Source organism: Cetorhinus maximus, chromosome 1 (genome assembly GCF_964194155.1).
Source record: "Cetorhinus maximus chromosome 1, sCetMax3.hap1.1, whole genome shotgun sequence".
NCBI lineage: Eukaryota > Metazoa > Chordata > Chondrichthyes > Lamniformes > Cetorhinidae > Cetorhinus > Cetorhinus maximus.
The window spans coordinates 41,055,522-41,199,700 of record NC_135879.1 but is presented as its reverse complement, the minus strand read 5'-3'; the positions used below and the strand labels follow the sequence as shown (position 1 = coordinate 41,199,700).

The 144,179-nt window shown below is 45.7% G+C and overlaps 4 protein-coding genes and 1 non-coding gene across 5 annotated transcripts; 4 read left to right on the top strand and 1 right to left on the bottom strand.

The window, feature by feature from the left end:
• Positions 1–16,737: 16,737 nt before the first annotated feature.
• Positions 16,738–20,602, bottom strand: LOC144682894 (interleukin-8-like). Its single transcript, XM_078545804.1, has 4 exons — positions 20,432–20,602; positions 19,044–19,179; positions 18,830–18,913; positions 16,738–17,465 (listed from the first exon to the last, which is right to left on the bottom strand). Exons 1-4 carry the CDS (start codon positions 20,493–20,495, stop codon positions 17,441–17,443), a joined length of 309 nt encoding a protein of 102 aa, XP_078401930.1. The 5' UTR covers positions 20,496–20,602; the 3' UTR covers positions 16,738–17,440.
• A 32,163-nt stretch (positions 20,603–52,765) lies between these two features.
• Positions 52,766–56,330, top strand: LOC144682840 (interleukin-8-like). Its single transcript, XM_078545668.1, has 4 exons — positions 52,766–52,915; positions 53,627–53,762; positions 53,883–53,952; positions 55,681–56,330. Exons 1-4 carry the CDS (start codon positions 52,852–52,854, stop codon positions 55,696–55,698), a joined length of 288 nt encoding a protein of 95 aa, XP_078401794.1. The 5' UTR covers positions 52,766–52,851; the 3' UTR covers positions 55,699–56,330.
• Positions 56,331–62,259: 5,929 nt separating this feature from the next.
• On the top strand, positions 62,260–65,648 carry LOC144682787 (interleukin-8-like). The gene is made up of 4 exons (XM_078545533.1): positions 62,260–62,367; positions 63,079–63,214; positions 63,335–63,404; positions 65,133–65,648. Exons 1-4 carry the CDS (start codon positions 62,304–62,306, stop codon positions 65,148–65,150), a joined length of 288 nt encoding a protein of 95 aa, XP_078401659.1. The 5' UTR covers positions 62,260–62,303; the 3' UTR covers positions 65,151–65,648.
• Positions 65,649–71,699: 6,051 nt separating this feature from the next.
• Positions 71,700–140,667, top strand: LOC144679649 (interleukin-8-like). The gene is made up of 3 exons (XM_078540251.1): positions 71,700–71,828; positions 138,225–138,360; positions 140,580–140,667. The coding sequence occupies exons 1-3, from the start codon at positions 71,765–71,767 to the stop codon at positions 140,665–140,667; spliced, it is 288 nt and encodes a 95-aa protein (XP_078396377.1). The 5' UTR covers positions 71,700–71,764.
• On the top strand, positions 75,694–75,764 carry trnag-gcc (transfer RNA glycine (anticodon GCC)). Its single transcript has one exon. It is a non-coding gene; the product is annotated as a tRNA-Gly (tRNA).
• Positions 140,668–144,179: the final 3,512 nt, after the last annotated feature.

The window sequence follows — 144,179 nt, the reverse complement described above, 5'->3', positions numbered from 1 at the left end:
TCGGGGCTGGTCAGTGCAGAGGGGCAACGTCGATGGAGTGGGGGGGTTTTAGGTAGTGGGGGGAGTTCAGTAGTGTGGGGTCAGTCAGGAGGGTCAGTTGGGCAGGTCAGTAGAGGGGATGCCAATCAGGAGGGTCATGCGAGTCAGGGAGGTGTTGGGAGGTAGGGGGTTAGTTGGGAAGGGGTGGGGGGCAGTTGGGGGTATCCTATACTGGGTTGGGGTTCCCATGGGGAGATGGGGTGGAGGTGTCTGGACCCCATGGGATGTCGGGTGGGTTCAGGGGTTGTATTCGGGGTATGGGGGTAGCCGGCTGACCCATGCGAGGTTGGGGAAGGTCAGTATAATAGTTACCCAGAATTGGTTTTTATGCTTCTCCTGGGTAACTATTGATGTAACACAATCAGAACCATCTGAAGTTTGCGATTTAAATTACATTATCGGATGGTTCCCATTGCAGGGCAATTGCCCATCAGAAGTTATGAACTTCCCGGGCAATTGCCATGCAATCCCTACCTGGGAAATTTTTGGGGTGGGTGCGGGCGTGAATTCCCCAGCACACCTTTGGAGTACCCCCAGTTACGACCCCCTGGAACTCTGAAGTTACAGGCCATGGTCTACTTCCTTGAAGAGATCAGGAAGAGACAAATGCCAAAGGATGGAGGTGCCTTGGATATCGAGTGTTGACATGTAGGAGCCCCTGAGTGCAGTCAAAAACTATCTGCATATTTGTGAAGTGGAATCCCTTCCTGTTCACATAGATAAGATGGTGCTGTGTCTTGCCTTCAATGTGACTTGTGTGCTATCAATGGTGTCCTAGAGCTTGAGGAAGTGGAAAACCCCATAAAATGCTTCTCTACTGCCTCAGTGTGATGTCAAAGTTAATGAAATGATCTGGTCCATTGTAAAAGGAATCAATGACCTGGCATATGTATGGCATTCCGCAGGGATAGTTCCCTCCGGGACACCCTGGTCCACTCCTCCATCACCCCCTACACCTCAATCCCCTCCCATGGCACCTTCCCATGCAACCGCAGGAGGTGCAACACCTGCCCCTTTACTTCCCCTCTCCTCACCGTCCAAGGGCCCAAACACTCCTTTCAAGTGAAGCAGCAATTCACTTGCACTTCCCTCAATTTAGTCTACTGCATTCGCTGCTCCCAATGCGGTTTCCTCTACATTGGCGAGACCAAACACAGACTGGGTGACCGCTTTGCAGAACACCTTCGGTCTGTCCGCAAGCATTACCCAGACCTCCCTGTCGCTTGCCATTTCAACACTCCACCCTGCTATCATGCCCACATGTCTGTCCTTGGCCTGCTGCATTGCTCCAGTGAAGCTCAACGCAAACTGGAGCAACAGTACCTCATCTTCCGACTAGGCACTTTACAGCCTTCCGGGCTGAATATTGAGTTCAACAACTTTAGATCATGAACTCTCTCCTCCATCCCCACCCCCTTTCCGATCCCCCCCTTTTTTTCCAATAATTTATATAGATTTTTCTTTTCCCACCTATTTCCATTATTTTTAAATGTATTTCCATCCATTGTTTTATCTCTACCTTTTAGCCTATTTCGATTCCTTCACCCCACCCCCACTAGGGCTATCTGTACCTTGCTTGTCCTGCTTTCTACCCTTAATTAGCACATTCCTTAGATAATGTCACCACCTTCAACACCTCTTTGTCCTTGGTCTGTGACATCTTTTGGATATCTCCACCTATCACTGGCCCTCTATCCAGCTCAACTCCCCCCCCACCCTTAAACCAGCTTATATTTCACCTCTCTTCTATTTTTCCTTAGTTCTATTGAAGAGTCATTCGGACTCCAAACTTTAACTGTGTTCCTCTCTGCAGATGCTGCCAGACCTGCTGAGATTTTCCAGGTATTTTTATTTTTCATATGTATGACTGTACTGCTTCCCCTACTTATGCCAGATCCCTTCAGCCTCAACTCCACCTTCCTGTATTATCCTCTTACCCCTTAATCCCCTCAGTGGCCAAAAAATCTGTCAACCTCTTGTCTTGCTCATACTCATATGACAGTCAATGACTGAGCATCTACAGCTTTCTGGGGTAGGAAATTCCAAAAATTCACAATCCTTTGAGTGAAGAAATTTCCTCCTCTCAGTACTAAATGGCTGATCTTGTTCTAGACTCTCCATTATTGATGGCCATAGGTCCTAACCTCTGGAACTGCTTACCTCAACTTCTCCATCTTTCTCTTCTTAAAATGCACCTTTGTGACAATACATTTGGCCATCTCCCTACTATCTCCTTATGTGTCTCTATGTCAACTCTTTGCTGTTGTGAAGTGCGTTGGGACCTTTTACTACATTAAAGGTGTTATATAAATGCAAGTTGTTGTTGCAAAGGCATACAAGTAGCAGGAACAGCTTCCAACCAAATTTCCTTTCTAAACAAAGGTCCTGACCCAGATAGTATTCACGAAAGGTTGAGGAAATTCATCCACTGCATTTTTAAAACCTATACAGAAGTTACAAAGTAGATCAGCTCCTCACATCAATGTTACACCTTTGGGAATGCAAATGAGCATCACAGGAAATTCATGTGCCCTGCCCTCTATGATTCACCAGCGGACTTAACACATTTTTTTAAAGGTGCCACAGATATAAGTAATTTAGAGGAATCTATGCCTGTGGGAAAAATTCCTCCCCCCCGTTACGCTCCCTGTGGGGGCAGAGGGGGATTCCCTAAGACGGGAGTGCGCTCTTTCGCGCATGCGCATGAAAGTGCGCACAGATCTCCCTGAGGCTAAGTGCTGCCTCAGGGAGATCAGCTCAGAATTTAAATTTTTAATAGAAATGATAAACAAATTTCCCTGACATGTCCCCTCATGTAACACTGTCACATGAGTTGGGACATGTCCAAAACTTTTATTGAAAGATTTGATTAAAATTTAAAGACCCTCATGAAACCTCATCCCGCCCATGGATGAGGTTTCATGCTTTTTCAGAAGCCCATCAGAGCTCCCCACCTGGCTGCCAACCTTAAGGTTCGACGGGCAGGTCCATTAAATATTTCAATTACTTTTTCAATGCCCTCAATAGGCCGTTGACAAGTCGGCGGGCATGCAGCTGACTTGGTTATGCCCCCGCTGACCTGAAAATGGAAATTACGCGGGGTGACGTTGGGAGTTCCATCCAATGTCAACCCGCGTCATTTTACGCGTAGTGAGCAGGCCCCACCCCCGCTCGCCAACCGGAAGATCCTGCCCTGTGAATAGATATTTGTTGCAGCTATCTTTTGTTGCTTAATGCATTATTCCCACATTATTTAGTACAGAGAATTCTGGCATCTTGCAAAACAATTTGGAATATATTTTAATATTTATTTTAATATATAAATCAAGTCAATATCAGGCACAAGCTTCCCACTACACAGAATTATAATAATAGTAATAAATTAAGGAAAAACGTTTCAGAACAATTCTTATTCGAGCAACATTTACAGATCAATTGCATATAGACATTTTAATTATTAAAACATAATTCTTGGAACTAATAAATAAAATCAGCTATTTTAAGAGATATCTGGATAATAAAGTGGAAATTGCATTGAATTCAAATAACAAAGACATTATTGACAATTTGTCATACTGAACAATATACCATTGAGTAACTGCATCCTGTAACATTGCTACCTGGCAGCAAATGTTAAGAGTTTGGTTGAATAACAATTAAGAATAATTATCCAAAAGAGCTATGGATCAAGCTATCTGATGTTTCTTACTCATTGTCAGGTTACTTTGGTACCTGGGCTGTAGGCTCATTAAATAAGGAAATGTTCATGTTTCAATGTTGCAGGTGCTAAAATTGTTAAATAAGCAGAAACATTTTCAACAGTTTAACCTCATTCACTGTGATGTCTCGGCACCAAGCAAGGCTGGAGGGTGTTAATTCCCAACTTTTTACTAGCGTTTTTTAATCTCTTGACAACTAGAATTGAGCTTCTCTTTGGTGAGGTCAATTCCTCATCTTGGAACTATGGAAAATGCGAGAATGAGTAAATTAAGTGAATGTTACACCAAACAAGGATATTTATGAAAGACAAAATGCTTTAAAAGTCATTATATCGTGCAGGAAATTGTTTTAGTTGGTTGAACGTATTTACAGTGTTGACTTGAAGCTGAATGAAATATTAAATATTTAATAGATACAGAATATTAAACATTTAGATCAAAGACCACCCTGAAGAGACATGTCTTCTCCCTCTAACGTATTAAACACTGACTGCAGACTCAACTCGGCAGTGCATTTACAATCTTGTTCTGTGGGGGCCAAAGTTACATGTGCTCTGGCATTTCCTTTGAGTGGGCGTTCTTGGAGTGTTTGTGAGCTGTTTGACAATGAGGCTATTATTTCCAAACCTTGACCTGTCTTTACCACATGACAAAATCACCCGAAGTAACAGGGGGTCACTAGATAGTGACGAGGAGCAGGAACCACGCAGATTTCTTTCCTTCACTAGGCTTGGGATATGAAACCAACACTGGGAGCTGCCAGCTCTAGTTATCCAACCCAGAACAAACCAAACATAATCCCTGGAGTTTTCCTGGTCAGTACCAGATCACAAGGTATATAGGTTCACTGAGTCATTGGGGCCTATTCAATTCATCAGTTTGACTCTGAATAACGTTATTAGAAAGTAAGATGAGTATTTTGCTGAAGTTGGGTTAGAGTAAATGTCGAGAAACCCATCAGTATGTCTGTCTTATACCACACCCAACTGGACAGAATTAGATATTGTGATCTGACATAAAGTGGTAAACTAAATAAAAGTAGTGATAGAAGAAACTGTGTCCTTCCCCTTCCCCTCACCCCTACACAGAATGAAACTTACTCTTTCATCATCTTGCCAATGATTTTCTTCACCCAAAAAGCTTCATGCCACAGACACACACGACCCATGTTTTTAAGGGTGGCACTGAAAGAAATGAAGAATGACATTTATTTCAAATCGTTAGCCACCTACCCCCCCGAAAGAGGCTTGAACTCCTACTTGAATCTAGAATAAACACTCTTGTTCTTCAATACAGAAAACTGAAAAGGAACTAAACACTTACATCATTTCTACATTCCCACAGTGAGGACCACTTGGTATAATTTCAAAATTGTCTATGTGCCTAGGATGGATGAATTTTGAAGTTGTTTTGATACATTGACAGCGTAGGTTCATTTCTGTTCCTCCAATCGATGCAGCTGTAAATTAAACAGATTGCAGGCTTTCAGATTTATTTTCAGATTTGCACTCAGTGTCTCTCTTTCTTATGCCCACCTTTTCTACTGCGACTAAACTGCTATCTATCCCCTGTAATCAATTTCCTGAAAGTCACCTCACTGATGCCAAGCAGTCAAGCGGGAATCTCAGCAAACAACATTGCAGATTGCAAGGAGAGCTTGCATTCCTGTTGTAATAATTTGTAACACTCAAATTAATTGAAGAATATAATCAAGTGTTTTGAATTTCCTGATGTCAAAATTATTTTCGTAATTTCCATCAATTTTCAAACTATTTTGACACTCACTCATTAATTCTAATTACATATACTCCCATCTCCTCTGGCTATAGAATGATAACAAATAGTTTTTAATATTGAACAATACTGACAGATTTCGATAAATAGGATTCCTTTCGCTGTTAATTTTCATCTACGATATAGATATATATATATATGTGGCAGGGCCAGTCAGTGATATAAGGACCAAATCTACCCCATATGATTATAGATACTGTATAAACACTGTGAAACTAGATCTTTCTTATCTTGTGTGGATAACACAGACAGTACAATGAGAGTGAGAACAGTAAGAAAAACTTTGCTGTTCATTTTGATTTCCTTATTTGATGATCTTTATCTACTAGCCGTGGTGCTACTGCAGCCGCTCACCTGCTGCATTTATGGCCACAATGCTGTGACTCACTGGGAGGAGTTGGCTCATTTTGGAATTTCTCCGGATGTTTGGGTATATAATAAAGCTAATCATTGATGAAAGAAGGTAAAGTATAATGAAATGGAAGACAGGTTTGTTAATTATGTCAATCAGAATACTTCAAAGAGAATTTTTACTATTGCAGAATCAGTTTCTTTCCCAGGCCCAAGTGGCCAAAATAATCTCTGAATTCCAACAAAAAGTAATGGGAGATTTTCACAGCATCTTGCAATGAAAATATCGCCAGATACAATATAAATGATATTAAAGTCAAAATTAAGTTAGAAATGAGCCCTACATTAATACTTTCTTTTTGCTGAATAATTTAATTTAAAAAAACAGATACAGCTAGTGAAGGTTGAGTTCTTTCCTAGATGTTTGTGTAGTATAAGATGAATTCAGAAGAAACTTCTTCACCCAAAGAGTGGTGAGAATATGGAACTTGCTACAACAGGAAGTTGTTGAAGCAAATAGTATAGATGCATTTAAGGGGAAACTATGAGGCAGAAGAGAAAAGAGAGTTATGATGATAGATTTAGATGTGAAAAGGTGGAGAAGGTATAACTGGAGTGTAAACACTGGCATGGCCTGGTTGGGCTGAATGGCCTGCTTCTGTGTCTTATACCCTGTGTAATCCTTTGTAAGGCAGGCTCAGGGTTGGAATCCCAAGCCCCTGTTTCAGGTGTTTTTAGATGAGGCTCAACCATTCTCAGGCATCAGACAGGAAGACTGATGGTTCCACTCATCTCCTACCCAAAGTCCACTCCAGGAGAAAATTGTACCCGGCGGGATTGAGCGGTGGGGCCAATGCCTTGCAATGCAGACTGTAGGCTGCCATCCTTTTATTTTGAGCACTACTGTTCCCTGCACTGGCACTTTCCGTTATCCAGGGAACACTTTTCTCATTTACACCAGGGGTGAGGAGCCGGCAGCAGGACCCACCTCCTGCAATGTTGACCAACAACAGTGGTTCTCAACCTGAGGTTCACAGACCCTCGAGTGGGGGTGTGGGGTGGTCGCAGAGACATGACAGGGACTCTGCGATATTGGGCCAGTCTTGTGGGTGGGCGACTGACCAGGGCACCATGGTCAAGAGTTTTAAAATGAAGAATAGCTGGAATCTTGCTCTGTTGCCCTGTGCAACAAACCCCTCTGCCCCCCACAGCCCCGCCCTGCCCCTGCTCCACTTTTGCTGCTTCCTCCATCATCATGATCGCCCATACTCCTACCCTCTCCTGCTTCCTGCTCTCTCCTGGTTGGAGCTCTCTCCTGCTTCCTGCTCTCTCCTGCTTTCTGCTCTCTCCTGCTTCCTGCTCTCTCCTGCTTCCTGCTCTCTCCTGTTTCCTGCTCTCTCCTCCTTCCTGCTCTCTCCTGCTTCCTGCTCTATCCTGCTTCCTGCTCTCTTCTAGTTCCTGCTCTCTCCTGCTTCCTGCTCTCTCCTGCTTCCTGCTCTCTCCTGCTTCCTGCTCTATCCTGCTTCCTGCTCTCTTCTAGTTCCTGCTCTCTCCTGCTTCCTGCTCTCTCCTGCTTCCTGCTCTATCCTGCTTCCTGCTCTCTTCTAGTTCCTGCTCTCTCCTGCTTCCTGCTCTCTCCTGCTTCCTGCTCTCTTCTAGTTCCTGCTCTCTCCTGGTTCCTGCTCTATCCTGCTTCCTGCTCTCCATTGGTTCCTGTTCTCTTCTGTTTCTTGCTCTCTGCTGTTTCCTGTTTGCTTCTGCTCTTTGCTTTCTCCTGCTTCCTGTTCTAGATTAACAAACTGCCCCGGAGAAAACTAATAATGTTATTCTTGCTGGATTTGGAAAATGCAAACTGAACACGAATGATTCCTGGATAAATTTGTCAATGAAGGGAGGAGACTGTCAGAAGAAAGGATTGAATGGAATCGAGGAGGGAGGTGGTAACGAGCAGATTGTATCCACTTTGCTGCTGTGTGGATTCTCCCTGCAATGCAAAATACACTCAAATTTAATCAATATTATGGATGTGGCCTGTTCTATCTTCCTGGTAAGGCAATAGACCGGGTTGTGAAATACCCAATAAATGTCTGTGAGTATGCAGACAGGATGGATGATGAAATAATTTATGACATGTCAAGGACGAAGGAAGGAGTTAGAGGTGATAAGGGCCCTAATGATTTTGTGAACTTGACACAATTTGCATTATCTTGGGAATTTACCGAGGCTTTATGCATTTCCTTCTACTGGGAGCTGTCAAACAGTTAACTGAATTGTGGCTCTCCTCACCAGCAAACAAATAATTTTACAATGAGTGTTCCCAAAGTATAGCTGCGCTGGATGAGTGCCTGTATTCCATTAGGCTGCCAAGTTTTCTAGCAAGGTCCCTGAGACATTTAGATGAAAGGAAATCCTGGAAGGCCTCCAAATGGTACATGTGGCTAGTGTTCTGCAGCTTGCTACGTTTAAGCGGGATACTTTCAAGGTATTTATTTATATCGCTGAGCTGTGCTCATGCAGGTCTCTTCCCCCCTGTTACAAAAATCAATTTCTCTCAATGAGGTCAGCAAACGTGATGCATTGATGTATTCATTTGTTGACAGGGTGTTAATTCTGTCCGGTGATGCTGCTGTGACCTTCAATGTGCAGTTGCTGTCACATCTTCCAAAAAGTGTAGAGTCATGTGGCCGGCCCCTTGTGGACTCATTCATGCTTTCCCTTTGAGACATGCACTTACGGGGGGAAGCAACAACTGAAAGCGGAGAGGGGAAGTATCTCCCAAGTGGAGCTTAAGTTTCTCCTTATGCAAAAATCTGCCACTCATGATGGGTGATTTTGCAAGCTCACCATTAATTAGAAGATTCTGTTGTACAATGCTAAGCACAAAGGAGCGAGAGGACAGTGCCCATGAAACCCTCGGAGGCATTGACCTTTTTGGCAAAGGCAATATTCAGGCCTTCAATCTTCAAGAAGTAACAGCTAGAAAGGGCTGTACCATTGCTGGGGATGAAATGCCTCATGGATAGCATCGAATATGCAAGGATGGGGTGTCCTTTTCTATACCGCGGTGTAGAGCTGAAGCTATGCAAAGAAATAGCTTCTTTGTTTTATTTGGCAATCAACAAATTGGAAAGCTACAAATCATCTTGGCATTTTAAGGCCATTGCCTTATGAATATCGAAGGACTATTAATCCAAAACACTGGCCTATTCCAGGACTGGGAAACAGGATGCATTACACACCTGAGGATCTGCACAGTTATTTCTCCTGACATCCAAGCAGTGCCAGCTGAAGTAGCAGTGGCACCTGTGTTAAAATGGAGTTCAGTGATACATGCTATGTTGCATAGTTTCTAAATTACCTGGCTCTGAACTAGACCCCTGCTCATTTGAACACTTTGGAACTGTGACTTAGTTGTTCAGCCATTTTGGGGCCAGCATTTCACATTTATAATAGTGGGGGAGAAATGTGTTAATCGGATGGCCAATTTCTCCAACCCTATATTCGCAAAGTGCCTGGTGGGTGCAAGGGTGAATTCAATCCCAAGAAATAGTAATGGAATAAAAACAAAGTATGTGATTGAAGTCATGAAGTAATCTGTTTACTGTCCGTGTGATGGAATTATGCCATTAAAGTAAGAGTACATCACTTCACATAAATACCGAATCTGCATTTTTATGTACAAAGGTAAATAAGGGGTGAATGTACAAATATATTTTCACACATGAAAATCTCCATTGAAATTGGCACTTTGGTATTTTTTGCAATTTTCCTTCTGCAATGAAAATCTAAAAAAAGGAGTGTCAACACACTCCTTGGGTAGAACTTCATTAAGACAACACATCCAAATACACGAGGCTACATAATGCTTGGGAGGTGCGGGAGTTTGGAGTGTAAAGACTGGGAAGGGGGTGACTGAGGAAGAGACACTTAGCAGGTGGGCAGGTTGCGGAGAGAGAGTTGGAGCTAGGGGACAGAGAGGGAGAAACTGTGCCAGTTTCCACACTGTGGGGGGATGGGGGCGGATGCTGTGGTAGCATCCAGTTTGTACATGGGGGAGTGAGGAAATTGCAGCATCTGGCTGGCAAGGCTGCGTGCAACTTGGGGAAATTCAGCTGGTGGGCGCAAGGGTAAACCCAGAGCTGAAGATTAATGGGTTTAAAATGAATAACAAAGCCATTATTTGAAATCATGACATAATCAGTGAGAGATGAGAGAAAGGCATTCACTGGTGTTTGGTTCAGTAAAATTGACAGCAGGTGCCATATGGTTCCAGCTTCAGTCAACTGAGAAGTTCTGGTGCCTGCTCAGAAACTGGGAGCCCCCACTGGATTTCAGATGAACCCAGTAGATTTGCCAGTTCATCGGTCGCTTCCAGTAAAATCCATGTGTTCCACGCCAGATCGTGTCAGTTCAGGCTCGTTCAGGCTTGAACTGGTCTGAACTGTTTCCCCCTTCTGGGGTCTCCTGCTTCCTGCTGCCTCCGACCTCCCACTCCCTCCATGCTCTTGCTCCTGTTGTGGTTCTGCTCTCTCTGTGCCCTTGCTCTCTCTCCCTCTACTCTTTTTAGATTGCTGTTTTCAAAAGCTGCTGCTCTCTGCATAATCTATTCACCCCGTGTTCCTGTTCTTGTTCTGCTTGACTCCCACATTGGCCTTGCTGCTCCTCTACTCCTCTTGTGCTCTCTCCAGGTTCCTTTTCTCTGCATGTTCCTGTTCTCTCCAGCCTTCCCCTCTCTATCTTTGCTCTGCTCTTTCTGGGCTTCTGCTCTCTCCATGACCGTGCTTTCTCAATATTGCTCTGTCCATGTTCCTAATTTCTCTGTGCTGTGCTTCCCCAGTTCTCCTGATCTTCTTTTGCTCTCCTAGTGCTTCTCGGATCTTGCTCTCTCTCTGTGCTCCTGCTCTCTCTGTGCTCCTGCTCTCTCTCTGTTCCCGCTCTCACTGGGCCCCTGCTCTCTCTCTGGGCTCCTGCTCTCTCTCTCTCTGCAGTTTCTCTCTCTCTCTCCTCCTCCCCAAAATATTGGGGAGTTGAGGGCTATGAGGAGGTGGCATGAAAGGGGAGTTGAGGCCTGGGACAGATCACCATTATCTTATTGAATGCTGGGGGAGGGGAGCAGGCTTGAGGGGCTGAGTGGTTTACTCCTGCTCCTATTTCTTATGTTCTTATGTCTTGCTCTTTCTATCTGTGCTCCTGCCCTCTACCTGCACTTCTGCTGTCCCTCTGCATTCCTGCTCTCTCTCTGTGGACTCCTGCCCTCTCTCTGCACCCCTGCTTTCTCTCTCTGCCCATGATCTCTCTCTCTCTGATCCTGCTCTCTCTCTCTGTGCTCCTGCTCCCTCTCTCTCTGTGGTCCTGCTCTCTCTCTCTGTATTGGTCATAACATACTGCTCTCACTCTATGCTCTTGCTCTCTCTCTCTCCCTCTACTCCAGCTCTGTCTCTGTGATCCTGCTCTCTCTGCTCCTAATTTCTCTCCCTCCTGCCACTCGCTCTGTGCTCCTGCTCTCTATCTCTGCTCCTGCCCTCTCTCTCTCTCTGCCTCTGCTCTCTCTCCCTCTGCTCCTGCTATTTCTCTGATCCTGCTCTCTCTCTCTGCTCCTGCTCTTACTCTGTGCGCTTGCTCCCTCTCTCTCCCTCTGCTTCAGCTCTGTCTCTCTGCTCCTGCTCTCTCCCTTTCTGCTCCTGCTCTCTGTCTGTGTTCCGGCTCTCTCTCTTTGCTCCAGCTCTATCTCGCTCTCATAGACTCATAGACGTTTACAACACAGGAGATGGCCATTCAGCCCATCATGTCCAGGCCGGCCAACATAGACTTGATTACACTAATCCCATTTTCCAGCGCTTGACCCATAATCCTGGAGGCTATGCCTGTGCAAGTGAATATCTAAATGCACTTTAATGTTATGAGAGTTTCTGACTCAACCAACCCTTCAGGCAGTGAGTTCCAGACTCCCACCACCCTCTGGGTGAAAACATTTCTTCTCAACGCCCCTCTTAGCCTTCTACCTCTTGCCTTAAATCTATGCTCCCTAATTATTGACCCCTCTTCTAAGGGAAAAAGTGCCTTCCTATCCACCCTATTTATGCCCCATATAATCTTATACATCTCTATCAGGTCCACTCTCAACCTTCGCTGCTCCAAGGAAATCAATCCAAGCCTATCCAATCTTTCCTCATAGATCAGACCCTCCAGCCCAGACAGCAACCTGGTAAATCTCCTCTGCACCCTCTCCAGTGTAATCACATCCTTTCCATAATGTGGTGACCAGAACTGCACGCAGTACTCCATTTGTGACCTACCCAGCGTTTTATATAGTTCCAGCATAACCTCCCTGCTCTTCTGCTCAATGTCTCCGCTAATAAAGACATTTATACCTTCTTAACTAAGATAGAAGCAAAATATTGCAGATGCTGGAAATCTAGAACAAAATCAAAAATACCTGGAAAAACTCAGTAGGTCTGACAGCATCTGCGGAGAGGGATACAGTTGACGTTTAGAGTCTGTGTGACGCTTCATCAGAACTAAAAAATATAGAAATTTAGTTCTGATGCAGGGTCATATGGACTCAAAACATCAACTGTATCCCTCTCCGCAGATATTGTCAGACTGTTGAGTTTTCCCAGGTATTTTTGATTTTGCCTTCTTAACTACCTTATCTACCTGCCCTGCGACCTTCAGGGATCTGTGGATATGCACACCAAGGTCCCTTTGATCTTCAGTACTTTCCAGGGTCCTACCCTCTCGGCTCCTGCTCTATCTCTCTGTATCCTGCTTCCTCTCTGGGCTCCTTTTCTCTCTCTCTGGATTCCTGCTCTCTCTCTCTCTGCTCCAGCTCTCTCTGCTCCTGCTCTTGCTCTGCGCTCCCACTCTCTCTGGGCTCCTGCTCTCTCCGGGCTCCTGTTCTCTCTCTGAGGTCATGGCCCCTCTCCCTATGCTCCTGCTCTCTCTCTCTCTGCTCGTGCCCTCTCTGTTCTTCCTCTCTCTGCTCCAGCTCTCTCTATCTCTGCTCCTGCCCTCTCTGCTCTTGTTCTTTCTGCTCTAGCTCTCTGCTCCTGCTCTGTCTTTCTTTCTCTCTGCTCCTGCTCAATCTCTCTGCACTCTCTCTCTCTCTGCTCCTGCTATCTCTGATCCTGCTCTCTCTCTGCTCCTGTGTCATGAAGCTATTAATGTATATAATATTTTGGAAAATATTTTTATTTTAAAATAGAGGTTTAGCCTGTGGGTGTGTCTGAATTGGATTAAAGTCAGCAAGTCTGGGTGCTTTGATGTGTACTAGTTTCGATATGTAAGAGAGACAGTGTGTTTTTGAATTTTTTGAATAGAGCATTCAAGAAGCGGGGTGAACACTTGATGCCTATCTAGCAGCTACCAAGCAGTATGTTTATATTACTGATAAAATTGGTACTATGAAAGGGGTTTCTTGTTAAAAGGTGAAGTTCAAAGAGGCTGGTTAGACAATGAGAATTTGAATTCAATCAGTGGTGGTTGGTATAACTTCAGCAGTTTTTGGGTGTGCAGAGCAAAGGAAATGTGAAATCAAAGGGCAGCTATAAGCCTCCAACTGTCTCACCAGCAACCAAAGTGAAAGAGCCACATTTTGAATTTATAAGGTGGAAATGCTTTGCCTGGTGTTTGGTTAAGTCTAAGGGTTGCTGTTGCCTATATGGAGAATAGCTTGGGAATTTGTTAAAAGTTATGATAATAATTTGTAGCCATGTCTTTAACCTTTGTAAATTAATACAAAGTTTCATTTAGTTTAATGTAAAACTTCTGGCCTGATTCCTGAATTTAGATTTGCATCTCAAACATAACACTTAAAATTATAGGTTATGACAGTTGTTTAAAGTTTCCCTCTGGGATTTTTAAATAACTCCTCCTTACCAACTGCTTCAGTCATAACAATTGGGGGCTGTGTCGGGATAAACTATATTTCTAATTCCGCGATTGGTTAGGAATTGGTGAATCGTAAAGCTTACGAGTATGAGAGGCACTTTGAATTCAGGAGTTGGTGAGGTATTTTAGAAGTGGTGAGACTGCAAGCTGGCTTTGGCAATTGCTAAGACTTGTCTGGGAGTAGAAGAGATAACTCTGATTGGGTTGGAGAAAATAACCAAAAGCAAGTTAACAGAGTTGACAGATAAGTTAAAATTGGGGTTACCTGCAGGGGCTAGGAAATCAGATATAGTTAAAAATATAGCACAGCATCTATAGTTGCAAGTGAAACCTGACACTAATGAGTCACAGCTGGAGGTAGTGAGAATTCAGTTACAAATGAAACATCCTTTCCACATCCACCTTCTCAAGACTGTTCAGGACCTTGTTTCCTTCAATCAATGCACCCATCACTCTTCTAAACTCCAGTGGAAACAAGCCCAGCTCATCCAACCTTTCCTCAGAAGACAGCCTGCTCATTCCAGGTATTAATCTAGTGAACCTGCTCTGAACTGCCTCCAACGCATTTACATTCTTCCTCAAATAAGGAGACCAAAAATGCACACGGTATTCAAGGTGCGGGTCTCACCAATGCCCTGTATAACTGAAGCATAACATCATTAGTTTTATGTTGAATTACTTTCATAATAAAGGACAGCGTTGCATTAGCCGTCTTCATTACATGCTATACCTGCATACTAACCTTTTGTGACTCATGCACAAGACCACCTCGATTCCTTTTGCAGCTCTGAATCCTGCTGTTGTTCTCCATTTAAGCAATGTTCTGCTTTTATATTCTTCCTGCCAAAGTGAACAATTTCACATTGTCCCACATTATACTCCATCTGCCATATTTTTGCCGACTCAACTTAACTCCATCTGCAAGCTCCTTATGTGTTCTTCCCAACAAACTTTCCTACATACCCTTGTGTCGTCTGCAAATTTAGCTGCCTTACATTCACTCCCATCATTTAGGCCATTGATGTAAATTGTAAAAAGTTGATGCCCCAGCACAGACCCCTGCGGGATTCCACTTGGCACATTCTGCCAATCAGACAAAGACCCATTTCTGCATACTGTATTCTGCCAGCCAGCCAATCCTCTATCCAGGTTAATATGTTACCCACTACACCATGAAATTTAATTTTCTTCAATAACCTTCGATGTGGCACACTATCTAATGCTTTCTGGAAATCCAAGTACAGTACGTCAACAGGCTCCACCTAATACACTGCACATGTTACTCCTTCAAAGAACTCTAATACATTTGTTAAACATGATTTTCCTTTCACAAAACCATACTGACTCTTCCTGCCTACCTTAAGATTTTTTAAGTGCCCAGCTATAAACTCTTTAATGATCAATCCAACAGCACCCCCACAAAGCATTTTCCCTCCGTCGGGGGTTTGTGCGAGAACGGGCGCAAGCAGGTGGGTTACCGATTGGCACCACTGATCGGTGGAGGGGGGGGCGCCTCCATTTTACGTGGGCTGGCCAATTAGGGACTGCCCAGCGTGACATCCACCCAGAAGCGCTGTGCGCTCCCTCTGCGGGCGGGGGGTGCTCCCTGAGCAGGGAGTGCGCTATTTCGTACATGTGCGTGAAAGAGCTCAGCGATCTCCCTGAGGAAATGTGCTGCCTCGGGGAGATCAGTGTTACTTTTAAAAACCTAATTAAAGAGGGAAAAACATTTAAGGACGTGTCCCCTCATGTGAAGCTGTCACATGAGCTGGGACATGTCCATTACATTTATTAAAAATTGTTTGTGAAATTTTAAATCTTAAATGAAACCTCATCCCGCCCGTGGATAAGGTTTCATGCATTATCCAAAGGCCACCTGGCCTCCTCGCCTGGCCCATTAAATTCAGTAATTAATTTTCTAATGTCCATAATAAGCCGTTGACAGTTCGGCCGGTGTGCAGCTGACTTGGCTGTGCGTCCGACGAACTTAAAATCTAACTGACACGGGGTGACGCCAAGACGCACGCCCCACGTCACCCTGCATCATTTTACTCATCGGCGAGTGGGTCCTGCCCACACTCGCCAATCTGAAAATGCTGCTCCAGACGTCAATTGGCCTATAGTTTCCTGTTCTCTGCCTCCCTCCTTTTTTGAATAGAGGCGTTATATTTGCTACATTCCAGTCTGATGGAGCCTTTCCAGAATCTAGGGATTTAAATTTTACGGATGGGGAATAGTTTGGAAAGAATAATGAAGTTAGAAGGATAATTCATGTGAGTTAGGCTAACAGACTGTGAACTTGCATTTGTGCAGAACTTTTCATTATTACAGAACATCCTAAAACATTTTAGCCAATGAATTACTTTTCAGGTATAGTCTGTGCGGTAATGTCGGGATATGTAGCAGACAAAATGTACCCAGCTTCCCACGAATAGAGATGTGACATATGACCAAACACCTTGGGTGGAATTTTATGGACATGTCGCAGTGGGGAAGGGTGGAACATGCGGCGAGCCATTCAAAACTCCATTGACTTGGGTGGATTGAGAAGATCCTGCTCGCGAGAAGAGCCGTAGAATTCCGACCCTATTTTATATGCTTATTGAGGGATTTATACTGGCCAGGGCACCAGAGAACTCCTCTGATCTCCTTTGATTACTGCCATGTGATTTTGCATGTCCACATGAGAGGGAAGACATGGCCCTGGTTTAACATCTTATCAGAAAGAAGGCACTCCTGTCAGTGCAACACTTCCTCTGTGTTGCACCAAAGTATCAGCCCACAATATGCTCATATTTGTAGGATGGGGTTTGAGCCCATGACTCAGTGCTGGGAGTGCTACCATTGAGCTAAGAATTGCCGACTAACATTCCGTTGTCTACTCATTTCAGATAAGCTCAATGATTTAAACAGAGACCAAAAATTGATATTGTAAAACACATACAGAAAATAATAATTGCTTTATTTAAATAAAAATGCCTTATCAATTTATAATAAATATAAATTACAGATTATTTCCTCATACACACATTTTCGTGTTAAGAAAATTGACAAGTGCTTTCATGGCAAAACATAAATACATAGGGAATTAAACTTTTTTAGGACAGCATAAATATCAATGAGAATAAATAAATTACAACTCAAATAAATTACAATAAAAATCAAAATTACAATACTGACAATATGCCACGTCAAAATTGCGAGCTTCATTTCCAGTGAGTAACTACACTCTGACATGTTAATCTGGTAGCAAGTGTATGGCAATTTGAAAACAGCATCAAAGTTGTACCGTCTAAAACATCCAGTTATTTTACTGCAATGGCAGAATTTTGCCCCTGGTGTGCGGGCTCGGTGGGGGCGGGTGGGGGTGTTTGGGAAGCCGACCCCACCCACGATCAGGCCCAGAAGCCATTTCACGCTGGCCGGTCAATTAAGGTTATAATAAAAATGTAATGGAAAATGTAATGAAACATGTCCCCTCATATGATTGTAAATACATTGCTTTATATCAGTCAGACAGTCCCGCGCTGTTACAAGTTTACGACAGGCTTGAACATGATGGTTAAAGATCTGTAAATGTCGGGGTTAGTGGAGAGTCTCATTGTGGATAGGTGTCACCTTCTCGGCACTCAGCCATTGAGATCCCCTCACTGAGCGTCTTCAGTCTTGGAACTATAAAATATACAGAAACAAATAAAAATTACTCTCAATCTTGCAGGAATATATGATAAAAATATTCAGGAAAGCAATTGATTTCACAAGCTCATGTCTTAAATATTGTTTCATACGCAATTGCTCCAGAATATAAGAATAGTCAGTTCCGCCATTCCACGTGATTGTGACTTATCTGTGTCTTAACTATAACTGCAGGTCCTGACCTCATCTCCTGTTATATTCTTGTCTGGCAGAAAAGATCAATTTCAGATTTAATCATGAATTGAATTAGCGTCTACTGCTTTTTGAGGAGGAGAATAACACCTTCTACGCAACAAAATGTTTCCTAACTTCTCTCTTGGCTCAGCCCTGATTTTAAACCACGTCCCTTGTTGTCGAGTTCCCAATGGAGAAGAAAAGTTTATTTATCTACTCCATCTATTCCTTTCAAATTCCTCAAAATCTTAATCAATTTACCCTTGAACTTCTCTATTTCAGGGAATAAAAGCCCAGTTTCTGTAATCTCTTCTCATAATCAAACCCTTGGAGCTCAGGTGCCAGAGCATAATGAACAAAATGTTCACCAGTTTGTCATTTTTTTGAAAGAATATCACCCTTTCTCCTGTTAAAACCTTTGAGTGAGAGCAGCAAAACACATTTACAACTGGTGATAATTGCAAAGGTTTACTGCTGTTTCAAATCAAACAACGTAAGATGCAATGAAACTCTGTGCTAGCTTTTAACAATAATTGGCATTAAACCAGTTCCCCAGTGTACATAACCTAATAGGACAGGGTGTGTGAGAAATGGATCAGTATTACATTCATACCACAGAAGATATACTACAAAAGTTACAGTATACATTGCCACCTAAGTCTTGCTTTTTGAGGTGTTCATGAAATACTTGAGGAAGGTCTCACTGGGGTTTAAAGTGAAAAGTCCTGTCATCATTGATATTTCTCTCCCTCAACGCCATGCAGAAATAATAGTTTGAACTAAGTTACAGCTTGCCCAATACAATATGGGTAAGCACTGCAATTTGTCCATTTCAGGTTCTCTAGCTCCAAGGTCCTCCCACGGTTAACTACAATTTTATCAATAGCTTGTCAACTCAGTGAGATAGATTTTCATCTTTACCACACGGACTGTACCTGGTGGATTGATCACCAGCTCTTTACGGAATCTGCCTGAATTTTATTCTCCAAAATCAAGTAGGTTCTCTAATAGGCAGTCAATCTGCTCTTCTGGATTACTACCCAGACAGTGAAGATAAACCCCGACCTTACATATTCAGTGACTTTATTCCCATTGCATGCCTTGCTACTTTTTGGAGAGCTAAGATAGATCTATTGGTTTATTGCAAGCTAGCATCTGAAACTTACCGTTTGGTCATCAGGTCAATGATCTTCTTCACCCAAATGGCTTCAGGATTCAGACACACTGGAGAACCATTTTTAAGGATTGCACTGAAAGAAGCGAAATATGACAATTATTTAAAGTTCTGCTATCTACTCTCAATAAAAATATCATTAAAAATTGTGTAAGCATTATTCACGTACACGGTATGTTTTTCCATAATCAGTTATTAAAACTTACATGATTTCAACATTTGAACAGTGTGGGCCACTGGGAATAATTTCAACATTCTCCATGTGTTTTGGATGGATGAATTTGGAAATTGTATTAATGCATTGACAGCGCAAGCTCACTCCTGCGTGTCTGAGAGATGCAGCTATGGAAAGAACAGGTTACAGAAAGTCAGTATTTGTAACTTAAATTGTAAATGTCTTTTTCGTATAGATGTATAGATAGTCTTAGACAAAGCGATAGCTGACTACTGATAGCAGACACCCTAAAAATTTCTCTCTACTGAAACAAGTGTGCCAGCCAAAGATTAGACCTCTCAGGCTATATGTCCTCACTTGGCAAATTTCAGGTCTATATTAGACACTCCTACAGGTTAGCACATTTGACCTCTCCTATAAGCGGACCCTCAAAATGAATTATTAAATTTCACTCTTAATATCTGGATTTCTAATAGCATAATCTGGTGGTGTAGTCTCCCATGTTATATAAATTAGATACCATGACCCTCACATATGTGTTTCTCCAATTGTCCAAAAGCTGGAATGATTAGCAATTGTACTGAGTGAAATCAAGATACAGTTAGTAAACTGCTCTATTTCTAAGTCAGTAAAAATGCAGAGTTACACCTATAGAAAATCTTGTTGACTTCAACTTAACTCCAGCCTGGTAAATAATAAAAATAAAATCCTGCCTAACCACTGGCTAAAATTGAGTTATTTTTCTTGAAACTATTTAAGCCTAAGGCAATATTTCTTCTTAAAGGAACATTGTTTCCTTTTCTGCCTTACTCAACACCCTTTGTTAAAAATGCCCTTCAACATAAGTTTACCTCTGCTTTTGATCTTGGTGCACATTGTAAGTTGGGGTTATTCACTCGCCTATTCCTTGTCCACTGTCCACGTCAGGTGAGCTGCGAACTAAGTTGTCTAAGGCTGCCACATCCTAATGGTTTGAGACTGAACAGCATTGTCTCAACACAATGTATAACAGGTGGTGCTGGCAGGGTAAGATTAATTTGGAATCACCAATTTCCTCAAAAGGTGGTTTTGGGCTAATCTTGAACCACTGCAGCCTTTGTGATGATGGTGTTCCCAAAATGGAGCAATTGTAGCTGAATCACTCAGTAACAATAAAAACTCACAAATCCATCCCTGAACACTTTAGAATACATTTCTGAAGTTACAAATGATAGAACTGATCCCTAAAGTTAGCCTGTGCAGTCTACGTTTAACAACTAATTGTTTCATAATACACACTGACATCTACAATTTCAAATGTTAATCTTAATCAGTATTATTTGCATTTACCTATAACTCTACTAGTCATATAAATGTTTTCAATCAGATTCTAGGTTCTGTATAATTGCTGTGCAACTATGAAGTCAGATTATCTCTTACCTTGGGTGGAAGCCACATAAAGTGCAAAGAGAGTCAAAACGGCGAGAGTAACTTTGCTGTTCATTGTCTTTTGCTTGTGTGATGGTCTTAATGTTCTTCTTGTTGTTGTGCTCTGTGGCTGAAGTTTGTATCTAACTTCTCGTTGTCCTGTTTCTCTATTTATAATCAGAGTACTGTTACTCATGACATGAGATGATGTCAGCAGGAATTTCCCAGGAAGTTGCGAAATACAAACATACCAATATTGAGGATTAAAAAGCTTAAAACGAGCCCATGCATGTAAACTATATCACTTTAAAACTTAAGGAAAAGAGCTTTAAATGGATTCTTTGAAAATTATTCGCAGAAGAAATCTATTTCCTCCAGGATTCTTGCAAAGCTGCTTTCATTTTAATCCATAGTGGCCAAAGTGGCTGTGAATTGTCATAGAAAATCTTTTACAAAGTTTTAGTGAAAGCAATGGCTATATGATATAAACATTAATGTTATATTTGAATGAAGTTATGTTTTCAGCAAATAAATTAATATTAATTGTTATTGAGCTTTTGATATTTGTTTCTGCCAAATTTAGTCATCAGACCCAGTGGAGAGCAAACACTGGCAGCTGGTGGTGGAAAATTACTGAGGTATTTTTGTGAATGAAATCAGCAACACAAGCTGGACACATTCATATGATATTCCTCTTTCCACAAGTTAACATATTTATTTTAATTAGGTTAAAAGCTCCACCAAAAATGTGGGCTCAATGGAAAAAATTTTCCGGGGCCATTGGCGACAGGCTGGGAGGCAGGAAAGAGGGCAAATGGTGCAGAAAGGCTTTGGGAGCAGAGTGCCCGTCACCTTCCTGCTGCCATGCCATTTTGTTGTAGCGGAAATGGTGGCAGACAAGCAACCACCTGGAGGTCAATTAACTTCGGCCTTGTCCAGTGGGACTGTGCCACCTCCACAAATAACAATGTAGCTTGAATGTGTTACGCATTCATGTTGTCTCCTTGAGAGGTGTGTGTGATGCAAGGGACCTTTAGTACAAAGTAGATGTCAGTGTGGTACACGTGAATAATGGTAGTGGATTTTCCATCCATTATTACCACTCCTTTGGATCTCCCTCACAAATTCATATCAGTGAAACAAATTGCTAGTAAGTGTAGGTAAGGAGTTGATAAACCTATCCTGAGAATGCATTGGAAATTGAATGGAAGAATATAAATTAAAAATGAGTTCTGAAGTTATATTCAATGCTTATATGATTTATATGTGAGAGAGGCAAAATTCTGAAGCATCAGTATTGATATTATTTAAGTGTTTAGAAATTATACAAAAATAGTCCTGATCAGTAATGTGACAGATAATTCTAAATATATTTTATAAGCATGTCGTTATATAACCAAAATCATTTAATGGCATTTATTTAATGTAGCTTTTAACACCTAATATATGTCAAAAGTTCAATGATTTTGAAGGAAATGATTCAATTGTGCCAATGTGTCATATTGGATTCAGCAATTTGATGAACAATAGAATCATTGCAATGATTGCAATCAAATTGTTAAACATTTCAATCCCATTATTTGTTACACAAGAGCCTAAAATTTCCCCAGAATGTTCGGTGTAACAATGGGATGAGAGTGCTAGAGTGTCAATTTTTAGTGAGGAACCTGACACTGATTTCTGACAGATGAACGTTAAACTATCGGTATGCACAAGTTTCCTCGATCTTCTGCAGCTCTTTCTTGATATTTCTGCCAAAGGCCTTTCTGCTCATAACTCATGAACAAAACTTTGCTGCTGTGCAAATAAGCAGCTCATTCAGGTTTCCTGTATTTACACCAGTTAAGCACTGGCCTAAATTTTATCTCACATATGTAAGCACTGCATGACCAAAGTCATCTACCATCAGCCTAACTGAGGAGTTTCAGACTCTGAAGAACACCCAGCTTTCTATCACTTTCTGTAGTTTGATAGTGACTTTCCTTGTGATTCTTTTAAAAAATATTCTGACACATTCAGAGGGACAGAGCAGCTGGAATGTCCTTATCGATTGAAAAACTGGGGGAGAGGAGGACCCGGAGACAGACAGTAGCAGCTAAAAGAGCGGGAAAGAGGGGGACCCGGAGCCAGACAGTAGCAGCTAAAAGAGCGGGAAAGAGGAGGACGTGGGCCAGAATTTTATGGAGGTTGAACAGACACGCACCCAATCTGAACGCACATGAAATTGCACGAGATGGCGTTGGGCGAATGTCCCGATATCATGGCGCCCTTACGCGATTTTGTAGTCGGCAGGTGCACGTGGGAGTTGGAAGCTCGTCCGCGGATCTTTAAAAGGGGAATTAAGCCCATTAAATATGTAATTGTCCCGAATTTTACATGGCCCGAGCGCTTTTAAATTTGGCGCACGGGCCAATCACACAGGCGGACTTCACATTTCTTCACCATTCTTGATCCAGGGCAGGATCAAAGGCTCCGATATGTTTGAGGTTTGATGATTCATGAGTATTACTGTCAGTTGTTCCTTGTGTCATTATCGATCGTTTGGGATATTTTTTCTGAGCTGATATCCCTCCAACAATTCTGCAGCTCCCTGAGGCATCTTCACAGCAATTGGCAGCGTTCAGGGAGCTGGTGTGATAGTGCACTCACTCACACACTCACTTGTCTCAGAACCCTCCCTTCCCCCACTATGTCCCACCCATCCGACACTGCATAGTGCGTTTCACACTGGCTGGCAATTAATTGCAGCAAAACCCACATCCTGCGAATGAATAATAAAAACACAGGTTTGAGGTTCTTGCCGCCTGAATGGATGAAAGTGGGGGCTGCAGGGTGGATGAGTGAACTGACCATGGTGCCGTGGTATAGGAAGCCATTCACCTGTGAGGAGTTAATAGGAATGTCGTGTTTGTAAGGGAATGTTTAGTCAGGGGGATAGACACAGTTCTCTGCAGGTGAAAGCATGAGTCCAGACGGCTGTGTTGCCTGCTCAGTGCCAGGGCTTGAGATATTTCCATGGGCTGGGTATGGAGGTGGGGGCAGGATCCAGTTCTTGCGGTCCATGTAGTTACCAGCTAAAACGATGTTTTACCCATTGGCTGCAATGGTTGTTTTTCATGCCGTATCGTCCCAAACCTGCTGCGTTAATTATGCATTTCTGGGAAACAGGCCGTTTCCATGGTGGGTGGACTCTCATTTCCCCGCCACACCATCACCTTGCTGCTTCATCATCACCTCCCCGCTTCATCATCACCTCGCCGCTTCATCATCACCTCCCCGCTTCATCATCACCTCGCCGCTTCATTATCACCTCGCCGCTTCATCATCACCTCCCCGCTGCATCATCACCTCCCCGCTTTATCATCATCTCCCCGCTTCATCATCACCTCCCCGCTTCATCATCATCTCCCCGCTTCATCATCACCTCCCCGCTTCATCATCACCTCGCCGCTTCATCATCACCTCGCCGCTTCATCATCACCTCGCCGCTTCATCATCACCTCCCCGCTTCATCATCACCTCCCCGCTTCATCATCACCTCGCCGCTTCATCATCACCTCCCCGCTTCATCATCACCTTCCCGCTTCATCATCACCTCACCGCTTCATTACACCGGCCACCATATTTAAAGCGCAGCCTTGCCAACACGTCTCAGTGTTTCCAAGTTGCTGCATAGAAGACATGGCCCTGAAGGGCAGGAAGGTTACAGCCCCCCTGTTCAATGACGCCTCCCTCAAGCACCCTTTAGATGCATTGGGGGCTCACTGTAACATTGTCTACCCACGCTCTGGCTGCAGGATGGGCAGTAACATCACCAATCTAGCTTGGGAGGCAGTGGCAGTGGTGGTCAGAGCCAACGCTCTGCAAAAGAGGACAGCCACTCAGTGCTGCAAGGGGATGAATGATCTCCTCTGTTCCCCCAGGTTACGTCATTTTTCTCATGACTCTCAACTCACACACCCACAAACCCATCACTCCTTGCACTCCCTCTCTATTCATGTAGGACAAGCTGGCACACAACAAGAGAGAGAGGCCGCAGACCGGTGGAGGAATGCCTGAAACCAAGGCCCTGATGGACTTTGAAAACAGAGCCGTCCAACTGGCCGGTGAGGATCTGGACCGGTCCTGTGCTGACGGTGAGGTCAGTGGTGATCTACCAAGTGAGGATCCAGCAGTGCAACATCCATCAGACAACCATGCTGTGAGTGATGTGTCCTGTTTCACAGGCCACTGCCATGCACTAATTATCTCCCCTTGCTTTCGCAGGCACATCTGGGAAACAGCCGAGGGAGTCCATGACCCAAGGCCTCAAATCAAGCCCTGAAGAAACCTCTGAAGAGGAATCTGAAGGCACCCTCATTGAAGTCCTGTCACAGCGCTCACCCACATCCTCCACCAGCACAGAGATACACACCTCGGTGAGACCAAGCCTTAGAGTAATCTTGAGATCACAATCTGGTGAGCACATCACACTGTCTGATCCACTGCAGGTGGAGGCAGGGACTTTCCAGGTTACCCACACTGCGAGGACTGCCGGAGGCCAAAACACTGCAGAATCTGAGTCAGATGATCAGCCTCTGGACTTGGTCATGTCACAGCTGCAGGAGCTGCAAAGTCAAGCTCGGGAACATCAGGTAGGGATGTCCGCTGGACTACCGAGATTGCAAGGCACGATGGAGGAGTCCATCCATCTTCAGGCTCAAGTGATAGCACCACCATTCCAATGCACCGAGATCAACACTGGTATCATGGTGGCCGCCATGGAGACCTTGGTACAAGACGTCACTCCTGCGTGGTCTGAACTCCATTGCTGACTCCATAGTTGGCTTCCAACAGTGTGTACACGAGAGGGGTGTGGGGCAGCTCGATCTCACTCCAGCTACCCCTTCTCCTCAAGAAGTCAGCAAGGGGCCCTTGAGCACCCATAGGGAGGAGGATCAGCAGGTGTAATGCCCGGGGCCATCCATCCAGGTGACTCTGGGAGAATCTCTTCTCCCCATGGCTCCAACTCCACAGGCCAATGAGGGTGCTACTGCCACACAGCAGGACCCCGAATGCAGGCCCACCCTGCCTTGCTCCCAGCCTGCCGCTGCACCTGACAGCCCCAGGGTTTGTTTCAGAGTAAGCTGCCCTGATTCCTGTTGTAGCTCGCCACCCCCTGCCCCCCGACCAAAAACCCCACCTGCTGGCGGCCATTAAAGGTCGAGATCGTCAAGTCGGGAAATCGCCCGAACCTGCACAACTGACCTGGGGACGGAAATCTGGGCCTATGTGTCTGTCTTCATAGAGGAATAGACAGAGGAAGAGCCCAGAGATTGTGGAGGAGGACACCAGAGAGAGTGTGGATGAGGAGCCCCCCAGAGAGAGGGGGAGGAGGAGCCCCACATAGAGAGAGGGGGAGGAGGAGCCCAGCGGAGAGAGAGGGGGAGGAGGAGCCCACCGGAGAGGGAGGGAGAGGAAGAGCCCCCCAGAGAGAGTGGGAGGAGGAGCCCCCCATAGAGAGAGGGGGAGGAGGAGCCCACCAGAGAGAGAGGGGGAGGAGGAGACCCCCCAGAGAGAGAGAGGAGGGGAGGAGGAGGAGGCCCCAGAGAGAGAAAGAGAGAGGAGGGGGGGGAGGAGGAGCCCTCCACAGAGAGAGAGAGGGGAGGGAGATGGAGGAGCCGCCCAGACAGAGAGAGTGAGAGTGAGGGAGGAGGAACCCCACAGAGAGACCAGAGCATGGAGGAAACAAATTGAGGAGGAACACAGATTGAGTAGGAACAGAGATGTGGTGGGGCAGAGAGCACGCCCCTAGCCGGTGCTCACCACTTTCTCTTGACCATGGCTCCCTGGGAGGTTACTTACATTGGTTACTCATCAGATGGTTCAGTGCTGCTCAGTCCGTGGTGTCCTTGGACCCCTATGAGGTCTTTACAAATTCAGAAGAGTCAATGTGTGAGTGGTGGAAACAGAACAGTAGAGAAGAGCATTGGGTCACTTACCACCCTATTTATGCGGCTTCACCAGCCTCTGCCATCTTGGGTGGGCATCCTAAGTGACCATTTGACAACTTTTGGGGCTGAGGATCCTGCTACACTTCACTAATGTCCTTTAAGGAAGGAAATATACTGTCCTTGCCTGGTCTGGCCTACATGATTCTCCAGACCCACAGCAATGTGGCCGACCCTTAACTGCCCTCAAAAATGGCCTAACAAGTCACACAGTTCAAGGCCATTTAGAGATTGGCAGCAAATGATGACCCATGAAAGAATATAGAAGAATACCATTTTGAGGTTAATGTGTATCGGCATTGAACAGCCTATCATAAAATAGATTTTTTTATAAGTTTGAATTTTGTGAGAGCAGGAGGAGAAGGAATGTTGTTCCTCAGTCCAGAAAAAGAACTTGGGTTTACTGCCAGTCCGTGCAAGGCCCCACCCAGCATTCCTTCTCCCCCTGACATCCACTTGAAACAAAGAGAAATAAAATGCTTTAACAAAGCTGATCAAATCACTGTCCTGCCTAAAGCTTATAGATTACAACACCAGAGCTTTTCAAGAATCATCACTCCACACTTTGTGACCCTGGTACACGAGGAATATTTCAGACTTCCCCCTTCAAAACACTCACATAAATTTCCAGTAGCCTTGGTAATTGTGGCTGAATTGATCTTAGAATCTATAAAAATCCTGCCTCTGCACAAAACCTGCTCAAGACCTGCATATAGAGCTCTGCTTCACCTGATGACTCAATCCTCTCTGCCACTCCTCCTTGCTAACAAAACAACAAAAGAACATCAGAAATAGGAACAGGAGTAGACCATTCGGCCCCTCGAGCCTGCTCTGCCATTCAATAAGATCATGGCTGATCTTCTTGTGTTTTGATTTCCACATTCCCATCTAACCTCGATAATCTTTGATTCCCTTCCCAAGAATCTATCTACCTTTGCCTTAAACATATTCAGTGACCAGCCTCCACCAGCTTCTGAGGCAGAGAGTTCCAAAGTCACACAACCCTCTGAGAGAAAAAAATTCTCCTCATCTCTGTCCTAAAAGGGCGACCCTAATTTTAAAACAGTGCCCCCTTGTTCTGAACTCACCCACAAGAGGAAACACCCTTTTGACATCCACCTTGTCAAAGCTGTTCAGAATCAGAATGTATACTTCAATCAAATCACCCCTCACTCTTGTAAACTCCAGTGGAAACAAGTGGAAACCTTTCCTCATAAGACAACCCACTCATTCCAGGTATCAGTCTCGTAAACCTCCCCTGAACCACCTCCTGTGCATTTACTACCTTAAATAGGGAGACCAAAACTGCACACAGTATTCGAGGTGTGGTCTCACCAATGCCCTGTATAACTGAAGCATAACATCCTTACTTTTATGTTCAATCTCTCTTGTAATAAAGGATAGAATTCCATTAACCTTTTTAATTGCTTGATGTACCTGCATACCAACCTTTTGTAATTCATGTACTAGAACGCTTAGATCCCTCTGCACCTCAGAATTATGTAACCGTTCTCCAATTAAGTAATGCTCTGCTTTTTTGTTCTTCAGGCCAAACTGAACAACTTCACATTTTCCCACATTAAACTCCATTTGCCAGATCTTTGCCCAGTTAAAATTGTCTGCCAGCTTGCCCCCAGCAAACAGAAGGTAAAATTCACACTATTCTTGACACAACCTACTCCAGTTTTCCTATGATCTGTTTATTGAAGATTGTTTGAATGCTCCAAGTTGTGAAACTTTCCTGAGTTTCCAATATTGAAAAAAAAAGAATAATGACACACTAAATAGTGTAGAAAATTACCATTGTAGCATCTGATGGGGGTTCCAGGTGGTGAACAACCAGCTTACGTTAGTTAGGGAGAAGTTCAAAATACTTTCTCAGCAGGGCAGAACAGGATTGTTGACTGCGTGTGGGGAAATTTGGTTTGTCACAACGGAGAGGTGGAAAATTTGGTGTTGTAGATGGCCCACCCATTACACAGCTGGCTGAATTTTCACTGAGCTGTCGCCAGTTTTATACCTGTTGAAAATTCAAATCAATTGCAGGCAGCTGAGTCTCACACACCCCAAGCATTTGCAATAGGGTGAGTTTGCACCTGGTTTCTCTCAACTGTTTGGCACAAGATTGGCAGAAACCTTGAAGGTACAGATTGTGGATGACACTATGGGAAGGATTCCACACATAAATGGAACATTGGTACTGCCTGACGTTGATAGAGGAGGAAATGATGTCAATTTGCTCCTCTGGAAACAATACATTTGTAAGATGATGAGATAAAGAAAAAAACAAGATAAGACTGACTTAAAAAAATACATATGGAACAAGGTGGAAGCAAAGATTATGATGTAAAATTCTCCAACACGTAGAGGAGACCACATTGTGAGCAGCAAATATTCAATTGAATGACATACAGTTAACTTGCTGTATAACTTAGAAGGAGTTCTTGGTAACCATGAGCTTTTAATTTACAGATCAGACTGCCATCTGGGGCATTGTCAAAACCCTTGCTAAAATCCAAATAGACAAAATCAAACATGCTTCCCTTGCTGATCCTCCTGTTACTTCCTCAAAAAATTCAATCACATTAGTCAGGCCTGACACTCCCTTTACAAATCCTGGATCAATCTGTGCCTTTCTATGGGATTTATACCATCTGTCAGAATTTTTTTCCAATAAGTTGCCCACCACCAAGGTTAAGCTGACTGGCCTATAGTTACTTGGGACTATCCCTTCTTTCTTTTTTAAACAACAGCTCAATGTTAGTCATCCTCCAGTCTTCTGACAACACACCCGTGTCCAAAGAGGATTAGGAAGTAAAGATCAGTCAGTGATCATCATTGTGGTTCTTAGATTTGGTTGACTTTGGTCAGAATTGATAGATAATGCTGAAGACAAGGCTGTTGTTAAACTTTACCTTTTATTGAATATTGTACTATGCACAATACAAGACTTAGCATGAGGCTTCATATAGAACTATCTCTGCTTACATTGTTGTTATGTGATCTTACATCACTGATGATGTGGACTGCCTATTTACATATTTCTTCCTTTGCTTCTCTTGACTGTCTGGGAAACATTTCACCTGGGCCTGGGGATCTTTCCACTTTCAAAGACATTAAACCCCTTAATGTTTCCTCCCTCACAGTGGCTCAGATTTTTGCACCCGGGTCGGGTGCACAGAGACAGGGGAATTCCCGGCTCCGCAAACCCAACCTTTAAAAATGGTGATCCACATGTCGGATTTTCAGTGCATTGGAGAGGGTTAGTGGTGTTAAGGTATATGGAAGGGGGCAGGGGTAGATGGAGTTAATATGAAGATCAGCCATCATCTTATTGAACAGTGAAACAGGCCTGAGTGACTGATTTACCTTCCTGTTCCCATGATCCTCGAGTCAAATGTAACCACTGCTCAGGTTATCAAATAGAGGGCAGGGATAAAGCTGGAACTTTCCAGATGTGTACAACTCAGTATTGCCAATCAATGTCAAGCTTAAAAGAAAGAAGGAGGGCACAATTTCTCTGCCATTGTTTCTGCAATGCAGTGAGAATCTAGCTCTACTAACCTGTCCTCCTGAACCCTTCCGAGCATCCAAAGTCAGGACATTGCCACATAATCCTCATACGTCTATGCCTATATGAGTGAACATTGGGTACTCACTAGACAAGGGTGGTAAAGTGTGATGCTTAAATGGCACATGGAATTTCAGCAAGTGGGGCTGCCTAAAATAATACTGAAAGTAGAAATCAACCCTCTTAATGAGGGTTCCAGTTTGTCCAGGGGCTAAGACATCACTCTATATTTTTTATAAAATATACATATATCATCCTGGCTAATTTATAAAACTATTTCCTTTTAAACTGGAAAAAGGCTCTAAAATTACTGAAACCATGGCTGGCTATGACTCTCACAAAAGGAGCTTCCTGGGATTTGGAACAGCTGCCCCCTCGTTATCTCTAAAGAGGCACTAATTCCCCCCCCCCCCCCCCCCCCTCCCCCTACCCCCCACCTTGTGGCTGCTGAGATTAAATGGAATTGCACAAAGGACGTTTACATTTCTGGGGCCAGGCCCTGGCCAATGGAGATTATCACTTTGTGAGGACAAAGGACCTTTAAGCCTCTTTTAAAATTATAATGCTTAAAACATTACCCATCTCAAGAATCCGGACAAAGTAATATGCGGCCCTTTGGCCAAATCAAAGTGGAGAAGTGGGAGTCATATCACGAGTCCCCCCAGCTTGGAGACCCAGTTATCCTGCCTTGCGGAACTGCAGAGGAAGATTGCCTTCTTCAATCAACCAAGCAGCTGGTAACAGAAGGAAAGGTTCTGTCTGGGCTGGAATACCTGGCTCTCCACTCTACACTGTTTCCACTGGAACTTCTGAACTCCTGTGCCAGTGCCTGCAAGACCAAATCATCTCTATGTGCTTATTCCATTGTGGAAGTCATCTCTACTGGGAAAATGAATTACCCAGCATCCGTCTTCAGTCACTGACTCTGAAAGAATACACCATTGGCCTTTGATTCTGGAACCTGGGCTCCTGTGAAACAATAGCTTTAATTTTGTCTGTAGTCTTTGCCCTATAACCTTTTCTGTTCTCTATCCCACCTTTATTGTTTGAATGAAAAGGAGGCCACTTTGCGACCCTCCTCTTGTGTTCGAGGTAAAAACTCGAGTTAAATTACCCCTTTTAGATCATCCTATCTCGAGTTTGCTATGGGGTTATGAATAGAGAATTGGATCACACCAAAACTGAGGGGTTGGGAAAATATGCCATCACATATAAAGGGGGAAATCAAAAATCAAAAACACCTTGCTGTTTAATGACGGGTAGTGAGAGTAGAAATCAGGGCTGTTTAAATTAAACCACCTCCTGTCTGTAACAAGTTCCATTGACCTGTCGTCAGCTAGGTGTTCCAGGTGTAGACCAAAGCCTGAATACCCCTATGGAGCCCAATTCCAATATCCATTAACCTGGTAGTGTTAGATTACTGACATCCAGATTGCTCTGGACAAAGAGAGCTTGAGCAGACTGAATCCAGTGGGATGTTGTTGTTGTTCCGTCTGCCCTTCCTATTACTGATTACAGCTCGTCAATGGGCAGGTGGAGCCCTGTTAGCCCTGGGCACCACCCTGGGAATTTCCAAAGTGCCATCTTTGGGAATGAGGCATGGTTCATACCACTTTCGCCTGCAACTCCGTCATCATCTGTATTAAAAACAGAGCATGCTGGGAATACTCATCAAATCAGGCAGAATCTGTTAAGAAAAGTAGAGTTGACATTTCAGCCCATCAGAACTAATGTGATGCTGTGATGAAATGTAAACTTACTTTCTCTCTCCACATAGATGTTGAGTAACCTGCTAAGCATTTCCAGCGTTTTTTGTTCTTTTTATCAGATTTCCAGCATCTGTAGTATTTTGTTTCTGCCACCTCCTGGCCATTTTATGCTTAAACTACAATCCAAGCTCCAGCAACATTCAAAATGATTGGAGGAGCTTTAAAACATTACCTTTGGAAATTGATGACCATTTACCCAACTAACATCTAGAAACAAATTTTCATTACCTAGTTACCTCAATTAAGTAATTTTATAAGGGGCTTAAGCATATTGTTACAAACAGGGTGAGAGAACTACTGCAATCCCTGTTCCCTTTCCTATTGTCTGTAATCAGTAAGCCTTTGAGAGGAAGATGCGTGTGTGTGTTTTAAGCCCTCAGCGTGTGGACCATTTGAATAACCAGCAGCAAGCTTTTCATGGCATAAATAAAGACGATTGTTTATTCATGTGCTCACCCCAAAATCTAACACTGTGGTACTCACTCACACAGTCACACACACAAATACACTCAAGGAGAGTACATTTGAAGAAGATAATGCACTTTTACAGGTCATAAGCAAAAGAATAGCTCATAATTCATGTTATTGGCTCCTTAACAGGCCTGATGAAGAAGACGTCTTCACTCCTGAAGTGCAGTTCCAAAAGCCAGACTCACATGCCCAAGTGGTTTTCAGAATTCTCTCAATGGACTTTCTGCATGTCACACAGTTAGTTGTTTGCAGCCTTGCTACCAGGAGATGAGTATTAGTGGGCCCAAAAAGGAACAGGCTTGGAGACCTTATAATGTTACCGTCTCTGATTCTTAAGGCATAGATATCACTGCCCTTTCTGCTGCTGTGTCTTTCTGCAGGCAATACTTAAAAATTAGAAGGGGACAAACATTGATGTCTTACCATGTAACTCCTCACAATTTACTGTTCCTTTTCCAAATATAGTGGTTGTCTTGGGTTGATTAGCAACATGCTAGTTTATTTGTTTCAAGAAATACCCACTCAATTTGGGAATGTCTCTTGGATGGTTTCAGGATGTGGGTAGTTGACACCTCTCAATCTGGAATATATTCTATTCTTTCACCCTTGTGTGACAGGGTGGCAGTTTTGAATTCACAGATCAGGTCAGGTGACGTTCAGCAGCCAACGTTTGTAGCACATTTTATCCATTTTTAAAAGAAAAGTCAGTTCCAAAAGATTCCACACTGAATAAAGTTCATATTTTAAAATTCATGAATATGACATGTCTCACTAGGCCTGACAATATTAAACCCAGGCCCTGCAGCTTACAGTAGGGCAACAACTAATGACTAGGTAGGTTTACAATGAACTCTTGAGGAAAAACATCCTAAAATGAGGTTGGTATATTACTGGCCAGGCTCTGATTGATTGCATAAAATTTAAAACATAAAAAATTACTTCAATTTCTCTTTCTGATTCCTCAGATACCAAGCTCCATTTTTGCTTCCCCACCGCTCCCCTCCCCCCCACCTTATCTCTCCTTGAAACCGTACAAGTAGTAAAAGGTTATTGTCTCAACAGATCTGATGATGCTCTTTTCTAAAGAGTATAATGGCTGAATGGAACAGGCTGATCAAGAACTAGCTGACTTATTTGATTCAAATAATTGAAAAATAACAACACGTCTAAAATGTAGTTCTTTACCTGATTACAGTTATACTAATTAATTTAAACATCGCTCTGCTACTGTTTGCACAGTGGAGCTTGCTGACTTGTTTATTGCTAACCTGCTGCCATATCTCAATCAATTGCAGATGCCACACTCATTTATGTTCAGAGATCCACGATAATGAAATGGGAGTTGCCCTGTGCTTTGTAAATGTTAGGATATAAAACTGGTGAGAACACCCTTTCTCCCCCAAATCCCATTTCTTGACGCCTAGCTGAAACAAGGGGCAGAATTTTCCTAATCATCCTAAATATTACGTGTCTTTTCTGTACACAAACAGCAGTTTCACAGAAACTTTAATCTCTATCTCTCTTTCTCCACTCACTCTGCATTCAGGATGTCTTGGTGATGAGAGAGAAGGTTGAAAGTTTCTTAAAGCTTCACTTTGTGTGTGGAATAAGGAGACAGACTTACTTTGCTTTTCTTGGCTACACGAACCACCGAATGATTCATCCAGGAGTTAGAGAAAAGTTCAAGGTGTACTGAGTGTATAAGTGGATTCGTTGTACACTCAGTTAGCAGAGGTTAACAGGCAGCATGGACCTTCTCGATGCTTTTCCAGTTGTTTCTCCCTATATCGCTTTTACAAATAAGCTGACTTAAATTGAAAAGGTTCATGGAACTATCACGAGGAAAGGAATAAGGGCGCAAATCATGAAGTTTATAATAAATAAACAGTTACAAATTGAAAGGAGTAGGGTCAAAAAATTAAAGAACTAATAGAGACAAAAAGAAGAAAATAAAATGAAGGAATCCCATAAAGGAAACACAAATGATTAATAAAAGAAATAGGGGATAACAAATGAAAACACAAGAAATCCATTGAAAATATTAATGAGATAGAGAAAAGGTAATGTTAATTGAATAGAATAAATTATTTTTAAAAAATTAAATGCTTGAATGGAAACAAAGGCGCAATAAAAAGAAAGTATAATGAGAAAGAAGTGAATAAAAGAATATAAGTGGAAAATGAAAAGCATAGAATAGGAAATAAACAGATTTAAAATGAAATAGCAAGAATGGAAACAGCACCAGAGAGGAGATTTTAATTTGTTTTCCATATATGGGCAACATTGACAAGATTGCAATAATTGTTTGTCCCTTGTTCTCCTGAGAAATTGTTAATGGGCCTTCTTCTTGAATGATTGTAATCCTTGTGATGATGGTGATCTTAGAACATTGTTGGTAAGGAATTCCACAATATTGATCCAACAATAAACCTACCGCAGATGGGCCAGTTGCCATGCAGCATGCATGATAGCTACAACCATGAGGGCAGCTTGTCAACTCCCAGGGGGGTCCCTCGATCAAAGGAACTGTGCAGTGTCTGATCAAGGGACTGGACGGGAAGGGGGGTCCACTGAGAGCTACCCTTGTCCTTGCTTCTAAGCGCCCTCCTTCTCTCCCCCAGCCGCCCCTCACCACCAACCACCCCCCACAACACCACCGCGACCCCCCCCACCCCCCCGATATAACTCTTGCCCATGTCCTGTGTTGCTCCATGATCCTGAGACTTCGAGGGGTGTTCTTCCAGCACCAGCCACAGCCTCCTCTGTTGCGCTGCTGAGCACAAGAGCTGTGATGGCTCTCAGTAAGCGGGACTTCCACACCCGGGATCTTGACTCCAAGGGAAGGCCCGCCACTACCCTCACCACCACCTGATTGGCTTGTGGTTCAGCAGGCTTTCCCGAGAAGCAGTGCGGGTCTCTGGCCGGCTCTCCAGACGGCAGGTGAGACCCCAAATGCCTCAACAAGATTCCGCCCATTGAATCACACAACACAGAAGAAAGCCATTGTGCCAATGCTGAAGGGAAATGGATATTAAATTTAGTGACAAGAAATTCAATCAAAAAAACTGGTCTCCCTGGATGGTATCACATAGCTCTTAAAAAAAATCCCCAAATTTTTCTTTTTAAATTTTATATCCAATTCCCATTTCAGCATTACTCCTGGATCTACTTCAGGATGTGCTTTCCAGATTATAAAAATTCACTGAAGGTTTTCTCCTCATCTCACCACCGGTCCTTTTGCTATGCTTTAAACCTGTGTCATCTGCTTACTGACAACTCTGCCTCTGGAAACAGTTTATTATCATTTACTCCAACAAAACTCGATCAAATCTCCCTTTAACCTCTGTGCTCCAAGAAGAATGTATGAAAATACAAAATAGGAGCAGAAGTAGGCTATTCAGTCCCTCGAACCTGCTCCACCATTCAATAAGATCATGCCTGATCTATTTGTGTTTCAAGTTCTACATTCCCATCTAACCCTGATAAGCTTTGATTCCCTTGCCTAACAAGAATCTATATATCTCTGCCTTAAAAATATTCAGCGACCCCACTTCCACTGACTTCTGAGGCAGAGAGTTCCGAAGCTGCCCAGCTCTCATCTGAGGAGAATTCTTTTTCTCTCACTGTCTTAAAAAGGGCGACCCCTAATTTTAAAACAGTGCCCCCTAGTTCTAGCCGCACCCACAAGAGGAAACATCCTTCCCACATCAACTTTGACAAGACCATTCAGGATTTCATATGCTTCAATCAAGTCACCCCTCACTTTTCTAAACTCCAGCAGGAAGAAGCCCAGCCTGTCTAACCTGCCCTCATAAAACAACCCTGCATAAGGCTAATAGCTGTTTGGCAATAAAGACCGGGACCAAGTCAGACTCCTTGGGCAGAATTTTACATTCTGCGGGCGGGCACCCGAACAGGCATAAGATCGCGCAAGATGACGTCAGGCGAGCGTCCCAACATCATCATGCTCTCACGCGATATTTTGCTCGGTGGGCACGCGCAGCAGTCAGGAGGTTACTGTTAGGGGGCCTGTAGGCCACTCCCACTAGTGACTTTTCTCCCCTACTATTCCTCATCTCCACCCAAACCGATCCTACATCCTGATCTCCTGAGCCAAGGTCATCCCTAACAATTGCATAAATGCCATTCTTGATCAACAGTGCTACCCCTCCACCTTTACCTAGCTTCCTATTCTTCTTGAATGTCATATATCCCTCAGTATTCAGGACTAAATCCTTGTCATCCTGCAGCCATGTCTCCGTAATGGATCATATTTATTCACTTCAATGTGTGTTAACAATTCATTTACTTTGTTATAAATGCATTCAAATACAGAGCCTTTATTCTTGTCTTTTTGTTATCTTTGTGCCATCTAGTCTTGATTCTTGGTGCATTCTTAATCTTTTTCTGTCTGTCCCTTCTTGCCGTTCTCTGGCCCTCATTTCTCATATTACTATTCTCCTCTCTTACCTTGTCTCTACTCTTTGGTATACCACATCTTTCCCCATTTGATCCCTTGCCCCCAGTATTTAGTTTAAAACTCTCTCTAGTTCCCTAGTTATGCAGTTCGCCAGAACACCGGTCCCAGCACAGTTCAGGCGTAGACCGTGCCAACGGTACAGCCCCCATTCCCCCAGTACCGGTGCCAGTGCTCCACAAACCAGAACCCACCTCTCCCACACCAATCTTTGAGCCACGTGTTCATCTGTCTAATTTTATGTACCCTACGCCAATTTGCTGGTGGCTCAGGTAATAGTCTAGAGGTTACAAGCTTTGAGGTTCTGCTGTTCAGCTTATGCCTAGCTTCTCGTTCTCTCTATGCAGAACCTCTTCTTAGTTCTACCTACATCATTGGTACCTACATGGTCAATGACAACTGGATCCTTGCCCTCCCACTGCAAATTCCTCTCCAGATCTGAGCAGATGCCCTGAACACTGGCACTGAGCAGGCAACACAGCCATCTGGACTCTCGCTCTTTGTTACAGAGAAAAATGTCAATCTCCCTCAATATACTGCCCCCTACTACTACTACATTCCTTTATGCTCCCTCCATTTGGGTGGCTTCCTGTACCACGGTGCTATGGTCAGTTTGCTCATCCACCCTGCAGCCTTCATTCCCATCCAAGCAAACTGAAAGAACCTCAAACCTATTGGACAATTGCAGAGACACACACCCCTGCACTCCTGCCTTCTGGGTCCCCTTACCTGCCTCACTCGCAGTCACGCCCTCCTGTCCCTGGCCACTGACCAAATCAGAAGACCCTATCCTAAGGGATGTGACTCCCTCCTGGTACAAAGTATCCAGGTAACTTTCCCCCTCCCTGATGTGTCGCAGTGTCTGCAGCTCAGCCTCCAGCTCAATGACTCTGAGCCAAAGTTCCTCAAGCCGCAAACGCTTACTGCAGACGTGTTTACCCTGGATCACAATGTTATCCAGGAGCTGTCAGTGTGTTTAGTCTCTGTGCATAACTGAAGTCAGGGTATTCTGTGGTGGGAACAGGGTGGGAAAGTATGGGGTTGAGGTTGAAAGTCATCCATGATCTTATTGAATAGCAGAGCAGGTTCAAGGGGCCGTATGGCTTAGCTCTAGCTGTATATTCTTATGTTCTTACTCTGTTATCCAAGTGCAAGTCACCATCCTGACTTGGAAATATATTGCCATTTCTTCACTGTCTCTGGGTCAAAATCCTGGAACTCCCTTCCTAACAGCACTGTGGGTGCACTTACACCACATGGACTGCAGCAGTTCAAGAAGGCAGCTCACCACCACCTTCACCAGGGCAATTAGGGATGGACAAGAAATGCTGGCCCAGCCAGCGACACCCACACCCCATGAATGAATAAAAAAAACTGATATTTGAGGATTGGAGTTGGTGGTCCCCATAATATTGCTGCTCGCTTTTCAATGGTAGAGTTGAAGGGAAGGGTGTGTTGTTGAGGTTTAGTTGGGGAATTGTTGCAGTGCTTCCCATGGATAGTACCTTTTGCAGGCACATTGTGCCGGTGATGAAGGGCAATGAATATTAAGATTAGTGGCAAAAAAGTTGATCAAGCAAGATCAAGATCCCAAGATGATGTTAAGCTCCTTGAGTCTTGCTGGAAGTGTCTCACTGCAGGCAAGTGGTGAGTATTCCATCACACTCTTGACTTGAGTTTTGTAGGTGGTGAAGAGGCTTTGAAAGGTCAACAGGTGCATGTTTCATCACATGGTCTGCTCTGCTCTGTTTTTTGCAACCATAATGTTGATGTGCCTGGTCCGGTTAAGCTTTCGGTGAATTGTGATCCCCAGGATGTTGATGGTGGGGGACTTAGTGATGGTGGTGAGATTAAAGGTCAAGAGATGCTTAGGTTTCCTGTCTTCATGGATGGTCAAATCTAGCGCTTATGTGGCACAAATGCTATTTGCCACTTGTCAATTCATTTCTATATGTTTTCTGCATTATGATGTGTCTATTTATGTTGCTGGGAGTCAGAGCGGAGAGGACCTGTGGGAGACAGTCGGGAGCTGAGCAGCGCACTGTTCCACTGTTTCACTGTTTCAGCTGCTGTGAGGCTGCAGTCCGGGAAAAAAGAGTAAAAAGCAACTGTGACGTCACAGGAAGCTTGTATGTTGATTGGCCGGTAAGTGCTCAGTCTAAGGGACAGTGTGTGAGAAACCAGCTCAGGACAGGCAAGTTCAGGTAGATCTATAAATAAAAAGAACTAAAAATTTACAATAATAATCCAAAATTTGAAAACATTAAAATTAAAATCAAACAATAAAGATAACAAAAATAAAGCAATAAAAATAAAGTAATTTAAACAATCATCTAAAACACATACCTTGCAGTTAAGAAGCATCTAACCTTTAGTTGTCAGTGATACTAGCATTCAATAAACACAGTAAATTGTAACATACATAGGAAGAAAGCAATTAAAGTAAATGAACTAAATAACATAAGTTAGAATGGTGGGACAGGTGTTATGTTGCAGCTGTGGGATGTGGGAGCTTTTGGACACCAAGGTGATCCATGACAAACACGTCTTCAGGAAGTGTAAGCAGCTTGAGGAATTCCAGATCAGGATTAATGATCTGGAAGCTGAAATGCAGACACTGCGCAACATAAGGGAAGGGGAGAAATATTGGGATACTTTGTTCCAGAAGACAGTCACACCTTTTAGAGTAGGGTCATCTGTTTTGATCAGCAGAGAGGGATAGGATGATGTGACTGTCAGTGAGGCAGGTAATGGGACCGAGCAGACAGTCCTGGAGGAGCCTCAGACTTTGCATTTGCCAGACAGGTTTGAGGTGCTCACAACCTGTGTGGATGAAAGTGAGGTCTGCAAGGTGGATGTGCTGACTGGCCATGGCACTGTGGTACAGGAAGCTGCTCAAACTGGGGGAGCAAAAAGGATGTAGTGGTAGTGGGGGATAATATAGTGACAGGGATTGACACTGTTCTCTGCAGCAAAGAGTGAGAGTCCAGATGGCTCTGTTGCCTGCCCAGTGCCAAGGTTCGGGACATCTGCTCAGGGCTGGAGAGGAACTTGCAGTGGGAGTGGGGGGATCCAGTTGTCATGGTCCATGTAGGTACCAATTACATTGGCAGGACTAGGAAAGAGGTTCTGCAAAGCCAGTATGAGCGGCTTGGTACCAAATTAAGAAGCAGAACCTCAAAGGTAATAATATCTGGATTATTACCTGAGCGACATGCAAATTGGCACAGGGCAAATAAGATTAGAGAGACGAATGCGTGGCTCGAAGACTGGTTTGGGATATGTGGGTCCCGGTTTGCAGGGCACTGGCATCTGTACTGGGGAAAGTGGAGACTGTACCATTGAAACGGTTTACACCTGAACCGTGCTGGGACTAGTGTCCTTGCAAATTGCATCACTAGGGAAGTAGAGAGGGCTTTAAACTAATCAAGAGAGGGAAGGGATCAAGCTTTGGTAGAGGTAGCAATTCAAGGAATAGAGTCAGGACAAGAGAGCAAAATAGTAATATGAGAAATGAGGGTCAGAGAATGGCAGGAAGGGACAGAGAGAAAAAACCTAAGAATATATCAACAGTCAAGACTTGGATAACAAAAAGACAAAGCTGAAGGCTCTCCCTCTGAATGCACATAGCATTCATAACAAAGTAAATGAATTGATGGTCCTCATTGAAGTAAATAAATATGATCTGGATAGCAAATACAGAGACGTGGCTGCAGGACAACAAAAATTGGGTCCTTAATATTGAGGGGTACATGACATTCAAGAAGAATAGGAAGATAGGTAAAGGTGGAGGGGTAGCACTGTTAATCAAAGAGGGCATTGGTGCAATAGTTAGAGGTGACCTTGGTTCAGGAGATCAGGATGTAGAATCGGTTTGGGTGGAGATGAGGAATAGTCGGGGGAAAAAGTCAATAGTGGGAGTGGTCTACAGGCTCCCTAACAGTAGCCACAGTGTAGGACAATGTATTCAAGAGAAAATATTGTGTGCTTGTGATAAAGGGATGGCGATAGTCATGGGTGATTTTAATCTACACATAGGGCAGAATTTTCTGGATGCCGGGGGCTGGAGCAGGGGCGGGCGTGCGCGGGCGCCGCCATTTTATGCAGGCGGGCCAATTAAGGCCCGCCCAGCGTGCTTCACAACTCTCGTGCATAGAGGGAGTGGGCAGGCGGCAGTGGGTGTGCTCAGCCCGCCGGGTCCAATGGCAACCCGGCAGCCTGTATAAAGGAAGGCCCAGCAGCCTTGGAGAGACTGATCGCAAAGGTTGGGCGAAGGGCTCTGCAGGGGGGCAATGGAAGTAATTCAAATCCAGAGGGTAGGCCATCAGGGCTGGCCAGGCCAGAGGGTAGGCCATCGGGGCCGACCAGGCCGGAGGGTAAGCCGTCGGGGCCAGCCAGGCCGGAGGGTAGGCCTTCAGGGCAGGCTAGGCCGGAGGGTAGGCCGTCGGGGCCGACCAGGCCGGAGGGTAGGCCGTCGGGACCAGCCAGGCCGGAGGGTAGGCCATTGGGGCAGGCTAGGCCGGAGGGTAGGCCATCGGGGCAGGCCAGGCCGGAGAGTAGGCCGTCGGGGCCAGCCAGGCCGGAGGGTAGGCCGTCGGGGCCAGCCAGGCCGGAGGGTAGGCCGTCGGGGCAGGCTAGGCCGGAGGGTAGGCCATTGGGGCAGGCTAAGCCGGAGGGTAGTGATGAGATGGGTTCTGCGCCCGCAGCATGTGGTACACTGAGACCCACATTACTGTTTTGAGGGCAACCTGGAGGAACTGCACCGAGGTGCAGTGCTGGAGCTCCAGGACATGTCAAAGTCAGGGTGATGAGATGCTGGGAGGGGAGCTTCAAGGTGTCGTGGCACTGAACGATCTGCTTGTGCCTCCTTGCTATGGAAGGATATACCGTGTGGTGCCTAATGTGATGTAGGCAGCATGTGTCCAAGGGAGGGGTGGGGGGCTGGGGAACAGGCCTAGCATCTTTGTGTGAGTGCTCGGCAGTAGCGGGGTGAGGAGGCTCTGGAGCCCTAATATGTCCTGCTCTGGTTGGGGTGGGCCATGCGTGAACAGAGTCCATGTGCAATTTGCACTAATCAATGCTCGTCTCTCATTTTCAGGAGAAGAACCTGTGGCAGAGCGCCCTGGATCTGGAGAGGCGCCATGTACCCAGGTCCACTGGTGTCAGTGAGGCTGGGGTGCCACAGGCAGGTATTTATAGCAAACAGTGAGGTCAGCATTGTCCTCCCAGCAGCCATGACAGTGCTGAATGTTCAGTGATTTAATTTTTGCAACATGGCTTGACCATTGCTTATGGAAGGATGAGCACGTAATGATCCGGGAGACAGGGATACACATTGTCATTGTCTCCACGTTAACTGATCCAATAACCTTGTTCTTCCTTTCAGCATCATCGGAGCAGGGCCGGGAGGAGGAGCAGCAGAGGCCCCTCTCACACCTGAGGGACCTGAAGCCTCACCAGTGTCACACCATCTCTGCCAGGCAGGCACCAGCGCAGATACCAGCACTTCGGTGGGAATTAGAACAATGGCTATTGTCCTGGAGCACAGCGGTGCGGGCACTTCACAGTCGCTGGAGGAGCTGGCAGAGACAGAGAGTGCCCATGGTGCCAGTAGTTGGAGGACTGCTGGGGACCAGGCACATGCTCAGTTGGTGCCTCTGGAGTCGTCCGTGACACAGCAGGTGCAGGAAATGCGGCCGGGTGTGCAGGAGCATTTGGTGGAGATACATGAGACAATTCTTGGCTTGGTGTCCGTGGTGGAGGAGTCTATGCAGACTATCGCTGAAGCAATGAGCTTCATGTCCGAGCGCCATACGTGCTCCATGGAGAGGATAGCGACTCTCGTGGAGAGGATCCTCCAGGAGACCCATCAGGGTTTCCTGGGGATGCGCTCTGACCAGCAAGCCCTCACATCGGCATTGACCTCAGCTGGTCAGTGCCAGTGTGGGAGATAGTCTGGACACCAAGTTTCGCAGCTCGGTGTTCATCCATCCACGGTGAGCAGGGAGGTCTGAAGCGACCTCACATCGGCGCAGCAGCTGCCTGTCGTCTCTGCGGGCTCCTCTCAGGGCGCTCCGGATGAGGGCAGCAGCTCCTCCGCCCCTCTACCAGTGACCATAGTATCCAGTGAGTCTGTGATGACTGGGGAGATGCCAGCTGTGGAACTGGCAGCTCCCTCCCAGGCGGGGCCAGCACAAGCTCCACAGGCCAGAGGATGACCGCTAAGGTCATCAAGGCCAACAGGACAGCAGAGTCAGCACGCTGTCTCAGATGCTACTCCCAGCGATGGGGCAGCACCAAGATGTAGCACCCGTAAATGTAAACATAAGGCACCTTAGACACACCACGGGTTTATCACTAGTGCTTTTGTGTTGGCCCGAGATGAGGTCTTTATAATTTGCTTGGACTTGGAACACCATTGTCATTTTGTTTCATTAAGTTTCTTTGCCTGTGATATTAAGACATGTGATCATGGCTGAGGGTGCCTCTTTCCTTCTGCATGTGTATGGTTGCCAAAAATGTTAGGGGTGCTTTATTAAAAGGTCCTTAGTTATTGTTCCTAACCTGGAAGATTTGGCACTTAGGTATCGAGTATGAAGCCTACAGCCCAGGCTTGTCCTAGAGGTCCATATGTGGTGTGCTAGCTGAAGGCTCCTTGGATTAAAGCCTCCCGGGGGTTCCTGCCTCCCTGCAGTATGCCCGGGTCAGCGTCTACCCCCTCAGCATTTCCCTGTGTGTGCTCATCCTCGGACTCACTGCTGGACTCATCGTGTGGAGCCGCAGCCACTGCATCAACGTCTTCATCGTCCACTGCGTCCCCCTTTCCAGCAGAAGATTGTTGAGAGTGCAGTGTGCAACCACTATCACAGGGACATGATCTGGGGGGTACTGGAGTGCACCTCCCAAGCAGTCCAGGCATCGGAAGCGCATCTTGAGAAGACCGATGGCTCTCTCCACCACAGCCCTTGTGGAGGTGTGGCTCCTATTGTACCACTGCTCAGCTTCTGTTCTTGGATGGTGGAGAGGCGTCATGAGCCACCTTCTGAGGGGATAGCCCTTGTCACCCAGCAGCCATCCATCCAGCCGGGCTGGAGCACTGAAGAGCCTCGGCACCTAGGAGTGTCTGAGGATGTAGGCGTCACGGGAGCTGCCTGGGTACCTTGCACAGACTTGTAGAATCAGCATCCTGTGATCACACACTATCTGCACGTTCATGGATTGGAAGCCCTTCCTGTTGACGAAGGCACCGGGCTCACCTGCTCGCGCCTTGAAGGCCACATGTGTACAGTCTATTGCACCCTGGACGCGGCGGAAGCCAGCAATGGCCGTGAAGCCTCTGGATCACTGTGTCTGGCTTGCCTGGTCCCAATGGTAGTGGATGAAGGTCAATGCACGTCTGAACAGAGCGTCTGTAACCTGCTTGACACAAGTGTGGACAGCTGACTGGGAGACACCGCAAAGATCGCCCACCGAGCCCTGGAAGGAGCCAGAGGCATAGAAGCTGAGGGCAGCTGTGACCTTTAGAGCCACTGACATGGGGTGTCCACCCACACAGTTAGCGGAGATCTCAGGCCCAATCATCTGACAGATATAGTTGACTGTCTCCCTTGAGAGATGGAGCCTCCTTCGGCACTGCACCTCAGACATATTGAGGTAGCTGCTTCACCGCCTGTAAACCCTGGCAGCAGGATAGTGGCATCTTCTGCGGCTCCTTACGCCTTGGACTTCCTGTTGGTCCTGCACCCCTTGTGCCTGCGCCTGACCTCCCAAAGATGGCTCCCCTGGAGGCTGAATGTGCACTCCTGGCCTCCTGTCCCTTCTAGCCCTCCCTTCCTCCACAGAAGCAGTGCCTCCAGTGGAGAGTTCAGCTCCCATTCCCAGGCTAAGGGAAGGCTTCCTGAAACCTGCAGGCCCAGAAAAGATTCCTCATTGCAGAGTGCTGATCTGAAGGTTGTGAGTCCAGACAAAGCAACTGGTATGACTTTTGAAGTTTTGCAGATCACACAGGCAAGTATCAGAAACTTTGAAAAATCAATATTTGACAGAGTACACTCGCGACCCCAGTGAGCCCTCTTATCCCGCCCGTGAATGAGGTTTATACAAATGTGTCCTACCCGCCTGCCCGCTGCGCTCGTGTACTGACCCAGCAATTGCACGGGTGCCGAAAAACTGGCATCGATTGGTGAGTCAAGGGCCTTAAGTGGCACATTAATTAATAGCGGGTGTGCAGCGGATATCATCATGCACCCGCCCAACAAAATATCGCGATGGCGCGTGGTGACGTCGAGACGCTCGCCCAACATCACGCGTCATTTTACACGCGGACGTGCAGGGTCCACCCCGGCATGACAAAGGGAAAATTCTGCCCATAAACTGGAAAAATCAGATTGGCAGTAGGAGCCTGAATGAGGAGTTCTTAGAATGCTTTCGAGATAGTTTCTTAGAGCAGCATGTTCTGGAACCAACCAGAGAGCAAGTTATATTAGACTTGGTATTGTGTAATGCGACAGGATTAATGAATGACCTCAGAGTAAAGGCACCATTAGGTAGCAGCAACCACAATATGATTGAATTTTACATCCAGTTTGAAAGGTTCTAAGACTAGCATCTTAAACTTACATAAGGGCAACTATATGGGGATGAAAGCTGAGCTAGCTGAAGTGAACTGGGAAACTAAGCTAGAGAATAGATCAATAGAGAAGCAGTGACAGACTTTTAAGGGGATATTTCAGAGTATTCAAAGTACGTACATTCCTACTATAAAGAAAAATTCTAAGGGGAGGACCCACCATCCGTGGTTAACTAAAGATGTTAAGGAAAGCATCAAATTTAAGGAAAAAGCATACAACTCTGCAAAAATGAGCGGCAGGACAGGTGATTGGACAGAATATAAAGAACGGCAGAGAATGGCTAAAAGGTTAATCGAGAGAAAGAAATTAGAGTATGAGAGGAAGCTAGCTAGAAATGTGGAAACGGATAGCAAGAGTTTATACAGGTATTTAAAATGGAAAAGAGTAAGTAAAGTGAGTGTTGGTCCTCTAGAGAGTGACAGTGGGGAGTTAATAGATAATAAGGAAATGGTGGAAGAAATGAACAAATATTTTGCTTCTGTGTTCACTATAGAAGAGACAAAAAAACATTCCAGTAATAGCTGCAAATCAGCAGGTGAATGGGAGGAAGGAACTTGGTGAAATTGAAACCACTGGGGAAATGTTACTGAGCAAATTGATGGAACTGCAAGCTGGCAAGTCTCCGGGTCCTGATGGACTTCATCCTGGGGTCTTAAAAGAAGTGGGTAATGAGGCAGTTGATGCGCTGGTGTTAATTTCCCAAATTCACTGTGTCCTGGAAAGGTTCCATCAGATTGGAAAGCAGCAAAAATAACCCCTCTATTCAAGAAGGGAGGGAGGCAAAAACAGGAAACTATAGGCCAGTTAGCTTGACATCTGTCGTGAGTAAGTTATTAGAATCGATCATTAAGAAGGTTATAGCTGGGCACTTAGGAGAGCTCAAGGCGATCGGGAAGAGTCAGCATGGTTTTGTGAAAGGAAAAACATGTTTAACAAATTTATTGGAGTTTTCTGAAGGAGTAACATGCGTAGTGGATAAAGGGGAGCCTGTAGACATACTGTACTTGGATTTCCAGAAGGCATTTCATCAAAGACTATTACGGAAAATAAAAGCTCATGGTGTAGTGGGTAACATTATTAGCATGGATAGAAGATTGGCTGGCAGGCAGAAAGCAGGCAATATGCATAAGTGGGTATTTTTCTGATTGGCAGGATGTGACGAGTGGAGTCCCACAGGGGTCTGTACTGGGTGGTCAATCTTTTACGATTTACGTCAATGACTTAGATGAGGGGAATAAAGACTAAATTTGTAAATGACAGAAAGATAGGTAGGAAAGTATGTTGTGAAGAGGGCATGAGGAGATTCCAGATGGATATAGATAGGTTGAGTGAGTGGGCAAAGGTCTGGCAAATGGAGTTTAATGTGGGAAAATAAGAAGTTGTTCATCTTGGCAGGAAGAACAAAAAAGCAGAGTATTGCTTAAATGGAGAAGGGCTGCATAATTCTGAGGTGCAGAGGGATCGAGGTGTTCTAGTACATGAGTCACCAAAAGCAAGTAATTAAGAAGGCTAATGGAATCCTATCCTTTATTATGAGAGGGGTTGAACAGAAAAGTAAGGATGTTATGCTTCAGTTATATAGGGCATTGGACACCTCGAATACTGTGTGCAGTTTTGGTCTCCTTATTTAAGGAAGGATGTAAATGCATTAGAGACGGTTCAAAGGAGGTTTACTAGATTGACATTGGAATGAGTGGTTTGGCTTATGAGGAAAGGTTGGACAGGCTGGGCTTATTTCCACTGGAGTTTAGAAGAGTGAGGGGTGATTTGATTGAAGTATACAAGATCCTGAACGGCTTTGACAAGGGTGCTTCCTCTTGTGGGTGAGTCCAGAACTAGGGGGCACTGTTTTAAAATTAGGGGTCCTCCTTTTAGGACAGAGATGAGGAGAATTTTTTTCTCTCAGAGGGTTGTGCGACTTTGGAACTCTCTGCCTCAGAAGCTGGTGGAGGCGGGGTCATTGAATATTTTTAAGGCAGAGGTAGATAGATTCTTGTTAGGCAAGGGAATCAAAGGTTATCGGGGTTAGATGGGAATGTGGAAATCGAAACACAAGAAGATCAGCCATGGTCTTATTGAATGGCGGAGCAGGCTTGAGGGGCCGAATGGTCTACTCCGGTTCCTATTTTTTATGTTCTTATGTTCTTATTTCATAATCAGAGGGGTTGTGAATGGACTTGAATTCTGTACTGATGATGAAGGATGACAGCCAAAACTCGGATTTATGCCGTCATGAAACCAGTTTGCCACCGTACACTCCACCCTTCGATGGCAGGCCACAATTCCCACTGCTGCACCTCGGGAACCTAATTTCAATATTTTAGCATCTCATTATAAGCCTTCCTTGCCTGAATCATCCCCCCATGCTGGATCATGCTAACGTGTTTCACAACTGTACGTACGAGACGTGCACCTGGTGAGCTGCACTTTGCTCAGGGTTTGTTTGCCTACCTTGGTTCGGGCAGTACCCACAGTCATCAGCGCCAGGCTTCACAGGCAGCACCACATCAACTTTAGGGAGTTCACGGGCAGGTCTCTACCTACCAGACCAGCCGTAAGGTGGGGGTGGCTTTTCATTGGCTGCAGGGCTAGGGCTTGCTTGAGGAAGGGGCAGAAGTGGCCTCAGGCAAGGAAAGATGCTGCAGGGCAAGGGCTCTACTGGGGAAGTGGGGTATCCAGGGTGTGTGTAGGGGCAGATGTTGATCTGTGCAAGTGGCCTTAAGGTGGTGAGGGCTGTGGAGGCGATCTCCAGAGGAGATGAGGCCAGATGGAGATGTGAGGGTGTGTGTGTGAGAGAGTGAGTAGTGATGTTCCTTGAGCTGGCAGTGAGTGAGATGGTGAATATGTGATGGGCTTGTTAGTGTGTGAGTTGAGATTGATGAGATGATTGAATTATCCTGGCGGCACGGATGAGATCATTCATCCTTTTTCTGCACTGGGTGGTCAGCCTCCTGTGCGCAGTGTTGGCACTGACCACCTCTGCCAGCACCTCCAAGTCTCCCTGACTGATGAGACTGTTGAGCCTCCTGTGGCCAGAGTGGGGGGTAGAGGACATCGTGGTGGGCCTGCACGGAGTCCAAAAGCCATCCCGGGGATGTGTCACTGAATCGGGGGCTGCAGTCTTCCTGGCCTTTGCGGCCATGTCTTCACTGCAGCAGTCCTGGTCTGCAAGCATTGAGAAGTGTGCCCATGGCTGTATTTTAAATATGGCGCCCAGCATGAGGAAGCAGTGAGGTAACAGTGTAGCGGGCAAATCGGAGGTCGCCCACCAGCAAGATGGTGTGTTTCCTGTGGCTGCATAATTAATGAGGTGGGAGAGGGATAATACAATGCGAAAACATACCATTGCGGCCAGTAGGTAAAATGTTTTTTCATACCTGCTACTGTACTTTGTGCAAATCTGGGATGATTCCATTGTCCGAACTGAATATTCACAAAGTTCTTTTGTTTAAATGTAGAATTGCCGGCAAATATAAAAACAGTGGGCAGGATTTTCAGACTCTGTCAGGAGCGGCGCAGAGGCTGATGGGGCTCAAAGATACTGGCGCTGGGCAGAAAGCCAGTTTCCTGACCCCATTCCGGCACCAGCCACTGGGGTCAACAGGGCAACTGGTCAGCGGCTTCCAATTGGCCTCCAGTTTCCCAAACCAACAAGGGGTAGTTAAACTGCTTGAAGGTGAGCAGCCAGCTGCAGGCCAAGGGGCCAGCGTTCCAGGCAGGCGGTCTTGTAGAGGGGGTCCCCACTCCCAATAGTGATGACTAGGCTGCAGGAACCGTTTTTTAATTACATTTTCGAAAAGTTGGTGAGAGGGTGCCTCCATGTTGAAGCGCCCTCTCAGTTGCTTACCATCCACCACAATCTGTTGCTCCTCTCAAACTTGAAAGACTCCGAAAGGTCCTCCAGTTTCGAGAACCTGCCTGACACACTTAATTGGACAGGGAATCTGCCTCCAGACCCATTAAGAGGGTGCCTCTGTGAAAATCCCAAAGAGTGATTGTTTCTTCCCCTCAGGGGAAAAGGCCACCCCCCAGTTGGCTTTGTTTCTTTTAGAAATTGTCTACAAAATATTATTACAGGCTAACTCAAATCAGCAAAAATCTATAATTGATGTGTCAGACTATTTACCAACCAGCCAAAATAGCAACTACAACAATTATATGGAAATACCCCTCTTGTCCACTTGTCCACAATTATGGGTCTAATGCATACTTGATTGTATCAGCATTCTTCAATTACCACAGATGCACTATTATGTAGGCAGTCCAGCAGACATCCTGTAGCTAGGGGCCAGTGAAATTGCAGCTAAATCAGGCATGAGAGGTGGTGGAGAATTATACAGCAGCAACTAAGCAATGGATTACTGTTTACATTGATAGCATAGACTCTTAATAAATTTACACATTGGTAATATATTAAAATTATTGAAATCATTAAAATACTGAAACAATTTTACACCAGAGTCTTTTACATGTTTACCAGGGAAGCACAGTCTTTATTAATAGCAAGAAATAGATAACTTACAGGAGAGTTCTCTGAAACACAGACTATTTAGTATAAATGCAAGTTTATTACATATAAAATAAAGAAAATCTGTATTGAAGATGGAGTAGGGTGTGAATCAGATTGGTGCAAGTATTCTCTCTGATCGTGAGTAATACTTCAAGCATCTAAGTGAGTACTGCAAGAGTAAACATCCATCAAACCCTCTCAAGCTGCCCAGAAGGAAAGGTGGTTTGGCCCAGTACTCTTATTTCCCAGTTTTTACTGTTTTTTCCTTCTGGATGGTAGCACTCCGTTATGCCCAAAGTGCTTTACCATCCAGTGAAATATTTATTGAAACGTGGTCACTGTTATAATGTAGAAAATGTGGCAGCCAATTTATACAGAGCAAAGTCTCATAAACAGCAATGAAAGAAATGACCAGATAATCATGTAGATGTATCTGTTTATACAGGAACCAAGGGCTGAATGGCCTACTCCTGTTCCTAAGTCCTATGCACCATCGCAGGAGGCAAGGTTTGATCATTTAAATGTTATAACAATGCTGACTGCCTCAGACTTCATTCTTATTTTAAATTTCAGCATAGCTGGTCAGCTTTTCCGGGACTCCCCACCATCTCTTACTGACCCCACCGTCCATTCTCCCCATATCCAAAATAAAGATCTCCATTTTCCCCCCACCACTCCTGCCAACATGAGCCTTCCAACTCTTCCCTTTCCAATGCATCTGATATTGGCTCCAACCTTTCCAAATTGCTGTTAAATTTGGCAGGCCTGAGGGCTGACTGCTAAACAAACGGATGACCTGCTACCCCCACCAACACCGCACACCCCAAATCCCCAGCTCCCTCCCTGCCTTATTTAATATTGGGGCATGTGGGTCTGTCATTTAATATTGCTTGGGATCTTCCCTATAGTGTAATGTGTTAACAGAATAGTTATGGTAATAAGTGATGTAAACCATGATGTGACAGTGACATTAACAGTTAGGTGCTAGACACTCTGGAGAGAGGATGGAACAGTCTGTACTCATGAGAGACATACCTACTTTGAAGTAACTTCCAAAGTAAGACTACAGTCTCTCTAGATAAGGCAGGCCATGCAACCAGCAGCCATGTACGCCACCGTTGTATAAAATATTCCCTACGGATGGGATGGATGATCTGCATTTACTGGCATTGGGTACAGATATGGAGCAGCTATTTAACTGAAGTGGCTGTTCCCAGCCCTACCAATTCAGTTTGCCAGCTGGACAGCCTTTTGGAAAGACACGCAAAAGAAATGAACATAAAAACCTGGTTCCCAACTACTCTATGATCAGGGAATTAGGAAGTTACAGAAAGTAACTTAAAGCTTGTTTTTTTTTCCCATAAGAGTGAGTTAGAAATTAGCTGGAGGCTTATTGAACATGAACAAAAAGATCCTGACTACTTAAAACATTGTTGTTGCTTTGGTTAACTTCTATATTCCAATTTTTTTTATCATTCATTCATGAGGTGTGGACTCCGCTGGCTAGGCCAACATTTATTGCCAATCCCTAATTGGCTTGAGAAGGTGGTGGTGAGCTGTCTTCTTGAATTGCTGCAGTCCATTGGTTCTGGTACACCCACAGTGCTCTTAGGAAGGGAGTTACAGGGTTTTGACCCAGCGACAGTGAAGGCACGGCGATATAGTTCCAAGTCAGGGTGGTGAGTGGCTTGGAGGGGTACTTCCAGTTGGTGGTGTTCCCATACATCTGCTGCCATTGTGCTTCTAGGTTGTAGAAGTCACAGGTTTGGAAGGTGCTGTTGAAGGAACCTTAGTGAATTGCTGCAGTGCATCTTATGGATAGTGCACACTTCTGCCACTGTGCATCAATGGCGCGGGGAGTGATTGTTTAAGGTGTTGGATGGGGCACCAATTAAATGGGCTGCTTTGCCCTGGATGGTGCCAAGCTTCTGTTGTTGGAGCTGCACCCATCCAGGCATGTGGAGAGTACTCTATCACACTCCTGACTGGTGCTTTGTAGATGGAAGATAATCTCTTCACAGGCATTCTGACTTGGGGGTGCATGTGCATCAACCTTTAAAGGTGGCAGGATTTATTGAGAGAGATGTCAGCAAAGCATATGGGGTCTAAGGCTTTGTAAATAGAGGAATTGAGTACAAAAGCGGGCAAGTGATGCTGAACCTTTAAAAAGCTCTGGTTAGGCCCCAGCTTGAGTATTGCATTCATTTCTGGCTGCCACGCTTTGGGAAAGATGTGAAATTCCTTGAGGAGGATTCAGAGGAGATTCACCAGAATAGTTCCAGGGATGGGGGTTTTTAGTTACAAGGTCAGATTGGTAACGCTGGGATTGTTATCCTTGGAGCAAAGGAGATTGAGGGGAAATTTAAAAGAGGTGCACAAAGGTTATGACAGGCTTAGATAAGGTAGGCATAGAAAATTCTTCACATTAGCTGATAGTACAAGGACTAGGGGATACAAATTTAAGACTTTGCACAAGAACGGCAGGAGGAATGTGAAGAATAACTTTTTTACACAGCAAATGGTAAGGACCTGGAACTCTCTGCCTATGAAGATGATGGATGCAAAATTGGTCAATAATTTCAAAAGGAAATTCAATAGGCGCGTGATGGAATGTACTTACAAGGGCAACAGGAATCGAATGGGGGACTGAGCCTGACTAGATTGCATCACAGAAGCTGGCATGGGTTCAGTGGGCAGTGACTGAACAGAAATTCACAGCTGCATCTGATAAACAAGGGCTGGAAGGCAAACATGATTTGTGCCAAGAAAAATCCTTGCTGCAATATGGATTGGTGGTCCAAGTGGTTGGTCATTTACAACCATCAGTTTATACAGTCCGTCAGTCATTGGTGTTCATGTAATTGCTAGGAAACTCCAAACAATGTGATCACCCAATGTTGATTCACCCTATTTGCTGCATAAATACAGCAGCTGAGTAGTGGGATCAGAGAGATACGGCAACAGCATAGCAACACAGCAACAAGGAGATAACGAACAACATATAGTGAAGGACAATGGACGGCAAAGTTACTCTCACCATCCTCACTCTCTTTGTGCTTTACATGGCTTCCACACAAGGTAAGAAATGATCAAACTCCATCGTAGATATATGGAATCTAAAGTCATACTCATATGTATACATACTTCACTTGTTGTAAATTGTTTAATTGTTTACTACTAAAAATAGTCAGTATTTACAGTTATTTCATCCAGTTAGCATAAAAATTCATAAAGAATACCAATAGAGAAGAAACTCAATTTCAGTAGGTAAAACATCAGCAATGGGTGATCTGAGTGAGCACACATCAAATACAGAGCTAAGGGCTGTCAGGGATATATTACACAGGTGAATACCTGTGCTCCGGGGCTGGAGATAAGTATGTTTTTTAACCAAAAATATGCATTGTAGATTGAATTGGCCATTGAACAATATAGAGTAATATTAAGAGGTGTACCATGGCAGAGAATATGTCAAATTAAAACGAACTGGAAAATTAGAGTTAAATCCAAGGGAATGCGTTATCCCATGTTTTTACTTCAGTAAACGTGATTCACGTCAACACTAGTTAGTTTTGTTTTCAAACTGTAATATTTCTTTCTGAAACTCTTGTTAACAGACTGACTCTAGGCTGTCTTTCCAAAGAGACAGGGGAGAGAATGTGATTTAAAGTAAAAATTGGTTTGAACTTTGTTCAAATATATATATATAAATATAAATAGCTGTGAAATAAACAATCACTTTTAAAAATCTAGAAGAACTGAAGTTCTGTTATTTAATCTGCTTCATAGCTGCAATTATTGGAAGAACAGGAATGAACTTGCGATGTCAGTGCATCAAAACACACTCAAGGTCCATCCATCCAAAGCACATACAGAAAACTGAAATTATTGCAAGTGGACCCCACTGTGAGAATGTAGAGATCATGTAAGTATTTATAAAGCATGGTCCTTATACACCTTCTGTTTCTTTCAATAATGATTTTAAATTCGTACAATTTGGAGAAGACCATTTGAGCTAATTGCCATTGTTCTTTTGTTTCCTCAGTGTCACTGTCAAACGTGGCCGACTCTGTCTGAATCCGAATGAAACCTGGGTGAAGAGGATCGTTGCCAAGGTAAGTTCTTTGTGTTCTTTAATCTGAACAATGAGAGTATTAGAGAGGGGAATTTGGGCAAGATTTCAATTCACACAAAAAGCCCCGATTTGCATGGAGATAAAATCGGCCCCAGGAAAGGATCCACTTTATGTTTAGTCATCGCAACAGTCACTCAAATTAGCCACGGTGTAGATTTCCTCTGCTTTATCTGACAACACTAGTCCAACCTGAACCACGTTCCTGGTAGGTTTGGCCTGGTGGGGAAGCCAACGCTGCTTTCATGTTCATGCGCCCAATTAAAATCAGGTACCAAAGCCATCTCGCAGCAGCTTGTTGAGGAAGGGTGGGGCTTTCTGCCTGCAGTTTTGAATTGGCAATCAAACCCAAGCGGGAAAGGAGTGAATAAATCATCCACTCCATTTTAGCTGTGCTCTCCCTACCCAAGCCCCAGCCCCCCTGCTTTGTGGCCTCTGCCAGGCATGAGACTTAATATCGGAACCAAAGCTGCTGTGGTATTGAGATGACCTTATATTGTATTGATGTAACATTTCTATTCCTCACTTTTGAGGCTAGTTACAATAGATTCCTGACTTAATATCACCTGGTATTGAAGATAAGGCTACAAAATTCTGTAGTGCTTGCTCCACTGTTGACAGTGTGCTTCCCCACAACTTGGGAATAATTTTGGAATGACGGGATGAGCTTTTGCTCTCTGGGGCAAGCGCAGCTGGGCAGAATCTTCTGATGCCACTCCAATTCTGCCCAAACCGCAGCATGCCCCATTTTCCGAGTTAATTGGGACTCAGGCATACTAAATAAGCTGCATTAGAGCAAAGAGGAGGGCTTACCAGGGCTGCATCCATTTATTAATTTGGGGGCATAATCGGCACTACTTCAGACCCACTGCCACCTTTCATCAGATGGTTAGAGAGAGCAGCAGTAAGGGGGGTGAACAGGAGAAAATTGGGTTGGAAACTGGGGCCTACATCCCATCAGCATTTTCATGTGGTACGATGGGAAAGAACGACCAGGGGTGTTTGTGGCAGATAACAGGATGAGGATGCAGCACCATGCCACCTGATCTGAAACCATTCTATGCTGCTATCCTGTGGGATGGTGCAAGAAAAGTGCTTCATTGCCTCAAGGGCTTGATTGAAATAGGATAAAATCCTATCAGTCAGTTTTAGTTGGAACTATGCTTGTGACTTTTTATTCAATCATGGGGTGTGGGCATCATTGGCTAAGCCAGCATTTACTGGCCATCCCTAATTGCCCTTGTTCAGGGAGCATTTCTTTTTTTGCAGTGGGTCAGGAGTCACATATCACACCAGATTTCCTTCCCTAAAGGGCATAGTCAACCAGATGGGTTTTTATAGCAATCAACAATGGTTATTAAATTCATTTACCATGGTGGGATTCAAATCCAGGTCCACAGAGGATTACCCTGGGTCTCTGAATTACTAGTCCAGCAACAATACCACTGTGCCACCACCTACCCGTTTCTGCTACTCATATGCCTGACAATCAACTAAGTTAAAAACATTCACTCAAATGTTTTGTCTCCTTCTGTGCTGGTTGCTCTGGCCCAATGATTGCATGGAAAAATAATAATATTCTGTCATACTGTGATATCATTTACCCTCTGAGAAAATTTAATGCAGATCTATCAACAGTTTTGTTTATATAAATATCATTAACCGGAGAAATTCGCAGTATAATTTTTATTCATTCTTGAATTCTGTACAGTTCCAAGGAAACAGATGAAGTTCAGTGAAGAAAAGCTCAATGTCTTAAAAACAAGGCCCCAAAGACTATAGGCTCAGGAATTCACTTCCAATTCAGCCTCTTCTACCTTTCAGCAACACAAAACTTATGATTAATTGACATTGTATTGTGAAGTTTAGATCTATTGTATCAGTTCATTTAAAAATATTTTCATGTGAGCATTACATGTACATTCATTTCTTTGCATTTTATCACCTGTATCAAAGGTAACATAACTGGCAGTGGCTGAGAGATAGAATGAAGGCTGGTTCTGATTTCCGGATTGGATAATAGAATCTAAAGTATTGCATTAAGCAATCAGAATACCACATTCAAAGAGTTACTGCCATGGCATGTTGTTATCAGGTTTAGTTTCTCAGTACAAGTCCCTGAAACCTCATGGGATTTTTAACCCGTTTCCTGTAGTAACTTTGATTGGAGTCCATCCTGGTTATATAATATCTTCACTGATCTTGCAGCAGAGAAGGGAGATTATCCCCAGAGTTTCAGGACCTAAATGTGCTAAGTGTGCTGTGTTACAATCCCATTCTATGCCACTGTACATTTTTTATGCTGTTATTTTGTATTTATGTATTTTCTATTACAATAAAATATAATTTTATATTGAATGCACCATACAGTCTGAGTGAAAAATTATTTGTAAAGGTTTTAAGAACTAATTTATTCTGTAGAGCACAATGCTTGATTATTTATATATTTATAAAGAATAATTGAATCTCTCACCAAAAAAGAGGGCATTTAGACCATTTAGATGGTGCCTGTTGCTGACTCTTTGAAAGAGCGATCCAATTATTTCCACTGCCCTGCTCTGCCTACTTATCATAACAAATAATACATCGGTTGTGATTATCTGTTTAAAGTGCTAGTTGTTTTTCAAAAGGACTAGTAAATTGAAGTTTACTAACAATTTGAACATTTGAAAGTTGAATGCATATCAATTCCTTATAATTTGTGTATGAAACTTTTGTCACCATACATTCCTGTTAAGCATTCAACAACCAAGAAATAAATTGGAATGATTCTGCGCCTTAAAGAATCTCAGGACACAGTCACTGAACTATATTGTGCGATATAATTATTGTTGGGATATAGGGAACTTGTGCACCAGCAACATTCCACAAACAGCAATGAGGTACAGTAAGTCCTCATTTTAAGTTGCCCCACTTTAATTTGTTTGGTTTGAAAGTTGTGTCTGTTGTAGGTCCGTTTTCCCCGATATGAGTCGCGATTTCCACTTCAGAGTCTTTTTGTGTCACTGCCTTTCTCGCGTCATCGCTCTCCATTTTCGTTGCATGCAGCTGATCGCACGTCTTTGCCGCCTGTTTTCCTTGCCCGTCCATCTTCATTGAAGTGACCGCCACGTTGTCATTGCACCGCACGCAGCATCGTGTGTTAGCTCCCTTCATGTAACATTGGCTCCTAAGACCCAGTTGGCACCATTGTTAAGGAGGCTGCTGGTGCTGTACTTGAGGCAACATCGAATTTAAAAAAAAACCCAGAGGCACCCAAAGCCAGAGTTGTTTCTTCAAGGAAAAGGTTGGATTTAAATTTGATTTAAAGTTTGAAGTTTCAGGAGCGCCTGCTGTGGCTGTGGTACTTTTAAATTACATTTAAACATGAGTGAGAAACACGCAGTAATTTTGCTGGTAGTGTGTCTGCTGCTGCAAAGAATGCAAGAAAAGCCATCAGCCAAACACTGAACTTGGATGTTTTAAAACAGATTGAGGCTGATGTGTGCTACCTAATTTCAATTTATACAAGATAAATTTTATATTTAGTCATTTATTTTATTTTGTGAGTTATTTCAGACAGGAATGCAGAGCACATTCCTAGCTGAAATAACTCACAAAATAAAATAAATAAAATAAGCGCTCTGCTGTACATGTATGGTACAGTATTTCAACTTGTACAGTGGACGGAATTGCCCCAGGTTTGCACCAATTGCTGTAGCGGGCAGGAAAAATGGCATTTTACCCGCCGTCCGCAATGGCGGCTTTTCATTCCGTATCATCCTAATTCCGCCTCATTAATCGTGCATTCCCGGGAAACAGGCCTTTTGGCTGTTGGGCAACATCCGAATCGCCTACCACACTGTCGCCTCACCGCTTCCTCACGTCAGGTGCCATCTTTAAAGTGCAGCCACGCACACACCTCTCAGTGCTTCCAGCCCAGAACCACTGTACACAAGACATGGCCCCGAAAGGCTAAAAAACTGGAGCCGTCCCCGATTCAGTGACGTGCCCTGGACGCTCATTGGACGCCACGGAGGCCCACAGGGATGATTTCTATCCCCGCTCTGGCGGGTTGTATGGGACTGCTGCTTGCAACACCCTCCACCCCAGGTCCCTGATGGTAAGTGGGAGGACACCCCTGTAGAGGATCCCCCAATGGAGACCTCCGCTGCCAGACGGCAACAAGGCACGCGGGGGCATGTCAGGGCAGCGGGTGAGGGCAAGGAAGTGAAGGGAGTGCAGCAGCAGCCCATACAGGAAACCCCTCCGTACCATGCTAAAGGACACGGAGGGCATTTCCGCGAGGAGACTCAGGTTGTCGGGCACCGGTTCCCGAGGGAGAGTTTGGGGCTTGCGCCCAATGTGGAATTCTGTCCGAATAGGGGTACGCTTGGACAGAAGACCACCGCACGCCTGCACTACCTCGAGGCCCAGGATTATGCGGGGCCGAGCACGACCTTCCTGAGGCCTTCAATGGCATTGGCCACGAGCCAGACGTCCACGGACACGCGATGCGTCAACTCCTGTGGTAGCATCCAGTCCACTCCTCCGCCACCCAGCACCTCCCTGATCCTGGTCACCCCGGCAGCCACAGCCCTCCTCTCCACCAGCCACTGAAAAGGACAGAGAGGCAGATTCCTGAGCAGCGGCTCTCTGATGATAGCCGCTACTCCAGACGGGGAAGAGCTACGTCGCGAGGTGACCATGTTCCAGACTTTGATCAGGCCCTGGTAAAAGGTGGGCAACGCCTGCAAGGAGCCACGAAGGCCCCTCAGGCCTATAAACAGGAGCTGCACAGCATAATTCAGGCCGTTCACCTGGTGGAAGAAATACATCGCAAGGACACACCATATCTGAGGGGGCTCAACGTAAAGGTATCGCTGCAGGGCCTGAAGGCAGAAAGTCACCACCTGGGTGCGTAGGCACACCAGCACCTGACCGCCCTCCCCAAGCGGGAGACTCAGAACCTCAGCAGTGACCCAGTGCAGCCTTTTGTCCCTGAAGATGTCAAAGAGCATTCTCTGGATTTTCATGACAAAGTCCGGGGGAGGGGTCAAAGTGACCGGCCGGTACCACAACATGGCGGCAATCAGCTGGTTTATGACCAGAACTCGACCCCGGTAAGACAGCACTCGGAGTAGTCCTGTCCAGCGCCGCAGGCGAGTGGTGACTTTGGCCTCCAGCTCCTGCCAGTTCACTGGCCAGGATTCCTCAGCAGGGCAGAGATGGACCCCCAGGTAGAGGAGGCTGATCCTGCTCCAGGTGAAAGGTCTGAGCTCCTCGGGTAGGGGAACCATCTGCCACTGACCGACCAGGAGTCCAGAACATTTACCCCAGTTGATCCTGGTAGAGGATGCGGTAGAGTAGACCTCCTGGCACTCACGCATCCTCCGCAGGTCAGCCGGGTCGGTGAACATGAGGAGCACGTCATCAACGTAAGCCGAGAGGACCACCCCAATGCCCGGCCCACGCAGAACCAACCCCGACAACCTCCTCCGCAAGAGGCACAGGAAAGGCTCCACGCAGATAGAATACAACTGGCCAGACAGAGGGCAGCCCTGACGTACCCCTCTCCCAAAGCGAAGGGGCACCGTCAGGGATCCGTTAACCTTCAGTAGACACTCTGCGGCAGCGTACAGTAGTCGGATCCAGGCAACGAAATGTGTCCCGAACTCGAATGCTCGCAGAGTCCCAAGTAAATATTCGTGATCCACCCTGTCGAACGCCTTCTCCTGGTCTAGAGACAGGAAGGTGCTCGACAGACCAGTCCTCTGGGATTAATGAATAATGTCCCGGGCCAGATGGATGTTGTCAAAAATGGTTCGGCCCGGGACGGTTTAGGACTGGTCAGGGTGGATCATGTGGTCCAGCACGGTGCCAAGGCGAGAAGACATGGCCCTGTTAAAATTTTATAATCCGTGCTTAGGAGGGAGACCGGGCGCCAGTTGTTAAGATGGCGGAGAAACCCTTTCTTAGGCAGCAGGGCAATCACGGCCCTGCGCCAGGAAAGGGGCATCTCCCCGGTAGCAATACTCTCCCCCAGGACCCCCTCGAAGTCGCTCCCCAGGATGTCCCAGAATGCCCTGAAGAACTCCACGGTCAGCCCGTCCAGTCCCGGGGATTTGCCCCTGGAGAGACCATCGAGTGCGCCGGTCAGCTCCCCCAGACTTACAGGGGAGTCAAGCTTTCCTGCGCCCTCCGGGCTGACCTGCGGCAGGTCCTCCCACAAAACTCTGCGAGCATCATCGCTGGACGGATCGGGAGAGAACAGGACAGTGTAATAGTCTCGGGCGATGGTCCTGATGCCCTCCGGATCCGAGACAAGGGATCGGTCATTGGCCAGCAGCGTAAGGAGCTGCTGACGGACCCTGTGCTTTTTGACCAGTGAGTAGAAGAAGGGGGAGCCACGGTCCAGGAGGAACCGGATCTGCGATCTCACGAACACGCCCCAGGACCCGATGAGGTGCAGGTCCCGCAGCGCGCCCTTCCTCTCTTCGTACCCTAGCCGCAGGGCCGGGTCCGCGTCGGGCGGACGGAGACCTGCCTCCAGGTCCAGCACCTCCTTCTCCAACTGCTCGAACCTGGATTTCTGTCTCTTTGTCGACCCCCTCGCGTACTCCTGACAGAAAACGCAGACGTGAGTCTTGCCCACGTCCCACCATAGCCTCAAGGAGGGGAAGCCTCCCCACTTCCTTCTCCAGCCAGCCCAGAAACGGCGCAACGAGTCCAGGAACCACTCGTCCTCCAGCAGCAGGTTGTTAAAGTGCCAGTACGCTGACCCCGCCCTAGCGCAGAACGGAGCGAGCTCCGCCCACACCAGACGGTGGTCTGAGCACGGCACCAACCGCACAGAAGCTGATGGAATGCAGGACACGAGCGCCTTGGAAAGGAAAAGGCGGCTGAGTCTGGACGCTCCGACTCCAGGTGATACGAAAGTGAAAATGCTGGAGTCAGGATGGAGATGTCGCCAGACGTCCACCAAGTTGAAGGACCCGACCAGGTCCCTCAAGTTACTCACACCCAGCGAGCGGTGCTGGGCACCGTGATGGTCCCTGGCCTCGAGGGTACATTTGAAATCCTCCCCCCACCCCCGGGACGATGCATTCACCCGCGATGGAGCCGAGTTGAGTGGACACTTCCTCAAAGAAGCTCGCTTGCTGCTGCGCGCCCAGGGGAGCGTACACATTCACACAGTGAAGCGCCACGCCCCCCAGGCGCACAGTAAGGTGCAGCAACCGGCCTGGCACCGGCTCCTTGACCCCCAAGATCTCCAGCTGAAAGTGTGGGACTAACAAGATGGCCACTCCACCAGAATTGGAGGCTAGGTGACTCATGTAGACCCCACCTCGCCACACCAGGAGCCACGTAGCTTTGTCTCCCGGAACGGTCTGGGTTTCCTGCAGGAAACACACCGCATACTTTCCCTCCCTGAGGACCGAGAAGTTCTGGAACCTGCGCTGTGCATCCCTGCTGCCGTGGATGTTGGGGCTGGCTATGGCAGTCTTCATTGCCAGAAGTAAGTGCTACCATCACCTCGTGTCAGTGCAGAAGGAGAGGAAATTTTTTAAACCTTCCTCTCCTTCAGGAGACCAGCGAGAAACGTGTGGACCCTCCGCCGGGCGTTCCGGTCCAGCTCGGCGGCTTTTAGTGCCTCACGGCCGGACCAGAACACCAGCGGATAAGAATGTCACCGGACCAAGGCCAACTGTGCCCTGTCTCAGCGACCGCGATTGCCCACAATAAAGTCCCGGAGCTCCCCAAGGGGATGAGGGGGGAGTCAACAACAGGCACCAAAACCCCCGTCTCCTCACCTGGCTCCAACAACTCAAGGTCATCGGCGGTGTTCGCTATCAACATCCCATCCTCCTCCAGGTCATCGCCTCCAGCTTCCGACCCCTCCCCCGCATTGAGTACGGGGGCTGATTCGGTGCCGCAAGCTGGCTCTATCCCAGCCTCGATCCCACCAACAGCATCACGGCCAGAATTGTCCTTTCTGGTCACCTCCCGGGACTCTGGGTCAGAGGGTGGCAGCAGCTCGGAGACCCAAAAGTTCAAGCTGCTTCTGATAAACAAGGGCTGGAATGGAAACATGATTTGTGCCAACAAAAATCCTTCGTGCAATATGGATTGGTGGTCCAAGTGGTTGGTCATTTACAGCCATCAGTTTATTTAGTCTGTCAGTCATTGGTGTTCGTGCAATTAATAGGAAACTCCAAACAATGTGATCACCCAATGTTGATTCACCCTATTTGCTGCATAAATACAGCAGCTGAGTAGTGGGATCAGAGAGATACGGCAACAGCATAGCAACACAGCAACAAGGAGATAACGAACATCATATAGTGAAGGACAATGGACGGCAAAGTTACTCTCACCATCCTCACTCTCTTTGTGCTTTACATGGCTTCCACGCAAGGTAAGAAATGATCAAACTCCATCGTAGATATATGGAATCTAAAGTCATACTCATATGTATACAAACTTGACTTGTTGTAAATTGTTTAATTGTTTACTACTAAAAATAGTCAGCATTTACAGTTATTTCATCCAGTTAGCATAAAAATTCATAAAGAATACCAATAGAGAAGAAACTCATTTTCAGTAGGAAAAACATCAGCAATGGGTGATCTGAGTGAGCACACATCAAATACAGAGCTAAGGGCTGTCAGGGATATATTACACAGGTGAATACCTGTGCTCCGGGGCTGGAGATAAGTATGTTTTTTAACCAAAAATATGCATTGTAGATTGAATGGGCCATTGAACAATATAGAGTAATATTAAGAGGTTTATCATGGCAGAGAATATGTCAAATTAAAACGAACTGGAAAATTAGAGTTAAATCCAAGGGAATGCGTTATCCCATGTTTTTACTTCAGGAAACGTGATTCACGTCAACACTAGTTAGTTTTGTTTTCATACTGTAATATTCCTTTCTGAAACTCTTGATAACAGACTGACTCTAGGCTGTCTTTCCAAAGAGACAGGGGAGAGAATGTGATTTAAAGTAAAAATTGGTTTGAACTTGGTTCAAATATATATATATAACTATGAATAGATGTGAAATAAACAATCACTTTTAAAAATCTAGAAGAACTGAAGTTCTGTTATTTAATCTGCTTCATAGCTGCAATTATTGGAAGAACAGGAATGAACTTGCGATGTCAGTGCATCAAAACACACTCAAGGTTCATCCATCCAAAGCTCATACAGAAAACTGAAATTATTGCAAGTGGAACCCACTGTGAGAATGTAGAGATCATGTAAGTATTTATAAAGCAAGGTCCTTATACACCTTCTGTTTCTTTCAATAATGATTTTAAATTCGTACAATTTGGAGAAGACCATTTGAGCTAATTGCCATTGTTCTTTTGTTCCCTCAGTGTCACTCTCAAACGTGGCCGACTCTGTCTGAATCCGAATGAAACCTGGGTGAAGAGGATCGTTGCCAAGGTAAGTTCTTTGTGTTCTTTAATCTGAACAATGATAGTATTAGAGAGGGGAATTTGGGCAAGATTTCAATTCACACAAAAAGCCCCGATTTGCATGGAGATAAAATCGGCCCCAGGAAAGGATCCACTTTATGTTTAGTCATCGCATCAGTCACTCAAATTAGCCACGGTGTAGATTTCCTCTGCTTTATCTGACAACACTAGTCCAACCTGAACCACGTTCCTGGTAGGTTTGGCCTGGTGGGGAAGCCAACGCTGCTTTCATGTTCATGCGCCCAATTAAAATCAGGTACCAAAGCCATCTCGCAGCAGCTTGTTGAGGAAGGGTGGGGCTTTCTGCCTGCAGTTTTGAATTGGCAATCAAACCCAAGCGGGAAAGGAGTGAATAAATCATCCACTCCATTTTAGCTGTGCTCTCCCTACCCAAGCCCCTGCCCACCTGCTTTGTGGCCTCTGCCAGGCATGAGACTTAATATCGGAACCAAAGCTGCTGTGGTATTGATATGACCTGTTATTATATTGATGTAACATTTCTATTCCTCACTTTTGAGGCTAGTTACAATAGATTCCTGACTTAATATCACCTGGTATTGAAGATAAGGCTACAAAATTCTGTAGTGCTTGCTCCACTGTTGACAGTGTGCTTCCCCACAACTTGGGAATAATTTTGGAATGACGGGATGAGCTTTTGCTCTCTGGGGCAAGCGCAGCTGGGCAGAATCTTCTGATGCCACTCCAATTCTGCCCAAACCGCAGCATGCCCCATTTTCCGAGTTAATTGGGACTCAGGCATACTAAATAAGCTGCATTAGAGCAAAGAGGAGGGCTTACCAGGGCTGCATCCATTTATTAATTTGGGGGCATAATCGGCACTACTTCAGACCCACTGCCACCTTTCATCAGATGGTTAGAGAGAGCAGCAGTAAGGGGGGTGAACAGGAGAAAATTGGGTTGGAAACTGGGGCCTACATCCCATCAGCATTTTCATGTGGTACGATGGGAAAGAACGACCAGGGGTGTTTGTGGCAGATAACAGGATGAGGATGCAGCACCATGCCACCTGATCTGAAACCATTCTATGCTGCTATCCTGTGGGATGGTGCAAGAAAAGTGCTTCATTGCCTCAAGGGCTTGATTGAAATAGGATAAAATCCTATCAGTCAGTTTTAGTTGGAACTATGCTTGTGACTTTTTATTCAATCATGGGGTGTGGGCATCATTGGCTAAGCCAGCATTTACTGGCCATCCCTAATTGCCCTTGTTCAGGGAGCATTTCTTTTTTTGCAGTGGGTCAGGAGTCACATATCACACCAGATTTCCTTCCCTAAAGGGCATAGGCAACCAGATGGGCTTTTATAGCAATCAACAATGGTTATTAAATTCATTTACCATGGTGGGATTCAAATCCAGGTCCACAGAGAATTACCCTGGGTCTCTGAATTACTAGTCCAGCAACAATACCACTGTGCCACCACCTACCCGTTTCTGCTACTCATATGCCTGACAATCAACTAAGTTAAAAACATTCACACAAATGTTTTGTCTCCTTCTGTGCTGGTTGCTCTGGCCCAATGATTGCACGGAAAAATAATAATATTCTGTCATACTGTGATATCATTTACCCTCTGAGAAAATTTAATGCAGATCTATCAACAGTTTTGTTTATATAAATATCATTAACCGGAGAAATTCGCAGTATAATTTTTATTCATTCTTGAATTCTGTACAGTTCCAAGGAAACAGATGAAGTTCAGTGAAGAAAAGCTCAATGTCTTAAAAACAAGGCCCCAAAGACTATAGGCTCAGGAATTCACTTCCAATTCAGCCTCTTCTACCTTTCAGCAACACAAAACTTATGATTAATTGACATTGTATTGTGAAGTTTAGATCTATTGTATCAGTTCATTTAAAAATATTTTCATGTGAGCATTACATGTACATTCATTTCTTTGCATTTTATCACCTGTATCAAAGGTAACATAATTGGCAGTGGCTGAGAGATAGAATGAAGGCTGGTTCTGATTTCCGGATTGGATAATAGAATCTAAAGTATTGCATTAAGCAATCAGAATACCACATTCAAAGAGTTACTGCCATGGCATGTTGTTATCAGGTTTAGTTTCTCAGTACAAGGCCCTGAAACCTCATGGGATTTTTAACCCGTTTCCTGTAGTAACTTTGATTGGAGTCCATCCTGCTTATATAATATCTTCACTGATCTTGCAGCAGAGAAGGGAGATTATCCCCAGAGTGTCAGGACCTAAATGTGTTAAGTGTGCTGTGTTACAATTCCATTCTATGCCACTGTACATTTTTTATGCTGTTATTTTGTATTTATGTATTTTCTTTTCCAATAAAATATAATTTTATATTGAATGCACCATACAGTCTGAGTGAAAAATTATTTGTAAAGGTTTTAAGAACTAATTTATGCTGTAGAGCACAATGCTTGATTATTTATATATTTATAAAGAATAATTGAATCTCTCACCAAAAAAGAGGGCATTTAGACCATTTAGATGGTGCCTGTTGCTGACTCTTTGAAAGAGCGATCCAACTATTTCCACTGCCCTGCTCTGCCTACTTATCATAACAAATAATACATCGGTTGTGATTATCTGTTTAAAGTGCTAGTTGTTTTTCAAAAGGACTAGTAAATTGAAGTTTACTAACAATTTGAACATTTGAAAGTTGAATGCATATCAATTCCTTATAATTTGTGTATGAAACTTTTGTCACCATACATTCCTGTTAAGCATTCAACAACCAAGAAATAAATTGGAATGATTCTGCGCCTTAAAGAATCTCAGGACACAGTCACTGAACTATATTGTGCGATATAATTATTGTTGGGATATAGGGAACTTGTGCACCAGCAACATTCCACAAACAGCAATGAGGTACAGTAAGTCCTCATTTTAAGTTGCCCCATTTTAAGTTGTTTGGTTTGAAAGTTGTGTCTGTTGTAGGTCCGTTTTCCCCGATATGAGTCGCGATTTCCACTTCAGAGTCTTTTTGTGTCACTGCCTTTCTCGCGTCATCGCTCTCCATTTTCGTTGCATGCAGCTGATCGCACGTCTTTGCCGCCTGTTTTCCTTGCCCGTCCATCTTCATTGAAGTGACCGCCACGTTGTCATTGCACCGCACGCAGCATCGTGTGTTAGCTCCCTTCATGTAACATTGGCTCCTAAGACCCAGTTGGCACCATTGTTAAGGAGGCTGCTGGTGCTGTACTTGAGGCAACATCGAATTTAAAAAAAAACCCAGAGGCACCCAAAGCCAGAGTTGTTTCTTCAAGGAAAAGATTGGATTTAAATTTGATTTAAAGTTTGAAGTTTCAGGAACGCCTGCTGTGGCTGTGGTACTTTTAAATTACATTTAAACATGAGTGAGAAACACGCAGTAATTTTGCTGGTAGTGTGTCTGCTGCTGCAAAGAATGCAAGAAAAGCCATCAGCCAAACACTGAACTTGGATGTTTTAAAACAGATTGAGGCTGATGTGTGCTACCTAATTTCAATTTATACAAGATAAATTTTATATTTAGTCATTTATTTTATTTTGTGAGTTATTTCAGACAGGAATGCAGAGCACATTCCTAGCTGAAATAACTCACAAAATAAAATAAATAAAATAAGCGCTCTGCTGTACATGTATGGTACAGTATTTCAACTTGTACAGTGGACGGAATTGCCCCAGGTTTGCACCAATTGCTGTAGCGGGCAGGAAAAATGGCATTTTACCCGCCGTCCGCAATGGCGGCCTTTCATTCCGTATCATCCTAATTCCGCCTCATTAATCGTGCATTCCCGGGAAACACGCCGTGTAGCTGTTGGGCAACATCCGAATCGCCTACCACACTGTCGCCTCACCGCTTCCTCACGTCAGGTGCCATCTTTAAAGTGCAGCCACGCACACACCTCTCAGTGCTTCCAGCCCAGAACCACTGTACACAAGACATGGCCCCGAAAGGGAAAAAAACTGGAGCCGTCCCCGATTCAGTGACGTGCCCCTGGACGCTCATTGGATGCCACGGAGGCCCACAGGGATGTTTTCTATCCCCGCTCTGGCGGGTTGTATGGGACTGCTGCTTGCAACACCCTCCACCCCAGGTCCCTGATGGAAAGTGGGAGGACACCCCTGTAGAGGGACCCCCAATGGAGAACTCCGCTGCCAGACGGTAACAAGGCACGCGGGGGCATGTCCGGGCGGTGCGTGAGGGCAAGGAAGTGAAGGGTATGCAGCAGCAGCCCATACAGGAAACTCCTCCGTACCGTGCTAAAGGACACAGAGGGCATTTCTGCGAGGAGACTCAGGTTGTGGGGCTCCGGCTCCCGAGGGAGAGTTTGGAACTTGCGCCCAATGTGGAATTCCGTCCGAACAGGGGTACGCTCGTCCAGAGACCACCGCACACCTGCACCACCTCGAGGCCCAGTATAACATCGGGGCCGAGCACGACCTTCCTGAGGCCTTCAATGGCATCGGCCGCGAGCCGGACGTTCACGGACACGCGATGCGTCAACTCCTGTGGTAGCATCCAGTCCTTCCTCCGCCACCCAGCACCTCCCTGATCCTGGTCACCCCGGCAGCCACAGCCCTCCTCTCCACCAACCACTGAAAAGGACAGAGGGGCAGATTACTGAGCAGCAGCTCTTTGAAAATAGCCGCTACTCCAGGTGGGGAAGAGCTACGTCGCGAGGTGACCATGTTCCAGACTTTGATGAGGTCCTGGTAAAAGGTGGGCAACGCCTGCAAGGAGCCACGAAGACTCCTCAGGCCTATAAACAGGATCTGCACATCATAATTCAGGCCATGCACCTGGTGGAAGAAATACGTCGCCAGGACACTCCATCTCGGAGGAGGCTCAACGTAAAGGTATCGCTGCAGGGCCTGAAGGCAGAAAGCCACCACCTGGGTGCTTAGGCACACCAGCACCTGACCGCCCTCCCCAAGCAGGAGACTCAGAACCTTAGCATTGACCCAGTGCAGCTTTTTGTCCCTGAAGAAGTCGACGAGCATTCTCTGGATTTTCATGACAAAGTCTGGGGGAGGGGTCAAAGTGACCGGCTGCTACCACAACATGGTGGCAATCAGCTGGTTTATGACCAGAACTCGACCCCGGTAAGACAGCACTCGGAGTAGTCCTGTCCAGTGCCGCAGGCGAATGGTGACTTTGGCCTCCAGCTCCTGCCAGTTCACTGGCCAGGATTCCTCAGCAGGGCAGAGATGGACCCCCAGGTAGAGGAGGCTGATCCTGCTCCAGGTGAAAGGCCTGAGCTCCTCGGGTAGGGGATCCATCTGCCACTGACCGATCAGGAGTCCAGAACATTTACCCCAGTTGATACTGGTAGAGGATGTGGCAGAGTAGACCTCCTGGCACTCGCGCATCCTCCGCAGATCAGCCGGGTCGGTGAACATGAGGAACACGTCATCGGCGTAAGCCGGGAGGACCACCCCGATGCCCGGCCCGCGCAGAACCAACCCCGACAACCTCCTCCGCAAGAGGCACAGGAAAGGCTCCACGCAGATAGAATACGACTGGCCAGACAGGGGGCAGCCCTGACACACCCCTCTCCCAAAGCGAAGGGGCACCGTCAGGGACCCGTTAACCTTCACTAGACACTCTGCGGCAGTGTACAGAAGTCGGATCCAGGCAACGAAATGCGTCCTGAACCCGAATGCTCGCAGAGTTCCAAATAAATATTCGTGATCCACCCTGTCGAACGCCTTCTCCTGGTCTAGAGACAGGAAGGTGCTCGACAGACCAGTCCTCTGGGAATAATGAATAATGTCCCGGACCAGATGGAAATTATCAGAAATGGTACGGCCCGGGACGGTGTAGGACTGGTCAGGGTGGATCATGTGGTCCAGCACGGTGCCAAGGCGAAAAGCCATGGCCCTGGTGAAAATTTTATAATCCGTGCTGAGGCGGGAGACCGGGCGCCAGTTTTTAAGAAGGCGGAGATCCCCCTACTTAGGCAGCAGGGCAATCACGGCCCTGCGCCACGAAAGGGGCATCTCCCCAGTTGCGATACTCTCCCCCAGGTCCCCCACGAAGACCCTCCCCAGGACGTCCCAGTACGCGCTGACGAACTCCACGGTCAGCCCTTCCAGCACCGGGAATTTGCCCCTTGAGAGACCGTCGAGGGTGCCGGTCAGCTCCCCCAGACTTACAGGGGAGTCAAAATTTCCGGCGCCCTCCAGGCCGACCTGCGGCAGGTCCTGCCACAGAACTCTGCGAGCATCCTCGCTGGACGGATCCGGAGAGAACAGGGCAGTGTAATAGTCTCGGGCGATCGCCCTGATGCCCTCCGGATTCGAGACAAGGGATCGGTCGTCGGCCAGCAGCGTAAGGAGCTGCTGACGGACCCCGTGCCTTTTTTTCCAGTGAGTAGAAGAAGGGGGAGCCACAGTCCAGGTCCAGGAGGAACCGGATCTACGACCCCACGTACGCGCCCCAGGACCCGACGAGTTGCAGGTCCCGCAGCGCGTCCTTCCTCTCATCGTACACCAGCCGCAGGGTCGGGTCCGCATCGGGCTGACGGAGACCTGCCTCCAGGTCGAGCACCTCCTTCTCCAACTCCTCGACCCTGGATTTCTGTCTCTTTGTCGACTCCCTCACGTACTCCTGACAGAAAACGCGGACGTGAGTCTTGCCCACGTCCCACCATAGCCTCAAGGAGGGGAAGCCTCCCCACTTCCTTCTCCAGCCGGCCCAGAAACGGTGCAACGAGTCCAGGAACCACTCATCCTCCAGGAACAGGTTGTTAAAGTGCCAGTACGCGGACCCCGTCCGAGTGCAGAACGGAACGAACTCCGCCCACTCCAGATGGTGGTCCGTGCACGGCACCTGCTGCACAGAAGCTGATGGAATGCAGGACACAAACGCCTTGGAAAGGTAAAGGCGGCTGAGTCTGGACGCTCCGACTCCAGGAGACATGAAAGTGAAAATGCTGTAGTCAGGATAGAGATGTCGCCAGGTGTCCATCAAGTTGAAGGACCCAATCAGGCCCCTTAACTTACTCACACCCAGCGAGCGGTGCTGGGCACCGTGATGGTCCCTGGCCTCGAGGGTACATTTGAAATCCTCCCCCCACCCCCGGGACGATGCGTTCGCCCGCAATGGAGCCGAGATGACTGGACACTTCCTCAAAGAAGCTCGCTTGCTGCTGCGCGCCCAGGGGAGCGTACACATTCACACAGTGAAGCGCTGCGCCCCCCAGGCGCACAGTAAGGTGCAGCAACCGGCCTGGCACCGGCTCCTTGACCCCCAAGATCTCCAGCTGAAAATGTGGGACTAACAAGATAGCCACTCCACCAGAATTGGAGGCTAGGTGACTCATGTAGACCCCCCCCCGCCACACCAGGAGCCACGTAGCTTTGTCTCCCGGAACGGTCTGGGTTTCCTGCAGGAAACACACCGCATACTTCCCGTCCCTGAGGACCGAGAAGTTCTGGAACCTGCGCTGTGCGTCCCTGCTGCCGTGGATGTTGGGGCTGGCTATGGCAGTCTTCATTGCCAGAAGTAAGTGCTACCATCATCTCGTGTCAGTGCAGAAGGAGAGGAAATTTTTTAAACCTTCCTCTCCTTCGGGAGCCCAGCGAGAAACGTGTGGACCCTCCGCTGGGCGTTCCGGTCCAGCTCGGGGGCTTTTAGTGCCTCACGGCCGGACCAGAACACCAGCGGATAAGAATGTCACCGGACCAAGGCCAACTGGGCCCTGTCTCAGCGACCGCGATTGCCCACAATAAAGTCCCGGAGCTCCCCAAGGGGATGTGAGGGGAGTCAACAACAGGCACCAAAACCCCCGTCTCCTCACCTGGCTCCAACAACTCAAGGTCATTGGCGGTGTTCGCTATCAACATCCCATCCTCCTCCAGGTCATCGCCTCCAGCTTCCGACCCCTCCCCCGCATTGAGTACGGGGGCTGATTCGGTGCCGCGAGCAGGCTCTACCCCAGCCTCGATCCCACCCCCAGGATCATGCCCAGAAATGTCCTCTCTGGTCACCTCCCGGGACTCTGGGTCAGAGGGTGGCAGCAGCTCGGAGACCCAAAAGTTCACAGCGGCTTTGGATCTACAAGGGCTGGAATGGAAACATGATTTGTGCCAACAAAAATCCTTCATGCAATATGGATTGGTGGTCCAAGTGGTTGGTCATTTACAGCCATCAGTTTATATAGTCTGTCAGTCATTGGTGTTCACGTAATTGCTAGGAAACTCCAAACAATGTGATCACCCAATGTTGATTCACCCTATTTGCTGCATAAATACAGCAGCTGAGTAGTGGGATCAGAGAGATACGGCAACAGCATAGCAACACAGCAACAAGGAGATAACGAACAACATATAGTGAAGGACAATGGACGGCAAAGTTACTCTCACCATCCTCACTCTCTTTGTGCTTTACATGGCTTCCACACAAGGTAAGAAATGATCAAACTCCATCGTAGATATATGGAATCTAAAGTCATACTCATATGTATACATACTTCACTTGTTGTAAATTGTTTAATTGTTTACTACTAAAAATAGTCAGCATTTACAGTTATTTCATCCAGTTAGCATAAAAATTCATAAAGAATACCAATAGAGAAGAAACTCATTTTCAGTAGGAAAAACATCAGCAATGGGTGATCTGAGTGAGCACACATCAAATACAGAGCTAAGGGCTGTCAGGGATATATTACACAGGTGAATACCTGTGCTCCGGGGCTGGAGATAAGTATGTTTTTTAACCAAAAATATGCATTGTAGATTGAATGGGCCATTGAACAATATAGAGTAATATTAAGAGGTGTATCATGGCAGAGAATATGTCAAATTAAAACGAACTGGAAAATTAGAGTTAAATCCAAGGGAATGCGTTATCCCATGTTTTTACTTCAGTAAACGTGATTCACGTCAACACTAGTTAGTTTTGTTTTCATACTGTAATATTTCTTTCTGAAACTCTTGATAACAGACTGACTCTAGGCTGTCTTTCCAAAGAGACAGGGGAGAGAATGTGATTTAAAGTAAAAATTGGTTTGAACTTTGTTCAAATATATATATATAACTATAAATAGATGTGAAATAAACAATCATTTTTAAAAACCGCGATTGCCCACAATAAAGTCCCGGAGCTCCCCAAGGGGATGAGGGGGCAGTCAACAACGGGCACCAAAACCCCCGTCTCCTCACCTGGCTCCAACAACTCAAGGTCATCGGCGGTGTTCGCTATCAACATCCCATCCTCCTCCAGGTCATCGCCTCCAGCTTCCGACTCCTCCCCCACATTGAGTACGGGGGCTGATCCGGTGCCGCAAGCTGGCTCTACCCCAGCCTCGATCCCACCTCCAGGATCACGGCCAGAGTTGTCCTCTCTGGTCACCTCCCAGGACTCTGGGTCAGAGGGTGGCAGCAGCTCGGAGACCCGCTCCACCTCAGGCACCGGGTCACCAGGCGAATCCGGAAAGAGCTCTGCACCCAAAACAGTAGCGCCCGGTGCTATATATTTTTTTTTTCCAGGAATGCAACTACAAGTTAAAACAATGACTTACTCTATATGACCAGATAATAGGGGTAAAATTCTACTTTGGCGGGGCACAAAACTGGTGATATTGTACTGGATGCTCTTTTTAACCCCCGATTGTATTGACTTTAATGGAAGAAAAACGCGGTTGGGGTTTAAAGCAAGCTGACAATGTGCCATTACACATTTGCACTACTACCAGTCAAATTTCAACCAAATCTGTTTCCGTGGTTTTAGCTGTGGGATAAACAGTGATCAGAACACGAGGGGAACTCCCCTGCTCTTCTTCAAATAGCACGGTGGGACCTTTTACACTTTTTATCTGAGAGCGCAGATAGGACTATCTTATCTGAAAGGCATCCCCACTGATAATGCAGAACATCTGCAGTACTGCCCTGAAGTATCAATATAGGTTACGCACTTAAGCCTCTGGGGAGTGGCTCAAACCCACAACCTTCTAACCCTTGGGCGCAGGCTGCAAATTAATGTGCATTTTAGGAGGCAGCAGAGCAATTGGCCGACTGGGCAAGTTGTACAATCCCCTTGTGAAAGGTAGCCATGGCGCAGTCACTGGCCCTTGCAATGTTTTTATTGAGGTTTGGTCCAGTATCCATCATGGTTCAAGCTAACAGTGCAGCCTTGCAGTGCAGGTTAGGAGAATGCCTGCACCTGAGCTGAGAGCACAGCATGCAGCCCTGTGGGCAAAGCTGCTGCCAATCGGTCAAGAGAAGTGGGGTGAAGGTGGGTGGAGTTTCAGACAGCCAATGAATACACTACACACTGGCCATCCAAGTGGTGACCAACACTCTCCTGCATGTGTGAAGGGACCTTCAGACTTAACCAAGAGAGGTTCTTCGTACACCAATGCTAACTCCAACATGGCTGACTAGAGGCCAGAGAAGAAGAAGAGAGCAGCGAAGGCACCTGGCTCGGCCAAGGGAGGAGCAACTCCCTCAAGATGAAGGGGCAGGAGGGCCTGCTGCACATGCAACTGAAGATCTACAGCAAGCCATCGCTCATAGGCACCTCGTTTGACCCAGGGTCTATAGATGGCACCTGTCATTCCTGCAGATGACCGAGAATCAGTGTCACTGAAGGCTGCACATGTCTAGGATCTGGTCGGTCACATATGCCACCTGCTGCAGGATCTAGTGCCACGGGGACATGGAGGGTGTCCACTGCTCATGGCCATGAAAGTGACTGCTGCGCTCAATTTTTACACCAGTGGCTCCTTCCAGGGCTCCACAGGTGACCTGTGCAGGGTCTCACAAGCCTTCACGTCCAAGTGTATCCGGATCACAGATGCCATCTTTGCAAAGACACACAAATTTGTGCATTTCGCCCGGGATCAGGAAAGCCAGGAAACAAGTGCGCTGGGATTTGCGCAGATCTCTGGCTTCCCACAGGTGCAGGGTGCCATTGACTGCATCATGTGGCACTTAGATCTCCATGGCAACAAGCAGGAAACTACATCAACCACAAGGGCTTTCACTCACTGAATGCTCAGCTGGTGTGCGACCACCACAAATGCATTCTACAGTCTGCTCATGATTCCCAGGGAGCATCCACGAGTCCTACATCCCTAGCAGGTCTCAGATCCCCGACATCTTCCGAGGTCCACAGAGGCTGCAGAGATGGCTCCTCGGGGGCAAGGGCTACCCACAGAGGACGAGGCTGATGACAGCCGTGCGGCAGCCTCAGACTGCAGCAGAGAGACGGTATAACCAGGCTCACGCTGCATCCCGGACTTTGGTGGAGCATTTATGGAAATTAGCTTCCAGTGTCTCGACAGGTCCAGTGGAGCACTGCAATACAGTCCCCAGAGGGTGTCACGCATCACTGTAGCTTGCTGCACACTCCACAACCTGGCACTGCAAAGGGGAGAGGACCTGGCTGAGGAGGAGATGGAGGAGCTGCACATATCCTCCAATGAGGAGGATGTCAAGAGGATTAACAATGATGAGGTCCTTGAAGGCGAGGATGTGGAGATGAGGCCATCAAATGGGCCAGACGAGGCAGGCACGCTCGGGAAGCCCTGATAGACGCAAGATTTGTGGAGGATGACGATTAGATGTAGTGAGGACAGTCCTGACATCCTCCCCTTCCATCTGTGAACATTTGACCCCTGTGTGGTTGATGGCAGCGCATCTACCCTCTGCTTAGGCTCATGTCATGGAGACGCAGCGGAGTCCCCAATAGTTGCTAGATTCCAGGAGGATGACAATGACATCCAGTGGGACTACTCCATAGATTTTCACATAGCCTCTGAGAATGTCTGACTCTTGTCTGGCTGAGGGCAGCTCGCTTGCGCCCTGTGATCATGGAGACACAGCCGTGAAACTTTTAAATGCATCTGATCATTTGTCCGCCTTCAGCACCTGACCCCTTTAGGAGCACAGCGTCACCAGTCACAAATGCTGAAGAGATGGGGGGCCTGCCACACCTAAAAGGTGCTGAGAGCACACAGAGTTATCCCTGCCCACAACATTCTGGCAGCAATGACAAGCACCATCGAGCTGCAGGCATCAGTAATGTGTCCAGTGAGAGTGAAGCCAAACCATCACTTTGGTTTGAGGATTACACACTGAACAGGGAAGACACTCTGGACTGAGATACCTGACTTTATCTTGTGCAGGAACCAAGGTTTCACAACTGAGTGAAATGAACACTGCTCATCAGAACAAGGAGCCAGAGACAGGGAGACAGAATTGGGAGTTTATTTACCATAGTGAACATTGTATATAAATGATTAACACGCATAGTGAAGTGGTGCAGTTGCATTGGTGGTTCTGTGGTAGAATTCTCGCCTGCCATGTGGGGGACCTGGGTTTGATTCCCAGCCAATGCAAGACAATCCTTTAATTTCTCCCTCCACTGTTATTCGCAATACGACTGTGTCCTGAAGGAGTTACTCAATGTCATTGACAGGTTCATACTGCAACGTTGGCTTGTAAGTTAAAGCATTGGGAAAAATGGGGAGACCTGAGGGGCCTTCGTGGCTACTTGCAGGCATTGCCCGACTTTTACCAGGACCTGATCAAAGGCTGGAACATGGTCATCTCGTGACGTAGCTCTCTGCCGTCAGGAGTAGTGGCTATTGTCAGAGCTGCTGCTCAGGAATCCTCCCCTCCATCTGTTTCGGTGACTGGATGCTTCCACAGGAGTTGGTGTGTCGCGCGTCCGTGGACGTCTGGCTCGCAGCCAATGCCATTGAAGGCCTCAGGACGGTCGTGCTCGGCCCCGACGTTATACTGGGCCTCGAGGTGGTGCAGGTGTGCGGTGGTCTCCGTCTGAGCACACCCCTGTTTGGACAGAATTCCACATTGGCCCCAAGCCCCAAACCCTCCCTCGGGAGCCGGTGCCCCACAACCTGAGTCTCCTCGCGGAAATGCCCTCCGTGTCCTTTAGTACAGTACGGAGGGGTTTCCTGTACGGGCTGCTGCTGCACACCCTTCAATTCCTTGCCCTCGCCCGCCACCTGAACACGCCCTGGCGTGCCTTGTTGCCGTCTGGCAGCGGAGGTCCCCAGATGGTGGGCCCTCTACTGGGGTGTCCTCCCCCATTTCATCAGGGACTGGGGGTGGAGGGTGTTGCATGCAGCAGTCCCCTATAATCTTAGGATGTGTCGGTTCACGGACTCCCAAGGTACCTGCTACTTTTGCGGTGGAGTCCATGGACCATGTCTACATAGGGTGTTACAGGCTGCACTCCCTTTTCAGTTATTTAAAAAGCCTTTCATTGATGTTTTGTTTGCACTTCAGTCCCATGCTCCTGATCTACGGACACCCAGTGCAAAGGGGGGCCGGGAAGGAGGAGGACCTCCTTGTGAACCTGCTCCTGGGCCTGGCCAAGTTGGCCTTCAACAGGCCCAGGCAGTGGACGGTTAAGGGAGTCCTGCTGTGTGGCAGTGGCACCCTCCTCAGCCTGTGGAGCTGGAGCTGCTGATGTCACAGGGAGTGGATTCGGATGGGTCAGACACTCCCGGAGTCACCTGGGTGGGTGGTCCCAGGCTCTGTACCTGCTGATCCTCCTCCCTATGGGTGCTCGAGGGCCCCAGGCTGACTCCTTGACGAGAAGGGGAAGCTGGAGTGAGATTGAGCTGCCCTGCACCCTCTTGCGTTGACACTGTTGGAGGCTAGCTATGGCATCAGCAATGGAGTTCAGCCTGCGCAGCAGTGCAGGGCCAATGTCCTGGACCAAGGTCTCCATGGCAGCCACCATCCGACCAGTGTTGACCTCAGTGCGTTGGCATGCTGGAGCTATCACCTCAGACTGAAGGCAGACGGACTCCTCCATCGTGCCTTGCAATCTGAGGGGTGCAGTGGACACCCCTTCCTGATGTTCCCAAGCTTGTCTTTGCAGCTCCAGCAACTGAGGTATGACCAAGTCCAGACGCAGCTCATCTGATTCAGACTCTGTAGATTTCTGGCCTCCAACAGTCCTCTGAGTGCCAGAAACCTGGGAAGTACCTGCCGCCGTCACCGCCTGTTGTGGATCAGTCAGTGTGATGTGTTCACCAGATTGTGACCCCGAGGCTACTTTAAAACTAGGCCCCACTGAGCTATGTGTCTCTGCGCTGCTGGAAGGTGTGGATGAGCGCTGAGATAGGTCTTCAATCAGGGTGTCATCAGACAGGGGACCTTGCTCACAGTATGGTTGTCTGAAGGATGTTGCACTGCTGGATCCTCACTTGGTTGAGCACTGCTAACCTCACCGTCAGCACAGGAATGGTCCCAGTCATCGCCAACCAGCTGGATGACTCTATTTTCAAAGTCTGTCAGGACCTTGAGGTCAGTTATTCCACCACCAGTCTGCGACCTCTCCCTCTTGTGGTGTGCCATCTTGTTCTGCATGAAGACAGATGGAGAGAGTGAAAGCAAGCTGCCTGCCAGGCCAGATGATAAGGATGCCTGGCATGTGTGGGTGGTGAGCGGTGCCATGGATGGGATGAGGACACAATCCGCAGGGCAGATGAAGGTGGGTGTGTGTGAGTGTGAATGGTGATGTCCCTTGAACTGGCAGTGAGTGAGATCCCTGTGGATGTGTGATGGGTTTGAGAGTGTGTGAGTTGAGAGTGATGAGAAGAGTGACTTAACCTGGCGGAAGGAAGGAAATCATTCATCTTCTTTTGACACTGGGTGGCTGTCCTCTTTTGCAAGGCATTGGCGCTGACCACCGTTGCCACTGCCTCCCATGCTGGATTGGTGATCTTGCATGATGGCCTTCACAGAGCGGGGGTAGAGGACTTCATGGCAGCCCAGTCGGTGCCAAGGGAAGTGTCGCTAAATTTGGGGGCAGCATGTTTCCTCCCTTTGGCAGCCATGACTTTGCAGCAGCTTCTGATCCCTTAGAGAGAGCTAGCTCTGTGCAGGGACGCCCTTTAAATATGGGGCCTGGATTACTGAAGGCCTGGGCTAACGGGGGGGCAGGTGAATCAGAGCCAGCCCCGCCAGCGATCCAGCATATTTCCCGGGAATTCGTTATTAATGCCGGGAATGGGACAATATGGCGTGAAAACCAGCCATTGCAGCCAGCCGGTAAAACGTCCTTTTTCCTGCCCGCTACCGCACTTTGTGCAAACCTGGGATGATTGAGTGGGACTTAAAGCCAAAACGTTCTGACCCAGAGGTGAGAATGCTACCAACTGAGCCACGAATCACCAAAGTGTGGCAAGAAATAGAAGAATACAGCATTTAATTTTATTATTATAGCAATTGCATTTTTATGGACTATTATCAATGTGAAGAGAGTTTAATACCACCCGCACCTCTCTAATATGTACATATAGCAACTTTCACTTCGCTCCAGGGACTTCACTCATTTAAAAGTTTTGACTGAATGGGTAGAATTTTCTGCTTGACATGCGGGCACGTGCCCGACATGCTCGAGCATGAAATAACGCGATGGCGTCGGTTGAGCATCCCGATGCCATCGTGCACTCGCGTGATATTTTGGTCGGCGGGCACACCTGAGAGTCAGCAGCGCACCCGTCGACCATTAGGAGGCCTATTAAAGCCATTAAAGTAGCAATTGATGGCGATTTTTCACTGCCCGTCCAACGTTAGGGTTGGTGGGCAGGCGAATCTGCCAGGTGGACTTTGCCCTTTTGATGAAACCTCATCCAAGGGCGGGATGAGGTTTCTGCTATTAATTAAAAATAATAAAACTGTTTGGACAGAATTTTCATCGTCTACATTTTCATGTGAGTGAATCTGATGTGAGGACATTTCTCTCTGCAGCTTCAAATCTTGATTTCATGGTTTAAAATTCTTCAGCTCCCTGAGGCAGCTCTCTGCCTTCAGGGAGCTTTCAACGCGCACTTCCCCGCACCCACACAGACTTCAGTGCTCGCCCTCCTCCCACCCCCACCCTGGCAGCGCTGAGCCTTTCAGCCCACATTTGTTGCTGGCTGACCGTTAAATTGGCTAGTTGGGGGCCGATCACGGTCGGTGGTCCGTTCCCTGGCAGCTCCCTGGCCCGCCAATCGCAGCCACCCACCCACCTGAAAATTCTACCCAACGGGTGTTTCATTTTGCCAACCTTCACTTGAGCTATAATTGAAATGTCTCTTTCTTGGCTTAGCGTTCGCTTCACAAGGACACAGTTCCTACTTTATATATTCCTTTATACTTACTTTTGCAGTATTAATGAGCCATAGTAACATTACATTAGATTAATTCAGTCACAAATGATCCAAATTTTTTTTTTAGAGTATTAACTGAATCAATCCTTGGCAATTAGTAAAATTGCAAATTAGTTGAAGTTCACTAAAATGGAATAATTTTGCATATGAGTAACTCATGAATGTGTAAAAAGATTCTGTAGTCCATACTTCAATGCAAAAGATTAACTTTGTCCTTAGATTTGCTTATTTAAAGTATTAGTGTGTTTACTGTCCTTGAATATAAATGGAAGAACAAGAGATTTTTTTTTTTTTTTGTAAAAATATACTTTATTCATAAAAAATCTTCAATCACATTCAAAACCATTTCAAAAACAACATTACAAGGGTACAATCCAGGTTAAACTTTTACAAAATGTATCACCAGGTGCATCAGTACAAACAATATTACAATCATTTACAGCCTTTCCTTTTGATCTGTACAGCCCGAGGGGCTCTAAACAGTTCCCAGTCTCTCGGTGCGCTGTGGTAGAAAGGTCTTAGACAGCGACCCTTCCCCATTGCGCCTTTGCGGCAGCTGCCCCAAGCTTTAGTGCGTCCCTCAGCACGTAGTCCTGGACTTTGGATTGTGCTAGTCCGCAACAATCGGTCGGGGACAACTCTTTGTGCTGGAAGACCAACAAGTTTCGGGCAGACCAAAGCGCGTCTTTCACCGAGTTGATGATCCTCCAGCTGCAGTCGATGTTTGTCTCGGTGTGTGTCCCTGGGAACAGCCCGTAGAGCACAGAGTCCTGTGTCACAGAACTGCTCGGGATGAACCTCGACAGCAACCACTGCATCTCTCTCCAGACTTTCTTTGCAAAGGCACAATCCACAAGGAGGTGAACAACGGTCTCTTCCCCACCACAGCCACCTCGAGGGCAACGTGCAGAGGGGGTGAGACTCCTGGCGTGTAGGAAGGATCTGACGGGGAGGGCCTTTCTCACCACCAGCCAAGCTACGTCTTGGTGCTTGTTGGAAAGTTCTGGCGATGAGGCATTCTGCCAAATGACTTTGACAGTCTGCTCGGGGAACCATCCCACAGGGTCCACCCTCTCCTTTTCCCTCAGGGCCTCTAGGACGTTACGTGCTGACCACTGCCTGATGGACTTGTGGTCAAAGGTGTTTTTCTGCATAAATTTTTCCACCAGGGACAGGTGGTACGGCACGGTCCAACTACTTGGAGCGTTCCGCGGCAGCGTGGCCAGACCCATCCTTCGCAACACCGGGGACAGGTAGAACCTCAGCACGTAGTGACACTTGGTGTTTGCGTACTGAGGGTCTACGCACCGCTTGATGCAGCCACACACAAAGGTGGCCATCAGTATGAGGGCGATGTTGGGCACGTTTTTTCCCCCTTTATCTAGAGGCTTGTACATCGCGTCCCTGCAGACACGATCCATTTTCGACCTCCAGATAAAGCGGAAGATGGCTCGAGTGATCGCCATCGCGCAGGAGTGTGGAATGGGCCAGACCTGCGCCACGTACAGCAACAGCGAGAGTACCTCACACCTGATGACCAGGTTCTTACCCGCAATGGAGAGGGAGCGTCGCTCCCACATGCCCAATTTCCTTTTCACCATAGCCACTCGCTCCTTCCAGTTTCTAACGCATGCCCCGGTCCCTCCGAACCATATCCCCAGCACCTTCAGGCCGTCAGCCCTGACAGTGAAGGGGACAAAGGATCGGTCAGCCCAGTTCCCAAAGAACATGGCCTCGCTCTTCCCACGATTTACCTTGGCTCCTGAGGCCAGTTCGAACTGGTCGCAGACGTGCATCAGTCTGCGCACCGACAGCGGATCCGAGCAGAAGACGGCGACGTCGTCCATGTACAGGGAGGCTTTTACCTGAGTGCCTCCACTGCCTGGGATCGTCACTCCTCTTATGCCCGGATCCTTCCTGATGGACTCGGCAAAGGGTTCTATGCAGCACACGAAAAGGACAGGCGAGAGAGGACAGCCCTGCCTGACTCCAGATTTAATCGGAAAGCTATCTGTTTCCCACCCATTGATTGAGACTGCGCTACTGATGTTAGTGTAGAGCAGTTGGATCCAATTTCGAATTCCCTCCCCAAAGCCCATTTTGGAGAGCACATCCCCCATGTAGGTGTGCGATATTCTGTCAAAGGCCTTCTCCTGATCCAAGCTGATGAGGCAGGTATCCACACCCCTGTCCTGTACATAGGCAATCGTATCCCTGAGCAGCGCCAGGCTGTCAGAGATCTTCCTGCCTGGCACAGAGCAGGTCTGGTCAGGGTGAATCACCAATTCCAGAGCGGATTTGACCCGATTGGCGATGACCTTGGACAGAATCTTATAGTCCACATTCAACAGTGAAATGGGTCGCCAATTTCTAATTTCCTCCCTTTCCCCCTTGTGCTTGTAGATGAGGGTGATGATGCCTTTCCTCATGGATTCTGACATGCTGCCGGCCAGGAGCATACTCTCGTACACTTCTAGCAGGTCTGGGCCGATCAAGTCCCACAGAGCCGAATACAACTCCGCCGGCAGGCCGTCGCTTCCGGGGGTTTTACTCTTCTCGAAGGACTCGCGGGCCTTAGTCAGTTCGTCAGGAGTTAGCGGTTTGTCTAGGCTCTCCCGCGTACTGTGGTCTAAGACCTCCGTGATAGAGGACAGGAAGGACTGGGAGGCCGTGCTGTCCGTGGGCTTCACGTCATACAGTCCGGCATAAAAGGATTTGCTGATCCTCAGAATGTCGGACCGTGATGACTTTACTGAGCCGTCTTCTTCCTTCAGGCTGCTGATCACAGAGCGCTCTCTGTGTACCTTTTGGAAGAAGAAACGTGAGCACGTCTCATCCTGCTCCACGGAGCGGACTCTGGAACGGAAGATGATCTTGGAGGCCTCCGAGGCAAAGTGCGAGGCTTGCTGGCCCTTCACCTCTTGGAGCTCCTCCTTGACATCGACCCCCATCGACTGCAGCCGGAGCAGATTCTGCATCTTTTTCTGGAGTCGGGACATTTCCCTCTGTTCCTTTCTAGCTTTCTGGGTGCCTTTGCGGATGAAAAACCTCTTGATGCTTCCCTTGATCACTTCCCACCAGTGTGTCAGGGACTCAAAGAGGGGTTTCACGGTTCTCCAACCTTTGTAATCCCTCTTGAGCTCCTCAATGTTCTCTGGGGTCAGCAGTTGCACATTTAGCTTCCATGCCCCCCTGCCCACCCTCAGGTCCGTCTCCAAGTGGCAGTCCGCCAGTAGGAGGCAGTGGTCAGAGAAGAACACCGGCTTGACGTCGGTGGATCTGACTGTGAATGCACGGGACACAAACAGGAAGTCTATCCTGGAACGAATGGACCCGTCTGGCCGCGACCAGGTGTATCTACGCTGCGCTCCGTCTGCAGGGTTGCTGAAGACGTCGTGCAGCTTGGCATCCTTAACTGTTTCCATCAGGGATCTGGACGTAGCGTCCAATCTGCTTCCGGCCCTGCCGGATCGTCCAGCCGCATCGATGATGCAGTTGAAGTCCCCGCCCAGAATGACCGGCCTGGAGGTCGCCAGCAGCAGTGGGAGCTGCTGAAAAACCTCCAGCCGCTCAGCCCCTTGTGCCGGGCCATACACGTTAATTAACCGGAGTGGAGCGTTCTTGTACATTACGTCTGCTACGAGGAGTCGCCCGCCCACCACCTCCTTAACCTCGGAGACGGTGAAGTTGCCTCCCCGCAGCAGAATACCCAGGCCGGAGGAACGAGAGTCGTTTCCGCCCGACCAGATCGATGGCCCGTGGGACCACCATCGTGACCATTGCCTGTAGGAGCTGAGGTGCGGTATCGCACACTCCTGCAGAAACAACAGGTCAGCTTTGACCTTGGCTAGGTAGTCCAAGGTCGCAACACATCGCGTAGTAGATTTAATGCTACGCACATTTATGGATACAATCTTTAAACCCATTTTAAAGCATTTATTCTCCTACCAAACCCACTGTCTCTGAGAGTCCCAGACCTTTAGTCTGCTCCTTCATACCCGTAGTGAGCTCAAATTCCTTCACTTTGGATGGGCTGAGGTAGATCTCCTTGGCCGTGTTCTGCTCCGGTGGCGTCTGGAGGTTCACGTAGAGGGCGGGTTTTGAGATGACCTTTGCTGGAGAAGCTTCTCCAAAACTCACCCCCTCTGGGGTGTTGCTGTTCCCGGCTTCCTGGAGCTGGGGTGCGATGATTGCCTCACTGCTCCCAGATTCCAGGGGCTGTGGTGCACTGGCCACCTCAGGTTGCAGGCAAAGTTGGGGTGCGCTGGTCTCCTTGTTGTCTCCAATTTTCTGGAGCTCGGGTGTCTCGTCCTCCAACGCCCTGGAGCTTTGCCGCCTCTTCTGTCGGTGCCGCTCTGGCACTTCATCATCCGAAGAGCTGCTGCCCTTGTCATCCGTGTCGGATGGGAGACGCCTCTTGCCGCTTCTCTGGGAAACGCCTTTGCTTCTTCTTCGCTCCCTCTTACTTTTCTTGTTCTTCACCGTCCGCCACTCCCCCTGCTGCTTTTCCACTGCTGCCTCCTCCTCCATTGATTCGCTGTCCTGAGGGCTGGGAGGTTCAGGGGGTAGTGCTGTTGATTGGCTCTCTGTTGCCTCAATCTCTTTCTCCACCTTGTCTCTCTCTGTGTCCTCCTTTGTCCCGTTGAGCTCCCTGGGGGCCTTGGTGGTTGGAGTGACACGGAACCTTTCTTCTGCTTCCCCCTGGTCGGCTTTGGCTGCCTGTGCGTAAGTACGGCAGCGTTTGGGGCAGGTCCTGTAGAGGTGACTTGCCTCGCCACACAGGTTGCAGCACTTGGCCTGTTTGCAGTCTTTTGTCTGGTGCCCTTCCTGTTTGCAGATCTTGCAGAGGGAGGCGCTGCAGTTGGCCGCCACATGACCAGCCTTGCCGCATGAGCGACAATGCTTGGGTTGCCCAGCGTAGACCAGGTAGCCCCGGTTTCCCCCGATAGCGAAACTGGAGGGAGGGTGGAAAATGGCTCCCTTACCATCGGTCTTTAGCGTGACCTTAAACAGGCGTTTGCCTGTCCAGATCCCCAAGTCGTCTCGAATCTCGGTGCCGCTCCCCACCTTATCGAAGTACCTGGTGAGGAAGGTGACCACGTCGGCGACAGGGACGAAGGGGTTGTACACATGCACCATCACCTCACGTTCCCGTTGCAACGGCAGAGAAAAGTGCGGCTCCGCCGTCAGGATCTTCATCTCCGGCAGGTCTCTCTTCTCCTCGAACACCCTCAGGAGCCGGACGCAGTCTGCCACCTGCTTGAACGTCACGTCAAAATAACCGCCTTTGCGGGAGTCGTGCAGGGTGAAGATCTCCGTAGCTTGGAAGCCGCACGCCTTCAACAGGATCCTCCTGGTGAAGAAGCCCCGATCCATAGGTGATCCTCCTTCGCTGTGGTTCACCGTGACTCGGACGGTGATAGGTAACCCACGGTATAGATTTGGATTGCGATTGGTTAATGGAAGAACAAGAGATGACTATTCAACACTTTTAATTCAGCCTGATTACAAATACATGATCTGCTGAACAATTTCTGGGTTTATGTGGGGCTATCACTTTAAGGTTCCACTTCTTTCTTAGGACATGTTTCTTTCTGGACTGAAGGGTTCTCAAAATTCCCACATTTTTCATATCATCAACAAGGATATGACTTTTGGACTTTTACCTGAAACCAGACAATGAGGGGACACAGAATACGCATTCTTCCCTTTAAAACAATCAACATGAAACTAAAGCCCATCAAAATCTTGCATAAATAATCACTACTATCTACAGGGGCAGGAAGACCACAATCAATGCAATTATGCGAACCCATCAATACTCCACACATACAATGGCTTTCATTTCAAGACTAGCTACGGGAGCAGGAAGACAATGATAAACATCATGCAAGCCTATTAAAAACAATGAGACAACAATCACCTGGGGAAGCCCACCAAAATCAAACAAAGAACTAACCTTGATTTGGATTGAGATAAGAAATTTGAAAAAAACAGTATAACTGGGTCCGGAGATCTGAAGTGGGCAGTTTTTGGGCAGGGACACAGAAGGGTGAGCAGTTTTGAAAGCTGACACAGGGCAGTGAAGAGTTGGGAGCGGTTTTACAGAGTTTAAACAGGGAGCTGAGCCAAGCGGAGGGAGGAGATCTGGAGGTTTGCAGGCCCGCAGGCAACATCACGGTGAGGGGCATGGGGTGGCAGGCTCAACCGAAGACAACAAGGCCGCAACCGCAGCCCTCCACGAAGATCGACCACCCACAACCGCGCCCTCCACCCAACTGAAGAACCTTCGCAGATTCCACAGACCAGGACCACATGGGGACGGCAGGCCCCAGAGGACACAAAGAACGTACCCCAAAACTGCAACCGGCTTACCTGGCTGGATTTCGAACTGTCAAGGAACCCTGGTTAGTGAGTATGATTCCTGACCTCTCCTAGTTCAATTTAGTTAGGTTTTGGGGGTGGGACAAAGGTAAAGGGATTAGTAGCGTGATTTTCCCTCGTTATGCCATGTGTTCCCCATTCTTAACTAAGTGTACTTTGTAGGTCTGTATAATCTCAGTGTAATCCTAATGTTATAAATTCATTCGTGACTTCAATAAACCTAGTTTTTTTCTTGCACCAAAACCAGTTGTCTGCTGCACTTTGACACAACCCCCAAATAAGTCCAAGCTCTCGAACCCAGGGAGTGGGAGCGATTCCAACCGCTCAGAAGTCAAAGGTGAAACTGGCAAACACACCACCCCCTACAGGACAGAATTAACCACAGTTATCACTTTTAATATGTCAGGATTAGGCAGAATATAAGGATTATGCCCAACATGTGACAATTACATTTCTTTCCTTCTATTTCATGGCTGATTTAGCTATCTAATTAATAGTAAGGAGTAGAGACTTAGCAACCTGCTTGTGCTTAACCACAGTAGAGACAGTAAATATTCCGGGACATTGTTCAAACATTTTTCCTTGTTTAGCTTGTATACATTGCAACTTTCTTGGTATGCATTTTGAGTAACAGGAATAGATAGTTCCTGATTTTCTATCCAACTCAATACGCTACGCCCAATCCCATGCACTTTAATTTTACACGCTAATCTCTTATGTGAGACTTTGTCGAAAGCCTTCTGAAATTCCAAACAAACCACATCCACTGGCTCCCCCTCATCAACTCTACTAGTTATATTCTCGAAAAACTCCAGTAGATTTGTCAAGCATGATTTCCCTTTCATAAATCCATGCTGACTCTGTCCGATTCTGCCACTGTTTCCCAAGTGCTCAGCTATTAAATCTTTTATAATGGACTCTCGGTTTTTCCCCACGACCGACGTCAGGCCGACTGGTCTATAATTCCCTGTTTTCTCTCTACCTCCCTTTTTAAATAGTGGGGTTACATTAGCTACCCTCCAATCTGTAGGAACTGTTTCAGAATCTATAGAATCTCAGAAGATGACCACCAATGCATCCACTATTTCTAGGGCCACTTCCTTAAGTATTCTGGGATGTAGATAATCAGGCCCTGGGGATTTATCGGCCTTCAATCCCATCAATTTCTCCAACACCATTTCTGTGCTCATACTGATTTCTTTCAGTTCCTCCCTCTCACTAAACCTTGTGTTCCCCAACATTTCTGGTTTGTTATTTGTGTCCTCCTTTGTGAAGACAGAACCAAAGTATGTATTTAGTTGGTCAGCCATTTCTTTGTTCTCCATTATAAATTTCCCTGTTTCTGACTGTAGGGGACCTACATTTGTCTTCAGTAATCTTTTTTGCTTCACATACCTATAGAAACTTTTACAGTCAGTTATTATGTTCCCCACAAGCTTACTCTTGCACTCTATTTTCCCCTTCTTAATCAATCCCTTGGTCCTCCTTTGCTGAATTCTAAAGTGCTCCCAATCCTCAGGTCTGTTGTTTTTTTCTGGCCAATTTGTATGCCTCTTCCTTGGATTTAATACTATCTCTAATTTCCCTTGTAAGCCATGGTTTGGCCACCTTTCCTGTTTTACTTTTCGGCCAGACAGGAATAAACAATTGTTGCAGTTCACCCATGCGCTCTTTGAACATTTTCCATTGCCTATCCACCGTCATCCCTTTAAGAAACGTTTCCCAATCCATCATAGCCAACTCACACCTCATACCATCATAGTTTCCTTTATTAAGATTCAGAACCCAAGTCTCAGAATCAACTACGTCACTCTCCATCTTGGTGAAGAATTCTATCATATTATGGTCGCTCATCCCCAAGGGGCCTCGCACAACTAGATAGCCAATTATTCCTTTCTCATTACACAATACCCAGTCTAGGATGGCCTGTTCTCTAGTTGGTTTCTCAACGTATTGGTCCAGAAAAACATCCTGTATACACTGCAGGAATAATTCCTCTACGGTATTGTTACTAATTTGATTTGCCCAATCTATATGCAGATTAAAGTCACCCATAATTACAGATGTTCCTTTATTACATGCATCTCTAATTTCCTGTTTAATTCCATTCCCAACATCACCTCTACAGTTTGGGGGTTTATATCCAAATCCCTCTAACATTTTTTACCCCTTAGTGTTTCTCAGCTCTACCCATACAGATTCCATATCGTCAGAGCTAATATCTTTTCTCACTATTGCAATAATTTCCTCTTTATCCAGCAACACAACTCCACCACCTTTTACTTTTTGTCTGTCCTTCCTAAATACTAAATACCCCTGGATGTTCAGTTCCCATCCCTGGTCACCCTGCAGCCATGTATCCGTAATCCCGACTGTATCATACCTGTTTACATCTATTTATGCGGTTAATTCATCCACTTTATTGTGAATGTTCCTCGCATTAAGGCACAAAGCCTTAAGGTTTGTCTTTTTAACATTACTTCTCCCGTTCCCATTATTTTTCACTGAGGCCCTGTTTAATTCTTGCCCTTGATTTCTCTGCCTGTCACTTTTCTCATTCCTTTCTGTCTTTTTTAGAAAGGAGTCATCAACAGTGCTATCAAGTGGCACTTGCTTAACAATATCCTGCTCACTGATGCTCAGTTTGGGTTCTGCCGGGGCCACTCAGCTCCTGACCTCATTGCAGCTTTAAATCCAGCATGGACTGGAGAGCTGAGCTCCGGAGGTGTGGTGGGGGTGACTGCCCTTGACAACATATGTTTATATTTACATATGTAAAAAGCAAGAGGGTAGCCAGGGAAAGGGTAGGCCCACTCAGGGACAGAGGTGGGAATCTGTGTGTGGAGCCAGAAGAAATGGGAGAGATACTAAATGAATACTTCTCATCAGTATTCACCAAAGAGAAGGACTTAGCGGCCGATTTGTCTAGGGAAGAGTGTGTAGATAGCCTGGATCATGTTGAGATCAAAAAAGAGGAGGTGTTAGGCATCTTGAAGAATATTAAGGTGGATAAATCCCCTGGGCCAGATGGGATCTACCCCAGAGTACTGAGGGAGGCAAGGGAGGAGTTTGCTGGGGCCTTGACAGAAATCTTTGCATCCTCACTGGCTACGGGTGAGGTCCCAGAGGACTGGAGAATGGCCAATGTTGTTCCATTGTTTAAGAAGGGTAGCAGGGATAATCCAGGAAATTACAGGCCGGTGAGCCTTATGTCAGTGGTAGGGAAATTATTGGAGAAGATTCTTCGTGACAGGATTTACTACCATTTGGAAGCAAATGGGCATATTAGTGAGAGGCAGCATGGTTTTGTAAAGGGGAGGTCGTGTCTCACTAACTTGATCGAGTTTTTTGAGGAAGTGACAAAGATGATCGACGATGGAAGGGCAGTGGATGTTATATACATGGATTTCAGTTAGGCCTTTGACAAGGTCCCTCATGGCAGACTGGTACAGAAGGTAAAGTCGCACGGGATCAGAGGTGAGCTGGCAGGATGGATACAGAATTGGCTTGGTCATAGAAGACAGAGGGTAGCAGTGGAAGGGTGCTTTTCTGAATGGAGAGCTGTAACTAGTGGAGTTCCGCAGGGATCAGTGCTGGGACCTTTGCTGTTTGTAGTATACATAAATGATTTGGAGGAAAATGTAACTGGGCTAATTAGTAAGTTTGCAGATGACACTAAGGTTGGAGGAGTTGCAGATAGTGAAGAGGATTGTCAAAGGATACAACGGGATATAGATCGGTTGGAGACTTGGGTGGAGAAATGGCAGATGGAGTTTAATCCGGACAAATGCGAGGTAATGCATTTTGGAAGGTTTAATACAGGCAGGAATTATACAGTAAATGGTAGAACCCTTAAGTGCATTGACGGGCAGAAGGATCTGGGTGTACAGGTCCACACGTCACTGAAAGTGGCAAAGCAGGTGGATAAGGTAGTCAGGAAGGCATATGGCATGCTTGCCTTCATTGGCAGGGGTATTGAGTATAAAAGCTGGGAAATCATGCTGCAGCTGTATAGAACCTTGGTTAGGCCACACTTGGAATATTGTGTGCAATTCTGGTTGCCACATTACCAGAAGGATATGGAGGCATTGGAGAGGGTGCAGAGGAGGTTTACCAGGATGCTGCCTGGTCTGGAGGTTATTAGCTATGAGGAGAGGTTGGAGAAACTCGGATTGTTCTCACTAGAGCGACGGAGATTGAGGGGTGACTTGATAGAAGTTAACAAAATTGTGAGTGGCATGGACAGAGTAGATAGTCAGAAGCTTTTTCCCAGGGTGGAAGAATCAATTACTAGGGGACATAGATTTAAGGTGAGAGGAGAAAACTATAGAGGAGATGTGCGGGGCAAGTTTTTTACGCAGAGGGTAGTGAGTGTCTGAAATTTGCTGCCAGAGGAGGTGGTGGAAGCAGGTACGATAGTGGTGTTTAAGAGGCAGCTTGACAAATACATGAATAGGATGGGAATAGAGGGATACGGACACTGGAAGTGCAAGATGTTTTAGTTGACGGGCAAAATGATCGGCGCAGGCTTGGAGGGCCGAAGCCTGTTCCTGTGCTGTACTTTTCTTTGTTCTTTGTACTGTTATGAAAATATAGACGATGAGGGATAAAGGAATTGCATTACACGTCAGGACATTGAGGAAATGCCGATACACTCATGTATGCTATTTGCCAGGAACGTTAAAACATCCGATGGTTAGAATTAGACTGGTCAGTATCCATACTTCCTGACTTCTACCTCATAACTAATTAACTAACCAGGTCAATAGGTTACCTCAAATTCCATAATTGTTAACAGTCTCTTATGTGGGTCTTTATCGAATGCTTCCTGGAAGCCAATATAATTAAAGTCCATAGACTCTACCTTGCCTAACACGTTAGTTACATCCTTAAAAATTTCAACTTAACCATCCGGTTCACTAATGTCCTTTAGGGAAAGAAATCCACCTCCCATATGCAGCCTGGTCAGCAATGCGGTCGACTCTTAGCAGTCCTCCTTAATGACCTAGCAAGCCTCTCAATTGGATCAAACCATTAGCTAACCAGGTCAATAGTCTAATAAGACTAATAGTCTAAAAAGTCTAATAAGAATAAAACTGGAAGGATCACCCAACATCAACCTTGGCAATAGACATGACAAAGACATAGTCAACTCAGTTGACACTGCAAAATCTTCCTTATTAACATCTGGAGATTTGTGTCAAAATCGGGACTTGCTCTACAAACCAGTCAAGCAACAGCCTGACACAGTCATATTCACAGAATCATACATTTCATCCAACGTTCCAGACTCCTCCATCGCCATCCCTGAGTATGATCTCACCCACCAGCAGAACAGACCCAACAGAAGTAGGAGTCCTCAACATTGACTTTGGACCTGCTGAAGCCTCATGGCATCAGGTCAAACATGGGCAAGAAAACCTCCTGCTGATTATCGCCTACCGCCTCCCTCAGCAGAAGAATTAGTGTTCCCCTTTGGTTGGATATCATTTGGAAGGACTGAGGGTTGCAAGGGCACCGAATGTACTCTGTATAGGGGACTTCAATTTCCATCATTGGTTTAGTAGTCCCTTTCCTGATCAAGCTGATCGAGTCCTGAAGGACACTGCTACCAAACTGGGCTTGTGGCAGGAACTGAGAGAACTAACAAGAGGGAAAAATCTACTTTGCGTTGCCTTCATCAATCCTGTCAGAGATATGTCTATCCAAAATAGCATTGGAAGGAGTGACCAACGCACAGTCCTTGGGGTAACAATGTCCCTTATTCTCACCGAGGATACCGTTCATCATGTTGTGTGGCACTACCACTGTGCTTAATGGGATAGATTCAGAACAGATCTAGCAGTTCAACCTGGGTATCCATGAGATGCTGTGGGTCATCATCAGCAGCAGAATTGTATTTAATTGCAATCTTCTAGCTCATGGTCCAGCATATCCCTTACTCTTCTGTTACCATTAAGCCAGGGGATCAACCCTGGCTCAATGAGGAGCAAAAGAGAACCTGGCAGGAACCACACTAAAAATGAGGGACAAATATGGTGATGCTACAACATAGGACTACATTCACACTAACAGTGGAAGCAGCAGCTATGGACAGAGCTAAGCAATCCCACAACTAATGGATCAGATTTAAGCTCTGTAGTTCTGTCACATCCACTCATGAATGGTGGTGGACAATTAAACAGCTAACAGGAGGAGGAGATTCCATGAACATCCCCATCCTCAATGATGGCAGGCCCCCGCATAGATGAACAGGCAACCTTGAAACGTTTGCAAACATCATCAGTTAAAAATGCCTCTAGCCAGGTCATTCCAGTACAGCGCTAGGATTTACTTGACAGTGTGAAAAGTTACCCAGGTGTATACTATCCACAAAAAACAGGACAATGCTAATCCAGTCAATTACCACCTACCAATCTACTCTCAAACATCGGCAAAGCAATAGATTGTAATCGACAGTGCTATCAAGTAGCACTTAATCGCCAGTAGTCTGTTTATTGACACTCTGGTCCAAATCTTTGCCGAGTTGGAAGGGCTGCATGCCTTAAAATGATGCTGGAGGCCCAATTCCAGAAATCCTGCGTATAGAATAAGGATCTGGCATATATAGGGTTAAGGTGGAACTGTGTACAACACGGTGCACGGTGATTTAAAAGAGCAGATGACCTGCATCCAGGGTCAGTCTAGTGTTGGACAGAGCAAGCATGGAGACAGCTCCAGCTTGTACCCTTCACAGTATACTTGTAAATGTTTTCTACAAGTCAATGAAGAATTTCAGTTAACCTACATGTGACTACGAAGACTTCTTCAGGCCTACTGGACTGTAACCATCACCCTACAACATGGTGGAAGTTTGTGGAAAAACCCAGGACCTTGCAGAAAATGCAGAGAAAAACTAAAATGCTGGAAAACTGAGAGACAATTTAGCAAAGCAGCCTGACCTGAAAAGAAGCTCCAGGAGCAGAGTCACTGAGGAAAAATTGCCAGGAAAAAGCAGAGGCAAGCTAAATCTTCTAAAATTCCAGACAACAATAAATCCTGAGAAATCTTTCAATAATTCAGAGTCAGAATTGAAGTTTTGACTAAAACTGTTGGCCGTTGAACATGTGACACCAAACTCGTTCCAAGAAGAGAGAAAACAGTAATTAAGTAATCTGGGAGAATTGCAGCTTCTAAACTCAGCTGAGAGAAAGCTCTCCATAGCTGCTGCTTCCACTGTTAGTGTGAATGTAGTCCTATGTTGTACAAACACCATGTTGGTCCCCCATTTTTAGAAAGGATTCGACAAATTTGTGACTTTAAAATTCAATGCTGAGCAAACGAACTCTGCAGGCAGTCAGTCCACATGGCCATTCTTGAATGTTTTTTGCAAGCTGAGTGCGATCACCAATGTAGCAGAGTCTGCCAAAACCTGCAAGGGCAGGAAATCCCCTTGTCTCCAAGTGAGCAGCAACATCATCTTAAAATTCAGGAAGTCCTTAAAGCACAACCTACACTTTAAAATTTTAAACCATGGATCAGGCTTCCACTCATCCAGAACAATTTGGACTTATCCAAGGGCTAAGGCGTTCTTGAGAATAGACTTTATAAACAACTGGAGTACATCAGGTCTAAATAGAAAGTCAGAAAAAGTCCAGATTAATACCTTTTTCCACTGGTTTCTTGAACTCACAGATGAAATAATCCTACTGCAAGACATTGATGAATCCTCAACCATCTAAATGAAATATTAAAAGCCTTTGGCAAATATTTTAACTTTCAAGTTGTGGAGCACACAGAGCTTAAAAAGAGGGATAGAAAACTGCCAGTAAGGTGACAAAAGAACAAAAGACATCTCCCAAGCAAACCACACAAGGGTGCAAGAGAGGCAAAGAACTTGCCGGAAGTCCCAGAAATATATATTTTTGGGAACCTCGACACGTCACCCAAACTGCAACAGCAGGTGGCAGTGTAGAATGAACAGCCGACTGTGAGTGATGGAAAGCTATTCATTTATCCAAAACAAACAATCACTCCAAAAGGAAAATGAAATAAGGTTGGAAAATGTTCACATCAGAGCTGAAGTGGGAGATTTGAAATGCAAAATTCAAGCTACGTATGTACCTTTGAAGGCGCAAAATAAAGCCTTCAATGAACCAAACTGTTTGAGATTAGAACAAAGAAATTCCTGAGGCTTCATAAAAGTACCAGGAGGAAATAACAACTCTGATTCCATTGTTGGCAAATCGAAGCAGGAGTTGGGAAAACTCATCCAGAAATACATTCAGGCACAATAGCAGAAAATGCACTCAAAGAAGTTATGAGCCTTGAAAGAATTGGTAAAGCAATTGGCAGAGAAGACTCAGGAATATTCTACATGGAAGAAGTGAAGAGGTACAAGAAAGGGACTATAGAGCTGAAGGAAGAGGTTGGGCATTTGGAAGAACACTTGAGAAAACATTACATTTCCAAAGATACATACGAAGAGATAAAAATTAAGAACCTAGAATAGCAAAAGCCAAAAGGCCGTGACAAGTCTCAGAAACGATTACAGAATGTGAGTTTGAAGGGTAGCACAGAGGAAGTATGCTCTGCTAAAGAAAAACTGATCAGTGTATGGAACCAACTTTCACGTACGTAAGATAAGTTTGTAGAAGCAAAACAAGAGGTGATGAGAATACTGGAATGTTGCTCACAGGAAGCAGAGCACTTGAAAGAGGACTTGAAATGCTTAACTTGTAGAAGCACATTCAACAAAGGTGGATGTTCAATTAAAACTTGAATTTCAAGCATCAGAAGTTTCTGCTTAATATCATGGAAAATGCCTAGAACAGCAGAAGGAATCACTGATTAATCAAAACAGTTGTCTGGAAGCAGAATTAACAACCAAAACTGATGCACTTCCTGAACTTCGGTCCAATCTGAACAACATGAAGGCTGAGATATGCACTATGGAAGAGCAAATCCATTCTTTGAAAGCAGAGAAGAGAAACTCTACAAAACAGATTGATGATCTAACAAGTGAATTGAAAGAGTTCAAGGAGCAGTCAGTGACCATGGAAGAAAGATTCTGAACAGAACTGAATGTCCAGGTGAAGTTATCAAACTTATATAAGAGTTCCACAGATAACCCTGGTAAGTTGAGTTGTATTTGTTTCAGAGTAGTTGCTGAGCTGAATGAGAAGATTCATAAGCTCAAAAACAACTGGAAAAAAAGAAAACACAAAATATTCAGTAAAATTGTGAAGCAGGTGGGAACGAGGGCTTCATTTTGAAACCTAAACTTCCACATACATTACCACAACCCACAGAAAGATGGAAGAAGCAAGAAACATGACAAGGAGATGAGCATAATGTTCGGTCACCCCACAAGAAACGAGTTAGGGTAGCACACACCAATTAGTGCAACAGCCGAACTGACCAAGTGCGATCCAACATGAAAGAATGGAAGAAAAGGATGAAAACATACCCAAATGTCAGAATAACCTCTAAACCCACAGGAAGAACCAGCAGCGATAGGGCCTATCACTCTTCCAACAGTACTGTGAACAAGATATGAAAAGGTTATAAGGCCTCCAGACTGCCCAAACCTTTGAATTCAAGGATTTGAAGTGGGGAGATGGGATAGTGATAATGTAGTAATGACAATGTAAATATGATGCATTGTAAGACATCAGGTAAGCTATAATCATTTAAAATACATCGGATAAAGTCTTGAGGGAAGGTGTAGTATAAGGGTCTGGCACATATAGGGTTAATGTGGGACTGAGTACAGTGCCGCGCACACAATGATGTAAGAGAGCACATGACCAGCACTCAGGGTCAGTCTAGTGTTGGACAGAGCCATGTGTACCAGCAAGCATGGAGACAGCTCATTGCTTGTATGCTTTACTGTATATTTGTAAATAGTTCCAAGAGTCAATAAAGACATACAGTTAACCTACACATGACTACGAAGATGTCAGACCAACCGAACTTTATCCAGCACCCTACAACGCTGCCCCCCCAAACCGGCATCCATTTTCACAGGGGGCGGTGAGGGGAATGGGGATGGGAAGTATTTCACACATACAGTTCACGGAGACACCAGCATATTTAAAAGTGCAACTGCCTTGACTCAAAAGCAATTTTCATCGCCCAGATTTCTGATACATAACTCGTGGGCTTTAGACATTTGAGGAAAAAGTCTAAAAGTTCTAAAAATGTATATAAATACCAATAAACAAATTAACATAACTGTACAGCCCATAGTGACAAGACATTATTAAGGGTTAACATCCTTCCACATTACGAACATACTCGCCAAAGAAAATAAAACTACAATTACTTTTAACTGAAAATCAGTCATGTGTTTTTTCAATCAAGAGGCCCACTTGTGGAAGTTGAAATCTATGGTCCAGAAATATGGGTGCATGGGAAAGGCAAAGTACATTCCTGAGCCTGAATGGTCAGGCCTCTGGATATTGGGATTTGGGTTGCATTTCAATGGAGCAGTGCAAGATCAAAGTGTTTTTTTTTATTCATTCATGGTAGGTGGGCGTTGCTGGCTAGGCCAGCATTTATTGGCCATCCCTAATTGCCCTTGAGAAGGTGCCCTTGATTACCCCTCACTCGAATTGCAACTGGCCTCAAATAATTAGGTTTGCTGGTTGAATAGGAAATCAGGGTCACGGGTGGTAGACTTGGTGATCGGGCTAGGGGAGGCCAGGGTGAATGGGATGGGCTTAAGGATTGAAGTTGGGGGTGGTACTGGGGCTGGGTTGCAGAATGGCGGGGCTGGGGTTTGGGGATTGCAGGAGCTGGATGCTGTGAGGCAGGGTCAGTAAAGGGAAATTGGAGGCCAAGGATCAGGTTTGAGGCTGGAAAAAAGTGGCTGAAAACAGTAAGCAGGGGGCGATGGGGAGAGAAGCGATAGCGATTAACTCCGTTAATCTAGGCTCAGGAAGAGCACCCCTCTCTGCATCACATTTGGTTAAGTCGCTTGGTTCCTTAATTGAGTCTAGCAGATATTCCCCAGGCCCAGTTACCCTGAATGCAGATGTACTGACAAACTGATCTTGCAATACAGTCCTCAAACAAGCATTAGGCTCCTTATTTTCATGTGTAAAGGGAATAATGACTGCTTCAGGCATGGGTAAATAACATATTATTTGTCTTTACCCACTGAGGTATGATGTACTTCCTGTACCTGAAATGTAACAGAAAACACAGTCAATACCTAAGTCACTCACTCAGTAAAAGAATACTAAAACCTGACCAATATTGTCAAATCAACATTTTTTTCTAGGCATTATCGTGATATATTTAATCAGAAACTTCAGGTAAGATGACTAGTAAAAGGGAAAACTCCATTGTGTGCCAATAGCATATTGAGTAATGTCATGCTTCTTCTATCAGTGGGGCTGCACCATCAGACACATCCTGTGGACAGAGGACAGGAAACTCTGTAATACAACTGACGGGCAAACTTGCTGAGCAACAACTGGGAAGTAGAACATAATCCTCCATCACATGGTTGTTCGTTCATTCTGTGGTATAATCAAATATAACAAAGTGTCCATGTTGCATAATGGATGTCAATAGTTTATTAAATTACAACAGTGCTTGAACACTAATACAAAGGATGTGGCACCAGATAGTCATTGATTCACTCATCATTCACACTTAAGATATTGGTTAAGAATGAAACATCTCATCTTTGGGTAAATGATACTTTTCATGTATATTTAAGCACAATGCAGTGATTTCTTCAGAGTTTAATTTGTTGTCTATGAAATTACCTTCAAATCTTTAACATGTAGTTGTGAATGCATCAAACCCATGCAGTGCATAGGATAAATAAAAGAACTCCAATTTTTTCACCATATAGAATGTTAATTCTACAAATAAAGTACAAACACTGAGAATAGGCAAAGAAAATAAAAGGGCACAGGAATAAATAAATAAGAAAAGGAAAATTTAAGGTAAGAATGTCCACAAGTCAAGAACTGAAGATAAAGGACCAGAAAAATGAGAGTAGAAAATGCAATATTTTGTATCAACAGATCAACAAAAGGAAAATATAAATGAAGCAAAGGAGGCAAATCAAATCAGAGAAATGAAAACTGACCACAAGAAAATTGCTGGACGCTTTGGGGAAAAGGAACACAAAAGCAAATAGCATCAATGGGAATAAACTACAGCAAAGTATAAGCAGAAATGACTCAAGAAAAATAAAAGCCAATGGCAACCAAAGAAAAAGAGTCACGGGGGCAAATCAAAGAAAGCATTAGCACAAAAAACCGGACAGAACAGAAAGAGCGCAGAATCACAGAATCTCACAGTGCAGAAGAGGCCCTTCGGCCCATCGAGTCTGCACCGACATGTGAGAAACACCTGACCTACCTACCTAATTCCATTTACCAGCACTTGGCCCATAGCCTTGAATGTTATGACGTGCCAAGTGCCAACATGTTTTAGAAGCAAACAGGAAAGTTACATATTTACAAAATGGTCAAGGGGAACATTAAAAAAATGAGATCTACAGAAATGAAGCAGAAAATCCACCAGGTTCTAGTTATCTTTTATTTTAACTCCAGTTCAACAGAATAGGCTGAATCCAAAAGGCAAAAGATGTAAACACCACATGGCCAGTCCCCAGCATTCAAATTTCCCCCAGCTGCTGCCAAAATGCTTGATGGTCAGTAAGAAGCTTACATTATTCAAACAACGTGAGGCTGTAAATTCACCCATCCATTCATCATCATTCATTTCTCCAAAAGTATTGCAATTGTTAAAGTATTTAATGCTGAGAAGAGTATCTTATTATTATGCCATTAATGCTGGGAAAGCTGTAGTTCAGCTTCTAAGAACAAGTGGGAAGTAATGACTATCACAATTGTCGAGGGGATTAGATTTGGGAATCTGAGCCAAGAATCAGATTTGTCCATTAACTTGAGCTCATCCTAGTTTCATTCGTGTTTACAAGACTATAAAGTATGATTTGCTTTAAGCTATTAGTCAAGAGTTTATAAGATTTCGGCTGCTTTTTTGCATAAAAGCTTTTATTACGAACAGGCAGTTCAATAGTGTTCTCCTTTGCACTCATGTGCACACACTCACACAAAAACACACTCAAACATGCACACTCCCACACAAAAACTCTCACATGCACACGCTCCCACACAAACACACTCACATACACACACTCCCACAAAAACACACTCACATACACACAATCCCACACAAACACACTCACATACACACACTCCCACACAAACACACTCATATACACACACTCCCACACAAACACACTCACATACACACAATCCCACACAAACACTCTCACATACACACAAAAACACACTCAAACATGCACACTCCCACACAAAAACTCTCACATGCACACACTCCCACACAAACACACTCACATACACACACTCCCACACAAACACACACACACACACACACTCCCACACAAACACTCTCACATACACACACTACCACACAATCTCTCACACCCACACACACAAAAACACACACACTACCACACAAACACTCTCACACAGACACACTCCCACACAAACACTCTCACATACACACACTCCCACACAAACACACACACACACACACACTCCCACACAAACACTCTCACATACACACACTACCACACAATCTCTCACACCCACACACACAAAAACACACACACTACCACACAAACACTCTCACACAGACACACTCCCACACAAACACTCTCACATACACACACTCCCACACAAACACACTCATATACACACACTCCCACACAAACACACTCACATACACACACTACCACACAAACACTTTCACATACACACACTCCCACACAAACACACTCACATACACACACTCCCACACAAACACACTCACATACACACGCTCCCACACAAACACACTCACATACACACACTCCCACATAAACTCTCTCACATGCACACACTCACACAAAAACACACTCAAACATGCACACTCCCACACAAAAACTCTCACATGCACACACTCCCACACAAACACACCCACATACACACACTTCCACAAAAACACACTCACATACACACGCGCCCACACAAACACACTCACATACACACACAAACACACAAACACACTCACATACACACGCTCCCACACAAAAACACTCACATAAACACACACCCACACAAACACACTCACATACACACACTCACACAAATACACACTCACATACACACACTCCCACACAAACACACTCACATACAAACACTCACACACAAACACACTCACACACACTCCCACACAAACACACTCACATACACACACTCCCACACAAACACTCTCGCATACACACACACCCACACAAATACACTCACATACACACACTCCCACACAAACACTCTCACATACACACACTCCCACACAAACACTCTCACATACACACGCTACCACACAAACACACTCACATACACACACAACCACAAAAACACACTCACATACACACACTTCCACATAAACACACTCACATACACACACTCCCACAAAAACACACTCACATACACACACTCCCACACAAACACACTCACACCCACTCCCACACAAACACACTCGCATACACACACTCTCGCATACATACACTCCCACACAAACACACTCACATACACACACACCCACACAAACGCTCTCACATACACACACTCCCACACAAACACTCTCACATACACACACTACTACACAAACAATCTCTCACACCCACACTCACACAAAAACACACACACTACCACACAAACACACTCAAACATGCACACTCCCACACAAAAACTCTCACATGTACACAATCCCACACAAACACACTCACATACACACACTCCCTCACAAACACACTCACATACACACATCCCACACAAACACACTCACATACACACACTCCCACACAAACACACTCATATACACACACTCCCACACAAACACACTCACATACACACACTCCCACACAAACACACTCACATACACACATCCCACACAAACACACTCACAGACACACACTCCCACACAAACACACTCACATGCACACACTCACACAAAAACACACTCAAACATGCACACTCCCACACAAAAACTCTCACATGCACACACTCCCACACAAACACACTCACATACACACACTACCACAAAAACACACTCACATACACACGCTCCCACACAAACACACTCACATACACACACTCCCACACAAACACACTCACATACACACGCTCCCACACAAAAACACCCACATACACACACTCCCACACAAACACTCTCACATACACACACTCCCACACAAACACTCTCGCATACACACACTCCCACACAAACACACTCACATACACACACAAACACACAAACACTCTCACACACTCACACAAAAACACACTCAAACATGCACACTCCCACACAAAAACTGTCACATGCACACACTCCCACACAAACACACTCACATACACACACAGAAACAAAAACACACTCACATACACACACTCCCACACACACACTCACATACACACACTCCCACACAAACACCCTCACATACACACACTCCCACACAAATACTCTCACACAGACACACACTCCCACACAAACACTCTCACACAGACACACACTCCCACACAAACACTCTCACACAGACACAAATTCCCCCACAAACACTCGCACACAGACACACACACACTCCCACACAAACACTCTCACACAAACACACACTCCCACGGAAACACTCTCACACAAACACACACAGCCACACAATCACTCTCACACAGACACCTGCTCCCACACAAACACTCTCACACAGTCACACACTCTCAAACAAACACTCTCACACAGTCACACACTCCGACACTAACACTTGCAAACAGACACACTCTCCCATACAAACACTATCATAAAGTCACAATGTTCGACACAAACACTCTCACACTGATACACACACCCAAACAAACATTCTCACACTCTCGCAAACTCCCACACAATCACTCTCACACAGACACACACTCCCACAGAAACGTTCTCACACAAACAACCACAGCCACACATTCACTCTCACACAGACACATGCTCCCACACAAACACTCTCACACAGTCACACACTCTCACACAAACACTCTAACTCAGTCACACATTCCAACACAAACACTCTCACACAGACACTCACTCACACACAAACACTCTCAAACAAACACACACTCCCACACAAAAACTTTCACACATACACACACTCCCACACAAACACTCTCACACAGACACACACCCACACAAACACTCTCACACAGACACAAAACCACACAAACACTCTCACAGTCACACACACCCACACAAACACACTCATAGAGTCACACAGTTTGACACAAACACTCTCACACAGACACACACCAAAACAAACATTCTCACACTCTCGCACACTCCCACAAAAATTCTCCCACACAAACACACACTCCCACAGAAACACTCTCACACAAACACCCACAGCCACACATTCACTCTCAAACAGACACATGCTCCCACACAAACACTCTCACACAGTCACACACTCTCACACAAACACCCTAACTCAGTCACACACTCCCACACAAACACTCTCACACAGACATTCACTTACACACAAACACTCGCAAACAGACACACACACACTCCCACACAAACACTCTCAAACGGACACACACTCCCACACAAAAACTTTCAAACAAACACATTCTCCCACACAAACACTCTCACACAGACACACACTCCCACACAAACTCTCTCATACAAACACACACTCCCACACAAAAACTCTCACAAACTCACACACTACCACACAAACACTCTCACATAGACACACACTCCCACACAAACACTCTCACGCAGACAACACTCCCACACGAACACTTTCAAAGGGACACACACTCCCACACGAACACTCTCATCTGAACACACACTCCCAAATGAATACTCTCACACGTGCAAACACTCCCACATGAACACTCTCACACAGACACTCGCTCCCATACGAACACCATCACATAATCACACACTCCCACACAAACACTCTCACACAAACACACACTCCCACACAAACATACACTCCCACACAAATACACTCACACAGACACACACTCCCACACATACTCTCTCACACAGTCGCATACTCCCACAAACCACTCTCATACAGTCACACAGTCCCACACGAACACACTCGCACTGACACACACACCTAAAAAAACATTCTCACACACTCACACACTCCCACACACTCACTCTCACACAAACACACACTCCCACTCAAACACTCTCACACAGACACACACTCCCACACATACGCTCACACACAGGCATGCACGCACTCCCCACACAAATACTCTCCCACAAGCACACATAATCTAACAAGCACTCTTATTCTGTCACACCCTCCAACCCAAAAACACTGACACAGTCACAAACTCCCACACAAACACTCTCACAAAGTCACGCACTACGACACAAACACTCTCAAACAAACACACGCTCCCACACGAACACTTTCATACGGACACACGCTCCCACACAAACACTCTCACCCGAACACACACTCCCAAATGAACACGCTCACACGTGCAAACACTCCCACATGAACACTGTCACACAGTCACACACTCCCACACGAACACTCTCACAGTCACACACCCCTACACGAAAACTCTCACATAGTCACACACTCCCACAGAAACACTCTCACACAAACACACACTCCCACGCAAACACTCTCACAAAAACGCACTCTCGCACAGAAACACTCTCACACAGACACTCTCACACAGTTACACACTCCCACTCAAACACTCTCACACAGTCACTCACTCCCACAGAAACACTTTCATACAGGCACACACTCCCACTCAAACACTCTCACACAGACACACACACACAAACACTCTCATACAAACACACACTCCCACACAAACACTCTCACCCAAACACACACTCCTAGACAGACACTTTCAGACAGACACACACTCCCACACAAACACTCTCGCACATACACACATAATCTCACAATCACTCTCAGAAAAGCCACACAATACCACATGAACACGTTAGACACACACAATCTCTCATACACACTCACACAAACACACACTACCACACAAACACTCTCACACAGCCACACAGAATCTCACAAACACTCTCACACAGTCACACTCTCCCACACAAAAACTTGCACACAGACACACACACTCGCACAAACACTCCCAAAAAGACGCACACTCCCACACAAACATGCTCACAGAGACACACTCCCACAAAAACACTGCCACACAATCTCTCTCAGACAGACACACACGCACACAAACACTCTCACACAGACACACACCCATACAAACACTCTCACACGCACACACACTCCCACACAAACACTCTCACACAGACACAAACACTCTCACACAGTCACACACTCCCACACAAACACACTCATAGAGTCACACAGTTCGACTCAAACACTCTGACACTGACACACACCCAAACAAACATTCTCACACTCTCGCACACTCCCACAAAAACTCTCTCACACAAACACACACTCCCACAGAAACACTCTCACACAAACACCCACATCCACACATTCACTCTCAAACAGACACATGCTCCCACACAAACACTCTCACACAGTCACACACTCCCACACAAACACTCTCATACGAACACACACTCCCACAAAAACACTCTCACACAGTCACACACACACTCCCACACAAACACTCTCACACAGACACTCACTCACACACAAACACTTGCAAACAGACACACACACACTCCCACACAAACACTCTCAAACAAACACACTCTCCCACACAAACACTCTCACACAGACACACATTCCCACACAAACACTCTCACACAGACACACATTCCCACACAAACACTCTCACACAGACACACATTCCAACACAAACACTCTCATACGAACACACACTCCCACTCAAGCACTCTCACACTGTCCCGGAAAAAACGGAGTGAACACTCAGACCCTGGAGGCTTGTCTAGGAAGTCTTTATTAAAGTCGTGATATCATGGAGAGCCTAGTCGCATACAACGGAGCGAACCAGTCTCTGACTAACACCTCTTTACACACATAGATATAGCAAAAGATTCGTGACAGAAACTTCGGCAATTACAATAGTTTCAAATGGCTTCAAAGGATAGCGATCAGTGTTAATGATTTAACGATTAGACAGGACAATGTCAATGGTTTAGCAAGTAGACAGTGCTAATTGGTTACATATCCTGGGCAATGCACACACAATAGTTTTTTTTCTCCAGAGCCCCTTAGTATGGGAAGGTAGCTCTGGCCCTTTGATTTGGTAATTTATGTGCTGGTTGCGTGACTGTTTGGGGACATTCTACAGTAATTTCATTATACATGTATTTTGGGACCCGCATGGCCCCAGCTATGCCTGTCTCTTTATGGGGTATGTGGAACATTCCTTGTTCCAGTCCTACTCCGGCCCCCTCCCACAACTCTTTCTCCGGTACATCAATGATTACTTCGGTGCGGCTTCATGCTCTCGTCGGGACCTGGAAAAATTTATTAATTTTGCTTCCAATCTCCACCCCTCCATCATTTTCACATGGTCCATCTCTGACACTTCCCTTCCCTTCCTTGACCTCTGTGTCTCAATTTCTGGTGATAGACTGTCCACCAATATCCATTACAAGCCTACCGACTCCCACAGCTACCTCGACTACAGCTCCTCACACCCCGCTTCCTGTAAGGACTCCATCCCATTCTCTCCGTTCCTTCGCCTCCGTCGCATCTGTTCTGATGACGCTACCTTCAAAAACAGTTCCTCTGACATGTCCTCCTTCTTCCTTAACCGAGGTTTTCCACCCACAGTCGTTGACAGGGCCCTCAACCGTGTCCGGCCCATCTCCCGCGCATCTGCCCTCACACCTTCTCCCTCCCAGAAACATGATAGGGTCCCCCTTGTCCTCACTTATCACCCCACCAGCCTCTGCATTCAAAGGATCATCCTCCGCCATTTCCGCCAACTCCAACATGATGCCACAACCAAACACATCTTCCCTTCACCCACCCCTGGCGGCATTCTGTAGGGATCGTTCCCTCCGGGACACCCTGGTCCACTCCTCCTTCACCCCCTACTCCTCAACCCCCACCTATGGCACCTCCCCATGCCCACGCAGAAGATGCAACACCTGCCCCTTCACTTCCTCTCTCCTCACCGTCCAAGGGCCCAAACACTCCTTTCAAGTGAAGCAGCATTTCACTTGCATTTCCCCTAACTTAGTCTACTGCATTCGTTGCTCCCAATGTGGTCTCCTCTACATTGGAGAGACCAAACGCAAACTGGGCGACCGCTTTGCAGAACACCTGCGGTCTGTCCGCAAGAAAGACCCAAACCTCCCTGTCGCTTGCCATTTTAACACTCCACCCTGCTCTCTTGCCCACATGTCTGTCCTTGGCTTGCTGCATTGTTCCAGTGAAGCCCAACGCAAACTGAAGGAACAGCACCTCATCTTCCGACTAGGCACTTTACAGCCTTCCGGGCTGAATATTGAATTCAACAACTTTAGATATTAAACTCCCTCCATCCCCACCCTCATTTCCGTTTCTTCCCCCTCCCTTTTGTTTTCTCCAATAATTTATATAGATTTTTCTTTTCCCACCTATTTCCATTATTTTTAAATCTACAACTGTAATACCTTGTCAGTCTTTCCACCCCACCCCCGCTAGAGCTGTACCTTGAGTGTCCTGCCATCCATTCTTAATTAGCACATTTTCTTAGATAATATCACCACCTTCAACACCTCTTTGTTCCTTTGTCTGTGACATCTTTTGATTATCTGCTCCTATCACTGCTTGCTTGTCCCTACAACCACACCCCCCACCAACTTCTCTCCCCCTACCCCCCCCCCCCCCCCCCCCCACCTTAAACCAGCTTATATTTCACCCCTCTCCTAACTTTACTCAGTCCTGCTGAAGGGTCATGAGGACTCAAAATGTCAACTCTTTTCTTCTTTCTTCTCCGCCGATGCTGCCCGACCTGCTGAGTTTTTCCAGGTAATTCTGTTCTTGTTTTTTATGTATTTTAAGTTTATTTCTCTCACAAGTATAGGTGTATTTTATTTCATTCACAATTGTACGTGTATTTTATTTCATTCACAATTATACACGTATTTTATTCCTCCACAGTCCCTCCTTGTTAATCTTTTCTTTTAGATTAACACCAGTGAGGAATAATATCATCATCATACGGGGGGTTCATAACCATGAGGAAAAGGCCGGTCCCTGGCGGGGTAAACTTTCTCTCCCCACCAGTGGGCTTTGCTGGGGCCAGTGCGCATCATTTGGGGAATGATTGGGGCACCCCCTAATCCAGTAGAGGCACTATTGATAATCTGGGAGCAGCAAACCCGTAAAGTAACACACGCACAGCATACTCAGTGTCATTTAGAGGAACAGCACACCAATTACCCGTCTCTCCCCCATGTTGGGGAGTCTGGGCGCATATCCAACAGGCACCCTGTCCTACCTCTCTAGCATAGGTGCGGCATAAAGACAAAAAGGTGTTGGGGTGAGAATCCTTTGGGTACCCCCCCTCAAAATATAGCAAAAAGACAGAATATAGCAAAAAGCAGTATCCAATACATAATGCAAATTAGTTCACTGATAACGACGGTTATAGGACTGCCGGACAATGTTTTTTACAACGAGTGGCGTGGACCCAGTCTTCCTTTTCTTTAATCTGCAGGGCCACTCGAGTTGTTAGCAGCACAAGGTAGGGTCCTTTCCACCCTCTCATGCAATTCAGCTGCTGTTTTGCATAGAGGAAAATGAGTACAAATCCAACATTTAGTCCGATGAACTTGCGAGGCTACGGCCTGCATTCGTTGAACGGCAGAATTGGTATTCCATGCTCCCGCAAGGACCACGCAGGACAGGATCCAAATCAGAGTCAGCATTCCGACGGCTCAGTTAAAGTTCTTGCACAAGCACTTCCGTCCGAGGTCAGCGTCCGCTTGACATGCGATGCGTGGATCCACAAGGGCGTCCTTCAACCTTTACGGCCATTTGGGTGGTGAGCAGGACTTGGAAAGGCCCTTCCCATCGAGGTTCCAAACAGTTCTTTCTCCTGAAGGTCTTTACTAGGACTAGGTCCCCGGGCTGGTATTGATGGCAATCTTCAATGGTGGGCTTTTTCTGAGCTTCTACTACCTGTATATGCAAGCTCTTGAGACAGTTAGGGTGAGAGCACATAGTCATGAGCACCAAGGGTAGAGCTTCAGGCCCTTTCAAACTGGTTTCTTCACATAATTTAGCTTGTTTGTTTTTCAGAATACCATTTTGTCTTTCCACCGCCTCAGTAGACTGGGGGTGGTATGGGCAGGAAAGGTGATGGTTGCGTTGTTAGGCCTTCAACAGTTCCTTTATCACTTTAGCAGTAAAATGAACAACAATTTTACAACAACAACAGCATCATTTCGTCGGGTGGGATACGCCTCCACCCATCGCGAGAACAAACATACTAGAACTAAAACATAATTATATTCCATACATTTAGGCATTTGTATAAAGTCCATTTGTAGGAGTACAAATGGGGCCCATGGCTGGGGTCCCGTACCAGCAGTCACTGTGGGCGTCTTACCTGGGTTATGTCATTGACAAAGGTATGACAGGTATTACTAATACAATGCCTATTAGCATATTACTATTCACTATACGTTCAACATTCATTCTACATACACGTGTTAAACCCCTGAGCTGGCAACCGGTCAAGTCATGATTCCTGTGTCGTGAGAGATTCAATAGATGCTCATTAGTTACCCATAAAGGGACTACCCCTTCTTTAGTCTGTCTTAAATTTTCTCGGGCTTGTTCCAGTGCCCAAGATCCATAGGTGTTGCATACATCATTTCTGCTCGCTTCGTCTGAAATATTTTTCCCTATTTCAATTAATTTATTGATAGTCCCCGCATGACTTTCGAGCACGGTAGCCAGACTTTGGATTAACCAATGATGTCCCTATATTGAATATCGTAGCGGCATCATTTCTCAGGCTGCGCTTAACGTGGTTCCCTCCCAAGCCTGATCGCATCTCGCCATTGAACTGAACTGCTACAGTCATCAACTGGCGCGTCAGAGCCGTATAGAGTGCTTGGGTATGGGTTGAGTACCATTGGGGCAGGACGACACCGGATACATTCAAGACTACGGGTACCAGCTCATGGTGTACATTATCATACAAAACTTCTGATTAACCAGTACCAAACCATTCGTCGGTCCTGGATGCATAGTTGGACAAGATGGATCAGTCGGTGTGGTTTGAGGGGCTTCAATTATCTCTGCTCAGCCTGTGAAAGTAGAGGCGGGAGGTGGCTGGGTAGTGGCTCTTTTGGGCGGACCTCCCATGCTCGATCTGAAGCAAACCCTTACTACCATTCGAAAGCACTTGTTCTCCTACTGTTACATTTATCATTCCCCGTTGCATGTCGCATTCGGCACTGTCCATGCTGTACCAAAGTTCCTCCTGCGGTGCGGGATGAGCAGTAATGATCCCCGACCTTGTTGCCAGTACTGATAGGCCCACGACCAGGATCGTAGATCTGTGGAGAAATTAACATCGGCTCCCGTTCTCTGGGTTACCGCTTGGTCAATTGTCATGTATCTTTAACTGTGTGTAATGCCTCCATTTACTTCCTGTTCTCATATCTACAAGTGTGCATGTATAACCTGTCATAATTACCTGCTATGGTCCATTGTTGCTCTTTGGATTTGCCAGTTTCCATATCCTTAATCATCTGTCAGTCTCTTAACTTCCTCTCTCAACTTATGTAATTGCCTACTTAATTCCCTTTCATTGTCCTGTATTTTTCCTTTCTGTGGCCCTACACCTCCTACTATAATACCTTCAGGTAATTGCATGGCCCTTACCTGTTCTCTTGATTGATGTTTTTTTTAAAGTTCAGTTCATCCTTTCCACCATCCCTGGACTCTGGGGGTGGTAAGGAATATGGAATTTCTGTTTAATCTCCATAAAATTACACACTTCTTTAATGACTCTCCCTGTGAAATTAGTTCCTTGATCTGAATCCATTTGGGTAGGCACACCCACTCCTTCCAGTTTACTCCCTCCTGCTGCTGTCTCATATCAGACCTCAATTCCTTAAACAACTCTACGATGCACCTTCTTATCCTATCTTTCAATGGCTCAGTATTTTCACTTCCAGTGATGGATCTCTCTGGGAACCGCTTAACTCTGCCTGTCATCAAGGTGTTAATCCTGTGGTTTTACTTTTTGTAGCTCACAGGCACATTAATATAATCAGTAATACATCTACTTAGCCTTTTTCCAGCTTTCCCTTTACCTGTATCCATCTTGTGGTAAATTGTTGTTAAGTATTATTTCTCCTTACATTTCAATTCCTGAACTACAGATTCCTCATAGTTTTACCTCTAAGTTTTCTTTCCTGACCACGATCATCCTAAGGTTCTCTTGATGTCAGTTTCTCTATTGTCTTGATTGTTTAAAATGTTTCCTTACTCTTTAGGCCATATTAACTATTCCATGTCAATGGGGATCTCTGTCTCTAGATCTTTGCTTATCTTCCCCAGTGCGATTCCAATGCCTCAGTTGATGGCCAGATTATCAAATTCATTTCCCTTAAAGCAGTTTGTACATTATGTCCTCTTTCCCTACTTTCCTCATACCATTTTACACATGCAACAGCTACCATCTTATCTTGTTCAGGTTGTCTGGAGAGATTTTACAATCCAATAAAGTATTCTCATAACAGTTTTAAAACAGAAATCAGCCACTGACATGTTTTGCTTCCTTTTCTTCTTCTCAAAGATTTTATTGTCTTAAAAGTAATCCACTAAATTATGTCTGACCTTTTTTTTTAGCATTATCTCAGATTCATTAACTCGGCCAAAAATTGGATTTCTGCCAAACTTTGTCAAGGTCTTGAGCTTAGCTTCATATTTTGGGAACAGACTTACAAATACAAAAGCTTGCAGCATTTGAATTCATGCCAATTGTTGTCAAACCTTTTAAAATGAAAATTCCCTTTTGAGAACTTTATCAAGAACCAAACCTCAAATTTTTTAACTTTGTAAGAACGGTAATTTACACTATCAAAATTAAAACAACCTCTTTTTCATGTGTAATGATTTGTATCCAAGTTATAATTTCCGTATGTTTATCAACACATTCTTTATCTTAGATAGCATCCAATGATTCAAAAGTAACCTGTTAAATTGCACTGCACTTTACATCTCAAGATTGTCCCCAATTCAAATTCCAGTGCTTTTGGAAAGCAGATTTCCTTAAATATTTAATTCATCTCTTCATAAGAAACCCCTTTTTATCCATAGAAACCATCTAGACCTTGTGTTTATGTCTTTTGGTTTTCCTAGAATCCTTCTGAATTTCAGGTAATTTTTTTTCCTCAGAATTTTAGAATATCAACTCGTATGTATCAATCCCAATCAGCTTGGAAGCTGGTGTTGAGGGTTATTCCCTACTAGTCTGCAAGGAGGTGATACAAGGGTTGGTTCATCTCAAACAAAGGCAAGCCCTGTTTTATCTTTACACTACCTTCAAATTACGATTTTTGCCGGAAATCAACTCAAACCTTATACTCAAAACTTTGGAATGTTTGAATAAACTTTTCCTTTAATCTAATATGGGGCTTTCGACTCTAAACTACACACACACAAGACAATTCAGGGAAGAAAACACATTAAAGCTCACATATAAATGCTTCATTGCACACAAACAAACACATAGATAAAGGTATGTATCGATACTCCTATAATATTGAATTTAACTCTAAACAAATCTTGGAGTAGCAGTGGGGGGAATAAAGGGATCTTGAAGGCTCCACCTGTAGGGACCTACAAACTGACGAGAGCTCACATTTTCTCTGCTGCTGCTTGTGAGTTGCTCATTAACCCCCTAGGGGTACCCCCTTTCTCTCTCTGTTCAGCACAAACAGCTCTTGTAACTTAGATCAATTCATTTTTTTTTAAGTTACAGAAAATTCAGTAACGGACTATCTACATCCCTTAAAACATATTATAAGCGCTCAATTCGGTCCCGATTAAAAGTTCCAGCTGGTGGGAAGCTCCCTCCTTTACTTTGAGTCCATTTAACCCAATCAGAAACATATTGGACATTTTGAGGATCGTAATGGACACAAAAGAAAACACAGAAATTACTTACTTTTCACCTCCAGGGGACTCGAACCCCTGGGTATACTACTACTACTTTTTTTTCATTTTCATACCCATCTTCAAAGTTCCTGTTTTAAGCTCCGGTTTCGCCGGTTTCGGTTTGTTCTTAGTGTTTTGCGAAGCGGGGTTAGTGGCAGAGCCCACTCTGCTGTTGCGACCTCCCATTTTTCTGAAAAGTAAACACAATTAACAGCGCGGCATGTTTCCTACCCTATGCGCTCACCGGTGTTTAAGAGTTCCTTAACAAGTCCTCCAGTTCCTTGGGGTCTTTTGAGTCTGGTCGGTAGCTACCCTTTTTCAAGCACTCCCCCTTTCAGCTAGGATGCTTTTCGTCCCCCTTTCACCTCTCCAACTTAAGAGGCCACCTCTCCAACTTAAGAGGTAGCTGGGACGCTATTTAACTGCACTCCCCCTTTCAGCTAGGATGCAGTTCGTACTCTCCCCAACATAGGAGAGTCTCTCCCTTTCTCCGCGAGGGTTCTTTTTCAGAGATCCGACGGTCCAGGTTTTCAATTACCTCTCCAATTTAAGAGGCCACTGGACTTCAGTCGGATCCCACCTTCGTCACCACCTGTCACGGAAAAAACGGAGTGAACACTCAGACCCTGGAGGCTTGTCTAGGAAGTCTTTATTAAAGTCGTGATATCATGGAGAGCCTAGTCGCATACAACGGAGCGAACCAGTCTCTGACTAACACCTCTTTACACACATAGATATAGCAAAAGGTTCGTGACAGAAACTTGGGCAATTACAATAGTTTCAAATGGCTTCAAAGGATAGCGATCAGTGTTAATGATTTAACGATTAGACAGGACAATGTCAATGGTTTAGCAAGTAGACAGTGCTAATTGGTTACATATCCTGGGCAATGCACACACAATAGTTTTTTTTCTCCGGAGCCCCTTAGTATGGGAAGGTAGCTCTGGCCCTTTGATTTGCTAATTTATGTGCCGGTTGCGTGACTGGGGACATTCTACAGTAATTTCATTATACATGTATTTTAAGTTTATTTCTCTCACAAGTATAGGTGTATTTTATTTATTTCACAAATGTACGTGTATTTTATTTCATTCACAATTATACACGTAATTTATTCCTCCACACACACAGTCACTCTCTCCCACACGAACACTTTCATACAGACCACAACTCCTAACCAAACACTCTCACACAGGCACACGCACACTCCCACACAAACACACTCACACACAGAGACACACTCCCACACAAACACTCTCACACAAACACACACTCCCACACAAGCACTCTCACACATACACACGTAATCTCAAAAACACTCTCAGAAATACAACACAATACCACACAAACACGTTCACACAGCCACACATAATCTCTCATACATGCTCACACAAACACACACTACCATACAAACACTCTCACACAGCCACACATAATCTCACAAACACTCTCACAGCAACACAGAATCTCACAAACACTCTCTCATGGTCACACACTCCCACCCAAACACTCGTGCACAGACACACACACACTCCCACACGAACACACTCAAAAAGATGCACACTCCCACACAAACATGCTCACACAGAGACACACTCCCACAAAAACACTCCCACACAAACATTCCCAGACAGACACAAACTCCTACACAAACACTCTCACACAGACACACACTCCCACACAAACACTCTCACACAGACACACTCTCCCACACAAACACTCTCACACAAACACACAGCCACACAAACACTCTCACACAGTCGCACACTCCCACACAAACACTCTCATAAAGTCACACAGTTCGACACACTCTCACACTGACACACACACCAAAACAAACATTCTCACACTCTCACACACTCCTACACAAACACTCTCACACAAACACACTATCCCACACAAACACTCTCACACAGACACACAATCCCACACAAACACTCTCAAACAGACACTCACTCCCACACAAAAACTTTCACACAAACACACTATCCCACACAAACACTCTCACACAGACACACACCCCCACACAAACATTCTCACACAGTCACACACTCACACACAAACACTTTCATACAGACCCACACTCCTACACAGACACTCTCGCACAGAAACACAAAATCTCAAAAACACTCTCACAAAATTACACAATATCACACGAACACTTTCACACAGACACACATAATCTCACAAACGCTCTCACACAAACACAAACTACTACACAAAGACTCTCAGACAGACACACATAATATCACCAACACTCTCACCAAAACACACACTAAAACACAAACACTCTCACACAGCCACACATTGTCTCACAAACACTCTCACACCGACACACATAATCTCTGAAACACTCTCCCACAAACTGACACTCTCAAGCAAACACTCTCCCACGGGCACACATAATCTCACAAACACTATCACACAGGCACACACATACACTCACAAGAACTATCACATGGGCACACACTCCCACACAAACAAACATTCCCACACAAACAATCTCAGACAGACACAAACTCCCACACAAACACTGTCACACAGACACGCACTCCCACACAAACACTCTCACACAGACACACACCCACACAAACACTCTCACACAGTCACACACTCCCACACAAACATGCTCACACAGAGACACACTCCCACAAAAACACTCCCACACAAACACTCTCACACAGACACACACCCAATCATAAACTCTCACACAGTCACACACTCTCACACAAACACACTCATAAATTCACACAGATCGACACAAACACTCTGACACTGACACACACACCCAAACAAACATTCTCACACTCTCGTACACTCCCACACAAACTCTCTCACACAAACACACACTCACACAGAAATACTCTCACACAAACACCCACAACCACACATTCACTCTCACACAGTCACACACTCCCACAAAAACACACTCACACAGACACTCACTCACACACAAACACTCGCAAACAGTCACACACACACTCCTACACAAACACTCTCAAACAGACACACACTCCCACGCAAAAACTTTCACACACACCCACACTTCCACACAAACACTGATACACAGACACACACTCCCGCACAAACACTCCCATACAGTCACACAGTTCCACACGAACACTCCTAGACTGACACGTACACCAAAAAAAAATTCTCACACACTCACACACTCCCACACAAACACTCTCAAACAAACACACATTCCCACACAAACACTCTCAGACAGACACACACTCCCACATAAACATTCTCATACAAACACACACTCCCACACAAACACTCTCAGACAGACACACACTCCCACATAAACACTCGCAAACAGACACACACACCCTCCCACAGAAACACTCTCACACAAACACACACACCCACACAATCACTCTAACACAGACACACACCCTTACACAAACACTCTCACACACTCACACACTCCCACACAACACTCTCAAACAAACACACACTCCCACACAAACACTCTCAGACAGACACACACTCCCACATAAACATTCTCATACAAACACACACTCCCACACAAACACTCTCAGACAGACACACACTCCCACATAAACACTCGCAAACAGACACACACACCCTCCCACAGAAACACTCTCACACAAACACACACACCCACACAATCACTCTAACACAGACACACACCCTTACACAAACACTCTCACACAGTCACACACTCCCACATAAACACTCGCAAACAGACACACACACCCTCCCACAGAAACACTCTCACACAAACACACACACCCACACAATCACTCTAACACAGACACACACCCTTACACAAACACTCTCACACACTCACACACTCCCACACAACACTCTCAAACAAACACACACTCCCACACAAACACTCTCAGACAGACACACACTCCCACATAAACATTCTCATACAAACACACACTCCCACACAAACACTCTCAGACAGACACACACTCCCACATAAACACTCGCAAACAGACACACACACCCTCCCACAGAAACACTCTCACACAAACACACACACCCACACAATCACTCTAACACAGACACACACCCTTACACAAACACTCTCACACAGTCACACACTCCCACATAAACACTCGCAAACAGACACACACACCCTCCCACACAAACACTCTCACACAAACACGCACTCCTACACAATCACTCTCACACAGACACACACACACTCCCATATAAACACTCTCCCACAGACACACACGCTCACACAAAAACTCTCACACAGTCAAACACTCCCACACAAACACTCTCACACAAACACAGTCTCCCACACAAACACTCTCACACAGTCACACATAATCTCATAAACACTCTCGCACAGACACACATTATCTCACAAACACTCTCACACTGCCACACATAATCTCACAAACACTCTCACACAGGCACACACATACTCTCACATGCACTCTCACACAATCACATACATACTCACACAAACACTCTCACACAGACACGCACTCCTACACAATCACTCTCACACAGACACACACACACTCCCACACAAACACTCTCACACAGACACACACTCTCACACAAACACTCTCACACAGACACAAACTCCCACACAAACACTCTCACACAGACACACACTCCAACACAAACACTCTCACACAGGCACACACCCACACAAACACTCTCACACAGTCACACACTCCCACACAAACACTCTCATAAAGTCACACAGTTCGACACAAACACTCTCACACAGACACATACCCACACAAACACTCTCACACAGTCAGACACTCCCACACAAACACTCTTATAAAGTCACACAGTTCGACACAAACACTCTCACACTGACACACGCGCCCAAACAAACATTCTCACACTCTCACACACTCCCACACAAACACTCTCACAGAAAAACACACTGCCACAGAAACATTCTCCACAAACGCACACAGCCACACAATGACACTCACATAGACACATGCTCCTGCACAAACACTCTCACACAGTCACACACTCCCACACAAACACTCTCACACAGACACACACTCCCACACAAACAATCTCACACAGACACACAGTCCCACACAAACACACTCACACAGACACACACTCCCACACAAGCACTCTCACACAGACTCACACTCCCACACAAACACTTTCACAGAAACACACACGGCCACACAAACACTCACACAGGCACACATTCCCACAGAAACACTCTCGCACTACACACATAATCTCACAAACACTCTCACAAAAACACACAATACCACACAAACACTTTCACACAGACACACATAATCTCTCATACACGCTCACACAAACACACACTACTACACCAAGACTCTCACACAGACACACATAATCTGACAAACACTCTCACAAAAACACACACTGCCTCACAAACTCTCTCACTCAGCCACACATAATCTCACAAATACTCTCACACTGCCACACAGAATCTCACAAACACTCTCAAACAGTCACACACTCCCACACAAACACACTCACACTGACACACACTCCCACACAAACACCTCAAAATGACACACACTCCCACGCAAAAACTCTCACACAGACACACACTCCCTCACAAACATTCTCACACAAACACACACTCCCACACCAACACTCTCACACAGACACACACTCCCACACAAACACTCTCACACAGACACACACTCCCTCACAAACATTCTCACACAAACACACACTCCCACACCAACACTCTCACACAGACACACACTCCCACACAAACACTCTCACACAGGCACACAATCCCAAACAAACACTCTCACACAGACACACAAAATCTCACAAACACTCTTACTCAAACACACACTACCACACTAACACTCTGAAACAGACACACATAATCTCACAAGCATTCTCACACAGTCACATATGTACTCACACAAACGCTCTCACACAGGCACACATAATCTCACAAACACTCTCACACAGGCACACATAATCTCACAAAGACTCTCACACAGTCACACATAATCTCACAAACACTCTCACACAGTCACACATAATCTCACAAACACTCTCACACAGACACACATTATCTCACAAACATTCTCACACTGCCACACATAATCTAACAAACACTCTCACACAGGCACACAAATACTCTCACAAGCATTCTCACACACTCCCACACAAACACTCTCACACAGGCACACATTATCTCACAAACATTCTCACACTGCCACACATAATCTAACAAACACTCTCACACAGGCACACAAATACTCTCACAAGCATTCTCAGACAAACACACACTCCCGCACAAACACTTTCACACAGAAACAAACTCCCACACAAACACAAACTCCCACACAAACAATCTCACACAGGCACACAAATACTCTCACAAGCATTCTCAGACAAACACACACTCCCGCACAAACACTCTCACACAGAAACAAACTCCCACACAAACACAAACTCCCACACAAACAATCTCACACAGGCACAAACTCCCACACAAACACTCTCACACAGTGACACAGTCCCACACAAACACTCTCACACAGACACATACCCACACAAACACTCTCACACAGACACATACCCACACAAACACTCTCATAGAGTCACACAGTTCGACACAAACACTCTCACACTGACAACAAATCCAAACAAACATTCTCACACTCTCGCACACTCCCTCACAAACACTCTCACACAAATCACACACTCTCACACAAACACTCTCACACAAACACACACACCCAAACAAACATTCTCACACTCTCGCACACTCCCACACAAACACTCTCACACAAATCACACACTCCCACACAAACACTCTCACACAAACACACACACCCACACAATCACTCTCACACAGACACATGCTCCCACACAAACACTCGCTCACAGTCACACATTCTCACACAAACAATCTCACACAGTCACACACTCGCACACAAACACTCGCAGACACACACACACTCTCACAGAAACACTCTCACACAAACACACACACCCACACAAACATTCTCACACTCTCGCACACTCCCACACAAACATCCACACACAAACACACACACCCACATAAACACTCTCACACAGACACAAACTCCCACACAAACACTCTCACACAGTCACACATAATCTCACAAACATCTCACACAGACACACATAATCTCACAAACACTCTCGCACAGACACACATAACCTCACAAACACTCTCACTCAGACACACATTATCTCACAAACACTCTCACACTGCCGCACAAAATCTAACAAACACTCTCACACAGGCACACAAATACTCTCACAATCATTCTCACACACTCCCACACAAACACTCTCACACAGGCACACACATGCTCTCACAAGCACTCTTACATTGTCACACACACCCACACAAACTCTCTCAAACAGTCACAAACACCCTCACAAACACTCTCGCACAGACACACATTCCCACACAAACACTCTCACACAGACACGCACTCCCACGCAATCACTCTCACACAGACACACACACACTCCCATACAAACACTCTCCCACAGACACACACTCTCACACAAATACTCTCACACAGTCACACACCCACTCAAACACTCTCACACAGTCACACGTAATCTCACAAACACTCTCACACTGCCACACATAATCTCACAAACACTCTCACACAGGCACACACATACTCTCACATGCACTCTCACACAATCACATACATACTCACACAAACACTCTCACACAGACACGCACTCCCACACAATCACTCTCACACAGACACACACACACTCCCAGACAAACACTCTCCCACAGACACAAACTCCCACACAAACACTCTCACACAGTCACACATTCCCACACAAACACTCTCATAAAGTCACACAGTTCAACACAAACACTCTCACACAGTCACACTCTCCCACACAAACACTCTCAAACAGTCACAAACACCCTCACAAACACTCTCACACAGACACACATTCCCACACAAACACTCTCACACAGACACGCACTCCCACACAATCACTCTCACACAGACACACACACACTCCCATACAAACACTCTCCCACAGACACACACTCTCACACAAATACTCTCCCACAGACACACACGCTCACACAAAAACTCTCACACAGTCAAACACTCCCACACAAACACTCTCACACAAACACAGTCTCCCACACAAACACTCTCACACAGTCACACATAATCTCATAAACACTCTCGCACAGACACACATTATCTCACAAACACTCTCACACTGCCACACATAATCTCACAAACACTCTCACACAGGCACACACATACTCTCACATGCACTCTCACACAATCACATACATACTCACACAAACACTCTCACACAGACACGCACTCCTACACAATCACTCTCACACAGACACACACACACTCCCACACAAACACTCTCACACAGACACACACTCTCACACAAACACTCTCACACAGACACAAACTCCCACACAAACACTCTCACACAGACACACACTCCAACACAAACACTCTCACACAGGCACACACCCACACAAACACTCTCACACAGTCACACACTCCCACACAAACACTCTCATAAAGTCACACAGTTCGACACAAACACTCTCACACAGACACATACCCACACAAACACTCTCACACAGTCAGACACTCCCACACAAACACTCTTATAAAGTCACACAGTTCGACACAAACACTCTCACACTGACACACGCGCCCAAACAAACATTCTCACACTCTCACACACTCCCACACAAACACTCTCACAGAAAAACACACTGCCACAGAAACATTCTCCACAAACGCACACAGCCACACAATGACACTCACATAGACACATGCTCCTGCACAAACACTCTCACACAGTCACACACTCCCACACAAACACTCTCACACAGACACACACTCCCACACAAACAATCTCACACAGACACACAGTCCCACACAAACACACTCACACAGACACACACTCCCACACAAGCACTCTCACACAGACTCACACTCCCACACAAACACTTTCACAGAAACACACACGGCCACACAAACACTCACACAGGCACACATTCCCACAGAAACACTCTCGCACTACACACATAATCTCACAAACACTCTCACAAAAACACACAATACCACACAAACACTTTCACACAGACACACATAATCTCTCATACACGCTCACACAAACACACACTACTACACCAAGACTCTCACACAGACACACATAATCTGACAAACACTCTCACAAAAACACACACTGCCTCACAAACTCTCTCACTCAGCCACACATAATCTCACAAATACTCTCACACTGCCACACAGAATCTCACAAACACTCTCAAACAGTCACACACTCCCACACAAACACACTCACACTGACACACACTCCCACACAAACACCTCAAAATGACACACACTCCCACGCAAAAACTCTCACACAGACACACACTCCCTCACAAACATTCTCACACAAACACACACTCCCACACCAACACTCTCACACAGACACACACTCCCACACAAACACTCTCACACAGACACACACTCCCTCACAAACATTCTCACACAAACACACACTCCCACACCAACACTCTCACACAGACACACACTCCCACACAAACACTCTCACACAGGCACACAATCCCAAACAAACACTCTCACACAGACACACAAAATCTCACAAACACTCTTACTCAAACACACACTACCACACTAACACTCTGAAACAGACACACATAATCTCACAAGCATTCTCACACAGTCACATATGTACTCACACAAACGCTCTCACACAGGCACACATAATCTCACAAACACTCTCACACAGGCACACATAATCTCACAAAGACTCTCACACAGTCACACATAATCTCACAAACACTCTCACACAGTCACACATAATCTCACAAACACTCTCACACAGACACACATTATCTCACAAACATTCTCACACTGCCACACATAATCTAACAAACACTCTCACACAGGCACACAAATACTCTCACAAGCATTCTCACACACTCCCACACAAACACTCTCACACAGGCACACATTATCTCACAAACATTCTCACACTGCCACACATAATCTAACAAACACTCTCACACAGGCACACAAATACTCTCACAAGCATTCTCAGACAAACACACACTCCCGCACAAACACTTTCACACAGAAACAAACTCCCACACAAACACAAACTCCCACACAAACAATCTCACACAGGCACACAAATACTCTCACAAGCATTCTCAGACAAACACACACTCCCGCACAAACACTCTCACACAGAAACAAACTCCCACACAAACACAAACTCCCACACAAACAATCTCACACAGGCACAAACTCCCACACAAACACTCTCACACAGTGACACAGTCCCACACAAACACTCTCACACAGACACATACCCACACAAACACTCTCACTCAGACACATACCCACACAAACACTCTCATAGAGTCACACAGTTCGACACAAACACTCTCACACTGACAACAAATCCAAACAAACATTCTCACACTCTCGCACACTCCCTCACAAACACTCTCACACAAATCACACACTCTCACACAAACACTCTCACACAAACACACACACCCAAACAAACATTCTCACACTCTCGCACACTCCCACACAAACACTCTCACACAAATCACACACTCCCACACAAACACTCTCACACAAACACACACACCCACACAATCACTCTCACACAGACACATGCTCCCACACAAACACTCGCTCACAGTCACACATTCTCACACAAACAATCTCACACAGTCACACACTCGCACACAAACACTCGCAGACACACACACACTCTCACAGAAACACTCTCACACAAACACACACACCCACACAAACATTCTCACACTCTCGCACACTCCCACACAAACATCCACACACAAACACACACACCCACATAAACACTCTCACACAGACACAAACTCCCACACAAACACTCTCACACAGTCACACATAATCTCACAAACATCTCACACAGACACACATAATCTCACAAACACTCTCGCACAGACACACATAACCTCACAAACACTCTCACTCAGACACACATTATCTCACAAACACTCTCACACTGCCGCACAAAATCTAACAAACACTCTCACACAGGCACACAAATACTCTCACAATCATTCTCACACACTCCCACACAAACACTCTCACACAGGCACACACATGCTCTCACAAGCACTCTTACATTGTCACACACACCCACACAAACTCTCTCAAACAGTCACAAACACCCTCACAAACACTCTCGCACAGACACACATTCCCACACAAACACTCTCACACAGACACGCACTCCCACGCAATCACTCTCACACAGACACACACACACTCCCATACAAACACTCTCCCACAGACACACACTCTCACACAAATACTCTCACACAGTCACACACCCACTCAAACACTCTCACACAGTCACACGTAATCTCACAAACACTCTCACACTGCCACACATAATCTCACAAACACTCTCACACAGGCACACACATACTCTCACATGCACTCTCACACAATCACATACATACTCACACAAACACTCTCACACAGACACGCACTCCCACACAATCACTCTCACACAGACACACACACACTCCCAGACAAACACTCTCCCACAGACACAAACTCCCACACAAACACTCTCACACAGTCACACATTCCCACACAAACACTCTCATAAAGTCACACAGTTCAACACAAACACTCTCACACAGTCACACTCTCCCACACAAACACTCTCAAACAGTCACAAACACCCTCACAAACACTCTCACACAGACACACATTCCCACACAAACACTCTCACACAGACACGCACTCCCACACAATCACTCTCACACAGACACACACACACTCCCATACAAACACTCTCCCACAGACACACACTCTCACACAAATACTCTCCCACAGACACACACGCTCACACAAAAACTCTCACACAGTCAAACACTCCCACACAAACACTCTCACACAAACACAGTCTCCCACACAAACACTCTCACACAGTCACACATAATCTCATAAACACTCTCGCACAGACACACATTATCTCACAAACACTCTCACACTGCCACACATAATCTCACAAACACTCTCACACAGGCACACACATACTCTCACATGCACTCTCACACAATCACATACATACTCACACAAACACTCTCACACAGACACGCACTCCTACACAATCACTCTCACACAGACACACACACACTCCCACACAAACACTCTCACACAGACACACACTCTCACACAAACACTCTCACACAGACACAAACTCCCACACAAACACTCTCACACAGACACACACTCCAACACAAACACTCTCACACAGGCACACACCCACACAAACACTCTCACACAGTCACACACTCCCACACAAACACTCTCATAAAGTCACACAGTTCGACACAAACACTCTCACACAGACACATACCCACACAAACACTCTCACACAGTCAGACACTCCCACACAAACACTCTTATAAAGTCACACAGTTCGACACAAACACTCTCACACTGACACACGCGCCCAAACAAACATTCTCACACTCTCACACACTCCCACACAAACACTCTCACAGAAAAACACACTGCCACAGAAACATTCTCCACAAACGCACACAGCCACACAATGACACTCACATAGACACATGCTCCTGCACAAACACTCTCACACAGTCACACACTCCCACACAAACACTCTCACACAGACACACACTCCCACACAAACAATCTCACACAGACACACAGTCCCACACAAACACACTCACACAGACACACACTCCCACACAAGCACTCTCACACAGACTCACACTCCCACACAAACACTTTCACAGAAACACACACGGCCACACAAACACTCACACAGGCACACATTCCCACAGAAACACTCTCGCACTACACACATAATCTCACAAACACTCTCACAAAAACACACAATACCACACAAACACTTTCACACAGACACACATAATCTCTCATACACGCTCACACAAACACACACTACTACACCAAGACTCTCACACAGACACACATAATCTGACAAACACTCTCACAAAAACACACACTGCCTCACAAACTCTCTCACTCAGCCACACATAATCTCACAAATACTCTCACACTGCCACACAGAATCTCACAAACACTCTCAAACAGTCACACACTCCCACACAAACACACTCACACTGACACACACTCCCACACAAACACCTCAAAATGACACACACTCCCACGCAAAAACTCTCACACAGACACACACTCCCTCACAAACATTCTCACACAAACACACACTCCCACACCAACACTCTCACACAGACACACACTCCCACACAAACACTCTCACACAGACACACACTCCCTCACAAACATTCTCACACAAACACACACTCCCACACCAACACTCTCACACAGACACACACTCCCACACAAACACTCTCACACAGGCACACAATCCCAAACAAACACTCTCACACAGACACACAAAATCTCACAAACACTCTTACTCAAACACACACTACCACACTAACACTCTGAAACAGACACACATAATCTCACAAGCATTCTCACACAGTCACATATGTACTCACACAAACGCTCTCACACAGGCACACATAATCTCACAAACACTCTCACACAGGCACACATAATCTCACAAAGACTCTCACACAGTCACACATAATCTCACAAACACTCTCACACAGTCACACATAATCTCACAAACACTCTCACACAGACACACATTATCTCACAAACATTCTCACACTGCCACACATAATCTAACAAACACTCTCACACAGGCACACAAATACTCTCACAAGCATTCTCACACACTCCCACACAAACACTCTCACACAGGCACACATTATCTCACAAACATTCTCACACTGCCACACATAATCTAACAAACACTCTCACACAGGCACACAAATACTCTCACAAGCATTCTCAGACAAACACACACTCCCGCACAAACACTTTCACACAGAAACAAACTCCCACACAAACACAAACTCCCACACAAACAATCTCACACAGGCACACAAATACTCTCACAAGCATTCTCAGACAAACACACACTCCCGCACAAACACTCTCACACAGAAACAAACTCCCACACAAACACAAACTCCCACACAAACAATCTCACACAGGCACAAACTCCCACACAAACACTCTCACACAGTGACACAGTCCCACACAAACACTCTCACACAGACACATACCCACACAAACACTCTCACACAGACACATACCCACACAAACACTCTCATAGAGTCACACAGTTCGACACAAACACTCTCACACTGACAACAAATCCAAACAAACATTCTCACACTCTCGCACACTCCCTCACAAACACTCTCACACAAATCACACACTCTCACACAAACACTCTCACACAAACACACACACCCAAACAAACATTCTCACACTCTCGCACACTCCCACACAAACACTCTCACACAAATCACACACTCCCACACAAACACTCTCACACAAACACACACACCCACACAATCACTCTCACACAGACACATGCTCCCACACAAACACTCGCTCACAGTCACACATTCTCACACAAACAATCTCACACAGTCACACACTCGCACACAAACACTCGCAGACACACACACACTCTCACAGAAACACTCTCACACAAACACACACACCCACACAAACATTCTCACACTCTCGCACACTCCCACACAAACATCCACACACAAACACACACACCCACATAAACACTCTCACACAGACACAAACTCCCACACAAACACTCTCACACAGTCACACATAATCTCACAAACATCTCACACAGACACACATAATCTCACAAACACTCTCGCACAGACACACATAACCTCACAAACACTCTCACTCAGACACACATTATCTCACAAACACTCTCACACTGCTGCACAAAATCTAACAAACACTCTCACACAGGCACACAAATACTCTCACAATCATTCTCACACACTCCCACACAAACACTCTCACACAGGCACACACATGCTCTCACAAGCACTCTTACATTGTCACACACACCCACACAAACTCTCTCAAACAGTCACAAACACCCTCACAAACACTCTCGCACAGACACACATTCCCACACAAACACTCTCACACAGACACGCACTCCCACGCAATCACTCTCACACAGACACACACACACTCCCATACAAACACTCTCCCACAGACACACACTCTCACACAAATACTCTCACACAGTCACACACCCACTCAAACACTCTCACACAGTCACACGTAATCTCACAAACACTCTCACACTGCCACACATAATCTCACAAACACTCTCACACAGGCACACACATACTCTCACATGCACTCTCACACAATCACATACATACTCACACAAACACTCTCACACAGACACGCACTCCCACACAATCACTCTCACACAGACACACACACACTCCCAGACAAACACTCTCCCACAGACACAAACTCCCACACAAACACTCTCACACAGTCACACATTCCCACACAAACACTCTCATAAAGTCACACAGTTCAACACAAACACTCTCACACAGTCACACTCTCCCACACAAACACTCTCAAACAGTCACAAACACCCTCACAAACACTCTCACACAGACACACATTCCCACACAAACACTCTCACACAGACACGCACTCCCACACAATCACTCTCACACAGACACACACACACTCCCATACAAACACTCTCCCACAGACACACACTCTCACACAAATACTCTCACACAGTCACACACCCACACAAACACTCTCACACAGTCACACATAATCTCACAAACACTCTCACACTGCCACACATAATCTCACAAACACTCTCACACAGGCACACACATACTCTCACATGCACTCTCACACAATCACATACATACTCACACAAACACTCTCACACAGACACGCACTCCCACACAATCACTCTCACACAGACACACACACACTCCCAGACAAACACTCTCCCACAGACACAAACTCCCACACAAACACTCTCACACAGTCACACACTCCCACACAAACACTCTCATAAAGTCACACAGTTCAACACAAACACTCTCACACAGTCACACACTCCCACACAAACACTCTCATAAAGTCACACAGTTCAACACAAACACTCCCACACAGTCACACACTCCCACACAAACACTCTCACACAGACACACATCCACACAAACACTCTCACACAGTCACACACTCCCACACAAACACTCTCATAAAGTCACACAGTTCAACACAAACACTCTCACACAGTCACACACTCCCACACAAACACTCTCATAAAGTCACACAGTTCAACACAAACACTCTCACACAGTCACACACTCCCACACAAACACTCTCATAAAGTCACACAGTTCAACATAAACACTCCCACACAGTCACACACTCCCACACAAACACTCTCACAGAAACACACACTCCCACAGAAACACTCTCACACAAACACACACAGCCCACACTATGACACTTACACAGACACATGCTCCCGCACAAACACTCTCACACGGTCACACACACACACACAAACACTCTCACACAGACACACACACCCACACAAACACTCTCACACAGACACACACACCCACACAAACACTCTCACACAGACACACAAATAGGGGAGAATATTCTTCCTGTCGGGCGGGCTGGGCAGGAGCAGGTGGGTTGGTAGCGGCGTGTGTGTAGCTGATCACTGCGCACATATGTGCACAGAATTCTCCCTCAGGCAAGGAGCTGCCTCAGGGAGATTAATTTGATCGTGAAAATCTGAAAAAAAGAATTTTTAAAAATGTTCTGGCTTGTCCCCTCATGTGACAGTGTGACATGAGCTGGGACATGTCTATGAATTGTAATAAAATTTTTTATTAAATTTTTTAACCCTTCATGAAACCTCATCCCGCCCTTGGATGAGGTTCCATGAAAAATGTGAAGGCCGCCTGGGCTCTTCGCCTGCCCGCCAACCTTAAGGTTGGACAGGCAGCCCTGACAAGTACTTCAATTAGTTGATAAATGGCCTTAATAGGCCTTGGACAGTTTCGCGGGCGTGCAGCCGACTCTGGTGCATACCCGCTGAACTGAAGATCGGAATGACGCACAGTGACATCGGGACGCGTGCTCGACATCACCAGGCATCATTTTATGTGTCAGCATGCGGGGCCCACCCCTGCACAGTGAACAGAAGATCCTGGCCATAATCTCACACAAACACTCTCACACAGCCATATGTAATCGCACAAACATTCTCACACAGACACACAATCTCACAAACACTCTCACAGACACACACACGCTCTCGCACAAACGCTCTCACACAGGCACACACATAGGCCAGGATTTCCCCCCCATCAGGCGGGAAGTTGAAGAGCGGGAATGCAGAGGCGCCCCTCCGATCGGCGCCCCCGATCGGGAACGCGCTGCCCATTTTACGTGGGCGGGCCAATTAAGGCCTGCCTAGCTTGATGTCCACACAGAAGCGCTATGCGCTCCCTGTGCGGGCAGGGGCAGAATCCCTAAACACGAGTGCGCTCTTTCACACATGCTCACGAAAGTGCGCACTCATCTACCTGAGACTAAGTGCTGCCTCAGGGAGATGGTTCTACTGTAAAAAATATTAAAAATAGAAGAAAAAAAATTTCCCTGACATGTCTCCTCATGTGACACTGTCACATGAGTTGGGACATATCCAGAACTTTTAAAAGCACTTTTATTAAATTTTTAAAAACTTACATGAAGCCTCATCCCAGGATGAGGTTTCATGCTTTTTCTAATTCCCACCTGGACTCCTGGCCACGCACACGAACACTTTCACACAGGCACACACCCCCACACAAACTCTCTCACACAGTCACACACTCCCACAAAAACACTCTCATACAGTCACACAGTCCCACACGAGCACACTCACACTGACACACACACCCAAAAAAACATTCTCACACACTCACACACTCCCACACAAACACTCTCACACAAACACACACTACCACACAAACACTCTCACACAGGCACACAGAATCTCACAAACACCCTCGCATAGGCACACAGAATCTCACAAACACTCTCACACAGGCACACAGAATCTCACAAACACTCTCACACAGGCACAAAGAATCTCACAAACACTCTCACACAGGCACACAGAATCTCACAAACATTCTCACACCGGCACACAGAATCTCACAAACACTCTCACACAGGCGCACAGATTCTCACAGACACTCTCACACAGGCACACAGAATCTCACAGACACCCTCACACAGGCACACAGATTCTCACAAACACTCTCACACGGACACACAGAATCTCACAAACACTCTCACACAGGCACACAGAATCTCACAGACACTCTCACACAGACACATACAATCTCACACGCGCGCATATACTCACAGTCTCACACAGAAACCCTCACACAGACACACTTACACAGAGACACTCACACAGACACAGACATACTCACACAGACACACACACACTTACATAATCACGCACACAGAAACACTCACACAGACACGCATGCAGACAAACTCACATACTCACATAGACAAACTCACCTACTCACACAGACACACACACTCACAGACAAACTCACATATGCACTCACATTCACACAGACACACTCAGAAGGACACTATCACACAGACACTCTCAGACTGAAGCAGACTGTCCAGTTGGGTTTCATGAGGGGAAACAGCTGGAAGATTTGCTCTAGTTTACAGATAGTGGAATTGATCTACAGTGGTCCCCACAGAGCCTTGTGGCAGAAAGCAGTCAGCAGAGTTAGGTTGGAAAGCTGTGGGATAGCAGTTGCATATCTGTCAGCAACCCAAACAATGATCTGAGGCCTCCACAGTTGTGTGGTCGGTAAAGGAAAAAGGTGGAGCTAATGGGTAACCCCCCCCCATAGATCCTTGCATTGGAGTACTAAGGTCATTTAAAATAAATTTGGGAGGGCTGTGGCATACCTTTTAGATTGGTTCCAGGAAAAAGTGAATGAACCTTCAAGATTTTGTACGGTAAGGGAACTCTTAGGCGGGGTAGGACGTGGGGAGTAAAAAGTGAATTAAGTTTATAGCATACGTCTTTATAAGCTATGGTGTTAAGATAATAGTGTTTGCTTTATTTAATTCTTCTGGCATTCAATAAAGTTTGTTTTTGCTTGAAAATGTGAAATCTTGTGGTGTAGTTCTGTTGGTTAATTGTGGATGTTTTATTTAATCTTTAAAAGTTAATGGTCCCTAACTGGATCAGAACATCACACAGGCACACTCACATAGGCACAACCAACATTCTCACACAAACACAATCACACAAACTCTTACTGTTGCGAATACCTGGTTGCTGAAAAAAGAGGCACGTTGTCGAAGCTTTTGTCTTGCACTCATCAGGACAGATGCAAGAATACCAAATTTTGTGGAGAGCAACAATTTATACTGCTTGAGAAAAGGGTGCTGATTTGTTGGCAAGTGAGCTCTGCTGCCCGCCAGTCAAGTTGAGTGGTGGAAGTCCCACTCTCAGCTCTTTTAGCCAGCCCCCAGCATGTTATTGCTCTAGGGTGGGCTTATATCTGCCGTGTCGGCTGTTAGCTGACTTTCCATCCAGGGTGGGAAGGGGTGAGCAGACCAAGCCCCCGTCCTCTCACCCATCCCCTCATAAAATCCAGCCCTTGGTCAGAAAGTTCTTTGTTTAATTGATCAGTATGTATTTGCTGAAAGAAGGAGGTCGTTCAGTTTGGGTTTCGCGAGGGAAAAACTGGAAGATTTGTTCTAGTTTCTAGCTCGTGGAAGAATTCGACAGTGTTCCTTGCAGAGCCTTGCAACAGAAAGCAGTCATCAGAGTTAGCTTGGAAAGCTGTGAGAAGGCAGTTGGATATTTGTCGGCAGCCTGACAGCACACTAATACGGACACAATCAGACAGACAGGCTCACACAGGCACCCCCACAGGCACAAGTTATTCTCCAAGCCATTCACCATCCTGACTTGGAACTATATCGCTGTTCCTTCACTGTCACTGGATCAAAATCCTGGAACTCCCTTCACAGCAGCACTGAGGGTGTATCTGTACTACTTGGACTGCAGCGATTCAAAAAGCCATTTCACCACCACTTTCTCAAAGGCAATTAGGAATGGGCAACAAATGCTTGCCAGCGATGGCCAAATTCCGTGAAAGAATGAAAAAAGAAATGCCAAGGCAGCGGGAAGACGCACGCTCCCTTCCTGATGCCTTACCGCATCATAATACCAGCCCTTTCGCCTTCCAGCTCATTACTGTGAAAATTCAGCCCTTAATTTCTTTTGACGGGATATCTTATTAATGCTCATATGACAGGTCTCTTCATTTTATTATCAAAACTGTATTCAAACCAGTAGCATGACTTGCCACAATAATTTCTGTCATTTATTTGGCAAATGTTTATTCTTCAATTGACGCCATTGAAAAACAGATTATTTAGTTATTATTTCATTGTTCTTTATTTGACCTTGTGTGCGTAAATCAGCTTCCACGTTTCTGACATTATAACAGTGACAACACTTCACAAAGTAATTCATTGGTTGTAATTGCTCTGATTCCATTAAAGTTCTTTTTTTCTTATTCTCCTCATTAACATTCCAGACTTGTAACTATAACTCTATACAGCAAGAGGACTGAATGCAAATAATCCAACAAAGAAAAAGACATTTGATCAACAGTAAAGTTGGATTGTATGTGTATGTTTGTGCATTTGAACAGGAGGAAAGAGTTCCAATTATACCACTCTGAACATTTCAAAACCAAAGGCCAAGCCGTCTGCTGTCAAAAATATCACCGTAAAACTCTCCCCCACTTTGACGGCCTGCCCTGCAGCTATTTAATGTTCTAAGGAGCGTTAATCGGTTTCAGATGGGCCTTCTGCCTCTCACCTCTGGCCAATCTGATTAGTTGACAGCTCTCTGGTCCCAGCAGAGCCACAGGGTGCGGTGGTCACTATTGGAACTGCATCCAGGCCCTGAAGAAGAGGCAGGTGCTGGGTGACAGGCAAGTTGGGGGTGTTCTCGGCAGGGCCAGGGTAGGGGGCCTTTGGGTTGGTGGGATGATTTGGGGGTGTGAGGGTTGGAGGCCAGGGTGCAAAGGCCAGAAGGGGAGGGGACACCCTGAGGGAAAGGCAGGCTGTGGGGGCCTCTGATCAGAAAAGGAAGTCCATGAAGGAGGGGTCCTCCTGCCTGGGACTCAAGCAGGCTTTCCTGTCGGGCTTCCCACCTGTCTGCAACCTCTTCCTGCCAGCCAAAAAGCTGCGGCCTGGCAGGAAGTGGCCATTATTGGGCCTCAATTGGCACAAATTGGCCATCTGAGGTCTCGCCCGCCGCCTGTTGATTTGTAGCAAAGTCAGGGATGGGTGGGTAGGTGAAAGGTATGGCACGCACAGAATTTTAGTGGCCTCCCTGTCTACAAACCTGCCTGCTGGGTACCATGAAATTCTGCCCAAGAGTTCTGCTTTTCCCATTTCATAAAGGACACTGAGTAGTTCGATGTGGGCTTAGTATGATACTGCTGTCACAGTGTAATTCTGATCAAAGCCCAGCAGTTTGATGCTATGACTGGTAGGGGGGCACCAAGGGAAGGATAATAAGTTCAGCTCTGTTCTAAACAAGCAAATTTGCTTTCCACTCAAAAAAAAAAGGAAAAGCATGGTGAAATCCGGAGTGAGAGTCATATTGCGATTCCCTGTTTCAGCTGCTGCTGTCACTGTCCTCTCTCACGCCTTTATCTTCCCACAACATTCCTGAGGGTTCTCGATCCAGCTTTATCGGCCTTGTCAATGGATCTGCACATACCAAGGACTGGAACAGGAAATGCAATAGCTCTGACATAAAGACCATATTGCAAACTCTCTGTCACAATAGCTTGACTTTGAATCACTTCCTTTACCTCAGTCAGCAGAAGCAGTGTATGGTTTACACAACAGCCTATCTGTACAGGGGAGATTGAGGGAAAAAAACTTAAATACATTATTTGCCAGGTCCTTGTTTAAAAAAATCAACTAACAAATCAACGTTTGTTATTTATATATGGTAAAAGAAGTTTTATTCTGAAATGTTCCATTTAATCATTAATTTAAATCTAAGTGTTGAAGAACATTTTAGGTTGTACAACAACAAATACAACAACAACTTGCATTTGTATGGCACCTTTGATGCAGTAAAGTATCCCAAGGTGCTTCAGTGGAGTGTTAGCAAGCAAAATGTGATACTGAGTCACATAAGGCGATACTGGGACAGATGATCCAAAATATTGTCAAAGAGGCAGTTTTTAAGGAATGTCTTAAAGGAGGAGAGAGAGGTGGAGAGATTTAGAGTGGGAATTTCAGAGTCTAGGACCCAGATAGCTGAAGGCTTGGCCACCAGTGGTGGAGTGTTAAAGATCTGGGATAAGCAAGGAGCCATGAATTGAAGAATGCAGAGATGTCCCAGGGTCGGAGGGCTGGAGGAGTTCACAGAGATATGGAGGGTGGAGGTTATGGAGGGGTCTGAAAACAAGGATGAGAATTGGAAAACCGAGGGGTTTTCAGAACAGAGCCCACACTACCAGTGAGGGGATGTGTCAAAATAGAATCCACATTCACAGCCTACAGCTCAGAAAAAAACTGGGGATTCGGTAGATACATGTTCGGGGCAGATCCCAGCACCTGCGAAGACATTCCAATATCACCTTGAGGTGTCACCAGGCTTCTACAGGAAAAATTAATTTTATTTCAAAATGGGCCGTTTTTCCCTCTAGTATCATTTAATTTGCTTTCAATAAGGGGTATGGCCTTCCATGAAGCCTCAAAGAGTCTCATGAGATTGGCTGAGGCTTTTTAAAACATAAAGGTCAAAATTCCAGAAATAACTTGGGAATGGTCCCTGTCATACAGTCTTGGAGTAGAGACTATTTGTTGCCCATCCCTAATGTCCTTGAGCAGGGTAGTGAGTTTTCTTCTTGAACTGCTGTAGTCATTGGAGTATACACTCACAATGCTGCTAAGGAGGACTTCCAGAATTCTGAGCCAGTATCAGTGAAGAAATGGCAATATGGTGCCAAGTCAGGATGGTGTGTGGTTTGGAGGGGAACTTGCAGGTGGTGGTGGTGTTCCCATACATCTGCTGCCTTGTCCTTCTAGGTGGAATAAGTCACAAGTTTGGAAGATGCTGTTGCAGGAACCTTGGTGAGCTGCTACAGTGCGTCTTATAGATGGTGCACACTGCTGGCTCTGTGCATCAGTGATGGAGGGAGTGGATGTTGAAGGTGGTGGATGGGATGTCAATCCAGCGGGCTGCTTTGTCCTGGGTGGTGTCAAGCTACTTGAGTGCTATTGAAGCTAGACTCATCCAGACAAGTGTATTCCACCACACTTCTGACTTGTACTTACAGGCTTTAAGGAGTCAGGAGATGAGTCACCCACCTCAGAATTCCCAGCCCCTGACTTGCTCTTGTAGCCAGAATATTCATATGGCTGGTCCAGTTAAGCTTCTGGTCAATGGTAGCTTGCAGGATATTGCTAGTGAGGAATCTAGCAATATCAAGGGGAGATGGTTAAATTCTCTCTTGTTGGAGATGATCATCGTTTGCCTCTTGTGAGCTGTGAATGTTACTTGCCGCTTACTGGCTCAAGCCTGTATGTTGTCCAGATCTTGCTGCATATGACACAGACTGCTCCAGTATCTGAGGAGTAGAGAATGTTACTGAACATTGTGCAATCATCAGTAAACAGCCCTACTTCTGTTGTTATGATGGAAGGAAGGTCATTGATGAAGCAGCTGAAGATGTTTGGGCCTAGGACACTACCCTAAGGAACTCCTACAGCGATGTCCTGGAGCTGAGATGATTGACCTTCAACAACCACAACCATCTTCCTTTGTGCTAGGTATGACTCCAACCAGTTGGGAGTTTTCCCCCTGACCCCCATTGACTAAAGTTTTGCGAGGGTCTTTGATGCCACATTCAGTAAAATACTGCCCTGTCAAGGCCAGTCACTCTCACCTCTCTTCTTTAGTTCAGCTCTTTTGTCCATGTTTGGGCCAAGGCTGTAATGAGGTCAGGAGCTGGGTGACCCTGGTGGAAGCCAAACTGAGTATCAGGGAGCAGGTTATTGCTATGTAAGTGCCACTTAATAACACTGTCAACAAAAACTTCCATCACTTGGTTGATGATCAAGAGGAGGTTGATACGGTAGTTGTTGGCCAAATTGGATTTGCCCTGGCTTTTGAAGACAGGACATACCTGGGCAATTTTCCACATTGCCACTATTGTAGCTGTACTGGAACAACTTGGCTAGGGGCCCGGTTAATTCTGGAGCACAGGTCTTCAGCACTATTATCAGCAGTAGAAACCTCAACTGTATGGCTGCCCACCGATTGGCCAATTGAGCCACTTAAGAGCCCAATTGAGGACCACTTCCCTCCCAGGCCAGCATTTTACCAGTGTCAGAAGAGCCTACTGTTGTGTGGGGAGACCACTAGGTAAATCCTGGAGGTCTCCCAACAGGTTCCTGGGAGAGACCCACCATGGCCCATGGAGGGGACCCTTGCAACTGAGGCAGACCATTGGACTCTGTCGCCCTCCCCCCAACCCCTACCACCACCCAACCCAATCACTGAGGCCTGCCTCCCTGCCCCGGCTTCATAAAAGCAACTCAGCATTGAGGCGCCCTCTCTTGCTGCAGCCTCAGCAGTGGCCACCACCAGCAATGGCATGACTGTGGCTGCTAAGCTGCTGGCCCTCTGGTTGGGATGGTGGTCCCAGCAATAGCCAATTAACAGTCTGCCAGCAGTAAAATGCCGCCCCTGAGTCCTGCTGCCCACCAACAGAGCTCTCGCTTTCAGCCCCAGCAACAGGACTTGCTCCTCATTCAACAAAATTTAGCCCAAAGCCTTTATCTCTCCACATCTCTACACTCATCGTTAACTGGTTTGTTTGGAAAATAATCCTATATTTTATAACATACTAATTGCCAAATATATTAATAGCATATGTTAAATTTGGATGGAAGGATCATCATGGCTTAACATTCCCTGATAGGCCTCAACATCTAGCACTTCATCCAATACAACTTAAATTACTGAAATCAAAAGCAAAAATCAGCCTACAGACAGATCTCACTCTCTGGTTTCATCTATTTTTTTCCTCTTATATTTAAATATTTGAACAATCTATTTCCACAATGTCACCAATTATCTGAAAAAAATAATTTCCAGAAATGTTGTTCATTTAGTAATGAACCTTTGGCTGGTTTAAAAGCAAATAAGGTTGCTTCAAGCTTTTTGCTCAAGTTTAATTCTTGGCAGAGAACAGGTGCTTAAATATTCTTACTTTAGATTTGGAACTGGTTGCATAGTTTTGATAGCAATAAAATATTTTCTGAGAAGGTTATGAATAAGCATGATTATGAAGGAAAGTGATGCTATTGATTTTACATGCGATTTATCATAGTCACATAACATTTTGGTGCACTTTGCTCATGATGAACCCTACACGTTTAACCACAGCCTCCTGAAAATGTCCCCAGCCTACGTCAATTTTCTTTAGTGTCTCAGCATTTAGACAATAAATACAGGTGTTGAATAATGTGCGACCAACACAGACTGCAACTAGATAGCAACAATGAAAAGATACAAGACATTGTACAAGTAAATCACAATGAACAGCAAAGTTACTCTATGTACTTTATGTGGCTTCCACAGAAGGTAAGAAATGAATAAACTCTAGAATTGAATGTTATTTATTCAGAATCTAGAATTGCATTTACAATGTGCATGTAAATAAGATTTCTCCTAAAGTTCTTGTGATAGAATCGCTATTGCGATAATCTATTACTTTTTTTATTACACAAATTAAATGGAGACTTATAGTAATCTGCACATTTGATTAGATTTTATTATCTTAAGAAAATTAAATTTCAGTGGAGAGTGGTATTGGACAAAAGACTGTAAGGTACCTGACAATACCAGGAAAGTAGGAATAAAATTTCAGTCCAAATGAATAAATATACATCTAAGAAAGAAAACTAAACTCTGTTTTCAAAAGTCATTTCTTGTGTATTTTGATTATATAGCTGCATCAATTGGAAGAACAGGAATGAGCCTGCACTGTCAGTGTATCAAAACAACTTCAAAATTCATCCATCCAAAGGCCATGGAGAATATTGCCATTATACCAAGCAGTACTCACTGTGAAAATGTAGAAATTATGTAAGTGTTTATGACAGAATATTTATGATTCTTATTTCTTTAATGACATTTAGATGTTGTTTTGTCAGAAGATAATTCTTAATAGTATGAATAGATAATAAATATCAAATGGTACAAAATAGGGTTGTTTAAAATGCTACAGGAGGATAGCTGACTGGGTCTTTAACATTCAGGGTAAACATTCACTTAGTGTGAAAGGAGCTACTTGGAAGGTCATATCAGTAAAGTTTTCTTTAGAGTAAAATAGAATGCACACTTTGCCTATAGGGAAACACTCCACTTAATGAAACCCAGAAAACTAGGGCCAGGATTTCCCGGTCGGCGAGCGGGGGGGCGGGGCCCACTCGCCAACGTGTAAAATGACGCAGGATGAAGTCGGGGGAACTCCCGACGTCACCGCGCCCCATTTAAATTTTCAGGTAGGCGGGGGCTCAGCAAAATCAGCTGTGCGCCCACCGACCTGTCAATGGCCAATTGAGACCACTGACAGAGACATTAAACTAATTAGTGGACCAGAAGCCCTGGTGGGCTTCAGAAAAAGCATGAAGCCTCATCCACGGGCGGGATGAGGTTTCATGTAGGTTTTAAAAAATGTAATAAAAGTGTATGTAAAAGTTATGGACATGTCACAACTCATGTGACAGTGACACATGAGGGGACATGTCAGGGATTTTTTTTTTCTATTTTTCAGATTTTTTACAGTAGAGCCGAACTCCCTGAGGCTGCACTTAGCCACAGGGAGATGAGTGCGCTCTTTCGTGCGCATGTGTGAAAGAGTGCACTCTCGGCTCAGGGAAACCCCCCCCACCCGCCTGCACAGGGAGCACATAACGTTTCCATGCGGACGTCATGCTGGGTGGGCCTTAATTGGCCTGCCCACATAAAATGGCGGCGCACCCCTAACCAGGGGTGCCAATCAGAGGCACACCTCCGCGCACCCGCTCTTCAACTTCCCCCCCAACGGGGGGATAATTCTGCCCTAGGAGATTCAAGTGTTAGGGACTTTCAAGTGTATGAGGCATATTACTGATGCTTAACCTTCTAAACCTTTGCAACTTAGCAACAGGGAGCCAGAGTTCAACGTGCTAATGATTAAGTAGGACTATCTGACTCATTTTGGCTTGCGGTATTATCTGCAGTCAAATGAGAGAAGTTCAGCACCTTGCCTCTCCATAACCAATCAATGAGCCAGACTGGTCAATCAATAACGTACAGCATACTGGAGTTTTATAGCTCTGCCTAACTCAAATGTTGAGTTATGAATTCTGCCAAGGATGAGTCTCTCAGTAACAGGCATGCAATGTTGCAACTACTGTGACAGTAAAGAGACCCCACTTGGCTGCTTCCCCATGGGCAATGGTCATTTATTGAACATTAGATACTTGGCAGGGCATGGGTTTGAACCCTTGCTCAGAGAATAGCACACATCAGGAGCCCCCTCTTGAATAGCATGTGAGCAATATGACTCATAATCAAATGTATAAATCCACTGTCACCAGCTTCCTGGTCACAGCATGGAAACACACCATGACCCATTGAGTTGTGCAGGAAATTGAAACTATTTTGATTATTTCTGGCAGACTTGGTAACCTAAGACAGGCAGGTCGGTATTATTTCACCAGTTTAAGTTCATAGTTTCAACACCAATATCTTAACTCTCTGCAAATTAATCAAAGTGGGCACTAAATATATCAGCAATGTTTACATACTCAGCCTCCTTCCAGTAACTCTTATTCAAAGATGCAGTTTGTTCTTCAACTTTTTGCAGGTCAAATTTCTGCCTTCAGCCTGGTTAGAGGACCTGTGCACAATGGTTGGCAATATGCTAACCATCTTGATGCTGTCCATGTCAAGTCCAATGCCATGCCACAGACTTAGTTATCAACTATCGAATCCAAGTTCCCATGAAGGGGCATTGCTGAAGTAATCATAATCACCAGGATTTCATTACCCTACCAGGGTGCAGGCTAACAGCCATATTGGAGTCTTCCTTTCCTGCAATGTATTCCCCATTTAGTCACAGTCTCACCCACAGCTCCATCATGGATCTTACACATGGGACAAAGGGCTCCCTTCTGTCACCTGCACAGATCTGTAAAGCAGGAAGGGTGCTAAAATAGAGACTTAAGAATTTCAATAGCGTTTTATTAATTATGATTTTTTATTGTTCTGATAATGAACAGGCAATCTGAAATAAATGTATTTTTTCACTTCTTTAGTGCCACTCTTCAGAACACTAATCAGGTTTGTCTGAATCCCGAATCCGCCTGGGTGAAAATAATTATTAACAGGATGATCAGTCAGTAAGTTCCTATTCCTGTGCAAGGTCAGAGAATACAAAAAGGGAAACCATTTCACTTTGTATCCAGTTACAATGTTAAACAGTCCTCAGTCAGGTGTGGCATGTATTAGTTATAGTGCACGGTGCAAATCACTTTGAAACATTTTTTGTAACTTACAGAAAGAGGATACCATCTGTTTGGCATCCAAGATCGCATGATAAAAAAGAGTTTAGGAAAATTCAGTGATCCCACAGTCTGCACTGGGGGCCATGGTTGAAGAGTGCAAGGGTAGAAGTTAGGGCCAAAACACTATTGTGCTGCTCATCCTAACTCTTTGAATGCAGCTCCTGCCGAGAGCATAAGGCTGCAGAATTTAGATCAGTGTTCTAATGCTATTAAAAAGACTAAAAGTTCACATCAGTCCTTCTGCACCTAAAAACTACCAGGTTCTTGTGGAGTTAACACTACATCACATTTTTTTCTTAATTTTCATATGTTCTATAATCCCAAAAGGACTAATGGAGGTCAATGAAGATAAACTCACTATGGGATTCTGAACAGGCTGACGCATACACATTCCAAGGACTCTGTACAGCTCAAGAATCCATATTTATCTGCCATCTTGTTCAGATTTGTCTAAGAATTTGGCAGTGAATGTATAACTGTCTTAAGTCAGTATTTCATAATTATGCATTTATTTATTCAACAATGTTAGCACTTTGAGAATGAAACCCTGATTTTTTTCTTATTGGACTATATACCCTGTACCATTGTATCTGCTTGACATCATATTGAAGACTGGATGTGAGTCGCATAAGTTATAATATATTATATTGGCAATTATATTGATAATTATATTGGCAAACTGATGGTGAATTGCCATTTGGCAAATGGTGCAGTCCTGCACTACTTCAGTTTTTTCAGGTTGCACTGCATCATCGCCAGTAGAAAGCAAAGCGTAAAAAGTTCCTTTACTTGCCAGCAAAGAGTCAACTATCCTGCCACCATTTCACCAACACTAAACACTTCACCATAATTTAGATACAAATGAACAGAGCTCTGTGCTTCAATATAATTGCACAGATTTGTGCTTGCATGACCAGAGAGCAGTATTACTCAACACTGCCAGCTCTGTATCACTGAGCAGGCAGTCCTCTCAAGCCAGTCCCGCAGCATAACCATGGATTCATTATCTGATTGGGTTATCGTATTCTTTCACATTTGTTGCCAGGCTAAGATGTTGCAGGGTTGCTGTCACATAGCAGGAATGTTATTTCTTACAGTGACACATTGTCAGTATTGTAATTCTGATTCTGACAACTTATTGCAAATCACCATTTTATTTTATATGCTTCACTATTTATGTGTATCCAATGTCAGATGATTTTGCTTATATCTATTACATGTAGAGAACAACAAAATAATGTTATAAAAACTGATTTTTTTTCTCAATTACCCTGTGATTTAATTTTTCTAATAGATTGCACTCCCTGGAATTTTTCTATTTATCAAGAACTAAGGGAGGGTGGTGACATAATGGTATTGTCATTGACTAATTATCTAGAGACCAGCTTAATCCTTTGGGGACCTGGTTTTGAATCCCACCATGGCAGATGGTGGAACTTGAATTAAAAATCTGATGATGACCACAAAAAATTGCTGATTGTCATAAAAACCCGCCTGGTTCACTAATGCCTTTTAGGGGAGGAAGTCTGCAATCCTTATCTGGTCTGGCCTACATGTGGCTCCAGACCCACAGCAATGTGGTCCTCTTAAATGCCCTCTGGGGGTGGGCAATAAATGCTGGCTTAGCCAGTGACGCCCACATCCCATGAACAAGATAAATAATTTGATGTATTTATTGTAAAGCTTGCGATGTGCTATGTCTTGCTTCCTAAATAATTTACTTTGCCTTAAATTATTATTAAAATATTTTCGAGCTGGCTGAATAACAAGTGTATATATTTTTTATTCATTGATGGGATGCGGGCGTCACTTCATCGTAGACATAGCTCACACAGGGGCCACAGAGATTCACAGAAAGAACACAACCATGTTTAACATCCTCCAGGGACATCTCAACAAACGGGATCTTGGAGATCCATACCCAGGTGTAGCCTAAAACTTGCCATAATGACAATTGTCAGCCCTCGTCGATCGCTTGGAATCTCAAGGGATGATGGATTAATTTCCTGAGTCTTATTGCGAGTGAAGTGGGAGATGAAAAATGAAGTAGACCTTGTGGTTTGCACATTGCACCCACGATTTGTGACTTGCTCAGTCAGCTCGACGCAGCCTCCGAGTTCTCAAAATTTGTTACTTGAGGCTCAACAGCTTCTGGCGGCTAACCCTCCGCTCTATTCACCTCCCCTCTCTTCTGCTCCCCTCTTTCCGCTCCCCTCTACTGAGTTCCCCTCTCTGCTGATCCACTCACTGCGGCTTCCCTCTCTGCTGTCCAGCTGACGGTCTCTCAACAGCAGGCCGCTACTGCTGCTGCTGTTGGTCACATTGGTCCTTGTGCGAGGTCCAATCTAAGGCAGCCAAAAGCGCCACCCAACCTGCTGTAACTGAATAAACCTCCAAAGTGTAAAACATAACCTCTCAGCATAAGTACAGTCAACAGACACCTTCCCACAAGCAGGCAAGGAAGCAGCTGAGTACTGATGTTGCAGTATCTCCTTGGGTTTGGCTCAGCCTCCTGAATTGCTGCTGTGCTCTCATTGTCTTTGCTGGAGATGATAAGGAAAGCCAGGAGCCCCGTGAATGAATTGTTAAATTTAAAAGTGAGTTGAAATATTGCTCCACAATCGTTAATAGACAACCCGCTTCTCTTAAAGTGGTTGCACCCAAGCAGCCTAACGCTCTCCAGTTAAACCCGAAGGTTGGGTGCAGGGAGGAATTGGAGCCAGCTTCCCTAAACAGTGACATTTTTGCCAGTTTTAAACCCCCACCTGCAGCCAAACACGTGTTCTCCAGGTTAAAATTAATCTCCCGTGCGCTGTCATTTGTAAATGGTTTCTTATTGTTGTAATACAATAACATCCTCTGTTCGAATAAATTATGTCCTTATTGAATTCAATAACACAATTATCTTCATAAGTTAACGATGGGCTGTGCTGCATAGCCAGGTGCCACTTTTTCTGGAACTCTGTATGACAACATAGGAAGAGGAGTAGACCATTCAGCCCCTTGGACCAAATCCACATCCACCTGACTTGGCTCCATATCCTTTAATGTCTCTAATGAGCAAAAATCTGCCAATCTCAAGTTTAAAATTAGTAGAGCTAGCATCTACTCCTTTTAATGGAAGAGAGTTCCACACTTCTAATACCCTCTGTGTAAGGAAATGCTTCCTAAGTTCTTGCCTAGCTGGCCTGGCTCTGACCTTATGTTTATGCCTTCTTACTCCCTAACCAACAGAAAGGGTTTCTTTCTATCTCCCCTATCTCTGGTGAATCTGCATTTCATTCCTTCTGATGCTACAAATTCTTTATAAAGTGAGACTGCCAGAACTGTGGCTGTCAATGTGGTCTGACC

Bases quoted from the DNA above. Each gene is read 5' to 3' on its own strand.
- LOC144682894 (XM_078545804.1), bottom strand. From the start codon at position 20,495: ATGAACAGCAAAGTTACTCTCGCCGTTTTGACTCTCTTTGCACTTTAT. The intron at 19,180-20,431 runs GTAAGAGATAAT...TTCTTTCCATAG, and splicing joins TTATGTGGCTTCCACCCAAG to CTGCATCTCTCAGACACGCA. The intron at 17,466-18,829 runs GTAAGTTTCAGA...TATATTTTATAG, and splicing joins ATTGACCTGATGACCAAACG to TTCCAAGACTGAAGACGCTC.
- LOC144682840 (XM_078545668.1), top strand. From the start codon at position 52,852: ATGGACGGCAAAGTTACTCTCACCATCCTCACTCTCTTTGTGCTTTAC. The intron at 52,916-53,626 runs GTAAGAAATGAT...TCTGCTTCATAG, and splicing joins TTACATGGCTTCCACACAAG to CTGCAATTATTGGAAGAACA. The intron at 53,763-53,882 runs GTAAGTATTTAT...TTGTTTCCTCAG, and splicing joins TGTGAGAATGTAGAGATCAT to TGTCACTGTCAAACGTGGCC.
- LOC144682787 (XM_078545533.1), top strand. From the start codon at position 62,304: ATGGACGGCAAAGTTACTCTCACCATCCTCACTCTCTTTGTGCTTTAC. The intron at 62,368-63,078 runs GTAAGAAATGAT...TCTGCTTCATAG, and splicing joins TTACATGGCTTCCACGCAAG to CTGCAATTATTGGAAGAACA. The intron at 63,215-63,334 runs GTAAGTATTTAT...TTGTTCCCTCAG, and splicing joins TGTGAGAATGTAGAGATCAT to TGTCACTCTCAAACGTGGCC.
- LOC144679649 (XM_078540251.1), top strand. From the start codon at position 71,765: ATGGACGGCAAAGTTACTCTCACCATCCTCACTCTCTTTGTGCTTTAC. The intron at 71,829-138,224 runs GTAAGAAATGAT...TTGATTATATAG, and splicing joins TTACATGGCTTCCACACAAG to CTGCATCAATTGGAAGAACA. The intron at 138,361-140,579 runs GTAAGTGTTTAT...TCACTTCTTTAG, and splicing joins TGTGAAAATGTAGAAATTAT to TGCCACTCTTCAGAACACTA.